Genomic DNA, 144,179 nt, shown 5'->3' on the forward strand with positions numbered 1-144,179 from the left:
GTGATGGTGGTAGTAGTAGTAGTGGTTGATGTGGATGTTAGGGACGTGGGAGGCGGTGGGGGCTCGTGGGCTGTTTTGGGTTGGTATTCGTTGACAGTAGGAAGGGCATAAGGATTATCGATCATTTGTTGGAGAATGTAGTCTGGTGTTGTTACCACTGAGTACCGTCTATTGCCGATCTCTGCTCCACGGGCTTCCAGGGTCAGTTTGTCTTCTCTATTAGGTAGGTATATCAGTAGCTGTCTTGAAGGCTGGGAGGTTGCTTGATCCATGAGGCGGCGGACATCGTGGACTCGGTAGCCGGACTTGCGAAGTTTTGTCCTGATGGAGTGTTCTGCGATGGTGGTGTCCACACCTGATATGAGACAGGAGTACATGATTGGGGAGGCGACAGCCAACTAGGCGGCTGAGTTTGCGAGTAGAGGTGATGGCACCCCAGCCGAAAAAATACAGGTGTGTTTGATCCTCGATCACTGTAACCATGAAAACAACCTAAATACTGTACACAATTGTCAAGATGGTGCGCCCATGACTTGAAAAATTTGCTCAACATTTATACTCATATACATTATATGATGTGCGACATGAGGGACAAGCCCTGAGAATTATAATTCTCGATAATTATAGTAGTTTCTTTTATGCATCGCGTATTTCCTTGATCATTTGTAATAGTTACGAAATGTCGGATCAAACAAATACATTCAATAATATTTGTGGTACTATCTAGCGGAAGTAGGCCTATACTTACACTAAAACCAGCAGGTTTGCGAAGGGAGCAGGTATATATAGCTGGGAATGAAGGAAAAACATGGTAGCAAAAGATCTTAGAGGTCGACGCTAATTGGGAACTAATACTTAGAGGCCCCATGAAGAAAAGAAGAAGAAGATACACTATAATTCCAAACATGAAAAATAATTTCTACGTACTTAATACACCAGTGATATAAATATCTAATGAAGTCAGTCACACCGATAGTAGGCCTATGAGTAACTAAAGCCAGTTTCTGATAACCCGTACGAAGAACGGGTACTTTTGCTAGTAGAGAAATAAAGAGACTAAGAAGGTGGTGCAGACTGGAAAGAAATAGTTAGAGATGGCTGTGGAAGTAAGGAGAAATTGAAGGAACTTACTAGAAAATTGAATCTAGCAAAGAAGGCAGCTAAGGATAATATGATGGAAAGCATAATTGGCATTCATACAAATTTTAGTGAAAAATGGAAGGGTATGTATAGGTATTTTAAGGCAGAAACAGGTTCCAAGAAGGACATTCCAGGAATAATTAATGAACAAGGAGAGTGTGTATGTGAGGATCTTCAAAAGGCAGAAGTATTCAGTCAGCAGTATGTAAAGAGTGTTGGTTACAAGGATAATGTCCAAGTAGAGGAGGAGACTAAGGCCAAAGAAGTATTCAAATTTACATATGATAACAATGACATTTACAATAAGATACAAAAGTTGAAAACTAGAAAAGCGGCTGGAATTGATCAGATTTCTGGGGATATACTAAAGACAATGAGTTAGGATATAGTACCATATCTGAAGTACTTATTTGTTGTTTGGTCAGGGGAGCTATACCAGATGAATGGAGAGTTGCTATAGTAAGCCCTGTGTATAACGGAAAGGGTGATAGACATAAAGCTGAAAATTACAGGCCAGTAAGTTTGACGTGCTTTGGGAAGGCATACTTTCTGATTATATTAGACATGTTTGTGAAATTAATAACTGGTTCGATAGAAGGCAGTTCGGTTTTAGGAAAGGTTATTCCACTGAAGCTCAACTTGTAGGATTCCAGCAAGATATAGCAGATATCTTGGATTCTGGAGGTCAAATGGACTGTATCGCGATTGACTTGTCTAAAGCATTTGATAGGGTTTAGAATTGAGGAGCTATCTGACGGTGAGATAGCGGCCCCGGTCTAGAAAGCCAAGAACAACGGCTGAGAGGATTCGTCGTGTTGACCACACGACACCTCGTAATCTGCAGGCCTTCGGGCTGAGCAGCGGTCGCTTGGTAGGCGAAGGCCCTTCAAGGGCTGTAGTGCCATGGGGTTTGGTTTGGTTTGGTTTGTATTTGATAGGGTGGATCATGGGAGAGTACTGGCAAAAATGAGTGCAATTGGACTAGACAAAAGAGTGACTGAATGGGTTGCTATATTTCTAGAAAATAGAACTCAGAGGATTAGAGTAGGTGAAGATTTATCTGACCCTGTAAGAATTAAGAGGGGAATTCCTCAAGGCAGTATTATCGGACCATTATGTTTTCTTATATATATAAACAATATGAGTAAAGGAGTGGAATCGGAGGTAAGGCTTTTTGCGGATAGTGTTATTCTCTATAGAGTGATAAATAAGTTACAAGATTGTGAGCAACTGCAACGTGACCTCGAAAATGTGGTGAGATGGACAGCAGGCAATGGTATGATGATAAACGGGGTTAAAAGTCAGGTTGTGAGTTTCACAAATAGGAAAAGTCCTCTCAGTTTTAATTACTGCGTTGATGGGGTGAAAGTTCCTTTTGGGGATCATTCTAAGTATCTAGGTGTTAATATAAGGAAAGACCTTCATTGGGGTAATCACATGAAAGGGATTGTAAATAAAGGGTACATATCTGTGCACATGGTTATGAGGGAGTTTAGGCGTTGTAGTAAGGATGTAAAAGAGAGGGCATATACGTCTCTGGTAAGACCCCTACTAGAGTATGGTTCCAGTGTATGGGACCCTAACCAGGATTACCTGATTCAAGAACTGAAAAAATCCAAAGAAAAGCAGCTCGATTTGTTCTGGGTGATTTCCGACAAAAGAGTAGCGTTACAAAAATGTTGCAGAGTTTGGGTTGGGAGGAATTGGGAGAAGGAAGAAGAGCTGCTCGACTAAGTGGTATGTTCCGAGCTGTCAGCGGAGAGATGGTATGGAATGACATTAGTAGACGAATAAGTTTGAGTGGCGTTTATAAACGTAGGAAAGATCACAATATGAAGATAAAGTTGGAATACAAGAGGACAAAGAGGGGAGTTAGGGATTGGAATAACTTACCAAGGGAGACGTTCAATAAATTTCCAATTTCTTTGAAATCATTTAGGAAAAGGCTAGGAAAACAACAGATAGGGAATCTGCCACCTGGGCGACTGCCCTAAATGTAGATCAGTATTTATTGATTGATATTGATTGATATACACTCTCTCTCACTGGTCATATCCATTAGATGCGTAACACATGCACACATCTGAAGAGTGAAGTACGGAATATCTAGCATGAACGAAACACACACGGAGAGGAAGATCCTTGCTTCACCGCCTACCCACACGTCCCCCTCGCTAGAAAATGAAGAGAGATGGTAATGAGCGTAAGAACCACACGGCTCCTTCAAGGCAACAGACGTACTGTGTATGTCAAATCATTGAGGGTCAAATTCTCCAGTTTTTATAATTATTATGTGCGAAGACTGGCTGAAATGTTAGCAATATCGACCATGACTGCATTATCAAATGGCATCACGCTCAACTACTATAGGAAAGAATGACCCTTATTTTCGTCAATTAAATTAAACTACTTTAATACTCTTGCAAGCACTGTCAAAAGAAGAAGACTTTGCACCAAATATGCACGGACATCAAATTTGAACGCAAGAAATTAAGATGAAACAAGGTAACCGTTTCATTTAAATACATGGGGCCTACTCTTTTACTGAAGTATTATAACATTCTGTTTTCTTAATATAATTAAGGAAATGGGAGAGAAATTAAATGGGACAAATGACAAATAAAAATAAAAGACAGAGACAATGCTTCCATTTACAAAACCTTGTAAATGAATATCCTTCACAATCCAAAAAAATGTGAAATAAGATAGGTGAGCTGTAATAAAGAAAAGTAAGATATTCTCATAATATCATAATAAAACTGTATTGAAAAAACAAAGGAGCGCATTTTGGAAGAAAATTAAAAATAAAATGAACGCTTCCTGCGCTCGATAATAATTGCATTGTTATAAAGTGAGATGTAGAGTATGATCATCAACAATGCACTAGCTTTCCATCAAACAATAATTTTATAGCCATTCAAATAACTGAATGATACTATTCAGGGGAAAATTTAAACTGAATGGTGCCTCATTACTTGATTAATAGGACGACCACCAACCGTCAGTCCAACATTTCGTTGAGTCTTCGTGGAATGGAGGAGACCAGAGAACTGCAGATGCAAGGGCGTTCCCTGAGGCTGTCCCAGACTTCACGAACATGATTTTTGAGAGCGCCAGTTGTGCGTTTTTGTCGCGACTCCCACTCTCTAGCAATCAATGCCCATATATGTTCGAAGGATTGAGACCAGGTGACTCAGCAGGCCAGTTCTGTGCCGACACTTCCAGGTGTTCTAACAACCACGTTGTGGTGGTGTGTGATGTATGCACTCTGCTGTGCATGAATAAGTCTTAACTCCGCAACGAATGTAAGTTTGAAATAACACTCCCACCTACTTCAAGTGAATGGAGTATACATGGTAGGCATATCCTCCGTGGGGGTAGAGAACTCGGACAGTGAGAAGCATACACCCTTCAAGAATCTGAGTATATTCTTGGGAGTCCATCCTAGATGATACTTCCACTAATTCTCCTAATCCATTGGCGCTCATCCACCCTAATGAGCCCACGCTGATTCTTCCACTCCGTGCTTTAGTAACAATATGATGGAGGAGAGTAGTGCGTCTTGTTGGGTCGCCACAGTGATAGCCTGCTATCGTGGTGGTGGTGATTATTGTTTTAAGAGGAAGTACAACTAGGCAACCATCCTCTATCTAACACTAATCAGAGGGGTAAAGGGGAAGGAGACCGACACTTCGAAAAATGAAGATATCGGCCAAAAGAAGACAAGGGCCACGAAGGGCGTGAAAATGAAAGACTCCCTAGCCCTCGCAAACCTAATAGCGTCGGGGTCGGAAAAGAACAAGAGTTGACCAAGGGAGGTCGGATAGGATAGATGAAAGTGAGGAGCCTGGCATAAGTAAGTGGAAGCAATGCCAGGACTCAGCTAAGGGCCCCGTGGTTGCCAACCCACGCTCCAAAGTTCAGAGCCCCTGGAGCCCCTTTTAGTCGCCTCTTACGACAGGCAGGGATACCGTGGGTGTTATTCTACCGCCCCCATCCACAGGGGGTGTCTGCTATCGGCATCTGATGAGAAAACCTTCTCATCACACCATATAACAGACTCTCAGTGATCAGATGTAAGGACTCCCTTGCTGGCAGGTCTTCGGTGATGGATGCCAGGAGCATGAAGACGGCGGCGGACTGTTAATGCACTCCCCGGTAGGCCTAGGTTTCCAGTCAGCACTGTAGCTAGAAGGAAATGATTTTTGTTTCTGGCTTCTAATATACCTCTGTCTTGCTCCCTAGTTGCCTTCTTAGGTTGCCCCGATGTTTTGCGTGTTGTAAGGCCCTCCATATCCTTTTCCTTGTATCTTCTTACCCAAAACCAAACTGTGTCCTCTGAGTAACCGACCGTTTCAGCAGTATTTGACATCGGACGACCACATTCCCACATACCTAGAATCAATTTTTTCCGTTGATTAGGAAACGCCAGTATAGCTAGAATGTTTAACCATAGAAACATCTTAATCAGTTCCCGAAAAAATGGAGTTAGGCGTGACCTCTGTGTGCGCAACGTCGCAAGCCACACCTCCTGGAAGACGAACACATGTATCGTTGCCTTGGTTACTTCTCCTTCATCCTCAGGGTTGGCTACAATCTACGCCCAAACGTTACCTGTTTCCTTTTCCACCTGGAATTGTTGTGATCACGAGTGTACCAAACGCTATGTTAGCAAGTAACCAATAGTGGGCATGGGCGAGTTAGCCCGCGAGGGAAGTCGCTGATTCATCGTTTCTCTCTGGGTGAGAGGCGATACTGTCGAAGTTAAAAATATTATTTCTAAGCTCCTGCTCAACGAACTGGGATAAAACCAAGTCTTTACTTTAATACTGCGAAGTTTCATGAAAGATGGGTTAACAATTTGCCAGGTCATTGAATTCAAGCAGAACGACAGATGGAAAAAACATCCACATCGTGTATATTAGCAAAAATTAAATGAATGTACGGAGAGGTACTCCATCTTGTTACTTATATTAGTAAGATTACATCATAGAGGAGAGCCTACACCAACAGAGGTTCCATAACAGGTAATGGTAGAAATATTACACAGGATGAATTATTACTATATCTTTTGCATAGAGTTGAAGATATTCCTTGTTGTAGTATTCTTAACTGAGCTGAAGGTTATGAGCTCTTCCAAGTGTAACCACCATTGTTTTCTTTTCAGGTACTGTGCGACCCTAATGTAGCATGGCAGCAATCAGCCTATGGGAACGTACCTCCTCGAGCAGTTCTGGTCGGCAGGACAGCAACTGGAGAACCCCTCTACTGTGGCCGAGTAATGCATGATGGTGCACTCACGCCAGGAAAGGTAAATAGCAGTTGTACGTTCTGACAGGGGATATTCGTGATAACCTTAGTAACATGTATCGGTAAACATGAAGACTCAGGTGATCAACGCACTGATAGAGTTGGTAGTACAGGCTCGAAAGGTCTCAAGCTCGTAACCATAGAAATGTGGAATTTTACTAGAAAGATTTAATGGAACCTACCGGTCGTTAACGGGTCGGTGGATGGCAATGCATATTAACTTTTATTGTAGAAAAAGAACCAAGTTTTATTTACTCTTATGCATGCCCATCACGGGTTTTTCTGGATGTTTTAGCAATGGCTGAGATGGACTAAATAGTTCAAATAACTATTACAAATATTTACAAAGTTACTGAACAGTCTCTAATATTCTCTTTTTCGCCGGAACTGAACAACAGTGTGATCAATTTCCACAGATTCATTCGGTGAAAACTCGTTTACACTATCACCATAAAAGCCACACTTACCATCATTCCCGACGATATCTAAAATATCATCCCCCATGTTGATTTCATTACACCTGGGTAGAGACATGAAGGAAAACAGAAGACAGCTGTCAACACAAGGCATAGAATTATGGTAAGAATATGGTGAAGTGATGAATCGAATCGACTGTCGTCTTCACAGGGCACTGCCAAACTCCATAGCTAAATGGTTAGCATGCTGGTCTTTGGACAAGGGTTCCCGGACTAGAATCCCGCCTGGGTGGGGGATTTTAACCTTCAATAGTTAATTCCTCTGGATCGAGGACTGGGTGTGTATGGCATCTTCAATATTAGATTTCATCGTAGGTGGGTACCCATCCTCACATGCACAGGTCACCCATGGGCGTGAATTTGAAAAGCCTGCACCAGTTCTCTCTGAAAGTCATGCGCCATGATTATTATTATTATTATTATTATTATTATTATTATTATTATTATTATTATTATTATTATTATTACAAGTTGCTTTAAGTCGCACTGACACACATAGGTCTTATGTCGATGATGGGATAGGAAAGGGCTACGAGTAGGAAGGAAGAGGCCGTGGACATAATTAATTTGCTTGGTGTGAAAATAGGAAACCACGGAGAACCATCTCCCCGAATGCAATCTCAGATTTGCGCGCTCCTAATCGCACGGTCAACTCACTTGGTATTACTATTCTTTCTTTCTTCGTTATGCCCGTGTACAGACCGCGTTGGAACTTGTTAGCTTGATGATGGTTTTCCTTCCTTCTTCTCCCAAAATCTCTTCATGAACTCGCTATGCTGTTTCTTGCGTTCTTCCATCCATTGTTTCCCTGTGGTTCTTTTAGCCTTTTCCGTGAACGTGTGCTTTGCAACCAGAGTTCCGAAAACCTTGCGATCCGTGATGATATCTTCTGTGATGTTCATTCCTTTTAAGTCCTTCTTTATTTCCTCTAATCAGCTGATTTTGCCCTTCTTTGAATTAATTATACCAAGTAATATTGTTGCATAGGCTATCTAGTGTCGTCCATTCTACAGATGTGTCCATAGAGTTTCAATCGTCTCCTGCGTACGGTATCGGTGAACTTGCCGATTGCTTTGTACGAATCTACAGTTTTTGTTTTGATCCATATACCATTTACATTAAGGGGGCCATATATTTTTTTAAAGAATTTTTCGTTTTTGTTTTTGGAGAGTGGCTTCCTAGAGATGTGGTTTCTAGGGCAAACAAAGCTTCCGGAAGAACAACAGTCTTGTAATGCCAAAGTTTTGCATTTCATGACATCACTCTTTTATTGTAGTGATTCCATGTTATTCAGTATGCTTTCAGGAGTTCGGTGTCCGGCTCTATGGCTAAATGGTTAGCGTGCTGGCATTTGGTCACAGGAGTCCCGGAATTTTAACCTTAATTGGTTAATTTCGCTGACACGGGGGCTGGGTGTATGTGTCGTCTTAATCATCATTTCATCCTCATCACGACGCGCAGGTCGTCTACGGGTGTCAAATCAAAAGACCTGCATCTGGCGAGCCGAACATGTCCTCGGACACTCCCGGCACTAAAAGCCATACGCCATTTCATTTCATTTCATTTCAGGAGTTCGGTGGCTCTTTCTAAATTACCTTTCCTTTCCAATCCGGATGGTACAATGATTTCTCCTAGATATTTGAAGGAAGGGCCCTGTGTGATTTTTCCACAATTTGTCTGTAGTGGGGATCTTTAGATATTCTGGTGTCCATTAGCCATGATATGAGTCTTCTCATACAATATTTGAAGATTTTTGATGCTACCTCTTGTAACTTCTCCACGGTATACGTGGTTTCTTCACTAGTCTTGGTAAAGATAGATGCTGTAGATCATCAGCAAAAGCTAGGCACTTCACGTTAATTCTTTGTCCCCGAGTACCGATGTTTATAAGTTCGATTTCTTTTCCCCATTCCTTGATGACTTTGTCTAACACTAAGTTAAAAAGGACCGGGGAGAGGCCATCTCCATGTCGAACTCCTGCATGCACTTCAAAAGGCCCTGATAGTTCACCTAGAAACTTCGCTTGAGATGTTGTGTCTGTGAGAGTCTGGCGGATTAATTCTATGGTCTTCTTGTCCACACTTAGCTCTCCTAGGATGTCCACAACAGTTTGTCTGTCGATAGAGTCATACGCCTTCTTAAAGTCCACAAATGTGACACATATGGTGGTACTGCGGCGTGTCCTTAATATCGTCTTCAGACTCCAAATTTGCTCAGAACACGATCTTCCTTTTCTGAAGCCTGCTTGGTATTCGCCAATCAAATGATCTGTTTGTTGTTCAACTCTGTTTAATAGCGCATTAGATAGAACCTTGTATATAACTGGCAAAAGGGATAGGCCCTATGCCTCTGTAGTTGTTGGGGTCCGCTTGATCGCCTCTCGTATGTAACGGATGGAGAGTGGCATTCTTCCATTCCTTCGGAATCATCATGGTCTCCCATATTTCTGTTAAGAGTGTATGCATTCCCGGTATATAAAGCCAAGAATAACAGCCGAGAGGGTTCGTTGTGCTGACCACACGTCACCTCGTTATCTGCAGGCCTTCGGGGTGAGCAGCGGTCGCTTTGTAGGCCAAGGTACTTCCTGGGCTGTAGTGCCAAGGAGTTTGGTTTGTTGCATGAATTTTTCTGATGAGGTCATCTCCTATTTTCAACATCTCTGCAGTTATGCCATTGTTCCCAGGGGCTTTATTATTCTTGAGCGATTGGATTATCTCTTTTATTTCTTGAATTGTTGGGTGCTGTGAGTTTGGGTTTCAATGAGTGGATCGCAGTTCAGTAGATTTTGGAAGTAGTCAGCCAGTATCATGCAGTTCTCTTTACTGTTTCTCTCTAGTGATCCGTTAGAACGACGAAAACTTAATGTTGGTGGTTTGTACCCTGATAAGTCCTCACGGAATGTCTTGTAGAAATTCTTAGTGTTGTTTTTCTGGAAATCCTGTTCTATCTCTGCGAGTCTGTTTTTCTCAAATGTACGTTTTTTGCGGCGGCGGATTGCTTTTGAGGTCAGTTTTTGAGTCTTCAGGAAATTCTCCTATCTGTCGACTGCTCGGTGTCCATTCTATCAACTCCATGCTTTGATTCTGTCATTGATAGCTTCATCACAGGTTGTGTTCCACCATCTGTGTTTACGTTTCCTGGGTGGCTGTCTGAATTTAATTGCTGATAACTGTAATGTGTTGCGAATATCTAGCCACATCCAGTAGCGGCGATTGGGTATTAGAAGTGTGGGGGTGGGGGAATATACTGACAACAGAAAGTAGCCGGGTTGGGGGATATAGCGGGCGGTTGGGGGGGGGGGTTATACACATCAAAACTGAACAAAAAAGCTACAAAACGGTAAGTTTTTGATGTTCTTTGAGCGAATTTCGACTGGGAGGTAAAGGCTGACAGTTTACTAACTTAAGTGCGGCCACAATAGTTTTTTGAGATTTTGATTCTATACTATGCAATAAAACTTTCACCAAAGAAACAATATTACACACGTATTACAATTAAATAGAAATACGTTGTGATTATAACGTTAGAAAAATCATTTAATATCTGACTACACTGTAAGAAACTAACAGACAATATTAAAGAGACTGCCAGAGTGTAGTACCTTTCGATAGGACAAATATTAACATAGGTATTTAAAAATTAAATTTTAGGCGCCTTCCCCTAGACTACAATTTCATCCAGGCTGAATAAACTTGTTTATAGCTTAAACTGTAGTTTATTATTCCCCGACTCTATATACCGATTTTCATTAAATTCTGTATACCCATTTTCTTGTGGCCTGACGCTGATATGGACTTAGCAACATGAGTACAAATTCATGAATATCTCTGTTATCATAGTGGGTACAGTAGAAATGTATGAGACATAAATGATCGGAAATTAATTCTATATAACTTTAGTTGTGTAGTATTTATCGATAGGACCATTAATAACATACATATTTGAGAATTAAAGTTTAGACCTTCCCCTAAACTACCATTTGAATCAGCGTGAATAAAATGATTTATAGACTAGACTTTAGTGGCTCATTTCCCGACTTTACATATCTCTTCAGCCGTTTTCTCGTGATGCGTGTATATACATACTTAGAGACAGACAGACAGACAGACAGACAGACAGACAGACAGACAGACAGACAGACAGACAGACAGACAGACAGACAGACAGACAGACAGACAGACAGACAGACAGACAGACAGACAGACAGACAGACAGACAGACAGACAGACAGACATTACGGAAAAGTAAAAAGTGTATTTCTTTGTTACTGTGGATACGAAAGATAGAGAAATACTATTTTTTCAAAATTCTGGGCAATGTACAGACTAAACTCTTAATTTATGTATATAGGTTCAAGTCCACTGTTGATGATTTTTAACCTCTGATTTGAGTGTAAGTAGATAAAAAAAAGAATCACAGGAACAGATCTTGTGATATTTTGTTTTACTTCAGCATTGATATAATTCAATGTGCGTTGTGCTATTTACTGTATTATACAAACTCTTGAAAACTAATATTAAAGGAGTGTCAATTGACCAAATGGGAAGATATAATCTCAAAGTAATATGTAAAATTTCAAGATTGGGATAAGATTATGAGAGAACAGTGGTTCATGGACAACAAAGATGGAGGGCAACAGGAGATGGTCAATGATGATGATAATGACGAGTAACATTATATTTCACAAAGCGTATTTCGAATTAATATTTGGTTGAAAGTTTTATGATGCGAACTGGGAAGACAACTAAGGGCGAAAACTAAAAATAACGCTATTTTATTTTGTAACATTTCCTTTGAGTCTAACAACTTTCACACTTCTGTATATCTGCACCAAATTTCAGCTCAGTTGGTCCTGTGGTTTTGGCATGATTCATAACGATGAAACATAGTACATCTCATTTTAAGCTATTAAGCGATATTTTCAAATCATTTCGCATTTATGACGTTTTAATAATAATGGTATTTGCTTTACGTCCCACTAACTACTTTTTTAAGGTCTTCGGAGACGCCGAGGTGCCGAAATTTAGTCCCGCAGGAGTTCTTTTACGTGCCAGTAAATCTACTGACACGGGGCTGTTATGACGTTTTATGACGTTGTGATGAGCGGTTTGCACGTGATGTAATTTCGGATGACAGACAGACAGACAGCCATCATATCATTTTAATTATAGAGATTTCTGTTTAGCTAACCCATCTCCGTACAGGCCATGAAGGCCCTAAGAGGTGTAGAAGGTAAAGGCTTCTATTATTCAAAGTGAGATATAGTGGTTTGCTCTTCGATCAGTCACCTTTTCACCCCAGGAATTAAACTGGTAAGGTGTGGGCTATCAGCTGAGCGAACCTCAGGGTCATATGCCTCTCTTCTCGGTTCTAAACTTTTCGACAGGGAATCGAACCCACGTCCTTCTGGGATAATTGAACACGCCTTTACCGCCTCGGTTAGACGGTAGAGTCTAACTAACGAGACGTTAAGTTTCCTCTTATATTGTTACTATCCGAGAGTTCTTCGTATGTATGTAGATTTGTCATACGTCCCGAAAAGTCAAAATCGTACCGATTCAGTGTGACAAGAATAGTATCCCGATAAAAATCTATAAAAATATTTACCTTCATTGGGAAAATATTGGAAAGTGTTAAATTTGTTAGGAATATAGATCACATATGACTCTCTATTAATAGTTGAACAGTCAGTATGCTTAAAAATATACGTGCTGAAAGAATTAGGTGGAGGGGAAGTTGAACGTAAAAAAAATACTTTTAACCATACAAGTATCCTGAACCGTTCCCAGAATTACTGAAATTACCTTAAATTTGCCATAAAACTAATGTGGAGGGGGGGGGGCGATAATTTCCTACATGTACACACAGTGTTATGACGAGCATAGAGGACTGAAATTATTATCGATTGGAGTAATATCGATATTACAGAATAACATGAGGAACTTTAGTTGTAATAACATTTATTACTATATGTTAAAATATCAATTTACTGGGATGTATAACAAAGCCAGAAAAATATTACTGGTTTGCCATTTATGTAAAAAGAGTGATTTATTTATATTTCTACGCAACCATTTATTTCTCCCTCCCAATTTTATTCGATATCAGCAGAGAGATGTCCTGATTTCAATGGTCGTATGAATGGCAACCATAGTTATGTAACGAAGTGTAATCAGCAGACGTTTAGTCTATAATTCAAGTCTATAATTCGCTACGTATCCCGTAATTGAAATGTGATATTACATATTGCAGGGTCTTTTCAGTTGCTGCTTTCTTTCAGTACTTTCTCTCTTAATTCTTAGACATACGTTAACTACCATCATGTTTCTGTCCCCAGGTGCACCCCAGCCACAGGAAGCTGTACATTCCCTACGGAGGGCGTGAGGTGGCGTTCGATGCCTACGAAATCCTGATCCACGCGTAATGGATTGGAGACATCCTACAAGTTCCTACACAGAAACAGCTTGTTTCATTCATGTTATCAGTGTTACAGTATAGCACACTTCATTGTCATTAAATTATCACTCTTTACTATATACAAATTATTTTCTATTTAAATCAAACACATTGGCATGTTTACAGTGCACTCTACAGTGCAACGGTGAAATGGTAGCCTTACCTCCGACCTTTCTCTGTTCACTGCCATATTATTGCTATGTTTTTCCTTTGTTCCCCTTTTCACTGTTTAGCATCATTCCTGTTAACGACCAGGAGAAATTGTATTTTGAATAACTTCCTATAATGTAGCTGCTGGTTTATTTATACCTGACTAGCTGAAGTGCCCTGCTTTGCTATGGAATTCTACATTGTACAGAATTCTAGGTTAGGTAAGAGTACATGTTGTGAGTAAGATTGTATTAAATTTCATAGCTCATAACGTTACCCTAGAAACGCGACGGGGAAGTCACCAAACGTTTTTTCTAATGCGCAGACTGGGTTAGGGAATTTTAATTGTAATGGTGGGCCCTCTTGCTTACCATGAGTCACAATCAAATTGGGGAGTTTTCATTATAAAGGTCATTACAATGACGCCAGTAGGAATGTTGCGATTAAAAGAAATGCTATAATATGAAGGACTTGATCAAATGAAAAACCACACATGTTCTCACAGTCCAAAGTTCCAGAGCTGGAATGACAAGGCCTCAGACAGCCCCGTGAGCCATGAACACTCTTCTACTTTCAGGGAGGGAGGGGGGCTAATAGTGGAGAGTCCCAGGGTAAAAACTATGCTCTTTTACTCACCTCTTTTCTAGGAGTACCCCATGAGGCGGAAAATCTCAATTCACTACAACGGCAGGGGGGGGGGGGGCGGGGTCTATCTGACTTGGAGGCAAATGTTTCCTCCAAACCAGAGGAGAAACCCCCTCTTCGCTGCTAATTTGGAATAAAATGAATGTGGAATATAATAAAATTGATGAGGAAGAAGCTTTTTTTTTTAGAAACGGCTCTTTTCAGGGTTGAATTTTGTTATTTAGTGAATTGTGGTGTTACATTTTGGAATAGGCCGAAATTTTAAATCTAGACCAGCTCCCATTATATCGTCAAGTATGCACACTGACCACTCCAATCAGCGCGTCAAAGTAGAGATCGAATAGCTGGAATACTATGATGAGCCAATGTGTTACGTACCAGCAGTAGCTATCAGAAACTGTATGAACTACAGGAATGGCATGTTAAAGAAGAAAGTTATCTAACTCCCCGGTTATTTCCCGCCAATATTTAGGCAAACTGTTATACTCGGTACGCAGCAGTAGTCCCATCTATTTTATTTTTATTTTATTTATTATCTTGTTTTATATGGTGGGACTCAGGCTATGAAGCCTGCTATTCAGTCCGACCATACATACACCTACATGAAGAGTTAAATATACACTAAATAAATGATCTACAATTTAATATCTTAAGGTATGTTTTAATTAACCTAATAAATTAGCTATGATCTAATCCTACTATGTTATGAATTATTATTATTATTTATTAACCAGGTTTGACAGAGTTTCTTAAAGCGGAGATGGTTTGACACGCTCCTAAATTCAGCAGGTAGGAAATTCCAAATTCGGCTGGCGGCGACTGCAGATGATCTAGTGCAGCCAGTTGAGTGGTGAATGGGAATGCTTAGTACTCAAGTGGGTGATGATCTGGTAGGAATACTAGAAGGTGATGCTAGGTAATGGAATTGTGTGGCAAGGTATTCAGGAGCGTTAAGGTTCAGTATACGATGTAACAGGGTAACAGTGTGTAACTATTCGTGAAGTATATTTTTGGGCTTGTGCCGTGTAATTAAATACAAATGCACTCTACGCGTTTCGAAAGGAATCTTGCCTTTCTTCATCAGGAGACAACAGAGATATTAAACGACACATAAGAGGCTGCTAGGAGAAAGCAACAAGGAACTTAAAATGTTGCCCTAAGATGTAAAAGGGACGCCATTTTAGCCCCATGCTAGAGAAAACGAATGGCAACAGTAAAGCATCACACAGAACCATTTCTCCTAACAACCTCTTATGCGTCGTTTAATTTCTCTGTTGTCTCATGATGAAGAAAGGCAAGGTTCCTTTTGAAACGCGTAGAGTGGATTTATATTTAATTACACGGCATAAGCCCAATAGCCCAATAGAATAGTTACACGGGCCGTGAAAGTCTAAATGATAACAGTGTGTAAACTTCGTTGCTCTCTTAAGCGTAGCCATGAAAGTCTATGAAATGCGGGAGAAATAAGGTTAAACCTTGGTATATCTGAAATAAATCTAACGCATGCGTTATGTACCTTTTGGAGCTTGATGGAAAGTGAGGCGTTCAGGTTACTGTATACTACGTCACAGTAGTCGAATATTGGCATTACCATACTTCGGATAAGCAGTTTTCTTACATTTTGCGGGAGTGAATCTCTGAGTTTCTTAAGGGAATGTAAGGAATAAAACACTCGATGACATATACCCATCACATGATCGTTCCAGCTAAGGATTTTATCCATCATCATCTATAAGTTTTTGACTGTGTCTGTGAATTGTAACTGAGTGCCTCTTAATGTTACTGAGTGGGTATGCACGTCTGTGAGGCGTGCGTGGGTTTTTTGGGTAGCTAAAAGAATACACTGCGAATTTTGGGCATTGATTTTTAGTGTATGGTCATCGGTCCACTTACATATTCTTTCTAGGTCGTCATTCATATTATTTATTGCAGTCGGTAAGTCACCAGGATGTGCATGTGTATATATTTGTAAGTCGTCTGCGTACACATGATATTGACAATGTTTAATTACTTGTGTTGGTCCTGAAATGAAGATCGACTATAGGAGTGTCGCTAGCGCTGACCCCTGTTGTATTGCAGTCCCTACAAATTGCCATGAAGAGGAATTTTCACCTGTTGATACATACTGCACCGAGGCTGATAGCTACAGTCGCTTAAGTGCGGCAGTATCCAGTATTCGGGAGATAGTAGGTTCGAATCCCACTGTCGGCAGCCCTGAAAATGGTTTTCCGTAGTTTCCCATTTTCACGCCAGGCAAATGCTGGGGCTGTACCTTAATTAATTAAGACCACGGCCGCTTCCTTCCCACTCCTAGCCCTTTCCTGTCCCATCGTCGCCATAAGACCTATCTGCGTCGGTGCGACGTAAAGCAACTAGCAAAAATAAGTACACACTGCCGGCGATCAGAGAGATATGAATGCATCCAGGATAGTGTGCTTTGTGAGAAATTACGAGCAGGCAATTTTTCCATTAGTATATCCGTGTCAACGCGGTCGAAGGCCTTATTAAGGTCTAGAAGAGTTAAAACAGTAACTTCTCCCTTATCCATAGCTAATCCTATGTCGTTTGTAACTTTAAGTAGTGCAGTAGTTGTGCTATGATTGCTTCTAAAACGAGACTGGTATATGTCAAGAAGTAATTATATTGTTATTTAAATATGCGGTTATTTTTCTGTGAACTATTTTCTCCAAACGTTTGGACAGAAATGGTAAAATACAAATGGATCGAAAGTCTTTGGGTTCCACGGGATTTTTGGTCTTTGGGAGTGGGCGAACAATTGCACATTTCCAAAGGGAAGTGAATATACCGATTATCAGTGAGGTATTAATGATGTGGGTTAGAGTTGGTAGGATCACGTCTAGAATTTTTAGCAGTAACTGTGGAACAATCTCGTCACATCCTGTCGCAGTTGTCTTTATTGATCGTGCAATTTGTCTCACTTCTGCAGGAGTTACGAGTGGAAAAAGGAACTGTTCTCCTCCATTGTTAGTATTGCCATTCGGTAGAATTTTGTTAATCATCTGTTCTTTTGTTGTCTCGTCAATGTTAACGGGTCTTGTAGTAAAGTATTGGTTTAAATCATCCAGTGGTAGTTTAATGTCAGCAGTATGTATTTTATTTCCACCTATGCCCATTTTTAACGGTTTTCCAGATTGTTGTCGCGTTTCGGGCTAGCATAATGTTCTGTGAGTGTCTTATTTTAGCATTCCTTACGGCCTGTGTGGTCCTGTTACGAAGGGTCTTGTACAGATCAAAATCGTTTGGTACTTGGCTAGTTTTAGATTTTTTGAAAGCTTTGTCTCTCTCTCTGTCGTTAAGTTTCGTATTTCCTGAGGGCGTGTTGCGCGAGCAGCGTCTTCTAATAGAAATTCGTTATTTATACTTTTTAGGTCTCGGAATGTAATTAATTTAGGTCTGTACTTGGGGCATTTAAGTGAATAAGCTAAATAAATTAAGTCGTCATTGGATAGTCCGTAAGCAGACATTTGCCCGTAGGTCAGTACTCTGTTAGGGTTATTCGTCACAATTAAGTCCAGTAATGTATATGACGTGGCTGTATGATGTGTTGCGCTAAGTGGCAAAATCGTAATGTTACAAGATTTAAATACGTTGATTACTTGCTTAGTCTCAGTCATTTTGTCGTTAAGAATGTCAGTATTGAGGTCACCTAGTAATAAAACATGTTCATAGCTGGGTAAAAGGTCTAGTAGGATGTACTCAAGGTCGGTGATGTATCCAATCTTTGGTGGGCTATACACTACAGTCAGTAAGCACTTTTCACCTAGAGCCTCAATTTCTATGAACATGAACTCAGGCCCTGCGCAGTATTCACTAATTGTTTTGTAGATCATTTTATATTTTATTTCGTTCCTAATATACATAGCTACTCCGCAGCCGACTTTACGTGTGTGATCATTTCGGATCAAGGTATAATTTTCTAGGTGTACAAGAGAATCTGACAACCAAGGTTTCATCCAAGTTTCCCCGTTCATGACGATATGAGGGTTGACATTAGCAATTATGTTACGGAGTTCGTGGAAGTGAGGAATTAGACTTTGAACGTTAGCATGTACTACCTGTAGGGAATTTGGAAAGTTATTAAAAGCATTTGTAAGGGGATTAGTATTAGGGGGCTGGGTAGGTGTGGGAGCGGAGATTCCGCTCAGCTGACCACCAGTAACCTTGCCGAAAATAGGAGCATGTTCAGCACTCTCACTTTGAGTTGCCAACCTGTACGCTATCTTGCCTAGTTATTATATGTAAATGTAATGAAGATATAATCTAAAAGTAATAGTTGGAATAGTAATTATAATAATACTCGAAAGTCTAGAGTCTAAGTTACTAAAAACTGTAAAATGTGTGATGCTATGTTAGTTTCAGTCTGCCGGTTTATTTAATCCTGTCCAATTTCGCTCGGCTCGACACACGATATTTCACGCCATTGTGTTTCACAATAATTGTACCGTCTATTGCCCAACAATTGGACACAGAATATCTAGTGAACGCTTCTTGCAACAGTTTCATCCTGATTGACGTGAGGTCTTCTCTGATTGTTTTGCGCATTCCTTTCAGTTTCTTTTTAGATTTGAATAGTTCGTTCCGTTTGCGGTAAGACACGAACTTCACTATTATCGGACACGGCTTATCTATACTCATCTTGCCTACTCTATGACTTCTGTATATATCCTCGTGCGTTAAATGTACTCCAGTATTGTTAGCTAGCTCGATGACAATTTTGATATATAGCCTAGATTGTAGTGGCTTATTCCCCGACTTTACATACCGATTTTCATTAAATTCTCTTTAGCCGTTTTCTCGTGATGCGCGTACATACATACAGGCAGACAGACAGACAGGCAGACATTACGGAAAAGTGAAAAGTGCATTCCCTTTTTACTGTGGACACGACCGGTACAGAAATACCATTCTTTTTAAATTCAGGTCAATGTACAGATACAACTCTCGTTTTATATATATACACACTATACAGATTGTGTCATCTTGAAGAAATGTTGGTTATATGAAGAGTAAAGTAAAGTAAACTCTTGTCCTCGTCCTAAGGTGGCAGAACCCCTGAAGCTGACATATTGAATTTATTGAACTGAATTATAAGAACAACATAAAACATAAAAGGACCAACCTACGTACACAAAAATAAAAATACCAACACAACAATATAAAATATTCTTTATGAACATACCACGCACCTAATTAATGTAATTTTTGTTTTTTACCGATTTTCCAACACCTTGTAAGGTCGCGAGTGCGAATTGCGTCACGCATGTGAATTTGGCCCAGTTTTACAGCCGGGTGCTTTTCTTGACGTCAATTCTGTGTGGAGGGATGTAATCGGTATTCGTGTTCCTGTGGTGGTTGGTAGTTAGTTTTGTGTTGTGTGAATATGAAGAGAGGAGTGTCGGGACGAACATAAAAATCAGTCCCCTCGCCAGATGAATTAATCACATGCGATTGAAATCCCCGTCTCGGCCGGGAATCGAAGGCGGGACCCTCTGAACCAAAGACCTCAAAGCTGACCGTTTAGCCCAGAAGTCGGACACCTGATTAATACAGTAAATTACACTTGTCGTTTAAACAGCGTCACTGAGAGTTGTTAATGCACCAAAATGTGTCCTCAATTAGGTACCACATAAGGCCATCTGAAACGAGACCGTTAACAAACGAAAAAATAACAGCTACATGAAGAGAAATACAAAATTGAATCAAATGTCATCACCAATTGGCAGCAAGCATAGTTATTGACAGGTTGCTTGAAGTAGCCGATAGTAGTCTTCACAGTAACCACTCGAGCAATACCATCGGTAAATAAAGGGTACCGATCTCTGCACATGGTTATGAGGGTGTTTAGGGGTTGTAGTAAGGATGTAAAGGAGAGGGCATATAAGTCTCTGGTAAGACCCCAACTAGAGTATGGTTCCAGTGTATGGGACCCTCACCAGGATTACCTGATTCAAGAACTGGAAAAAATCCAAAGAAAAGCAGCTCGATTTGTTCTGGGTGATTTCCGACAAAAGAGTAGCGTTACAAAAATGTTGCAATGTTTGGGTTGGGAAGAATTGAGAGAAAGAAGAAGAGCTGCTCGACTAAGTGGTATGTTCCGAGCTGTCAGCGGAGAGATGGCGTGGAATGACATTAGTAGACGAATAGGTTTGAATGGCGTCTATAAAAGTAGGAAAGATCACAATATGAAGATAAAGTTGGAATTCAAGAGGACAAACTGGGGCAAATATTCATTTATAGGAAGGGGAGTTAGGGATTGGAATAACTTACCAAGGGAGATGTTCAATAAATTTCCAATTTCTTTGAAATCATTTCGGAAAAGGCTAGGAAAGCAACAGATAGGGAATCTGCCACCTGGGCGACTGCCCTAAATGCAGATCAGTATTGATTGATTGATTGATTGATTGATTGATTGATTTATTGATCTCGTCCTGAATGAAGCCCTTTTTCCACACAAGTGGTGGAACATTATCTTCTTTGATGATGGCTACAAATCCCACCTTGAGATTTGATTGCATTTGTGACCTTTTATTTTTCTACTTCAGTTGGTAGAGATAGTCCGATGGCCAATACTTCCAGAACTGCTGTACTATCTCTTGAACATTCTGCCAGCGAGGTAGGCGGTTAGGTTTGGAATCAATTAAAAAAGTAGTCTGGAACAAACATCATGGATGATCCAATGAGAAAATGTCCAGGTGTCAGGTTGTCTAAGTTATCAAGATCGGTGGGCAAAGGAATAAGTATTTTGGAATTCACAATAGCTTCGGTTTGACACAATAAGTTACAGTGTAGAATTCTTGAATGGTCAAATTTGCATCGCTAGTTGTGCGTTGCAAGTGAAACTTGACCGATTTACCAGCTCCCTCCCAATTTCCTCCCATGTGAGGATAATTTGGAGGAATAAAATGAAAATTGATGTGTTGCTCCGCAGCATAACTGGTGATTTCAATTTTGAAGTCTGATGAAGCTAATAACTCCGTCAGTTCATGACGTGCTCCAACAAAGTTGGTCCCGTTATCACTGTAAATGTTAGAACATAGACCTCTTCTCGCAACAAATCGTCTCAAGGCTCCGATAAATGTTTCAATTGACAGATCGTTTAATAACTCCACACAAGCACACGAATAGAGCCACGTAACACTTCGTCTCCTGTTTACTTTGTCTTCCTCCTTGTTTAACACAAAAAGGACCACAGCAGTCCTTAAAGGGCCTTAAAGATTTCACACTTGGCTCAGGTAACTGACCCATGAGCTGCTCCATTGTGTGGCCTTCTGTCTGAAACAAACTCCGCAGTAATGTACAATTTTCCTTGATAGGTTTGTGATATCGGGAATCCAACACAACTGTCTGAGAATAGAAAGTAACAATTGTCCTCTTGCATGCTGATGTTTCTTGTGAGTGTACTCAACAATCAACTTTGTAATATGATGCTTTGAGGGTAATATTAGAGAATGTTGTTCAAAGCATAAGTATGAGCGTTCTAGCCTTCCGCTCACCCTGAGCAATAGCTTTTCATCAACGCACGGATTAAGAGATCTTAATAAGCTATTTCTCTCAGGAGAATCATTGCTTCTTCCTTCTGCTGTGTTCTTTTTTCAGATGTTTCTTTTGACTTCTGCGCCTTTAGCCAGTGCGACGCCTGTTTACTTAACCAGTCTGGGCCATTCCACCATAAGCTGAAATACAAGTTTCCGAAGGTTCATTTCCACGTGAAATTAAATCTGCAGGATTCTCCTTGCTGCTGACGTGACTCCAGTCACTCATATTTGTCATTACCTGAATTTGATTCACCCTGCTCGCAACAAATGTCTTCCACCGTGAAGGTGAAGAAGCAAGCCAAGATAAGGTTACGCTTCAGTATGACCAATATCTAACGTCGTAAAATTGCCTCTTTAATGCCCGTTGTGTCTTCTGATACAAGTCTGCAAGTAAGAGAGCACCAAAAAATTCTAGTCTTGATAGCGATAGCTTCCTTAAGGGAGCTACACTTGATCGTAAGCTTAGTAGTCCGACAGTCAAATTTCCTTCAGTGTCCACGGTTCTAAGATATAAGCAAGCGCCATATGCCAATTCACCGGAATCTGAAAGTCCGTCCGTCACTGTCTTCCTTACTGGTCAAACGGTCGACCTTGATGTCGTTTATACTGTAACATACTTGCTGACTGCTCATGGTTGTTTAACCAAGAAGTCTTTGAGTCGTGCGGTTAGAGGTACATCCCAGTCTATTCTAGCTGACCAAATCTGACCAAAAATTTGCAGGTGAAAATTATGGTGCCTAAACGTCCTATAGGATAATATACCTGTATAGAAGCAATCGTCCTCAACACACTCCTTTTGGTTACAGTGTTGCCCGGTTTAAGCTGGATATCAAACAATTATTTTTCATTCATGGTGTTAAAGAAACTCTTAACCTTTTCGTAGTTTCCTTGTTGAAATTCAATGGGACATTTATGTCGACATCTTCTGGAGGGATATTTTGTAATAATACGGGGTTATTGGACGTCTACTTCCTTGGATGAAATACACCGCTCCTCACCATTCCTGTTAAATATCTCTGTAATCTTATTTAAGACATTCGTTCCAGAAATGTTCAATAACATAAAAATCATTGTCGACTATCCTGACCGATTCAGGGTAGTTCAACGATTCATCTTCAGTCAGTCTCCTTAGGCATCCTGTAGTTAAGAATGACGCCGATGCTGTTCCGTTCGTAAAGGTGTTCAATTCATACTCTTGGACGCGTTTCTTTCGATTACTTCTCCACACTATTCGTTGGAAGTACCGGTGTCCAGGATGTATCCAAATTTGCCTATACATTTTCTCAATGTCAGCCATAACTGCAATTTTGTGCAGTCGGAATCTTTAAATTATTGAGTACAAATCATCCTGGAGAGTTGCTTCAATCAGTAATAAATCATTCAATGAAACTTCATTGTCGTTCCGTTCTCGGATATTAAAAACTACCCTTAAATTATTCGTTGAACGGATCTCCTTTAAGATACCATGGTGTTGTGCGTAGAGTGGAAGGGATGTGTCATCAGGAAGTAATTCATCATTCTTGTCGACTATTGACATATGACCCAGCACTTCATATTGTTGCAAGAACTCCTGATACCTTTCCTTCATTTCTGGCTCGTAGTTTATTTTTCGTTCCAATCTCATAAACTTGAATTTCGCGTTGTCAAAGGACGTCCCTAATGATTGATGATTCTGTTTCGATGATAGTCTAACTTCATACTGACCATTCAGTGGAAGTGTATGTGCTGTAGGAAGTGGGTTTCACAAGATTTCTCTTCCTGAGTAAGTGTTATACCTGAAATATCTTCCACAGGCCAGAATCGCTCCATGAGTTGATGTACTATGTCTGTCTGTACGAAGTGAGCATGATTTTACGTTTGCTACCGTGAACATATGACATGGATTTTCCCAGAAAGTATGTAGCCTAATTGTGTGTTCTGGAGGACTGGTAATCCCTTACGTTCAAACTTTCCTTCTAACAGTGAGGCGGACATCAGCAGGCTTGCTGAAATCTTCAGCAGCAAGTCTTACACCAGGAGGTGTTCATTCAGAAATGTCATTGTGTACAGTAGGCTTATGATTAGTAACTTGTGGTAGAACCAAACATGTTATTTTAGTTTGTTAGCTTTAGTTGTGGAGCTTAATTCCCATTGAACAGTGTGAGTGACTGTTGATGTTAGATTGTTAATACACTCCTCGCCCTCATATACACTGACTGACAGAGCAAATGCAACACCAAGAAGGAGTGGTCAGAACTTTATGCCAATTGCAGGGTAGACTGACGTCACTGAGGTATGCTCATGATGTGAAATGCGCCGCTGTGCTGCGCACGTAGCGAACGATAAATGGGACACGGCGTTGGCGAATGGCCCACTTCGTACCGTGATTTCTCAGCCGACAGTCATTGTAGAACGTGTTGTCGTGTGCCACAGGACACGTGTATAGCTAAGAATGCCAGGCCGCCGTCAACGGAGGCATTTCCAGCAGACAGACGACTTTACGAGGGGTATGGTGATCGGGCTGAGAAGGGCAGGTTGGTCGCTTCGTCAAATCGCAGCCGATACCCATAGGGATGTGTCCACGGTGCAGCGCCTGTGGCGAAGATGGTTGGCGCAGGGACATGTGGCACGTGCGACGGGTCCAGGCGCAGCCCGAGTGACGTCAGCACGCGAGGATCGGCGCATCCGCCGCCAAGCGGTGGCAGCCCCGCACGCCACGTCAACCGCCATTCTTCAGCATGTGCAAGACACCCTGGCTGTTCCAATATCGACCAGAACAATTTCCCGTCCATTGGTTGAAGGAGGCCTGCACTCCCGGCGTCCGCTCAGAAGACTACCATTGACTCCACAGCATAGACGTGCACGCCTGGCATGGTGCCGGCTAGAGCGACTTGGATGAGGGAATGGCAGAACGTCGTGTTCTCCGATGAGTCACGCTTCTGTTCTGTCAGTGATAGTCACCGCAGACGAGTGTGGCGTCGGCGTGGAGAAAGGTCAAATCCGGCAGTAACTGTGGAGCGCCCTACTGTTAGACAACGCGGCATCATGGTTTGGGGCGCTATTGCGTATGATTCTACGTCACCTCTAGTGCGTATTCAAGGCACGTTAAATGCCCACCGCTACGTGCAGCGGCCGGTGGCACTCCCGTACCTTCATGGGCTGCCCAATGCTCTGTTTCAGCAGGATAATGCCCGCCCACACACTGCTCGCATCTCCCAACAGGCTCTACGAGGTGTACAGATGCTTCCGTGGCCAGCGTACTCTCCGGATCTCTCACCAATCGAACACGTGTGGGATCTCATTGGACGCCGTTTGCAAACTCTGCCCCAGCCTCGTACGGACGACCAACTGTGGCAAATGGTTGACAGAGAATGGAGAACCATCCCTCAGGACACCATCCGCACTCTTATTGATTCTGTACCTCGACGTGTTTCTGCGTGCATCGCCGCTCGCGGTGGTCCTACATCCTACTGAGTCGATGCCGTGCGCATTGTGTAACCTGCATATCGGTTTGAAATAAACATCAATTACTCGTCCGTGCCGTCTCTGTTTTTTCCCCAACTTTCATCCCTTTCGAACCACTCCTTCTTGGTGTTGCATTTGCTCTGTCAGTCAGTGTATTTTACTATTATTTGATTCCTTGTCTGACGATGAGTTAAACCTAACCTTCTAACAAGGCCTTCTGTGACGAAATTAGATTGCGAACTACTGTCAGGAAGAATCCGTTATGATTACTGATGTCCGTGTTGTCTTTGATCTTACCTGTTACTACAACACGGTATGCTGAGTTTCTCCTTAAATGTATGATATGCACCCCTTATATTATTGTCCACTTGGAGTGATTCCTGACTGCGATGTAATAAAGAGTGGTGCCACTTGCCGCATACTCTACTTCTGCTGGGTCTGCATTGTTTAACCATATGTTCATTTATAAGACAATTTATACATAAGTTATGGCGTTTAACCGTTCCGAACCAGATGCTGTTAGGTTCAGAGGGCTAGGGAGTCTTTCATTTTCACGCCCTTCTTTGGCCGATGCGTTCATTGTTCGAAGTGTCAGTTTCTTTCCATTTTTTTTCTCTCTGGTTAGTGTTATATAGAGGATGGTTGCCTTCTTGTATTTCCTCTTAAAACAATAATCACCACGAGGACCACCGTTTCATATCTGGCAGCAGTCTGTGAGGCTTTAAATTCTGGACACTGGTAGACAGCGTGGTAATTATTGCATAGAGCACATTGACCCTTGACACTAACTGGCTCCTGGCAAGACTTGCCTTGTTATTGTCATACTTCTAGTCTTTAACTCTGATCTTGCCTTGTGCGCTTTCTAAAGTATTGTATTTATGTTCTAAAAATGAGTACAGTTGGTGCAAAGTTGATAACTGCCTACCTAAAATGTGAAGCTCCCACTCCTTTCTTCAGCTACTCAGCCTTTGCAATAAAACATACATGATAATTGCATCCCAGCTATCTGTATCCTGCTTCGTAGATTTTAGCGTCTTGTAACATCTGCGAAATGTCGCACTTGACTTATGCTCTCATTTAACATGGAAGGTAGTATCATATTGTCAACGAGTGTATTTATAATTAGTCTATCATTCTCGTACCGAATCTCCCAACCAACAATTCTCAAGCTATATCAAAGCCTTCTTCACTTAATTGAATGTGCTGAATAACACTCCCAGCATCTCCCTTAATAGCTCCTTGCAAACAATGGAGTACTGAATATTAGGAATATTTGTATTGTTACCAACAAGAGACATATAAGTTTCCTTAAATGTGACCCATTCTTGAAACTGTCCAACTTAACCGTTACTAACGAATCCGAACTACCGCGCTGGTTACATTCGGTTATTTTCGTTGAAGAGTGAAAGTAGCTAACGGCATTGCAATACTCTTCCATTTGAATCCATTCAGTTTCATCAGTAAGACAGATTCCAATTCATCTTGAGCCTCTAGCAAGTTTTATGTAACTTTTCATTGATCAGGTTAGGGGTTATTCGCGTAACTAGAAATGCTCTACTCTGGTAAATGCAGATTTTGTAGCTGTCCGAAGTCGAACAAGTTGCTTAATATTATCTTCAAACATGTTAAATTTCAAATAAATGGTTTTTCTTGGAGGCTGGTCATTTTAGAACATATTTAGGAAATTGGACCTTTCGTTCGTGGTCAACGTTTCGACGTCATATTCGTTAACGATTATTTCATAAAAACGTGTACGTTTATTGCCACTGTCATAATGTACCAGTCTGTACGTTGTCATGCATTACTCTGGCGAACTGTATAAAACCGATTAGTACGGATCCGGCACTTGCAGGACCAACATGAAGCTAACATCTTGAATTTATTGAACTGAATAACAGCAAAGGATACAAGTACTAACCTACATACAAAAATATAACAATACCAACACAGAAATATAAAATGTCCTTCATGAACACCCCAAGTGAAAGTTAGCTGAATGCACAATTTTAACCACATACCAGCCAGCCCTCCTGGAATTCTTAAATTTCTGGCGGTACAGGGAACCTGGGCCCCCGAGGACGACAGCTAATAGTGCTAATCGTTACGTTATGGAGTCGGGCATGTCAAGAGTAGTTGACCGACAGATAAAACGCCTTAAAATTATTTTCAGCTGCAGTCTTCGTAGGATGTCCGCGGCGCTCATTTCGATGACATAATAATATATTGAGAAACTCAATGACTTTCCAGACATTCTGGACTGCCACATTTTTTTTTTTTTTGCTAGTTGCTTTACGTCGCACCGACACAGATAGGTCTTATGGCGACGATGGGACAGGAAAGGGCTGGGAGTGGGAAGGAAGCGGCCGTGGCCTTAATTAAGGTACAGCCCCAGCATTTGCCTGGCGTGAAAATAGAAAACCACGGAAAACCGTCCTCAGAGCTGCCGACAGTGGGGTTCGAACCTACTATCTTCCGAATACTGGATATTGGCCACACTTAATAATAAAGAGGAAAAGCGCACTTAAGCGACTGCAGCTATCGAGCTCGGTAAGGGCTGCCACAAGGATAAAGTTTAACTACATCAAAGAAAGCTACACAATTAAATATGAACATATAATAATAAGCATGATCTGATAAATAACTCTAAAAAAGTCACTAATAACACAATATTCAGCCTACAGCATTAAAATATTGAAGATATAAAAAAAGACAAGAACAGCACATTCAGCATTAAGATACAACAGTAATATAAATGGAGTAGGAGGCTATTGAGAATATAGCTGTGATTTAAAAATAAATAGTCCCGTAAAGTGGAGACTACCAAAATATTGATTCTGGACTTTTGTAAGCTGAATCTGTTCCAAAAATTAATAAAAACCTGGTAACTTTGACAGGTGTCCATTAAATCCATGCTGATTGCTTTAGTCTCCATTGACATTGTGCTGACTACAACATAAAGTCATGCTTCCGAACAACGAATGTCACCGGAGAACTTTTACGTGCCAACATTCTTCGACATGGAGCGTCGAATGGAATTTCTTGCACACATCGAAATCCGACTACTTCTGCCGGGTTTCAACCGGAGATCTTTAGATTCGGAGGCCGAGATGGTGTCCGAGTAGCTCAACATACCGCGTACAATTCAAAGTCTCTTCCAGAATAACTAGGGGGCCCATTTCATACCAGAAAAATGCACCCCAGACCATAACAGAGACACCAGCGCCCTGGACCACACCTTCGAGGCAGGCGGGATCCGTCGCTTCGTGTGGTCTGAGCCATACACGGTGCCTCCCATCGACATGGTACAGTTGAAATCGTGATTCGTCCGACCATATCACGTTACGCCATTGTTCCAGTGTCCATCCCTGGTGACTGGCGACAAATGCGCGTCGTTGTGCCCGATGACGTTGGGTTAACAGTAGCACCCGTGTGCGGCGCCGGCTCCCATACCCCCATAGAACCCATGTTCCTACGGATTGTCCACTGGGAGACGTGTCTAGCACGGCCTGTGTTGAATTGAGCCGTGCGTTGTTCCACGGTTGCCCGTCTGTCACTATTGACAATCCGTCTCAGATGTCGCCGGTCACGGTCATCGAGGGTGGCTGGATGGCCGGTCGTTCGTCTGTTGTGGACGGTGACACCCGCATTCAACCATTCACGATACACCCTAGACACGGTTGATCGTGTGAAGCCGAATTCTCGCACCACTTCCGAAATCGCACTTCCCATCCGTCGGGCACCGACCACCACACCCTGTTCAAACGGTGTCAGCTCACGACGACGTTCCCTGTTACACCTGTCACATGCACAGCGACTGCTCACAAGGTTTCCTATACAACTGCCGCTGGCACAGGGGGCGTGTGGTGCGCAGACAACACACCTGCGCATCAGTGCTCCGCTATCCCATGACATTTGCTCAATCAGTGTACTTCGACACTGTTTCAGGAATTCTTGACTTACTTGCCTGAAGGGCAGTCTTTAATGGAAAACACGCTTGCTATTTCTATGATGGTTGTAAAAGAAAACCTGGAAATCCCTAACATCGGTTTTCATATGAGACCGCTTGTAATACGATGGTGACCCGTGATGGTCCAGCTCTCGTAACACGAGCTCGGAACGCTTAATATAATTAAGGCCTTCCAATCGATGTATGCCACGCAGTCACACTTTGCTTTGCTGATACTTTCGACATTTAGTCGGAGGAGTCGAATCGTTGGTCCAATGTTTCTTGTTAGGGAGCTCTTAAAAGAGCTGTTGAGACGTGTTTGATATATCGTTGTATGTAATTGCCAGGAGATCGCAGTGATAGTCTGGCTGCCAAATATATTGTTGCTCGCTTAGCACCACCCAGGGGTCACGTGTAGGGTATTTGGAGGTTAAACCTACGCAGTGGTTGCACGACATGGACCCTTAATTGAGTCGGCATGACCTGCGGCTATGTCATGTACGATTTCTATCACAATTTTTGTGAATTACTTAAGCCAGTGTGGTTGATGGCCAAAGGAAATAAGCTACGATGGCTGTTAGCTCTAATGTAAAGTCACTGAGGCTGATGGCCCAAATGAAATCTAAGTTACTGTGGCTGATAGCCAAAACAAAGTTAAGTTGGCTGATGGTTAAAGTATCCACTTAATAAGTCTGCAGCACATCTGGTGTTCATCAAATTTAAATACCAAAACAACAACAACAAAAATCAATCAATCAATCAATCAATCAATACTGATCTGCATTTGGGGCAGTTGCCCAGGTGGCAGATTCCCTATCTGTTACATCACATGTGGCAGCAAAGTTCCTTAAAATCGAACATGTTCCCTTAATGTTACGCTAAAGGATGAATTTTCCAAAGAAACAAATCTAAGATTTCCAGAATAAATTTCAAATTAATCACTTGGCGTTATTTCAGAAACACGGTTTAATTTAATAAATTAATTAAACAATGTGAATTCATCATATGGTAATGAGTAAACTAATTACCAAACCCCGAAGAAATGGTGTCTATAACATAAGTTTCCTTTCTAATAACTGACATTATTTATTTCTCATCTGTTAACGTTCATCAACAATGAAGTTGTCCGACTCGTTGGCTGAACGGCCAGCGTACTGGTCTTCGGTTCAGAGGGCCCCGGGTTCAATTCCCGGCCGGGTCGGGGATTTTAACCTTAATTGGTTAATTCCAATGGCACGGGGACTGGGTGTATGTGTTGTCTACATCATCATTTCATCCTCATCACGACGCACAGGTCGCCTACGGGGGTCAACCCGTCCTGGTATATCCCGGCACTAAAAATCGTATGACATTTCATTTAATTTCAACAATGAAGTTATTTGGTTTGTTTATTAATCACCTTTATGTTTCCCTTGTTTCCTACGCGTGGAAAGAAAAACATATTCATAAAGGACTACCATGTTCTTATTCCATTATGTCACCTCGTATTGTTCTAAGGCTGAATTATTAATGCTGAATAGTGAACAAATACTAGCTTGGATAACCCCTAACCTAACATCATACTACATCACCTATGTGTGAACAAAATGAATTTAAATGCACATTAAATAAGCCTTATAAAATATTTACACCATCTCCGATATCCCTTGGAGTAACTTGCAACACCTCCGAATGTTGTGGTTTCATACTGACGAAAGTTTGATTTCGGAATGCATCTCTCCGAAAACTCTCGGATGACTCACCCACTGCTCCATTTCTCTCTACAAGATATAACTTACTACCACAGCAGACCTATCATTCTACCATCATCGAATCTACCATTTTACGCACGCACACGCAACATCGCTTCCCGCAATGGTTACCCAATAAAATAAAGTTTCGTCACACATTACTGATGTTACAACACAAATAAAGGAGACCAAAAAGCGTTACAAAAATAAATAACACAAAGACATAATGGAATAAACACGAAAGATGAAAGAGGTAAGTCACAATATCCCTAACCACACGTCGAATCCGCCAACGTCTCTATGCCTTAGCCAGACATAATCCCCCATCTACACCGCAACCAAATTATCCATCGATTCAACAACGTCAGTATATTCCCCCACATTTGCCTGTAACACCAATTTCCCACAACCCCTATCCCCCCCAACCGCATAACTTGATGATAACCACCTCCCAAAATTATGAGCATTTGATCGTGCTCCTCCTTACTCAAGCTCAATCTACAACGCCCGAGACCTTTAACCCGGCTATAATACATAACATGATCGCAAGTATATTTACTTCAGGTAATGAATAAAATACACCAATGGAACGCACGTTCCGTACTTGCGAATAAAGAGACCATGCGGAGTGTTTTATACAGTGAAGGTACTGATTTCGCCACCTTGAGTGAAACCTGGCTTAAGAACGATTCTAATCTAACCATTCCTGGCTATCATGCCATCAGACAGGACCGAGAAGACGGTTATGGAGGGGTAGCAATATTAATAAAGAATACAATTCCATACGTAGAAGCAGTTATTGATCACTCACAGATTGCAAGTTTTCAGGCCGTTGCCGCAAGATTTCGCATTAACAACCAAGATATTACATTGGTCTCACTATATAGCCCACCATGAACAAAATTTCAACTGCGAGAATGGTATCGGCTTACGCAACAGATAGAGCCACCTTTTCTCTTTTGTGGTGATTATAACGCACATAGCACAACATGGGGTTGCGAGATAAATGATACATATGGAGAGGCTATCTTACAAATAGTAGATGAGTTCAGTTTATTTGTGTTAAACGATGGATCGGCTACCCTGTTACCAGTACCACGCTTGATAAATACAACGCCTTCGTACACACAAATAATTTAGCTGCCGCCATATCTATTCCTGAACGAAAACAAACCAACATCTCAAAACGATTCCCTGCTCCATGGTGGAATTCCGAATGCAGTCGACAGATAGCTAAGAGGAATCAGGCCCTCAGCAAGGTAAAGCGAGCAACTACAATGGAAAATTTCCTCAATTACAAGAATATATATGCGGCAGTCAAATGCTTTCTGAAAAGGGTAAAGAAGAATAGCTGGCGATCTTATTGTGAAAAACAGACCAAGGATACACCCCTATCGCAAATATGGTCGAAGGTTAACAAAATGAAGAAAAAAACGCCAACCCCTAAAGCACTTAAATGTTGGACGGAAGAGTTTTCAGATCTTATTGCTCCACCTACCACCTCGCTTCCTCCAAAACAACGTCCACAGTTCGAACTTTTCCGACCTACGCAAGATATTCTTACATCGCTTTCACGCTACATGAATTAGAACAAGTTTTAAAAACTACTGCTAACTCTGCGCCTGGATGTGACCATATACATTACTGCATGCTTTCTAACTTATCTCGCAATGCCAAGGAAATATTGCTCGTACTTTTCACATATATTTGGAATGAAACCAATTTTTCCGACGACTGGACGACGCAGATTATTGTCCCAATTTTAAAACAAGGTAAAGATGCTAACGACGCTTCTTCTTACAGACCCATCGCTCTATCTTCATGCATCGCTAAAACTTTTGAACGGCTGTTGAAACTTAGACTGGAGTGGTGGTTAGAGTTTCACAGTATATTGCCTCGCTCTCAATATGGGTTCCGGAAAAGTCGTTCTACTTGCGACCATCTCAGCATTCTGACTACGGACATTGAACATACATTTCTAAACCATGGTTACCTTACCGCCATATTTCTCGATATATCTGGAGCATAGGACAGCGTTATTATACAAGTAGAATACTCTGAAAAGCTACATGACCTTGGTCTTCCCGAAATATACGTGCGAGGTATATATAGTTTATTTTTCAGGTAGACAATCTATATTCGAAATCAAGATAACACCTTGTATGGGCCCAGACTAGTAACAAAAGGCCTCCCTCAGAGTGCTATACTTAGTCCTTTACTGTATGCCATCTACACTGCAGATCTCGATCACACCTTTAAACAAACAGTCAAAGTTCTTCAGTATGCAGATGACGTATGTATCTACGCATCATCGCAGTCTCTTGGTTAACATGTTTATGGCTAGATGACGCTGCAAGGAAACTCCACACCTGGACATTTCAAACAGGTCTTAATTTATCCCCAACAAAATCCTCTATTATTGTCTTCACTCGAAAGCAACTCCACTCAATATCACCATCTGTACAACTTGGGCCATATTCCTTCCCCTTACGGACTTCAGCCAAGCTACTAGGCTTATACCTCGATAGTAAACTTACATGGAGAACCCACGTCGAGTGCCTGGCAACTAAAGTGGGCCGAACGTTAAACATAATCAGAGCATTATGTCGAGTATGGTGGGAAGCTGACCCATCTGTCCTATTACTATTATACAGTTCGTAAATCCGATCTGTACTAGATTATGGCTGCATCTTTTTCAGCAACGCACCGCAGTATGTTCTTCGAAAACTAGATGTCCTGCAGTTCCGCGCACTCAGATTATGTCTCGGAGCCATGAACTCAAGTCCTACTAACGCACTACTGGTAGAGACTAAAGAAATGCCCCTTCAGATAAGAAGCGATCTGCTTGCCAATAACTTTCTTCTGCAACGCTCGTCCATAGCTAGCCACCCTCTAACATCTAAACTGCGCCACCTCCTTCCACTGTGTGACAGAGGAACAAACAGAAGACTACGGACACCTTTATTGGTCAAAAGTATCAAGATACATCGCTTCCAGTATTTCGACAGAGGTATGAACTTTCAGTATTTCAACCATCCACATTTCATCTTCCAGATTTTATAATCTGCAATAACAATATCAACGAAAAAGTAACAAATTTCATCAATGCATATTGGGGCAGTTATACTCAAATATACACAGATGGGTATAAGACCGAAGAAGGAGTCGGAATTGCGTACTACTGCCTTGCACTCAACACTTGAAAAATGTTCTCTCTTCCTAACGAAGTTTCCATATTCACCGCTGAAATACTTGCCATTAACTCAGCCATCACGTACGGCGTCCAGCACTTCAGCAGAATATTAATTCTCACGTACTCCAAGAGTGCACTTCAAAAACTAGAACAACCATGCAGGAACACGCGTTCGAATAAATACATCATGAACATCCTAAGTAGTATATACCAAGCTAAGGGAAACGGAAAAGAAGTTCATCTTATGTGGATCAAAGGTCACACTGGAATTATACACAATGAGACCGTAGACCAACTGGCAAAGCAGAGCATTACGGAAGGCCAGTTCCAAGCACTACGCCTACCATACACGGACTTCCAAAGCCACATCAAGAAGCAGGCTTACAAAGAATGGTCAAAGTACTGGGCAACAACTCAACTCATCAAAGGAAAGCATTACGCCGCTATCCAGAGACACATCGCACAGAAACCATGGTTCAATCTACTATCTCTAAGTCGCCGCCATACCACATCAATTATCAGAATGCGACTTGGACATGCATCTTACCCCAGTCATCCGTTCAGACTCAAAGTTATAGACTCCCCAAATTGTCCCTCTGACCCCAATCGAGAAGCAGACCTCAATCATACAATTTTAGGATGCATTAGATACAAACTACAAGTAACCAATTTATATCAAACGCTTATACAACTCAATGTTCCACTTCTCACTTCCGTTTCGTCTTTGTTCAACAGCTATGACATCCGTATATACCAAGCAATAGCCAAATTTTTAAGTGAAGCCAATTTAACATTGTGATACGTTTGTTCTATAGTCTGTAGTTAAACTGTTCTCATCCAACCAAAGTTCCTGTACCGTGGCTTTCTATCAACAATTAGTCACAATCCCATGAACGGACCCATGTTGTAAAGATGTTGCTCTTTGACCTTCCTGTTTTCTAAATGTACAGAGCTGGCAGCATGGTCTTACGGACCAAATGCCAATACGTTAATTTTTAAAAAATGTTCTCCACGTGCCTCCCATGAGTAGAGCTCCTAATCACATTTTCCCCGCTCAATTCAACCCATTTTAAATGTATAGATTTAGAGATTCTGGTTACTTCTGGCTCAAAGGTTATGGGTTTCATACAAAAGAAATCAAAGAAAGGGAAAGATTGCAATACGCAACTCAAACCACTGAACATTAAAAGGGAAGTTGCAGTTGAAGGTGTTGGAATGGCCATTTATCTTCTAGATCAAGTAAAAATGTCTTTCAGAAACGGTGCTCACTATGGTCTGAAGAGAATATACGGCATTGTGTTTGTTGGCGGATTGCTTCTCCGAAAGTTTACGAGTATGGGCGGAGGGCGGAGATCAATGTAATACTGTACATTAAATAGGTATCAGGGACGGTGAAGTGTCGAGCTGGTAATTATAAGCAGAAGCCACTAATTCGTATGATCTGGAGAAAGTTCGCTCCCTTATTTGCGACGAAATGGCAATTAAAGAGCAGCTGCTTTATAATAAAGAAGAGGACAGATTCTATGGACTTGTCGAAGTAGAGAGGGGTTTACAAAGAAGAAACTGGAATAAACCCTCAACTGCCAACAAATTGCTGTGCAGTTTAATTCATGGACTGATGAAGCAATTCACGATTTCGGCTGCATACTTTATGGTAAAGGCATTACCTTTTCCTCCTGGTTCATCAGATTTTTAAAAGCTGTCAAAAGAATGTGAATTCTATGTTATTCATCTTGTGACGGACAATCATAGAACGAATACTTCAATGTTCAAGAAGTTTGGTGATGGAAAATGGTGCAACTCCATACGACAACTGTATTTGTTTTTCGATTATTGCCATATTATTGAAAATACATCTCAGTTTCTTGAGCATGACATGGCAGATAAAGATGGCATAATCACGTAGCCTCTCTTAAAAGAGTTGTATCGCCTTCCGAAGAATCTTGTGGTGAAACCTGTCCGGAATCTAATGAGGAAGCGTGTCGAACCAAGTTCTTTTGGAAAGATGAATGTGCTTTATGCTATGAAAGTTTTCTCACCACCAATCGTAACATCTTCAATCTTTTCAGTTCATGATGGAAAACTCATTCCGCATGACGGGAAGAGTAAATTTTTCGGAGCCTGCGCCTACCATACGATTTACGAAATCCGTGTATTAACCTTTCAGTACAAAGCACAGCACTTGAGGCAAAATAATTCGTATAAAACGATGCTCATTTCTTCAACAGACAAGCGTCTCCAGCGGCTGAAAGACGAATTCTTCCAATTTCTTAAAAATATACAGTAAGCGTCGAAAGCTCTCAATAAATAAGGACTTACCAAAGAAACAGAGCTATCATTTGGACTGGGACAGTAGAAGTGCCATCGTGTACTGAACGGGATATTGTATTCGAGTACGGAGTACTGTGCGAGTATCAAACTTTCTCTGGAGTCGATCCAAGGAACAATCGCTATGTGTTGCGGTGGCCAATAGCCCTGTGTTCGATCCTGTCTGCAAGCAGCTGTTGTGTGTGAGGTGACAGCAGGCAGGAGCGAAAGTGTAAGGCGGGTGGTCAATCAGGATTATAGCCTGTTTCAGGTAATACCAGCGATCTTCACTACCTACAATTTAACGGCGACAAAACACCGACACCGTAACTAGGCAACCAGTGCACGACATATGGATGGGGTACGACGCCATTTTGGAGGATGGAAAGGCATGTTTTAGGAAGATGTTGATGTTTGACGTATTAGACCTATAAGGAGGGGCTGTAAATATAGCAACGGAGAATCATTTTGAAGGGAAAACATAAATTAAAATTCTGAACACTTACGGAAAAGAAAATCTTCCTTTCGATTTATCGGAACACTTTGTCTCCCCTGTGGCTGCAGTGATAGGATGCATTCGTTATCCGTTCCCTCTGCATGTCGTAAAAGGTTGAAATGAAATGGCGTTTGGCTTTTGGTGCCGGGAGTGTCCGAGGACATGCTCGGCTCGCCAGGTGCAGGTCTTTCGATTTGACTCCTGTAGGCGACCTGCGCTTCGTGATGAGTATGAAATGATGATGAAGACAACACATACACCCAGCCCCTGTGCCAGAGAAATTAACCATTAATGGTTAAAATTCCCGACCCTGTCGAGAATCGAACCCGGGACCCCTGTGACCAAAGGCCAGCACGCCAACCATTTAGCCACGGATAAGTGGGGAACAACCAAAGAATCTGTACTCTCTCTTTCACCTTCTAGGCCCCGAAACAAAACCGTGATTCCGTGTGGAGGAGACATTTACATATATCTTTTTATTCAGTAACCCTGGATCTAACGAATTCGTGAAAAGGTTTTCTGTAATTTGCTTTTTATACAGCACAGAAAAAGATAGGTTTTATGGCGGTGATGGGTTAGGAAATGGCTAGAAGTGAGAAGGAAGCAGCCGTGGGCTTAAATAAGGAACAGCCCCAGCATTTGCCTGGTGTTAAAGTGGGAAATCACGGAAAACCATCTTCGGGGCTGTCGACAGTGGGGTTCGAACCCACTATATCCCAAAATCAAGCTTACAGCTGCGCGACTCTAACCGCTCGGCCACTTGCTCGGTGTGAAAAGTGTTTTCATAAACTAAAAATAAATAGAGAGACACTAGAAATATGTTTTGTCCATTTAATTCACGCTAAACTTCAGATGACATAGGAATTATGATGATATGGACCGTGAAGATAATTTCTATAAATTCGCAAATAATGATCTCAGAATATTTCAAACTGCCAGATCATCATCAAACTAAAGTAATACACTTACTGTAGTAAATAACTAAATGACCAGCAAATCTTTCGTAAATAGCATTAATTGTCTTATTAAATACTAATTAGGAATTAAGGAACGTGGATTTTTCTTTATTAAGAAATCTGTCAGTAAATATGCTAGGCCTTCTCCTTTTTTCCTTTTGAACAATCTGGTAAGCGTAAACCACACGGACAAGATTTCAAAAATCTCACGATCTATGACCATCTGAGTGAGAAGTCAGAGATGGTGTTTGCATTTAACGGATTAAACACGATTGGCCTAATGTGTTTGGTATATACTACTAAATGCTTCGCTTCTTGTAACATGATATCAGTACAAAACATCTCATACTGTAACATATTAAAGAAACGGTTCAGACCACCGAGAGACTCAAAGAGAATAATAAATTTGTTCTAGTCCTCGCTGACCAATGCTATGCGTTATCAAAGTGAGTTATGGGCTCCACATGAAGTAAGACATGCTAATTAGTTCCACCAGAGCAGCAGCACATGGTTAGGAATAATGAATTGTTCTCGCAGCAAGAAAAACGGCCATTCTTTAGCTGCAGCTAAAATATAAGGATGTATTTTCCTCAGAAAGATAATTTCAATGAAAATCGGAACTGTTTCTCATTCTGGAAATATATTTTAAGAGGGAAGGTCCAATTTGGCTACAGTTTAGTCTCAGAACATCTTTACACGAGTAGAGAGGTCTGAGACATCGTGTTCAGCAATTATAATTGCCGATATTAACTATACATTATATTCATTGTCCGACTCGTTGGCTGATTGGTCAGCGTACTGGCCTTCGGTTCAGAGGGTCCCGGGTACGATTCCCGGCCGGGTCGGGGATTTTAACCTTCATTGGTTAATTCCAATGGCCCGGGGGCTGGGTGTTTGTGCTGTCTCCAACATCCCTGCAACTCACACACCACACATAACACTATCCTCCACCACAATAACACGCAGTTACCTACACATGGCAGATGCCGCCCACCCTCATCGGAGGGTCTGCCTTACAAGGGCTGCACCCGGCTAGAAATAGCCACACGAACTTATTTATTATTATTATATTCATTTGCGTATGTTACTTAAATGCAATTTCGTCAAATGTATTCACGAATTTTTGTCACTTTTAGAGGTGGTGGTGGTGATTATTGTCTTAAATGGAAGTACAACTAGGCAACCATCCTCTATATAACACTAATCAGAGTAAAAATGGAAGGGATCCGGCTCTTCGAAAAATGAAGGTATCGGCCAAAGAAAAGCAGAGGCCAGGAAGGGCGTGAAAATGAGACTCCATAGGCCTCGACTGCTCTAATAGCGTCGGGGTCGGAAAAGAACAAGAGTTGACAACGGGAGGTCGGATAGGATAGATGAAAGTGAGGAGCCTGGCATAAGTAAGTGGAAGCAATGTCAGGACACGGATAAGGGCCCTCGTGTTTACCAACCCCCACTCCAAAGTTAAGAACCCATTGGGTCCCTTTAGTCGCCTCTTACGACAGGCGAGGGTTATCGTGGGTGTTAATGTACCGCTCCCACCCACAGGGCGATCACCTTTTAATTGAAATATCGAATGCGGACAGTACAAGGCAGAGGAGAATGCTCGCTATCGTATGGTTTCCGAATATAGGATAGTAAGGTTCTTGGTCCAATACCTCCTTCGCTCTCACATAAAGAGTAGGGATTGCTTTGTTTGACTCTGCCTTCAAGCCAAAACGAGTTTATTGCAGTGAGTGACGTGCTTTGCAGGTGTGGCAGTACTCGGTGTATCTGAAGATATCAGCTGAATGTAACTAACAGAGGGTGTTGGCCGTGCGGTTAGGGTCGCTTGCATTCGCGAGATGGTGGGTTGGAATGTACTTGCGATAGCCAGGATTAACATAATCCCGTGTGGATTGGGCACAGAATACATCCACGGTATCCCTTACCATAATGGTGCATTCACATACATTACTGTTGTTGTATATTGGGTATTCAGGCCGAAGGCTGGTTTGATCCTCAACAGCTCTACTGTTAACTATCATAGACGGCCTAGGCGCTACTAATTACCCATATTTACCCAGTTTTGGTGGTCGTTAGAGGTGATTAAAACGTGATCGCGAGAGTTCTCTACTTGGAAGAGTGGATTCGTGACCAAGGGACTCCTAGCTCAGACTGATTTTGCCTCCATTTACTTCTCTTGGGCTCCTCACTTTGATCTTTCCTATCCCATCTTCCTTGGTCGACTTTTGTTCTTTTATAACCCCATGGTATTAGATTTGCAAAGTCTAGGTAGTCTTTCATAGCCCTTCTACTTGTTTTATCGATACCTTATTTCTTCGAAGTGTTGTTACCTACTTCATCCTCTCTCTTCTTATTAGTGCTAAGAGGGGATGGTTACCCAGTTGTACTTCCTCTCAGCACAGTAATCACCACGATTAACAGATTTGTTTGGAATGTCATGACTCATATCTCTCCACCACGAAGTTTGTCTCTTCCTAGCCGTTGCTCCATCTGACTACAGTAGTTAGTATTCCTGAAGCTGCTATTTCCGGCAAAAGTACTTAACCCTCAAACACACGCATATGGGGTGGAATCCACCCCAGGTCATTTTATTTCTTAGTGAAGTGTACAAATACCTTTTCTGTGCTCTCCCCGCTCTTGTACATTTCTGGCTGGATCCCTGCAGAAAGAGTCATTCGTACATAATCTATCTTAAAATCTCCAATTAATACAGTAATTCGTATTTTACAATACAATGATATGTGGGGTGGAAAGCACCCCGACGCGTGTGTCTGCGTCCTAAGATTTGGCGCGTGTGTTTGAGGGTTAATCAATTTCAACTATAATTACACGAGTGAGTGCAGACAAATACACTATAGACAATACTGGACACTTCCGTATTCTCTTGTACTAAACTAAGAGACATTTTGACAGTGGCGCACCCGACGGTCCGACCTTGTAAATCGGGCGGCAAATTTGAAACTACAAAAGTAGCATGCATAAATTGATCAATAATGAAAATAAATAATTAATTTTGCTTTCTTCGACTCCGAAAGTTGAATGTTAATACTGATAGAAATAACGAAACTCAATATTGATTTCTGTTTTGTCCGAATCCTTGGCTGAATGGTCAGCGTTGAGGTCTTCGGCTCACAGGGTCCCGGATTGGATTACGGCCGGATCGGTGATTTTAATCGCGTCTAATTAATTTTCCTCGCTCGAGGTCTGGGTATTTGTGTTTGATCCAATACTTGCCTCTTCATATTCAGAGAATATACTACACTACCAACCACCACATAAACATGCAATAATGATTAGTGCTAAGAGAGGATGGTTGCGCAGTTGTACTTCCTCTTAGCACAGTAATCACCACGATTAACAGATTTGTTTGGAATGTCACGACTCACATCTGTCCACCACGAAGTTTGTCTTAATTTGTTTAAATTGTTAAATTAATATGTTTGTTTAAGTTTGTTTAACCCTCATGCACACGCGCCAGATCTTAGGACGCAGACACACGCGTCGGGGTGCTTTCCACCCCACATATCATTGTATTGTAAAATACGAATTACTGTATTAATTGGAGATTTTAAGATGGATTATGTGAGAATGACTCTTTCTGGGGGGATCCAGCCAGAAAGGTACAAGAGCGGGGAGAGCACAGACAAGTTATTTGTACATTTCACTAGGAAATGAAATGACCTGGGGTGGATTCCACCCCATACGCGTGTGTTTGAGGGTTAAATTTTTAGGTGCCAAATTTTGGCAGGTCCTTCTTACGTGCAAATGTCATCTAAACAATTTCTCCTACATTTCATAACCCACTGATCACACCTACATAGAAAGACAACAATACAGGGTGGCCCACTTAAACATTTCACCGCAGATATATCCGGAACAAGAAGATATTGAAAAATGACTTTCACAGGCATGAAGACAGGGAAGGGGCTAATTAAAGTAAATACTATGAGCCAGTCTAAAACGTAGGAAAATAGTATTTTCAACATCAACTTACGTTTTTTAAAATGGGCACCCTGTATTATTTCGTGCGCAATCGTTAACATGAAAAATCAGATAAGTAATGGCGTTTGTTTCATCGCAATAGGTCAATTACATCCCGAGATATTGCAACGTGAAGTTGACGCTTGAGATTAAAAAAACGCGCAGCAGTTGCACATCCCGAGAGTCAAGTGAGAAACTCACGGTCCTCTTACTCGCGATATGATTGCCGTACTACGACGCGACAGGCGCTGTACTTAATGCTATTTGCACTGAGTTAGGCCTATCTAAATAATGTAGCTTTCATGGGTCTTCAGTGTTAGTTATAATAATGTTATTGATTTTACGTCACACTAATTACTTTTATGGTTTTCGGAGACGCGGAGATGCCGGAATTTGGTCCAGTAGGAGTTATTCAAAGTGCCATTAAATCTACCGACACGAGACTGACGTATTCAAGCCCCTTCAAAAACCATTGGACTGAGCCGGGATCGAAAATGCCAAGTTGGGTCCAGAAGGCCAGCGCTCTACCATCTGAGCTAGCCAAATCAGGCTATGTGGATTCCTCAGATTGGATAGGAAATTTATATACAAGTTATTTTAAGGTCAGAAGAAATGTGTCTGTGATGTAACTGATATTTTCAACTGACTGAGGTGTGACAAAATAAATATATTGCAATAATTTAAAATATTATTGATGAATATCACAAACAAAAGTTTTCAACCCCAATCGGCGGCTTATTTAGCCAACGAAACCATTTGACACGGATCTACCACTGAACGATTTTAACCAGTTAAATGAGGAACTGTCATATTTCCGATTACTGCAACCCAAAATCTCCACTCTACGATTTTACAGTGTCCGATCAATTCTTCTTACAGGTCATTGCCTAAAATACATTTTATGTGAAGTGTTGTGTTCATGAGCTTCCTTGTGCATTTTACGTAATCTTCAAGAGTTCATTTTGTAATATTACAAATGTTCGATGACTTCAAATAGTCCATCTTTTTTTAAAACTACATTTACCGCATCCATCATTGCTTGTGGATCCCACTGATTTTACTTCCTAGCACTTATACACAATAGCACATGTGTGAAAGAAATGATTTCAGTCTAGTTGCGGATAATTAGATACCCACCGACTATCCAATAATAGGAAACCAAACCAAACCAAAAACCAAACTTCATGGCACTTAACGCCTTTGAAAGTGCCTTGGCCTGCCCAACGAGCGCTACTCAGCCCGAAGACCTGCTGACTACGAGGCCCGTGTGGTCAGCACGACGCATCCTCTCTGTCGTTATTCTGGGCTTTCGAGACCGGGGCCGCCATCTCACCGTCAGATAGTTCCTCAATTCTAATCACGTAGGCTGAGTGGACCTCGAACCAGCCCTCAGATCGGGAGAAAAATCCCTCACCTTGCCGGGAATCGAACCCGGGGCCTCCGGGCGAGAGGCAGGCGTGCTACCCCTACACCACGGGGCCGACAGAATAATGGGAAACCACAGTTCATAAAATGTAATAGACCCTATATTTTACATATAAACAAAAATATGCTGAAATATGCTGCATTTATACATATTTGAAACCTAAGCATTAAAAATGCATGTAACAGGAAACCAGAATAGTTACAGTCACTTCTATTATTTTTTTGCTAAGTTAGTGGTTTTACGTCACAGTAGCACATCAAATGGTTTCGGTGACGGAAGGAGGGAAAAGGGCTAGGAGCGGGAACGAAGTGGCCGTAGCCTGAATTAAGGTACAGTCCCAGCACTTTCCTGGTGTGAAAATGGGAAACGACGGAAAATCATCTTCACTGCTGCCGACAGTGGGGTTCGAACCCACTATCTCCCGAATGCACTCCTAACTGCACGGCCAACTCGGTCAGTAACAAATAAATAAATAAATAAATAAATAAATAAATAAATAAATAAATAAATAAATAAATAAATAAATAAATAAATAAATAAAGCATCCTGAATGTACTTTGAGCCAGATAAGAGGATAATTTATAGTTATACATTATTTTTATGTTTTTTTTAAATTTTGCTTTATGTTGCACCGACACAGATAGGTCTTACGGCGACAATGGGATAGGAAAGAGCTAAGAATTGGAAGGAAGCAGCCGTGGCCTTCATTAAGGTACAGCCCCAGCATTTGCCTGGTGTGAAATTTGGGAACCACGGAAAACCATCTTCAGGTTTGCCTACAGTGTGGTTCGAACCCACTATCTCCAGGATGTAAGCTTACAGCTGTGCACCCTAACCACACGGCCAACTCGCCCGGTCAGAAATTATCAGTAGGCCCAGATATAACTTTAGTGACGTAGAGTTCTTAGTGTTTCATATCTTCTGGTATGACCGGCAAGTTGGCTATGCGATACCGGTACGGCATTTGTAGCTGTACTCTGGTATTCGCAAAATGGTGGGTTCGAACTCCATTGTTGGCGACCCTGAAAATACTTCCGTAGTTTCCCACTTCTACACCAGAATAATGCCATGGAATATACCTTAAAGCCTGTGGCTGCTGCATTCCCATTTCTATCCAATAGTCGTCTAAGACAAGCCAGTATTAAAGCGAAGGTTAAATAGTATCAAAAAAGTCTTCAGTTAACTAGAACAAGTTTGTTACTTTTAGACTTTATTAGAATTGTGCTTCACGTAGGTTCCATAGGAAAGTAGCGGAGATATGAATGACGCTATAAACACCACTTGTTACGCAGCCAGTTCTGTAATGAATGATGTGAAGGTGTCACACGTAGGGCCAGTTAGTGTATACATTTCAGCAAACAAAACAAAACAAAACAAAACAAAACAAAACAAAACAAAACAAAACAAAACAAAACAAAACAAAACAAAACAAAACAAAACAAAACAAAACAAAACAAAACAAAACAAAACAAAACAAAACAAAACAAAACAAAACAAAACAAAACAAAACAAAACAAAACAAAACAAAACAAAACAAAACAAAACAAAACAAAACAAAACAAAACAAAACAAAACAAAACAAAACAAAACAAAACAAAACAAAACAAAACAAAACAAAACAAAACAAAACAAAACAAAACAAAACAAAACAAAACAAAACAAAACAAAACAAAACAAAACAAAACAAAACAAAACAAAACAAAACAAAACAAAACAACACAACACAACACAACACAACACAAAACAAAACAAAACAAAACAAAACAAAACAAGTAAATAAAAACAAACAAACAAACAAACAAACTAACTAACTAATTAATTAACAGACAAAAATTTCGGTGTTCCTCCCGTCCAGAAATTCACTCTGGGAGTCAGTCTCGCTGTCTGGCTGTCTCCCTGTCCGTCTGTATACCTGGTTGTATACTTTTTCCGAGTTTATTAGAAGTCTTACTCATGCAGGTTCAATTAGAGCAGGGTTTCCCAAACCTTTTGTCTGTGAGGCCCCCTGAGAATATCACATTCATGCCCAAGGCCCCTCAGCCACAGAACATAACACTGCATTGAGTAAACAAAAAGCAGAGTTTTGTAATGATACCATGTTTGATTTTATTTCTATAATTTAGGAGTAACATTTGCTTTCTTTGAAAGTTTAATTTTTCCTCATTTATTTAAAAATACTTTATACAAGCACAAAAATGATAAAACATTGTGGCACTTGGCTAATAATTACAACAGTCTCTATCTGGAAACCTACTTGAAAAATTCACTTGTTTCGGTTGTTGGATCAATGAGGCGGATGGTGCTATTTTCCAAAGACCAGGCGTTTTACATGCCTAGTCACTCGAACCGAAGATCAGCCTCTGCATTAGCTCTGTTCTGCACTTCTTTCTCATTTGTGTGAGAGCAGAAAAGGTACACTCACAAAGATATGTTGTCATAAAAGGCATAAACGCAGTGTTTCCCTTCTAGAAATTGTAGGATATAGGGAATGTCATGGACACAAAAGTCAGTCGGAAACGCAGAGTTATGATACATTCATGGAACTTTCCCTGGAGCTAAACAAGCCACTCAATCTGATTCTGAATTTGTTTTTCACTTTCTTTCTGCCAATATACTTCGGCTCTTTAATCTTCCTCAAGGAAGGGTGGTTCATGTTCAGTTTCAAAGAAAGGATTTCAAATCCGCTATATTTTCTTAACCAGAGGCGAAAAATGTGGTCTGAGTGTGGATACTAGCAATCTTAAGTGTCTCACAATTGCATCACTTACACTCCCTTGTAGTAGTCTATATCTTCTTTTTCCGCTACTAACTTGTACTATCTATGGGCCAACTTAAGAGTTACATATACTGCATGTAAGTTATATAACAGTAAACGCATAGTTCCTAAATTTAGTATTATGGTCTGTGAATTGTGTGTGTATAATAAAATTTTACTCGTTAAATACTTACAACTTACATTATTATTGCGAACCCCTTGGATTATCGTCGCGGGCCCCCATGTGTCCACGGACCACAGTTTGGGAATAACTGAATTAGAGGTATATATACTATTGATGTCATTGATGGACGTCTAGCTGGTTGGTATGTAGTGGACCCAGTTTTTTCTGAATACAGGCTACTATTTTTGCTAATAATTCTAGGTAGAAATGTCAGTTGACAATGTCCTCGTACTTCTTGACCAGTTACTCCATCATTCTCAGTTAGAGAATGGTGATAAGATATCTTCAGCTGTTCAGTTGCTGCAGGGAGATCGACTAGTGAACAGCTCAACAGACAACTATGTTAAGTGAGTATTTCATAAAAGGGCAACATGATACAGTGTCTTCTAATTTCCTTGCGAGACTTTTTAAGTTCTGCACCAAATACTGGCTATCACGTGAAAATAGAAACGTAATTCCAATTGCTCTGTTTATCATTAAAAATGCGTTCTCGATAAAGGAAGGAAGGAAGGAAGGAAGGAAGGAAGGAAGGAAGGAAGGAAGGAAGGAAGGAAGAAGGAAGGAAAGTAATTTAAATATCTATAATAATAATAATAATAATAATAATAATAATAATAATAATAATAAAAATTCATTAGAGGCTAACATCTATTCGACTACTGTTGTTCTTACGAAATCCTGGTGTGCTGGCATTTTCTTCTAGAAAGGACTTTTTATCGTGCCAGCCCTCGACAATGTCAATGAATAATTTGATCCTACGAATGGAACACATTAGGCCAGTACCTAACCTAATCGACTACTCAGCAGTTGTAGGAAGATAAAGAAGACGCATCTCCCATAAATATACGCGGCATAATAAAGAAATTCCAGTCACTATGTTTTTTGTAAGAAAAACGCTCTTGAACATTTACTGACATGCCATTACGTATTGCAATTTATATTAGCCACTTTATCAAAATAACACAAATTTGGGAACTTTCTAGATACGCATTTCACTTCCATAGCTTCCAAGAATTGACACCAATATACAGTACTTCAGACATCTATCCTGAAGGAAATTTACGCAGAGCAGTGAAGTTCTTTCCTTAGTATTTTGAACAGAAAACAGTAGAGAAGTCTGTACACGAATTTCTGTTTTGTTTATGTTAGATTTTTACTTCACACTACTTCCTGAATACGTTAATAATGTGCAAGTGATTGATACCTGCATTTCCAAGTGATAGTTTATGACACCGGACATTGGCACGGAGATCTGGCAACCGAGCAATTCTGTATAAAGAAATATTTCCACTGTCGATCCAAAATGGTGTTAAATGAAATATTCTAAGTTCAATATTTTCATTTATGTACCACTAGCAACACAGTGTTATTACAGAGCACACAAATGTCTATCACTCAGAATCTATACTACTGTACTACCTTTCTCTACCAGTGTCCAACTGGGAGCGGGTGTGATTATTGTTTTAAGGGGAATTACAACTAGGCAACAATCCCCTAGACAGTAGGGAGTATTAGGAGCAGGTATGGGAATTTAAACTCCTTGAGTGAAATCGTATTCAATTAGCATTTTTCACAAGTGTTGAAATTCACGACATCTCTCTTTGACATACGAGAAAACTGTGCGTTTGAGGAATACAAAGAGCTTATGGACAAAAGTATTTTTCTGGAAATTTCTCTCTACATCTATCTAGAAATTCCTAAATATCTATTATTTTGATAAAGTGAATTATTGCACATAAATGTCTCGTAAGATTTCCCAAGCTGGATAATATCATATCATATGCCTAAGATTTTGTCTACTCCCGTGGTTGGATCATGATATCAACAGTCACGTAAATATACAAGCTTGCTTTGGTTTTGTGTGGTATTAATTCATGGTGAGCGATGGAGGACGCATTTCAATTCCATAGCTTCCTGAGTCGTCCGCTGATACTTGAACGAGTATCTGAAGGTACTAATATATTATCTATTTTGCATACATAGTAATTTAGGAGTCTTCAGATGTAGAAAACATACAGTGAATCAGTGAATCCATTTTTGAAAACATATATGTAAACAATTTGTCCATTATTTTATTTTATTTCATATTAATTCTAACTTCCACACAAATGAGCATTAAGTAATGAATCCTTTCTTCGAGATCCTTTTTCGTATGTCAATATCTGGTAGTAAAAATGTTAATATTAATATATTGGAAGGAGAAAGGAGAATGATATAAACATCTGAATTTAGAAAGTATTTACTTTGCGTGTACATTAATTGAACTTTTGGAAAACTTGTAATAAAGAAATATTTTACTGCTAGTTTTGAAATATATTTTCAGTTCTCAGTTCTTAGATTATGAATTTATCTTAACAATTGCTGGAATAATTTACTTTTGATATCAGGAAATGTCACATCTGGGAGAAATCGCTTTACAATTTTCAATAGAATTCATATGTCTCATTAGTAATCACTTACGATTTAGGATCCTCAATAAACAAACAAATTGAATAATATAAAACTACACCTTTAAAGGAGATGAGGAAATGAATATTTATATAACATACGTATGGTACTTCATTTTCCAAACGTTTACTAAGTTCGCCATGCGCTGTGTATAACGAGAAATTAAGATCTTGACTTAACACCAGGCTGGTGGAAGTCCTCATCACGTTAAACCAGCACAAGGAAAGTTGCTGTTCAAGTATGACGAATAATCAGAATAAATTATTGTTTCTTAAACATTCCAGTGAATTATTATACGACAAGGTTACTAAACACACGATGCAAATCTCGTCCTTGTAGGGGCTAGATAGAGCGTTCCATTCGGAAACATATTGCTAACATAGTTCCCATGAGGGGGTAACAAGAGATTATTGATCACGTTTTGTATAATGTGTAGTATGGACTACCAATTCCTGTTTACCACTTGTTCTAACATTTTACACCAAACCTACCTAAACTTCATGGTATTATGTCGAAACAAATTGTTCTTACCAGGGAACATGATTGAACATTTTTGACACGGCATACGCTACGATTTGGTTAAATTTATATGCAAAGTATATTAGCTTCCATTCTAACTTGTTTTTCTCAGAATTCATTTAACTTGGGTCTTGCAAACCTATTGCCATATCGGACCCTCCTTGAAGTATAGAAACGTACAGTACGAGCAATGACCATAAAAAGTGACTTAAACCTGCTGGATGGTATACATTACGTTGGTACATTATTGGCAATCACTTATCGAGTTACTTAAGTAAGTCATTGCTTAAACAAGTAGTGATAAGAACTGAAAATGACAGGTCGTCACAGCTTATCCTACAGTAATCGGTTAATCTCTTTAGCTGTGAAGTGAGCTGTCAAGATAATTTACAGAAATATCAATAACCACACATTAAATTACACTCGTGAGTACCTGTGCGCACTGGCACCTTTCAACGTTGCCATATAGTGTATAGATGCGACCTCATGTCAGAGGAATATTAGATTGTGTTGCCAACTTATTTTCTATCGATCACACAATTTAGGGTCAAACTAATGCAGATTCCTTAACATATTTGTTCAGAGTTCATAAATGACGACAGGGACTGATGACCTAGATGTCAAGACCCTTTAACAAGAATCATCATCATCATCATCATCATCATCATCATCATCATTATCATCACCATCTTCATCAATGAAGGTTACATAGTCTTACACAACCAGGGCGTCCTCCTGGATCCTAAATCAGGAAAATTTCAAGTTGCATACAGGGATCACTTATATCTACCTTCTTTAATGGGGGATTTTCCACATTAATTATATATTTTTTAACAAAACTTCTAAATTAATTTAGCATCGTTCTGAAAATTTTACTACTCTTGCTAAAGGCCGAAATGGTATTTAATTGCCATCAAACGCGTGATAAGTTGATTAAAAACAACCTAAATTCCTTACGAAAAACCCTAATTGGCAACATTGGTACTTCGTTCCCGCCACCCCGAACCCCTAAAAGTTAAGGTAACAAGATTATTTGAAGGAAGTTAAAATGAATAACCCCTTCTGGTCAAGTAGCTAAGAGGAGGATGCGGTAGTTAGAGCTCTATTCCTTTTTGGTCCCTACGGACAGGGTACATGGTCAATGCTTAATGTAAAAAGAGTTAAGTTGACCAGAAATCGATTAGAGCCAGTAAGCATCGAACCTCGGTCCTTTCAGTTAGGCAAATTACACTGACTAATGTGACTCATCCTGCACTGTCCTTTGCGTTCTTTCCCCGGAAGCCCTGACGATCTGGTTTGTCTCACCTCCGACTCTATTAGGTGGCTGAAGAATGTGGACCGAGGTGTAGTTTTGTATTTTTATCTATTCTGTTGAATTATTATCGTCATCATGGCATTGTCCTTTTGGTGCGGAGTCCACTTTTTGGATCCTTGCATCCCTTTTCGTTAGTACCATTTGGTCTCGGAAGCTAGTTGATCTTCATGTCTGCATTTATTGTGCCCTGCTAGCGCTGCTTCAGTTGTTCACGCCTGCATTGGCGGTTGACTCCAGAGTGAAAAGCTGAGTTAGCGACTGTGCTCGGAGCTGAACGTAAGGCATGGCCATACCATCGAAGGCGTTTATCTCGTATTTTCTCCACAATTGGCCCAATGCCCATTTGTTGCTGAACCAAGATGTTGGTCAACTAGCGAAGTGCCCATCGCCCAGCGAAGCTTACGCATCTTCATTATATTGCAGTTGGCGTTCACTGAGCATTCAGATGGCCGGAATTCTATTCCCTTAAGTGCAACTGGGCATATTACTGTGCGGTATATCTTTGATTTAATAATTTTACCTATGGAAATCGCTTCTATTCACATCTTCTCTTTCGCAATCTAGATATTATAGCATTATGCCAATCTATGACATTCTTAAAGCTAGCACGGGGACTGGATGTATGTGCCGTCTTAACGCTCATTTCATCCTCATCACGACGTGCAGGTCACTTACGAGCGTCAATGAAAAAGACCTGCACCAGGCCTCTCCGGAGGCCACACGTCATTATTATTATCTGGTTTTACCAGCACCACGTCCAGAATATTCTTCCCTCTAGTTGGTTCCATCACTTTCTGAATTACCTGTCCTTCCGATATTAACTTATTTGCCATACTTTGGCCATGCTTCCTGTCGTTCGCATTGCCTTCCCAGGTGACATTTGGTGAATTCATATATCCCGCTACAGTCACATTCCTTTCCATGTCGTTGCCCATATACCTGATTATTTTACCAAATAATTCTGAATCAGCGTCAGCGCTACCCTTTCCCGGTCTGTACACTCCAAAGACATCAAGTTGCCTATTATCTTTATAAATGAGCCTTACACCTAGAATTCATGTTTGTCATCTTTGACTTTTCGTAGCTTACAAATTCTTCTTTCACCAGAATGAATACTTCCCCTCTTACCATTCCTATCCTATCTCTACGATACACACTCCAGTTCGCTAGAAAATGCCTGCATCCATTATATCATTTCTCAGTCACAATTCAACTTCTATTAAAATATCTGGTGAGTATATATCTATTAAATTACCAACTTGGGTTATTTTGTGACAGTTTTGGTGAATTCCTCAATATATTAAAAATACCATTATGTACTAAGGTTTTTCTATATTATCGCATGTTTCCATCTATATTATCGTATGCTTCCATCCGTCATTCATGTTTTGCAATAATTTTTAGACGTGTATTTTTATTTAATCACTCAATATTTCAAGAAGAACTTGGCACAATGTTACACTCGTTACACCGTTCTTTTACCACTGCATTTCCACGTTTGGTGCAGATGTCACAAAGTTTCCCCCATTAAGTGATTACTTAAGACTTCGGCTAAGTATAAAAAGAGAATTTCTTTCACAACCATGCTAATACACACACTGTATGTTTTTTAAACCCTCAGATATAAACTCTTGAAATATTCACATCATTCAAGAGAGAATAGTTTACAAACTGTTTACTTTGCGCTGTGTTTTTTGAGTTCTGAAATGTCATAAATTTCAAGTTTTCCGTTTTGTATGGTTAAATTAATTTTACATCATATTTCGTTATCTGCGTATTAGATTTCGTCCTTGATATCCGGCCACTTCCCAGTGCTGTCCGTTGCACTGACAACTGCACCTTACTTGTATACTTTCATTACGATTCCGGCCTGGATAGTACTTGCCTTCGAATATTACAATTACGTGCGTCCCAACAGCCTTATCATCAGATTCGAAGGTACGATTTTCATGAAATGGATGTCCTTCAGAGTCAGAATTATATTCTTCTTCATGCATTGAATCGTCGTTTGACTCAGTACAGATATCATCATTGTCATTTTTACTCGACTCTGTTCGGGTGTCTGTACTGTCTTTGAGCGACAGTTGCCGATGGTGCCACTACAGCTAGGAATCTCATCTCCAGTGTCGAAATCTGAAGCTCTCATACCTCTTCCAGGTGGCACGTCTATTCATCTCCCCTTTTTTTCAGCCATTAGTTGTTACCTCACCACTTTTGTGATTCAAATGCTCAATGAAATTTACCTACAGCATGTTTCACAGCATCAATTTCTAAATCCATTGCCTTATTGTACAGGTGCTTCAGCACTTCTTCCTGGCTCCCAGGGCAAATGCCACATTTCCTGAATCAAGAACGTAGACTATTTGGACCATTTTCAACTAGTTCTCAATTAGATCTAACAAGAGATGGACATTCCTGCTTTGGTATAGTGTAACATCGTTTTCCGACTCCAGATTGCAACAAAAAAAAAAAAAAAGCAATTTTAAAACACTGGGGTCACTTTGAGACAGGGCCATTGTTGTCACAAAGTAACCCCTTGAACTTCTCTTCTTTATTTTATTTTGACAAAAACAACTGAAAGAAATCTCAAAGCAACATGAGAATCGTGCATGTTTATCAGTAAACGTGAAATTAAGATTTACACTAACTTTGATGCGTGTACCTCATTAACGTTTTCTGTCGCCGACAAAAATTTCCCGCTATTCACAAACCACACGCTCAGTACAATATACCAAATTGCTCTCTTCTGCCAACAATCCAACTCTTAAGAAGTTGTCAATTTACATACAGGTAGCAGCATTATTGAGGTGTGAAAACATATGCTGTTCATTGTCAGACGATCGCGGTATATCACGCGAAATATGAAATAATTATTTGGCACGCACATGTCACAAAGTAATCCCGGTTTGCTTAATTATATTCCTTTCTTGACAATATTTCTACAGTTCAACACTAAGATTTTTATGTCATCCCTACTTGACTTCCAGATCCCTGTACCCTTATCATCGTTTCCTAGACCACTCAGTTTCCCCGAATGTACTTCCCTATAAACCTTCTAAACAAATTTCGTAACTTATACGTACCACTGCGGTTTAAGTGAAGGTCATCTGAGCGCAGTTCCCTATCTCCTACCCACCCATTAGGATCTCTAAATCTCGCTCCCAGTTCCCCACATACCCACTCTATAGTCTCATTTAATTCCCCAATCACCCTCCTACAGAGCATTCCACTGATAACAATCTCCGCTTCCTTAAACTTCACTCGTGCTGCATTTACCAGGTTCCACACATCCCCAACTATGTTGGTACTTATAACAGCTTGCCTGTTGTTGGTATCAACATAAGACACTACCACCTTCCCCTTCCTCTCCTCCTTCTCTTCTACTTTCTTCAACATCTGCCTCAACCTAATTCCTGGATAACACTCCACCCTGGTTCCCTTTCCTCCACACACTTTCCCCACATGTCTAACAATGGAATCCCCCATGACCAGACCCTGAACCCTACCCACCTCATTTGATCCCCTCCCCTCCTGATCAGCCTTATCTTTACTGACAGCTGCAGAAGGTACTCCCGTTTCTCCCTCCCATGACCCTGATCTACCTGACCTTTAGTATCCTCTACTCTACATTTCCATTTCCTACCTTTTCCTCCCCTCCTACTTCCATACTTCTCAGCAACAGCTCCCTGTTCCTCATTTGTTCTAGCTGCAGTGATTCGTACCGATTTCTCAAAGAAACATGTCCTGAATTCTGATCCTGAATAGAGCCCTTAGCCTGCAATCTCCTTCCCTTAGAACCTTAGACCACCTGTCTTCTAAAATTCCCCCCTTTCCTTTCCATCCCTCTTTTACACCTACTGTATCCTGTAGATTGTTTGATGGAGGCCTACCTTCCTTCCTGTCTTCTGAGACAATCCTAATTATCTGCCTCAAACTCTCCAACTCCTCCCTCATACTCTTTAATGAGTGGCCAAACATAGACTTCCTACACTTGCACTCCTTAGTCATTCTTTACGGACAATTGAAAAGAAAAGGAAAAATAAAATAATTAGTATGTGCAAAAAATTAAAGGAAAAAAATACTGCTTACGATAGCACACAAAGATCATACGACAATAAGGTAATTAATATAGGCTACTACTACACTACAATACTACTTAGTTGTACTCTATTTTTATGCTTCAACGCCCTAACAGGATAAAAACTGCCGTTAATTAATGAATACCGGAAGGAATACACAAGAATTATACAATTATAAACTGTAGTTAAGCCTATCTTAATTACAACAATAGAATTCTAGTAAGAAATTTTCAACGGATACCTGTACTATAGGCCTAATACACAAATATTTTACAATAATAGGATAAGCACGCTAATTCCAATAGATATTACTTGTGTGTCTGAGTCATCAGTCCATAGACTGGTTTGATGCAACTCTCCATGCCACCCTATCCTGTGCTAACCTTTCCATTTCTACGTAACTACTGCATCATACATCTGCTCTAATCTGCTTGTCATATTCATACCTTGGTCTATCCCTACCGTTCTTACCACCTACACTTCCTTCAAAAACCAACTGAACAAGTCCTGGGTGCCTTAAGATGTGTCCTATCATTCTATCTCTTCTTCTCGTCAAATTTAGCCAAATCGATCTCCTCTCACCGATTCGATTCAGTATCTCTTAATTTGTGTTTCGATCTATTCATCTCACCTTCAGCATTCTTCTGTAACACCACATTTCAAAAGCTTCAATTCTCTTTCTTTCTGAGCTAGTTATCGTCCATATTTCACTTCCATACAATGCCACGCTCCACACGAAAATCTTCAAAAACATCTTTCTAATTCCTATATCAATGTTTGAAGTTAGCAAATTTCTTTTCTTAAGAAAGCTCTTCCTTGCTTGTGCTAATCTGCATTTTATGTCCTCCTTACTTCTGCCATCGTTAGTTATTTTACTACCCAAGATATTACTTGTATACTACAGTAAACGACAATATTTTTAAACTACGTTCAGTCGTATCCTAATTACAATACCGCATGTCAAAACTACGCCGGTGACTTGAACTGCGAAATTATTGGGGTATAGGAATTTGGTTTTTCTACTCAATGAATAAATGAAGATGCGAAGTACAAAGTATGCCGGGAACTTAGACTATAAATTGTAGGAATAAGCAATCAGCTGCTTTTTTTATTTGTTCATACAACTATCATGTGCATGTACTCTTTGATCTCGTCGGAATGCAGCAACAATCGTCATTAATCCAAAGACTGTTGAGTACCGTAATTATCAAGTGAAGTACCGTGTGTTCTCTTTAAGTATCGGGTAATTTAATTGAATAAATTATTACCTTCGTGATGGTTTGAACGGATAACTGTACGAAATACCGGAAAAGCTGCGGAAGTTACAACTCCTTATGATAATCTGCCTTTGTAAGTATTATACCAACGAACCTACAGATATTTAAAGATATTTTTTTAAACTTAATATTATTACCTAAAGTATTTCCTAAAGCTGAATTCGAAACAAGGTACACCTAGCTAGCCTACTTAACCTAGAAAACGTACCGGTAATCTACTGAACACCAACTGAATTTGTTACAAAATTTAAATAAATATCACTACTCCCAATTTCTAACAACAAGCACTAAACACCATTATATAAATAGCACTATAATTTGAAAAAATTCAATAGGTTTTAACTACCGGTACTTTATCACTGAAATAAAGCATGAGCACTCTCAACAGCTGACCATTTACAAGCGCATTCAACAACGGAATCATCTCTCGCTGCAAGCTGGAAAACATTCCCCATGCGTAAACATGCACATTCTAACGTGGTTAACTACGTCGTCTTCGATACCGGGTTCCCCGTTCGAACCTTCAGAGCTAAGTCTACCTCCAACTCATTCTGAAGACGTTTATATCAACAAAAAAATTGGGTCATATGGCGCATAAGAAATCTACATTCAAAATCACGTAATGCCCACTAAATTATGTCATTAATCTCATACCATCTAAAGCAAAGTTAATAAAATACATGGCTGGCGCAGGCTTACCTAAAATATTTCCTAAAGCTGAATTCGAAACAAGGTACACCTAGCTAGTCTACTTAACCTAGAAAACGTACCGGTAATTATTCATCCTACACTTGAAATAAACATGCCTATGGCACTGCAAGTTACATATATTTAATATTTTTATTAGGGAAAAAGGCCCTTAGTCGAATGTATAGTTACAAGTCATGCTTATACGCAGTTCAACTTATTTAAAACCTTTGCCTCAGCGCGCCGTCCAGGGCTGCGTTTTGGAATTAGCGCATTCTAGCGCTGTGTGCACTGGATCTTGAAGTCTGGCACTTGACCTCTGGGAACGCCATTAGAGATGCCTACTTCTTCGATTCTCGGCAAGTCTTGCATACTGGATAATGCAGTATGACCCTCCTCTTCACTGCCTTGTATGTATTTGCAGATACAGTTTACTATATCTGTTACTTATGACATCAGTCCGACCATGAGTAGCGCCTATTACGGGCATGTACCCGGTCACAACCAGTCTCTATGACAGTTAACTTTCGCGTGCTGAACTAAATTGAAGGAATCGATCTAGTTACTTTATTTATTCACTTACAAGAAATGCTGGGGCGAGCTAATCTGTTCCCTTAATGCGACTTTCTAATCACTTTGTTAAATGCACTTTGTCAAGAGGTTTGATACGAGCGACACGCACTACGCATCGATCTATCAGCAACTAGCCTCCCGCTCATTCGGAAGCCTTCCCGTTTTTAGTACCTCCAATTTCCGTTGGGCTGGGTACATCCTCGCGTTACCAAGAAAAACCTTTAACATGACAGCTCGTCACCGCTAAGGTATTTTACATTCGCCGAACCTTGTAGTGTTGGCTACTGAATGAATGATTCGAAGCAGTGTATCGATTCATTCAAGTGTCCGAGTGAATCGATTCACAGGAACGGCGAGCTCACGGCACACGATTCAGCTTACTCCCAGCGGACTGTGCAGTGGCGCACTTACTGGACGTTGATGGGGAGCCGAGCTTCCGCTGCAGCGAGACATTGAATCATGGCACATCGAAAGAATCGTGAACGAGCGCGGCTCAGTGAGACACAAGATACACACGGCTCCTTATCGGCTCACTGGACACTGACGGGTGGCGGAGAGCCGAGCTTCCGCTGCATCGAGACATACAGTGAATCATGGCACACCGAAAGAATCATGAACGAGCGCGGCTCAGTGAGACACAAGATACACACGGCTCCTTATCGGGTGGCGGAGAGCCGAGCTTCCGCTGCATCGAGACATACAGTGAATCATGGCACACCGAAAGAATCATGAACGAGCGCGGCTCAGTGAGACACAAGATACACACGGCTCCTTATCGGCTCACTGGGCAGTGGACACTGGCGGAGAGCCGGGCTTCCTCTGAAGCAATACATACAGAGCCATGGTACACAGGAAGAATCGTACGCTAAATGGACTCCCAAGCTCAGCTCATTTGAAAATAATACCCACTTGCATTCACTGTCGTCTTCTTACAGGGAGGTTTAAATACTAGATGGATTTATTTTCAGTGTTAAAAAGGTAGTCAAAACATAATTCTAAAGTAGCTAGTAAGTAGGTAGGCTATTAGGTTATACTATTTATTGGTTTAATGAATCTTAGTATTATAAATTAGTTGACATTTGACAATTAATTAAACTCGACTCTAGCCTGCCCTATGACTATGCTAGGGGCTTTACGTCGCACCGACACAGATAGGTCTTATGGCGACGATGGGATAGGAAGGGCCTAGGAGTTGGAAGGAAGCGGCCGTGGCCTTAATTAAGGTACAGCCCCAGCATTTGCCTGGTGTGAAAATGGGAAACCACGGAAAACCATCTTCAGGGCTGCCGATAGTGGGATTCGAACCTACTATCTCCCGGATGCAAGCTCACAGCCACGCGCCTATGACTATGAGTCATGCTCATGACTACTCAAAAGTACCTGTTTTATATTGGGAAGAACGGCTCAGTATTGTCTCAGTTCGTATGTCACATCGTTGCACAAGCCTTCAATAATATGTGGACAGTAAGTGAGCCGACTGACGCAATAACTTAACCAACAGTATGTTGAATCAGAAAACCAGTGGGCTACTGTACATTTCGGGTAGACGATTTAAAAAAAAATCCTCTGCTGATAGAAAAGTACAGTACATATTTTCAAAAACGACTTAGCGAGTTGGACGTGCGGTTAGTATCGCGTAGCTATGCGCTTGCATTCGGGGGATGGTGGGTTCGAATCCCAGCGTCGGCAGCCGTTAAGATGGTTTTCCGTAGTTTCTCCATTTTCATACCAGGAAATATCTTTCCGCCTGTGAGTGTCGTAAGTGTATCATGGCAAATTTAAGAAGTCCGGTGTGGGATTATTTCGTACGATCAGGGAACGATAAAGTAAAGTGCAATGTTTGTTCGTCAATACTTTCGATTAAAGGCTCGTCTACTACTAATATGAACTGTACCTTAATTAAGGCCATGGCTGCTACCTTCCTAATGCAAGACTTTTCCCATCCTGCGTCGCCGGAAACCTTCGATGTATTAGAGCGACTAGCATTTTTTTTTCATTGAAGGTGTCAAAACTTTGTCATTAGTCCCCAACTGTATTCCTGAATAGGTAGGCCGATACACGACTTTTCGCTCAGTCTGGCAACCCTGCTTCAGGCCTGCATCCATCGAGCGTGTTCAAGTCCCACACGTGACCAGTGCCGGAGCTGCTATTGGTTTGAACTACAGATTGCTATTGGTGGAAACTTCTGAAGGGATTCCCCGTGCTTCGAAATTGATACTGTTTACTCGCATTCAGTACTAAGACAGTTCATGAATGTCAGTGAGAGTGAAGTATCTTTCCGCCTGTGAGTGTCGTAAGTGTATCATGGCAAATTTAAGAAGTCCGGTGTGGGATTATTTCGTACGATCAGGGAACGATAAAGTAAAGTGCAATGTTTGTTCGTCAATACTTTCGATTAAAGGCTCGTCTACTACTAATATGAACAGACATTTGCGGCTCAAACATCCTGCTATAAATCCAAATGAAAGTCGTTTAAAGCCACTAAATGGAGCTGGAGATGATCCTGAACGACTTCCTGGAACCGAGTGTATTGTGGCTTCTACGTCTGCTGCCAGTTCAGTTGCTCCAACTCAACAAGAGCGTGTTGTGGCTTCAACCTCTACACTGAACCCAACACAGACCAAAATTACCAGGTATGCAACAAAACCTGTCAATTCACACAAACGTAAAGAAATTGATGTGCAAATATTAAAAGTAATAGTTAAAGAATACCTTCCATTCAGCTTAGTTGAGGGAAGAGAATTCAGAGAATTATTCAATATGATAATTCCAAATTATGAACTTCCTAGCAGAAAAACCCTTTCTCATTCCATGCTAAATGCCATGTATGATGAAACAGGTGATAAAATCCGGTCCACTCTCTCAGAGGAAGCCTCATGTATTTGTATAACCACAGATGGATGGACATCCGTAAAGAATGAAAACTATCTCGCCATCACAGTACATTTTATAGATGAACACTGCATTCTGCAGTCTTTCTTACTGTCGTGCAGTAAATTTTGTGGGAATCATTCTTCAGAGAACATAGCATCTGAACTCAAGAGAATCGTGACAGAATGGGGTATAAGCGAAAAAATTGCTGCATGTGTGACCGATAATTCAAGCAATATGGTCAAGGCCGTGCGTATGTGTCAGTGGGGGCATGTACCATGCTTTGCACATTCCCTTAATTTAATTGTACAATCAAGCCTTGAAACAATTGTGGAAACACGGAACAAAGTGAAAGCAATCGTTGAATTTTTTCATCGAAGCTCACAGGCTACGGATAGACTCAACGTCATGCAAAGGCAAATGGAGCAGCCCATTTTAAAACTGAAACAAGATTGTCCCACAAGGTGGAATTCCACATTTGATATGCTTAGCAGATTTCTAAAAATAAAAGAACCCCTTCAAAGCACACTAGCCATAGTGAAACCTGATTTACTTGAGAAAACCACAGAGGAGGATTGGTATGTAATAGAAAAATCCTGTGAGATATTACAGTGCTTTGAAGAAGTCACCAAGGAGATAAGCAGTGAAAAGAATGTCACCTTATCGAAAATAGGCTTGTTAATATTTGGTTTGTTGGAACACTGCAATGCATTTCAAAAGAAGCAGTTTAAAAGTGAAAAGTTGACAGCCATGGTTACAATGCTTACCTCTGAAGTAAAATCGAAATTGCATGGTAAATACGCTAGTTTGAAACTTTTGTGGGAAGCAGCATTCCTTGATCCACGATTCAAGCAGTATGGATTTCAATCACAGGGCGATATCTACAAAGAAACCAAAGATGCTATAATTTATGAAAGCTCCACAATAGAACTTCTAGGAAATACGGAGCACCAGATTCAAGTTACGAAACCACCAAGCGAGGCTTCCACTTCTAGCTGCTCAACTTCTGTCTGGAAAACATTTGATGCAATTGTCGAAACAGTACTTCAGAAGGACGACAGAAAAGCGGCAAGCACTATCGAGGTTGATAAATATTTGCAGATGCCATTACTTCCAAGACTGGAGGATCCACTTAAATGGTGGCAGGAACACAAACCTCTCTTCCCTAGACTCTTCCAGATTATGAAACGGAGATTATGCATAATGGCCACTTCTGTTCCATGTGAGCGTGTGTTCTCTAAAGAGGGACAGATCATAACGGAGAGACGCAGTCGTCTAACCAGTGAAAAAGTGTCCAAGATTATGTTTTTAAATGTCAATCTGAAATGATGCCTGAAGTTCTGAGAAATGTGAATGAACAACTACAAGTTAGTGTAGCGTATAATATTTGAGTTGTGTATATTATTATTGTGTCATTTTCGTACTGTAACTTCATAAGCATACGGTATATTGATGTACAGAACAGACAACTTTTTAATGCATTTTATTTGTTTAACTTGTTTATATTTAATATGTAGGCTACTTATTATGACCACAGGTAATTTTACATCTAATTCTGTGTATATAATAGAGCTGTAACTTTCAGAGAACTGTAGAAAACCATAAGTTAGTGTTTAAAATTTGAGCTATGACAATTATTATTATTATTATTATTATTATTATTATTATTATTATTATTATTATTATTAACAACAACTGCGTGAGTTTTTTACTGTAATATTACAATATAGTACTGCACAACTACCTATTTTTTCCTGCATTTCTTTTTTTTATCTTACTTGTTTTGTACTTACCGTGAATACAATAAAATTTGCAAGTTCCTTGAAATCATATAAGAAACGACTAGGCAAGCAATTGATAGGGAATCTCCCACCTGGGTGACGGCTCTAAATGCAGATCATTGATTATTGTGTGTACAGATGTTTTTTTTATTTAATTAAGTTGTCACTGTGGGGGAAAGGCCTTGTAACATCAACACTCGATATGAAGAGCAACCTGAACCTCAAAGCTAGACGACGCACAAGAAAGGAGTTCATAGTATGAAGACCAGATGGCAGCAGCGAGCAGTGAGCGCTCAATGCTGTTGCTGCCGTCTTACCAGTACATACCACGCAGATGCAGTAGGAGCGGTGAATCTAATGTACCGTGAATCGGATCACTGTATCGATTCAGTAACGTGAACGGAATCAAATGAATCGATTCAGTAAAATGAATCGAATGTCCCATCACTAGAACCTTGCACTCGTGTGGAAATAACATCTCAGATTACCATGGTACCAGGCCTGGAGTGCTCAGATTTGACTACGCGTTCTTAACACTATTGGCTCCACGTGAGAAATTCAAACCCCTGTCTTCCCTTTGTCGCGATCTTTCTTCTCTTTCTCTGATTCGCTTTGGAAAGCGATATCCGGGCTCTTCACAAGTAATTTCAAAATAAAACATCCTTCAAACTGGGGTTTACGTGAGTAACGGTAGGGACTGCAGCTTGTGCTACGGGGTTCGCGTCCCCCTAATACACGGAGTTTGGGCTCTGCTTGTTGCTATAATGAAAAAATGATGATATTTGGACCGTAATATGGTGATACGCCTTTTGACAGGTGCTCAGTGGTATGAAAAGAACTTTGAATGGTGTGAGGAGTACCAACTCGATACCGTTCACAGCAGGATCACCCACGTGGTCACATGACCAGCTCCATCAGAGCTCCATACCTTTCACTGCCAACCTAGGTAATTGTGAAACCTTAGGCCTTCGGTACCGGAGACCAAAGGGCATTCAGGAGTGCAGGTTATGTCCTGGAGAGTTTAAGTTTCAATCTATAATTACCTAAGGAATGACGTATTTGGATAAAAACCACTAGGAAATTGCACTCAAGACCTATTCAGGCCGATGGGCTAAAATACCTCAGTGGTCCGGGCCCGCCCGGTACCGTTGAGAATCGTGCTTCGGAGAGAGCGAACAGTTCAAAATGCTGAGTGCAGTCAAGGCTAGTAGAGAACAGATCGCCTCATTCCCGAAAACCCTGTGGATACAGCACTACAAATTTGTGTGATGTCACTGCCAGCCCATCACGAGGTAGCAGGGTGGAAATCTGCCAGGCTGTAAAGGAAATGGAAAGATGTAACAACAGCCAATAATTATGCAGTGAAGTCATCGTAATGATTATTGCTATGAATGCATGGACTGAAAATGGTAGACTTACACAACTGTATGCATGTATATTCAGTCCACAGCACTAAGGCTGGTTGCATCCTCAACAGCGTACTAGGAATATGAGGAGTGAGGTAGTTTCCCGTTGGTTTCCTCACCGAGCCGGAAGTTGCTATTACATATCAGTCTGCCAAGCCCACTGAAATGCATGCATCAACTGACCCTATGAGCAACATTTTCAGACCATTCATAGCCGGGACTGGATGCATAAGGAATGACATTACTAGCATCACTCATACCTCAGTCACTTTTATATTGTCAAAGCCAAGGATAAGACAGATACAGATCAACGAAAGTAACAAAATTGCTCTAGCCCATACCAGAAGACATAGTGCACTGTAAACTCTAGGTCCCGCCAGCAAAGGCATGACTTACACAAACAAATATAAAATCATAATATTCTAAAGGTTACAATAATTGATCTCGGAATTATACCTAAATAATAAGTGCCATGGTAGCAGTAGATATCCGACAAGTACATGAAAACCGTGAACAGAGGTCATGTTCGGAATTACTAAAATAATTCACTTGTTAGACCGGAGGAGAAACACTAAACAAAATAGAAAATTATTTAGAACAATAACACAAAGCCTGTTCCCGATATTATTTAACTTAGTTCTGGAAACATTCATTGTGGAGAACAGAATTTCAACAACAGGGCACTACTGGTATAAGACTGGGTTACAGGAAGGACAATCTAAACATGGATTGCTTGAATTTCGCCGATGATATAGTGATTCCAAGTGAAACGGAAAAGCGAGGCAAAGTGATGTTGCGCCTAGCTTGATGAAGGAGCACCGAAAGTAGGTCTGGAGATATTGTTACGAATAAAACTCTGAGAGTTTTATTAACCTAATTCAATCTAGGGTGAAGACACACACACAATTATATTTGACAATGGATGACAATATTTCGTTAATTTGTGACTATTTACAAACGTCGATTATCCTCACAGCAAGTTTTTCACTCGCTGATACTTACCTGGAACGGGTGATTTCTCCGTTGATTGACAGGTTTCATTATTCACTTCTTCGCACGCCCAGTCACTCCACCCAGCAGTTCCCCGTAGCTGGGTTCGAATACACGTCTGCTGACTATCACAATACACGATTGTTCTTCACTTGGCTCGACTCCAGACAGCCGATAACTTGCACAATCGACTCACGTGACTGTTCCAAACACTGAACTACTCGACATACAGCACACAGCAGGACAACTACACAAAACAGCTTAACACTAACCACTAAACAACGTCAGCAACTCCAACACTACTCTAATACTCCACATCCCCTGCCTGTCTTAAGAAGCGACTAAAAGGGGCCTCAGGGGCTCTTACATTTGGAGCGTGAATTAGCGACCACAGAATCCTATGAGTCCTGGCATTGCCTCCAATTTCTTATGCCAGGCTCCTCACTTTCGTCTATACTATCCGACCTTCCTTGGTCAACACTTGTTCATTTCCGACCCTGACGACATTAGGTCACGAGGCCTACGGAGTCTTTCATTTTCACGCCTTTCATGGCCTTTTTCCTTCTTTGGCCGAAACCTCCATTTCTCGAAATGTTGGATCCACCACTACCACCACCACCTGATACTTCACCATGACGACGCTCTTTCAACACTCACTCTTCTCTCGTTCGCGGCGATCCTGCTTTTATGTGCCTGCTCATGAGGTTCTAGTAACTTCGGAGTGCTTTAACGCCCTAGTTTTATCAATGAAGACGCCAAACGAAAGGCACAATACAGAGAGAGACCATCACAAGCCCATAGGCCGGCAGGGAAGTCCCAGGCCTGACTCACTCGTACCTTCCAGTGGGATTGCAGAGTGCTGGCAGTCACATGAGCATGTAACAATATTATATTTAAAGACTCAAGTAATGAATGCTGTGTCAGATTGGAAAATGGAACACGGGATAGTCACGAAGATAGGCAAATTCAAATTTCTTTTTGAAGAGATACAGCCCAACGACCAGGACAAAGAGACAGATAAAAACAGGATTAGGAACATGGAATTAGCCTATAAACTAACGCAGAACATGAACAACAAGAAATCATTGATAAGGCCAGAAGCAACATACGCATCCGAGTGCCTAACCTATACCAGGAAATCAGAAGCTGAGAAGATAAGGAAGGTGAAAATTCAAAGGAAGACAGGAGACATCTGAAAGAAAAGGAAGAAATGGATGCAGTAAGTAACATTTCCTATCTGAATGAGGACTAAACAACGAGTATATGCTGGACAGAAAAACATTCAGAAATATAGTCAACACTCACAAGGAGTTCCGGAAACCCAAGAGACAGCAGCAGAAACTGTCAGACCAACAGAGGGTGGCCGGAGAACAACACATGAAGACGTCTTACGACCGAAAGAGACGGGAAGCAGAAAAACATCAGGTAAATGTGGGTCTATAGGTGGCCCAAACGGATTTTATAATAAAGCAGGATGAAGAAGGATTCGAATGTAACAAACGATATATATCTCAGGAACAAACGCACAGTTTGTGTTCCTTAGATAAATGCTTCCTTAGTTCAGTAAAAAAGTGAGCAATTTTTGTGCTCTAATTACACTTAAGAAAAGGGAAATTTCAACACCACGAAGGCACTTTTCGTTTGTGTTGATTTTCAAGATAAGGAACGATGCCATGCAGGTATGTAAACGATCAAAGTTTTAGACCCATTGGATTGTTGCTACAGGTCTACCCACGTGATTGGTCGCGGAGGAATCAACTCCAGTATACGTACGGACTCTGGTGTAGCGTAGTTGACTTGCAGTCTGTGCAGTGAAGTGTTCCCCGTCAAACATGCCTCGACGACAGAGAAGAGCACGCTATCAACAACTGTCACCGTTTGAGAGAGCTCGGATAATTGGGCTGTGTGAGGTTGGATTATCGTTAAGGACTGTCGCTGCACGTGTTGGCCGACAGGTATCTACGGTACAACGTGTATGGCGGCAGTGGTCAAATGAAGGTACCCACAGTCGTAGACCTGGCACAGGCCCAGCGCGACAGACAACTGTGAGAAAGGATCGCCACATTATTCGGATGGCCCGGATGGAACCCCATGCAACAGCAGCGTAAATTCGAGCAGCTGTGGCACCCCACGTTACACAACAAACAGTTGGTAATCGCCTGCGTGCAGCTGGCTTACGAGCCCGCGTCCTTGCAGAAGGTGTTCCATTGACCCCACAACAGCGACGTGGTGTCGAGAAAGATCGACGTGGGTCGACGAATGGCATAGGGTCGTCTTTAGTTATGAATCGCGCTCTGTCTTACCCGCAGTGATCGCCGGAATCGTGTGCGCCGACGTACCGGGGAGAGGGGCCGCCCAGATCTTATTGTCGAGAGGCACACAGGGCCAACACCAAGCATTATGGCATGGGGAGCTATTGGCTTTAATTTGAAATCACAATTAGTGCTTGTTGAGGGCACTATGACTGCTCGACAGTACGTTGATAGGGTACTCAATCCAGTGGTTGTCCCTATGATGGCGAACATTGCTAATGGGATGTTTCAGCAGGACAATGCCCGGGTTCACACTGCACGCATCTCCAGAGAAGCTCTCCACGACATCACAACCTTAGAATGGCCCACCAGATCCCCGAATCTCAGTCCTATAGAGCATGTGTGGGACATGATGGGTCGACAACTGGCCAACCGTCCTCAGCCACCCACAACTCTGGAACAATTGACCCGTGCAGTGCAGCAAGCATGGGCCACAATTCCTTAGGAAGCGATCCAGGGCCTTATTGACTCCATGCCTCGACGAATTCATCAATGTATTGCAGCTCGTGGTGGGCACATCCTATACTGATTGTTGTCCAAACTTGCGGTCAGAGGGGCCTGAAAGTATAATCATCGAATCACAACCAAACACTCGTCCTGCATGTTCAATTGCAGCAATATAGCACCAGTCTTTCTGGGTGTTGCAATTTCCATTTTCTTTAGTGTAATATTGTTAATTGTTTGTGCGTACGTTTTTGCAAACTAACCTAGAACTTAACGTGAGATTTTTCAATTTTGTTATAGCTGATAATTCATTACTTCATTCGCAGATGTGCTCGTTGAAAACTATATCCCACCGCACTTCTTACCTTCACATCGTTAAAAATAATATATTTTTTTTTATTTCTTTACTGCTTTGAGATGGAGGTTCAAAAGTTTGCAAACATCTTGAAAAATACTATAGCTCGTGTCCACTGAGGGTGCCCACTTTAGCAGTTCCATGGTCCTGGCAAGGAATTAAAATAAAAATGAAATTATATTGAAATATCATAGGGAAAATGCTAGAGATATTTCATCGTCTACTTATTTAACTTTCTTATTCACACACAGAGTAATATTTTTATTTTATTTTCTATGGAAAATGGGCTGTTTCTCTAACTGTTTTTCACACTAAAGTTTCATAAGTTCCTTTATGTTTTAGTTTAAGACATTCCCTTTCATTGGCTTGATTACATTGATTTCTCTCTTATGGATAGTCGATTCTTATCCCCAGCGCCTATTTTTTTTTGTCTTCTCTTTTTCCTTCCTGAGAGCATCGATTACAATTTTCTTTCTAACTGTCTGTAATCACACTCTCCTTGAATTAAGGACTTGTTTGCTAAAGATTGTGACAGACAGTCCTCTTTTTTATTTTCATTGTGTGTACTGCGTGCACGATTCTTCAGTTTCTTCAGGTATCTCTCTTCCTAACTTAACAGACAACATGGCATCTGTTTCAGTTTTCTTCTTAGCAACGAAATTCAACAATACAAGTTTTAGGTCCCTCTCATACTTTTCTCAGCAAAGTAATCTGGGCATATGAGTTAAGTACTAGGATCCATACACATCTCTTCTCGTATAGTACACCTATTTCTGTCTAATTATAACTTACTTAATGAGTGTAGTTTTGGGATTTCTCCTACGGTTTATGGAGCTGTTCGTGCAAAATGCCAGAGTGCATCTCGTTACAGACATTGCATATCACAGCAAAATAAATTAATAAATAGAAGACCTTGTCTGACACTTCACATCGCTGAGAGTACTCCGCAGAAGAGTTAACAAAGGCTGTCATATTATTGTATAATAATTGTATAACACATAATAACGCCGGACTCCAGGCTGCCAGCAGGGCTTACGAATGGCATAAAAGCAGGAACAGTACGTATTACACGTGGTACGAGCCAACTTGTTTTCTACTGGCCTTGGGGGGAAGTATACTGTATTATGAAACTTTGGGATTTATAAAACAATTTAGACCACGACCTACAAGTTATGAAAATGTATTTTATTATTTTATCTTCGTGACGTTGGCAATGAAGCCCTGAGCTGTTATATTATACGTATTGCTTACTGGTATGAAATGTCATGTTTTTAAATTCAAGGTATTCAAACACAAAACATGACTGACGTAAAAAGAATGGGTGCCTATAAAAAAGGGGTAATGGTGACGATTATTGTTTTAAGAGGAAGTACAACTAGGCAAGCATCCTCTATATGGCACTAATCAAAGAAAAAACATTGAAGGGATCCGACACATAAAAAATTGAAGGTATCGGACTGAAAAAGACAAGGGCCACGAAGGGTATGCAAATGAAAGACTCCCTAGGCTTCGACACCTTATACCGTGGAGGTCGGAAAAGGACAAAGGTTGACCAATGTAGGTCGGATAGGAGAAATGAAAGTGAGGAGCCAGATACAAACAAGTGGAAGCAATGCCAGGACTCAGCTAAGGGTCCCGTGCTGATCAACCAACCCTCCCAAGTTAAAATCCCCAGGGCCCACTTTTAGTCGCCTCTTAGGACAGGCAGGAGATACTGTGGGTGTTGTTTTACCGCCCCAACCCACAGGGGGTCAATGTCTACAAACCGTAGTACTATGTTGCTCTAGTTAGTTACTTACAGTATGTTACAAGAGCTTTACGTATGAGTTGAGACTTTTTATTAATGTCGAAAAGAACACGTGAAAACTTTTCGCATTGTAACATACAGCATACATGGCGAATTTCTTCACTTTTATTTTAAACTAACAAGATACCCGTGTTTCGCTACAGTTTTGAACTGAAATTTATTTGTCGAAGTTACACATTTTGGAGAGTCCACTGTTGGCTGAGGCTATAAAACACTCCCTCATTTCGTACGTCAAACGGTTTTGTGGGTGTACCGGGCGGTACACCTCCACGCCGATAATTCAAAAGGTGCGCCAGTTGAAACTCCTCTGCTGGAGGAAACCTGAACTTTATTGACGGTATTAATTTTCTACTTTCTCAGAAGATGTCACTACCTGTAAATTTCGGAGTTTTAGAACTGTGTCATTTTTGATGTGTTTTGTTTTGCTTGAAGTAAGAAGTGTGAACTTTCTCTTCTAGAGGACACTACTGAAGAACTACAATAGTGCACCCTAGTGCGAAGAAAAAGAACTGTTCTTTGGAGAAATTTTTATTTCAAAAGTTTGTTTCTTGTTAAATTTCCTTCTGTTATGGTTTAAGTTGGCTGTATACCCCTCTCTTTCTCCTTGTTTTGTATTCAACCAATCCCGAATTTCTTAACTTAATTTTCCACCAATAATGTGTTTCTTCTTCATCTTGTGTAGGGGTTTCTCTTTATTCTCCAATAAAGTGATTGTGGGCGGGTGTTCTCATTCCCCTAACGCCTAGAACCTTCCGCGAGAGTATATAAACTGCTGATTTTAGGGTCTCTGCGCCACTTCTGTTCCATCTTTCAGTGTGTAAAGTACATAGCAGGGGGCGGGAAGCGCCTCTTTCTTCGGCAGCGGTCAACAACAAGGTAATGGCCAATTAATAACTTCTTTCTTTGCTAGCTCAGCAGTTTAACTCTCGGGGCGGGTCCGAAGTTTTTCCGTTATGTAACCTTCCTTAAAAATGTAAAGAATCTGGTATCTATTTTACCTTTTAAACTACGTATTGGGATAGAGAGTGCTTAACCCTCTCGATCTCCCACTCATATTGTTTTGAGGTGAACTTTTTTCTCAACCTATTCTTCCTTAACATTATGTAAATTTGTTTCTTTTCTAAAGTCACCTCCGTAGTATGGGATTAGCCCTTGCATCAGTGGCCTAAGAGCCAAATTAGGTTTTAAAAACAAAGTGTATTAGGAGTGCCGATCGCCTCCTCTCAAATTGTTATTTTGGAGGTCATGTAATCAACCTTCTTTTCGTTTTAATAGACCTCAGTAGGTTGGGTATTTTACCCCTGTGTCTATGTCCAGTGAGGACAACTCGAAGGTGGAGTTTGGTGTGGCCTTTGAGAGGCTTAAAGTTGAGAGCGAGTGGCTCTTTTTGAAAATTGAGTGTTGTATGCCTCGTGGAGGCTTTTCAGTGTAATTTGGAGCAAGGGCTCCTAGGCATGAATGGGGTTTTCTGCCCCTCTGTTGAAATTTGTGTTTGGGGTAAAACTGAGCTGATTGCCCAAGCATTGTGAAGTCAGGGCGCGAAGCCCAAATCCTGTAAATATTGTAACTACCCTTTTGACTTGCTACTTTGTACCTGCCATGCTTGTTATTTCCTTATTTTGAAAAGAAAATATAACCTTGTTAACTTTTAAATTAATTTTACTTTCGTAGCTTGAGACCCGTTCACACCCGCACCTTCTTTCACCTCTACCTACCACGGAAAGCTCCGTAACAAGTGGTAGCAGAGCGTGGTTGAATGGGTCTCATTTTAGCCCCTTTTGACGGCTAAATATTGTTCTGTTCCGAACTCTAACCATTTTCTCAGTTGCTGGAATTTTTTGAGATTTTCAAAATTGATCTGTCACCATGCCCGGCCCTCGCGATGTTCTCCATCTTAAGTATTTGCGCAAGGAGGAGTTGATCTATGAGTTAACTATCAGAAATGTACAATCTGGAGGCACGGTTGCAGTAGACACAAACAAGCTTAGAGAGTCCCTAGATTTGCCCATTTCCATCCCCAATTTGGGAGAGAAAGAAATTGACGACTCTCTTTCCACGATCACGGAGAATATTACTGGGCTAGCTTCTGTAGTTAGTTTTTTTGATGAAAATGATCCTTCTCCTAATCAAATTAAGCGTGTGCAAGCTAGGCTGTTTCATTTTTCAAATAGAGTTAACGATCTGTTGTCTCTAAAGTTGAATGACGTTCAGAAGAAGGAAGCTAGTACGCTGCTTGAAAATATGTCTGAATTATCTAGCAAGGTCACTCAATTGTTAACTGGGGAAGTTCCACCCAAAACTGACCAACCCGCCACGATGAATGCTGGGAGCGAGGAAGAGCCCCCTAAGGGAGAAGTCAAAAGGATAACCGTTGCTGCTCAAACTATCTCTGCCCCATTAGACAACGAGTCTGAACGTCGTAACTCATTGACTAATGTACGTTCTGAATTAACTTCTTTGCCACTTAAACTTTTACCGACTATGTCGCCCGGGTTTAGCAGCTTGCCTCATCCATTGGCAATGTTGCTCAGAGGTATCTCTAAGTTTTCCGTTAATACCACCAGTGAAGTAATTTCATTGTTAAGATTTCTAGTTGAATTTCAGGATCATGCCCTTGTGTTTTCTCTTTCTCCATGTCAAATTTTGCAAATTATCTATCCTTATGCAATTGGTATTCTCTCTGACAAAATAGTAAGAGCCATAGCCGAACAGTCATCTATTGAAGATTTTCATGCACATCTGCTTGCAAATTTTATTCCCGCCCGCGCGAGGTCTTCTCTGATTCAGAAGTACTATTATCGTGTACAGCGTTTGGATGAAAACCTGGCTGACTTCATCCAAGATATTAAATTCTATACTAGGGTGTTTGCTCTTCACTTTCCGGAGGATCAGATTGTACAGGCTATTGTAGAGGGAATTTCACCTCCCTATAGGTCATATTTGTGTTTCGCGGCGTGCCCGCAAACTTTCTCTGAACTTGAAGCATTGGCCGTCTCAGCAGAAGGAGTTAGATACGCCGATTCTTTGCGTGTAGCGAAAGAACCCCCGCCTTCCTTTAGTAATACTCGGCCTCCACCTCGCCGATCAGTCACCCCTCGTAAATGTTATGCTTGTGGGTCGCCTGACCACCTGCGCAATAAGTGTCCACTGATCAAGTCGAGTGGGACAAGGAATGGGGCTGGTTCATCACAAGGCTGTTTTAAATGTGGGGCTTTCTCACATATCGCCAAGAATTGCCCAAATTCGAATAGCACCCCCTCCTGCTCAACTTCTGGTGCAAATTCCACCTATGCCAATAATAAAAAGTGACTAGTGGCTTCGGCTGAGTCGACTAATCCATCTTCCCGGGACTCAGCCCCTGGTAAACAGGTTGTAAATTCAGGGAACGAGCAGTCTTCAAATTCATCTTTTGAATGCCCTAAAGAATGTCTTAGGATTGCGGCGGATACCCCCGCACCTATTCCTTTTCTTAAGATTGAGTTAAATAACGAGCCTATAACCGCTCTATTAGATTCAGGTAGTGTTTGTTCAATTATTTCGGACCAATGGTATTCAAAATTTAAGCCTGTTTGTAAACTACCCGACTATGTCTCCTCTCCTGTTCAATATGTTTCGGCTAATTCATCCCCATTAGAAATTCGAGGTTCCTTACTGGTCAAAATTCGTATTTTTAAATTTACATGGAAAACCAAACTGTTTGTGGCTAAGCACTTGTCTTGCCCCATCATACTGGGAGCGGACTTCATTTCTCACACTGGTCTTGTGCTCGATCTTCAGAGTAAGTCGTGCACATTCAAATTTGCGTCCAAATGTAAAATTCCCTTGTTAAAGTGTAATTCTGTGTCATGTTCATCTATTTCGCCTACCCAGGATGAGATGTTGTTAGACCTTAGACATCTACCTGAGGAGCAGGCTGATAGTATTCGTAAATTATGTCAGTCATTTCCAGAGGTGTTCTCTGATACTCTTGGTGTTACTGACCTTATTGAATACAAAATTGAGGTCACGGATTAGATTCCTGTCCGTTTTCCACCATATAGGCTATCTCCACCTAAAATGAAGGCATTGAAAGAAATCATCGATCAAATGTTGAAGGATGGTATTATTAGGCCCTCTAAGTCGGCGTATTCTTCGCCTATTTTTCTAGTCCCGAAACCCCAAGGAGGCTTCAGGCCTGTCATTGATTATAGGGTTCTCAATCGGAAGGTGGTGTTACAATCTGTGCCCCTTCCCGACCTTCATTTTTGTTTTTCATGGTTCCGTAAGGCCAAGTTCTTTACTATCTTGGACCTGAATCAGGCCTATAATCAAATTCCCCTTGCCGAAGAGTCTAAACACCTCACAGCGTTTGCCACGGACTGGAACTTATACGAATACAACCGCGTGCCTTTCGGGCTCCCCACGGGAGCAGCTGTACTCACTAGGCTACTAGATAGGGTCTTCTCCGACATCAAATTTGAGTACTTATATCACTACTTGGATGATGTCGTCGTATTTTCAGAGACTTTTGAAGAACATCTAGATCATATGCGAGAAGTTCTCAATCGCCTTCGTAAGGCTGGGTTAACTGTTAAGTTGTCCAAGGTTGCCTTTGCTAAGCCCTCTATGTCATTCCTAGGGCATATTGTATCACCTGAGGGGGTAGCAGTCGATCATTCTAGAACACAGGCCATCCGTGATTTTAAACCTCCCAAGGACATTAAAGGTATCGCCAGGTTCATTGGTATGGTGAATTTCTTCAGGAAGTTTGTTCCTAACTTCGCTAATAGAGCGGCGCCCTTAAACCTTCTTCGTAGGAAAGGCATCAAATTCGAGTGGGGACCTTCTCAACAAGCCGCTTTTGAAGATCTTAAATTAGCTCTCTGTAATGCCCCTGTACTTGCTATGCCTGATTTCTCGAAGAAATTCATCGTCCAAACCGACGCGTCGTCGTCAGCAGTAGCTGCAGTCCTTCTTCAAGAGACTGAACTAGGGAGGCGACCCATCGCCTATGCATCTAGGACTCTATCGGCTCAAGAAGCCAAGTATTCCATCTATGAGCTCGAAGGTTTGGCAGTCTTATTCGCCTTAGAGAAGTTCCGTCTCTATCTGGAACACGTCAAATTTGACCTGGAGACAGATAATCAAGCCTTAAGCTGGGTCTTAGGTAGGCCGCGTCGTACTGGTCGTATAGCCCGTTGGGCCATCCGTATTTCTGCCTTCCAATTCGATGTCAGGCATATCAGAGGTACCGAAAATATTGTTGCTGATGGACTCAGCCGTATGTTTTCCAACGACGTCGAGACCCATGAACCGGTCGATAGTTCATCACCTTCCGAGTCCATACTATCTAATGTTAATGCCATCTTAACAGATGTTCCCATGCTCTTTAGAGATATCGAGAAATACCAACGTGAAGATCCGACGCTGGCTCCGATAATGGAAACCCTTTCTTCTGGGGAACATGTCGTCCCTTATGTTCTGAGGAATGGTGTTCTATGTTGCCCCTCGAGGCATGATAAGATGATGAAAGTTGTCGTTCCAGCTGTTCTTGTACCTATGATCTTCAAGTATTATCATGAGACCCCATTAGGAGGGCATCTTGGAATCTTTAAAACTCGTGAGAAGATTCGTGGAATGTTCATCTGGAAAGGTATGGACGGTGAAATCCGTGAACTAGTGAAGGCTTGCAAACCCTGTTTGCTCAGTAAACCAACCATGTCCACCAAGGTAGGCCTTTTGTCTTCTCATCAAGCGTCGCGCCCCATGGAACGCCTGTATATTGATTATGTAGGACCCTTCCCCCAGTCTAAGGGAAATGCTAACAAGTTTATCTTGGTATGCGTAGACGGCTTTACTAGATTTTCCTGATTATTTCCGACTAAGCTGGCTACCGCTCAGTCTACCATTACTTGCTTAAATTCTATTTTTGCCTCTTTTGGTCCGTGCCAATATATTGTGTCTGATAATGCTAAGGCGTTCACATCTAATCTTTTTCGTAAATTCTGTTTCGACTTGTCCATCTCTCATGTAACTACTTCTGCTTATTACCCTCAACCATCTCTGGCTGAACGGGTTAACCGTAATCTCAGGTCCGCGCTTATTGCCTATCATCATGAAGATCATTCCAGGTGGGATACGTCCCTGCATTGGTTAGCTTTTGCTTTGAATTCGGCGGTTCATGAATCACATAAATTTACTCCAGCCTCTTTGATGTTCAAGTTTGTTCCCAACACGCCGCTCTCTAACCTCTGGTCTCTGAGTGACATTCTACCCGAGACAATAGATCCGGACATCATTAAAGATCTTTGGAAGAAGGCTAAAGCCAATCTTAAAGTCTCTCATGAAAAGGTTAGGGAAAGGTATGATCGTGGACGGAGACCCACCCCTTTGAAAGTAGGTGACCAAGTTATGGTCAAGAATTTTGTTCCCGCGGGCAAGCTTGCCCCCAGATTTCATGGGCCATGTGTCATTCTCGATTTTCTTACGCCGGTTACGTTGTTATTAAGTAATCCAGCCACCGAGAGGATATTTAGGGTTCACCTGTCACAGGTGAAACCAGTGTAAATTTTGTGTCAACTTGCTTCATATAATCGTGAAAGGAATATGAAGGTTATATTTTTTTTGAGTTTCACCTTTAAGGCTTTCTGCCCCTTCTATAAAATTTAGTTTCATATGTAAGTATTTTTGTAAACACTCCCCGCACCGTTAAACTGCCATTCTGTCCTTACCACGGCCATTACCACGCTCCCGTCTCCTGCTATACACATTGTGGCTTGATTATATTAAATGCCATGGATATCTGCACGCGGCTGGCCCCTCAACCTCTCCACCAAGCCTGTGCCCTCAAAAAATGATGATGGTCCAACAATATTCGGCCGCCTAGCTTTAATGTTTCAGTGCCCCCGCAGCCGCGCGGCGCTGTGCCGCGACTGGGCTTGAGGAAGGGCCCCCTCGACCCCAGCGAGGACGACATGTGCACGGCGAGCCGGAGCTCTCCTCCCGGCCAAGGCTGATGTGCGGCGCACGACCTGCTACTTGCCCGCAGCCTGTATATGTTCACCGCGGGCGCGGCGTGCTTCAACACCACTGCTCCCCTCATAGTGCGGGCGAGCGGTATCTCAGGGTACTTGAGGGGTCCGAGCGGCCTCCTCTGGACGCAAGCTGCAACGGCCGGTCTGGCCATCCAACTTAATCAACATCAACTACATGGACAGTTACTATAAGAGATGACTACACTTGGGAATTCAACAACAAAATCTGGTGGACTTAGAAAATTTTTTCCTCGATTTTAAAACTAAAGTTTTCCTTCTCAATTCAACTTCTACAAACATAAAAACTTTACTTCTCCAGTTACAACAAAAATTTTGAAACTGAATCAAACCACATTAAGAAAATCTTATAAATTTTTCGGCAATTAATCTCCACATCTACATCAAAACTTGGACCTAGTTTTCAAACAAATTTCATGTGTCACCCCTGGAGGAACATTTGGGGGGGGGGGGGAGGTCTGTACCGGGCGGTACACCTCCACGCCGATAATTCAAAAGGTGCGCCAGTTGAAACTCCTCTGCTGGAGGAAACCTGAACTTTATTGACGGTATTAATTTTCTACTTTCTCAGAAGATGTCACTACCTGTAAATTTCGGAGTTTTAGAACTGTGTCATTTTTGATGTGTTTTGTTTTGCTTGAAGTAAGAAGTGTGAACTTTCTCTTCTAGAGGACACTACTGAAGAACTACAATAGTGCACCCTAGTGCGAAGAAAAAGAACTGTTCTTTGGAGAAATTTTTATTTCAAAAGTTTGTTTCTTGTTAAATTTCCTTCTGTTATGGTTTAAGTTGGCTGTATACCCCTCTCTTTCTCCTTGTTTTGTATTCAACCAATCCCGAATTTCTTAACTTAATTTTCCACCAATAATGTGTTTCTTCTTCATCTTGTGTAGGGGTTTCTCTTTATTCTCCAATAAAGTGATTGTGGGCGGGTGTTCTCATTCCCCTAACGCCTAGAACCTTCCGCGAGAGTATATAAACTGCTGATTTTAGGGTCTCTGCGCCACTTCTGTTCCATCTTTCAGTGTGTAAAGTACATAGCAGGGGGCGGGAAGCGCCTCTTTCTTCGGCAGCGGTCAACAACAAGGTAATGGCCAATTAATAACTTCTTTCTTTGCTAGCTCAGCAGTTTAACTCTCGGGGCGGGTCCGAAGTTTTTCCGTTATGTAACCTTCCTTAAAAATGTAAAGAATCTGGTATCTATTTTACCTTTTAAACTACGTATTGGGATAGAGAGTGCTTAACCCTCTCGATCTCCCACTCATATTGTTTTGAGGTGAACTTTTTTCTCAACCTATTCTTCCTTAACATTATGTAAATTTGTTTCTTTTCTAAAGTCACCTCCGTAGTATGGGATTAGCCCTTGCATCAGTGGCCTAAGAGCCAAATTAGGTTTTAAAAACAAAGTGTATTAGGAGTGCCGATCGCCTCCTCTCAAATTGTTATTTTGGAGGTCATGTAATCAACCTTCTTTTCGTTTTAATAGACCTCAGTAGGTTGGGTATTTTACCCCTGTGTCTATGTCCAGTGAGGACAACTCGAAGGTGGAGTTTGGTGTGGCCTTTGAGAGGCTTAAAGTTGAGAGCGAGTGGCTCTTTTTGAAAATTGAGTGTTGTATGCCTCGTGGAGGCTTTTCAGTGTAATTTGGAGCAAGGGCTCCTAGGCATGAATGGGGTTTTCTGCCCCTCTGTTGAAATTTGTGTTTGGGTTAAAACTGAGCTGATTGCCCAAGCATTGTGAAGTCAGGGCGCGAAGCCCAAATCCTGTAAATATTGTAACTACCCTTTTGACTTGCTACTTTGTACCTGCCATGCTTGTTATTTCCTTATTTTGAAAAGAAAATATAACCTTGTTAAATTTTAAATTAATTTTACTTTCGTAGCTTGAGACCCGTTCACACCCGCACCTTCTTTCACCTCTACCTACCACGGAAAGCTCCGTAACAGTGGGAATTATTACTTATTTTCTGATCTAACACTCATTTTGAAACACGCAGAGAAGAATTGGAATGTTTCAAACACTAATCTACTACAAAACAGTATTCAGGCATGTACTAATAATATATTACAAAGCTGTTATGACAAGCGTAATTGGCATGGAAGGGTATGTATAGGTGTTTAAGGCAGAAACCGATCCCAAGAAGGGCATTCCAGGAATCATTAATGAACAAGGGGGCGTGCATACGAGGTTGTTTTTTTTTGTTTGCAAGCTGTTTTACGTCGCACCGACTCAGATAAGTCTTATGACGAAGATGGGATAGGAAAGGGCTAGGAGTGGAATGGAAGCGTCCGTGGCCTTTATTAAGGTACATTTGCTTGGTGTGAAAATGGGAAACCACGGAGAACCATTTTCAGGGCTGCTGACAGAGGGGTTCGAACCCACTATCTCCGAATATTGGATACTGGCCGAACATAAGCCACTGCAGCTATAGAGCTCGGTAGCGAGGATCTTCAAAAGGCAGAAGTATTTAGTCAGCAGCATGTAAAGATTGTTGGTTACAAGGATAATGTCGAGATAGAGGAGGTGACTAACACTGAAGAAGTATTAAAACTTACAAATGATAACAATGACATCTAAAGTAAGATACTAAAGTTGAAAACTAGCAGCTGGAATTAATAAGGTTTCGGGAGATATACTAAAGAAATTGGGTTGTGATATAGTACCATATCTGTTGTATTTATCTGATTATTATTTGCATGAAAGAACTACACCAGATGAATGGAGAGTTGCTATAGTAACCCCTGTGTATAAAGGAAAGGGTGATAAACATAAAACTGAAAATTACAGACCAGTCAGTTTGACATGTATTGCATGTAAGCTTTGGGAAAGCATTCTTTCTGATTATATTAGCCATGTTTGAGAAATTAATAACTGTTTCGGTAGAAGGCAGTTCGAGTTTCAGCAAGGTTTTTTCACTGAAGCTCAGCTTGTAATATTCCAGCAATGTTATGGCAGATATCTTGGAATCAGGAGGTCAAATGGACTGTATTGCTATTGATCTGTCTAAGGCATTTGGAAGGGTGGATCATGGGAGACTACTGAAAAAATTCATGTACATCTATTCCGAGTACCGGCTCCATGGCTAAATGGTTAGCGTACTGGACTTTAATCCAAAGGGTCCCGGGTTCGATTCCAGGCAGAGTCGGAGATTTAAACCTTAAATGGTTAAATCCCTTGGGTTGGGGACCGGGTGTTTGCGCTGTCCCCAACATCTCTGCAACTCACACACCACACATACATAACACTCCCCTCCGCACAATAACATGCAGTTACCTATACATGGCAGATGCCGCCCATCCTTATCAGAGAGTCTGCCTTACAAGGGCTGCATCCGGCTAGAAATAGCCACTACAATAGCAACTACAAAATGACCTCAATAATGTTGTGAGATGGACAGTAGGCAATGGTATGATGATAAACGGGGTTAAAAGTCAGATTGTGAGTTTCACAAATAGGAAATGTCCTCTCAGTTTTACTTACTGCGTTGATGGGGTGAAAGTTCCTTTTGGGTATCATTGTAAGTACCTAGGTGTTAATATAAGGAAAGACCTTCATTGGGGTAATCACATAAATATGATTGTAAATAAAGGGTACAGATCTCTGCACATGGTTATGACGGTATTTAGGGGTTGTAGTAATTATGTAAAGGAGAGGGCATATAAGTCTCTGGTAAAAACCGAACTAGAGTATGGTCCACTGTATAGGACCCTCACTAAGATTACTTGATTCAAGAACTGGGAAAAATCCAAAGCAAAGCAGCTCGAATTGTTCTGGGCGATTTCCGACAAAATGGTAGCATTAGGAAAATGTTGCAAAGTTTGGGCTGGCAAGACTTGGGATAAAGGAAACGAGCTGCTCGACTAAGTGGTATGTTCCGAGCTATTAGTGGAGAGGTGGCAGGGAATGAGATCAGTAGACGAATAAGTTTGAGTGGTGTCTTTAAAGTAGGAAAGATCACAATATGAAGATAAAGGTGGAATTCAAGAAGACAAATTGGGGCAAATATTCGTTTATAGGGAGGGAAGTTAGGGATTGAATTAACTTACCAAGGGAGATGTTCAATAAATTTCCAATTTCTTTGCAATCATTTAAGAAAAGGCTAGGAAATCATGAGATAGGGTAACTGCCACCTGGGCGACTGCCCTGAATCTGCAATGTAGTGATTGATTGATTGATTGATTGATTGATTGATTGATTGATTGATTGATTGATTGATTGATTGATTGATTGATTGATTGATTGATTGATTGATTAATATTTATGAGTTATTGTTTAAAATCCAATACAGAATTTTATGTTTTTAGAGGGCAGCATCTATCTCTCATAAAAATCGAGATGAAACCTCCATTTCCTTCATTATTACTTAGGTCTAGTATATGTATTAAATTTGCGGAATTTGATTAGTAATTTGAGACGTTTACACTTTAAAAAAATACACATTCAACGTGCACACGAAAACGTAGGTACAATTAATGGTATACAGTCTTGAAACATGTTCCTCCAGTCGTATAATAATTTTAAGAATTTTTCAGTTAAACTCCTAATTTTTTACAAATAAATATTTTTGGGAATAATGAAGAGAAATCGGAAATTTGGTCAAGTACCTTGGCTGTAGTGAAGACTTAGTTTTATTACTTCATCTTCTGCATTATCTCAAATTTGCGACTCAGCATAAGATAGCAGTCGGATATATTTATTCAGTACGGTAACCTATAGGTTTCGCGGGTTTAAAGGTTTCCTAAAAGTCCTAATTTTTAACCCCCTTCCTCAAATCAACATATCTGCACAATCTGCCAGACGAGCTAGAAAATTGAAATTTGGCAAAATTATAGATTTTAGCCTGTAACTGAAGGAAAAATTACGAAATAATGGAGGCAATTTTAACGACGGTTCAGACTTTCCTTTCGAGGTATTTGGTGGCTAAACGGTAAGTCGCATCACAAAACGGATGGCACAATCTCCGTTCAATTTGGAGTGATCTACAAGTTTGATCCTATGGCTTCTTGTTGTACCTCTATCCCTTATCCGTTCAATGCGGCTCTATTTCTGGTTTGTACGTACATTTTGCATTTTGTTACACGTATAATGGTTTAAATCACTTATAGGAAAGATGGGATCATCAAATTCTACACGAGCATTGGCCCATCCAGTAGACATATATGTGAGCCAAATTCTATATTTGTAGCTGTCACATAAGTATCCGAAAAGTAAAGCACTGTGAAAAAGCCTTACCCATATTTCACCCTATTCAACTTTTCTAACTCAATCTTACCCGTAAATAGACGAGATACGAGAAAATATCATAGGACCAGCCATTAGGCCGCTAAATGTGGTGTCTTATCGTACAATCCGTATGTCAATATATGTACCGGTTAGCAGCAGTTACATTTTAAATGGAGGTAAACATGCATATCACCATCTTGGTGTGACTGGCAGTAAGCTGACTGGCATTAGGAAAAGGAGCCTGTGATTATATTAACAGCACAACTCAATTTTGACTGGCAGTAGGGAAGGTGCCTGCCATTATAATAAAAATTCCTCAACTGTTATCTGTCTGGAAGTAGGAAATGGGGCCGGTCATTGCAACAGAAACTTCCCAGATCGATTGTGATGGCACAGTAGGCAATGGGGGCTGCCATTATAATGAAATTTCCCAGTTCAATTGTGAATGGCAGTAGGCAAGTTGACCTGCCGATGTCATCACAACTCCACAACCCGCACTTTACATTGGAAACAACGTATGTGGATCTCCCTGTGCTATTTTTCTGGATGACGCTAAGAGACATGGAATTTAAAAAAATCTTATTCACTGCATGTAGAGTAATTTAATTTCTCATCCTTATACAACGTAAACTACCGTATCGAAGTACTGGTACATTTGCTAGTATATAGATAAATTTATGGTGAACACATTAAGCTCAGTTTATTCAGGACCCACCATTCAAACAGGGTCATCTCATCAACATGACGCAGTGTAGCCGTCTAGTACGCATCTAAGTAACTTTCTGTTTTACATGGATTGAATACGGTCTCTGATGGTATGTTTCTATGATGCTAGAAGGTGGTTGGCGGTTGCAGAGTAGGCTTCGACCTATCAATGGCCACAGCTGGTCCATGGTCCGATCTACCGAGCAGAGGACGGGTAACCACGCCTGTTCCGTGGCTCTATACTTCCGCATTCGGGAGACGGAAAGGGGCTGACTAATCTCCACTATCGACTGTCCTGTGAATGATTTTGTTTTCTCCTGCACAAAGGCGAATGCCAGGACATTTCCTAGTATAGACCACGGCTGCCATCTCCCTCACCTTCTCCACACATCACCACAAATCTCCTGGCCCGAGAGACGCTGTCATCGTCTAAGTGGCCCGCCTCCCCCTTCAGGGGAGGAATTAAAACAACTTAGTATTAGCAGCTGGGTGCAGTAAGTAACTGCAGAACCGTGAAGTTCCACTTTCCACATTATTGTTTAAAATGTCATCATGTGAATTTTGACATAGTGATATATAAAAGTCTTTTGCAGCTGTTGAGAGGATACTCAATGTTCACTCACGTATTTCTCACAGCTGACATCACTAAAATTACAAGTAAGTGACAAATGATGCAATATTAATTACTAATACGGTGCTTTCATCTCACAAACTTCGCTTCAGTTTGGGACAGCAGTTCGTAACATTGTTCGTTATACACGAAATGGTTCGCAATATGAGAATTTAAAGCACGCGTACCATATGCTCTCATGCAGCTATTGACCCATTTCAATTGATAGGAATCGACTTAACAATTCATAATTCATTATCTGGAGCTGGTTGGCTGGTTGATTTCTTCTTAAAAAAATAATAACTCACTTCAAAATCTATTAATAAAGCACAGAGGAGCAATATTTCAAGTCTATGGTTCGTTCATCAATTAAATGATTTAATTTAATTATTTAGATTATGTAATGCATGTTCGTAATTCATCTCTGTGGTGTAGTGGTTAGTGTGATTAGCTGCCACCCCCAGAGGCTCGGGTTCGATTCCCGGCTCTGCCACGAAATTTGAAAAGTGGTACGACGGCTGGAACAGGGTCCACTCAGGCTCGGGAGGTCAACTGAGTAGAGGGGGGTTCAATTATCTCCTCAGCCATCCTGGAAGTGGTTTTCTGTGCTTTCCCACTTCTCCTCCAGGCAAATGCCGGGATGGTACCTAACTTAAGGCCACGGCCGCTTCCTTCCCTCTCCCTTGTCCATCCCTTCCAAACATCCCATCCCCCCCCCGCAAGGTCCCTGTTCATCATAGCAGGTGAGGCCGCCTGGGCGAGGTACTGGTCATCCTCCCCAGTTGTATCCCCAGACACAGATTCTGAAGCTCCAGGACACTGCCCTTGAGGCGGTAGAGGTGAGATACCTCGCTGAGTCCGAGGGAAAAACCGACCCTGGATGGTAAACCGATTACGAAAGAACGTAATTTATCTCTACTGTATATCATACTCAGTAGAAACAATTCATTAGTGCTCAGTTTTCTAACACTGAACATTCTATGTGAGGGATACACGGAAGCAGATTTCAACACGCAACCATTTCTCAGAAAGCTACGTTTTTTTTTTTTTTTTTTTTTTTTTTTGTATTTGCTTTATATCGCACCGACACAGATATGCCTGATGGCAACGATGCAATAGGAAGGACCTAGGAATGGAAAGGAAGCGGCCATGGCCTTAATTAAGGTACAGGCCCAGCATTTGCCTGGTGTGAAAATGGGATACCACAGAAAACCATCTTCAGGGCTGCCGACAGTGGGATTCGAACCAACTATCTCCCGATTACTGGATACTGGCCGCGCTTAAGCGACTGCAACTATCGAGCTCGGTTTTCTCAGAATGCTATCGACATTTCAAAAGTTAAAGGAATATACTTCGATTCCATTACACTAATCGTTAACAGATCTGACAATACTTCTTCTTCTTCTTCTTAATCTGTTTACACTCCAGGGTCGGTTTTTCCCTCGGACTCAGCGAGGGATCCCACCTCTACCGCCTCAATGGCAGTGTCCTGGTGCTTCAGAATTTGGGTCGGGGATACAACTGGGAGAATGACCAGTACCTCACCCAGGCGGCCTCACCTGCTATGCTGAACAGGGACCTTGTGGAGGGATGGGAAGATTGGATGGGACAGGCAAGGAAGAGGGATGGAAGCGGCTGTGGCCTTAAGTTAGGTACCATCACGGTATTAGCCTGGAGGAGAAGTGGGAAACCACGGAAAAGCACTTCTAGAATGGCTGAGGTGGGAATCGAACCCACCTCTACTCAGTTGACTTCCCGAGGCTGAGTGGACCCCGTTCCAGCCCCCGTACCACTTTTCAAATTTCATGGCAGAGCCGGGAATCGAACCCGGACCTCTGGAGGTGGCAGCTAATCACACTAACCACTACACCACAGAGGTGGACTCTGACAATACTAACAGTAAAAAATTTTGTATTTGTTTTATTTATACAAAATTAAGGGCAACTGTAAGAAATATATTCAATTACTTTTATTTTTTATTAATATAAAGCGTTGTACCCTTAAATATGAAGTCAGAATTAAGGCATAGCTAACATGAAGTTAGAGATTCATTGCTGGGTAGATTTAAAAGTTATTATGTGGAAGTTATTAAAATCATTATTATAACATGAAATAAATTTCGAGACTGATGATTCCTTAGGTTAGAAATAGAAAAGTAAATATATTTTAGTACTTGAATACCGATAAATAAGGAATAAGGACGATTACATCAATGACAGAAGGAAATAGAGAAATCGCGTATGAAGCTGTTACATTACAAACAATTGTCGTCTCCCTGTGGAACTGTATTGAAATAAAACTAACAAAATTTGAAATATACATAAGCAGAAAATGTGTAAATTCAGTAAATAAAGTTTTTAGCCTATTACAGTTTTGTAACCGCTGTGGAGGGGAGATGAAATAGTCTGCTTAGCCAATGTGGTAAATGCGTGTTCATTTCTCCTAGAAGGACATGGGCTCGATTCTCCTTTAGGAAATATTTAGAGAATAATCTTCCACTTCTGGAACGGCATGTGGCCGCAGGTTTCACTCATCCTGCAGCATAAAGGAGTACGCCTTCCTGAATTCCAGGAGCCGGGCATAGGGACAACCAATCTATCTCACTTACCATCAATACCGATGTTACAGATAATTGAAGATGTTATCTTCCTTTTCTCCAATGACCTTCATGATCTATCCTGTATGGAGACACCCTTATGTTCAAGAGTAAAATCAAGTAAGCCTACGATAATAATGAAAAAGGACTTAATAATTCCAACCAAGTTGATCAGAGATTATTCAAAACCTCCTTCATTCTTTTTTTTTTGCTATGGGCTTTACGTCGCACCGACACAGATAGGTCTTACGGCGACGACCTCCTTCATTCTAGACTTGAGAAAGTTTTGTATTATATCAGCTTGGAAATAGATGTTATCGTTTTATAATTTGTCAATACATGTTACACGTTCAGTATATCATATTATATATAAATTGTGTCTGCCTCTGTGGTGTAGTGGTTAGCGTGATTAGCTGCCACCCCCGGCGGCCCGGGTTCGATTCCCGGCTCTGCCACGAAATTTGAAAAGTGGTACGAGGGCTGGAACGGGGTCCACTCAGCCTCGGGAGGTCATCTGAGTAGAGGTGGGTTCGATTCCCACTTCAGCCATCCTGGAAGTGGTTTTCCGTGGTTTCCCACTTCTCCTCCAGGCGAATGCCGGGATGGTACCTAACTTAAGGCCACGGCCGCTTTCTTCCCTCTTCCTTGCCTATCCCTTCCAATCTTCCCATCCCTCCACAAGGCCCCTGTTCAGCATAGCAGGTGAGGCCGCCTGGGCGAGGTACTGGTCATTCTCCCCAGTTGTATCCCCCGACCAAGAGTCTGAAGCTCCAGGACACTGCCCTTGAGGCGGTAGAGGTGGGATCCCTCGCTGAGTCCGAGGGAAAAACCGAACCTGGAGGGTAAACAGATGATGATGATGATGATATATAAATTGTGAAAAATTTCCCCCACATGAATCAAAATATTTCATATAATGTACCACGGACTTGTGTGCCAAAGATGAACATCTTGAATTCCAAGAACCGTTACATAAATCTCCCCATCAGCAATGATTTACAGTTTGGGCTATTCTGCATTTCAGACTGGGTCAAGTACACGGAAGGTCCCATTCCTCGGGGGGCCGTGATAGCAGGCAACACGAAAGACGGTCAGAAGCTGTTTGTAGGACGCGCGGATCACCAAGGAGAGATACTACCAGCCAAAGTGATCAGCAGAGGGTGCGCCTTTGTGCCCCATGGTGGCGTTGAACACATTAAATTTGACTTCGAGGTGAGTAAGTTCATCGGCAGCAACTAAAGGCAAGTAAAATTTGTGAAAGATAAGGTTAGTTCTTCCACATTTAGCCTCATTCTTAGAAATGTAGCAAGGAAAGTGTACAATATCCAAGTCGAATAATCTAATATATAGCTTTTGTGAATAATTTGCTCCACCTGGTTTAAAATCATTCCCAACGCTTTCACAGCAAGCACCCTCTCAGTTGGCATCAAGTATGCATCCATTTCACTGACGCTCGTGAGTTCAGAGGTGAGGAATCTTCATGTATATTCATAAATAATGGAAGTTGAAGGGCAATGATGTACAAAGGTAGACACAGAATTGAGGAAAAACTTGGACTTAATGAAACATTTCAGCCCGGCTGAGTGGCTCAGACGGTTAAGGCGCTAGCCTTCTAATCCCAACTTGTCAGGTTCGATCCTGGCTCAGTCCGGTGGTATTTAAAGGTGCTCAAATACGACAGCCTCGTGTCTGTAGATTTACTGGCACGTAAAAGAACTCCTGCGGGACTAAATTCCGGCACCTCGGCGTCTCCGAAGACCGTAAAAGTAGTTAGTGGGACGTAAAGCAAATAACATTATTATTATTATTATTATTAAACATTTTAGGTATTCTGCATGTTGAGTATTCAGTCCGAAGGCTGATTGTATTCTCAACACCTCCACAATCAGCTGTGAGAAATGGCTGAAGAGTCATTGAAGAGGTTTACTAAGGAAATGAGGACTGAGCTAGTTTCCTGTTGCTCTCCTCACCGAGCCAGAAGTTGCTATTACAAATCACTCTGCCAGTCCCACTGAACCACATTCAGCTACAAACCCCATGAGTGACATTTTCACACCATTAATCACAGGTACTGCCTGCATTAGGTGTGGCGTTACTAACATAGCTAATACCTCAGTCACTTTCATATTGCCAAAGTAAGGGATGAGGCTGAGATAGGTCAATGAACGTAACAATTTTTTCTGGCCGATATCAGTAGACATAGTGCACTGGAAACACTAGGTCTCGCCAGCAAGGCATCCAGGCATTCTGATACATAAGAACCGGATTTCTGTAAGGCTCCAATGAGAAATTTCCAAAATTATCTGAGAAAGCCGAGCAGTGGAGTTCAAAATAGGAATCAGGGGAAAGCGCATGCACTTTTTCACCCAGGGAAAATGTTTAGGCTGTTCCCAAGAGTGTAGTGTATATGCATTATTATGTTAAACACAATAATGAGAAACCATTTACCTACAATAAATATCGAATGTATTTTTATCAGCCAACGGCCGTAGCCGTGTTGAAACACCGGATCCCGTGAGATCTCCGAAGTTCAGCAACATTGGGCGTGGTCAGGAGGTGGATGGGTTGCCACGCGCTGTTCGTGGGGGGTAAGGGAATGGAGGAGCGGAAAGGAACTGGCCACCCTACCGCACGTAAACTCCGGCTCAGGAACACTTCTGCGGAGGTTCGGACCTGCCTTCGGGCAGAATAACCCTTACCTACCTATTTTGATCTTCCAATTTGGAGAACGTGATGGATTTGGTTCAACTGTTTATTAATACTGATATGTAAAACGGTATATTCTTTTTACAATATGAACTTGTGGTTGGTATAAGGGTTCTACTTGTCCCCTGTACAACAGTAACGAAATCTTTTATGTGAGAGTTGAAAATTAATTTTGAATAGAAGGCTACCCTTTGGTAGGGTTAGTTGCAAGAAGAAGTGCATTTGCTTTTTGGTATTGAAAGTTAAATTTTGTTGTCTGCATCTGCTGTATGTATTGACACAGGTTAAAGAAAAATCTAGCTTCCTGTGAAGTCTGAGTATGATTTGTAAGTGCGACACAGTGGTTGCCTGCGAGGTTTGGGTGGTGCTGAATAATGATATATCCTTCCTTCACCTAGCGGAATAAAATAATAGAAATGCGGACTAAGATTTAATGAAAACTAGAAAGAAGTAACAGAACTAAAATTAGTGGTGGCCGGTATTTGCACCCTGCTATCCTCCATCACTGCGAGATTCAGTGGAAATGTGTGGGAGAGAGATGGATGTATGCTACCAGTCGCAGCTTGTAGGGGTATGCGGAAAGTGAGTTTGTGGCAATATGAAAATCTCTCCTTCTCTCTCTCTCTCTCTCTCTATCTATCTATCTCTATCTCTTTTCCCCTTCCTATTTTCCAGAGTTTCTAACGTTTTTCCCGCTGCTCGGCTACATTTTCCTCACTTGGTCCTTTCTAGGACGTCTTGAGGCATGAGGTCCACATGTCTTCCAAATTGTTGTCCATCCACCGCTTCGGCGCCCATGTACAGTAGGTCAAGCTGGGGAGGGGGATTTTGAAGATGAAATTGTTGTTGCTTCGCATAACATGGCCATACAAACGGAGTGGAGCCCCCCTCTCCTTCTATACGTTTGGAGCTTCAGTAAGTCTGTGTCGCACATCTTCATTTCTTACATGGTCCAAGAGAGTCAGTCCCAGTGACCATCGCAACATTCTCACATCCACAGCATGCAGCATCTGTCCACATTTCCTCATAAAATGGCGACTTTCTACTACACAGAAAACAACTCGTCATATCACTATCCTGTAAATTTTAGCCTCCAGGTATACGATCATCTGTTACCTGTCTCGTCTTGGAACATGCTGCGCTGCTGGAACATGATCTGATGTGATAAGAGATTCAAGATATTTCAAATGGGCAACTTTTTGAAAGGTCTGACCATCTATGGTAATGGTGACATTGGTTAAGGACCAATTTCTAGCTATTCTATCTATAGGATAGCCCATTCTCATCCAGCTATTTTTTTTTTCATTTTTCCACCTGGTGCTGAAGTGCAGGGCTGAATTCTTGTGAAAGTGCCCATCATCCTCATATACAGTATGAGTGTCAAGAGAGGGGGAGAACGAATGTCAGTTGTTGCCGTATCCACAGAAAAGTTGAAGAGTAGGGGCGAAAGGGATGAACCTTAAAGAGCACTGACCGTAATGTTAAAAGTTGGTGAGAGCCCAACCGGACATCGAATCACACTTTTGATGTTATGCTACAGACGTTGGATCCATCCTACATATACCTCCAAAAGTCTGTGTTTGCCAAGTTGAAATTGTATGGGAGTCCATCGCAATGCTAATTGCGCCGTCATCTTCTGTTCTCTATACCTCTCCCGCATCTTCGGTACTGCACCCTCCAACGAATTCAGATTTGGAGTCAGGGCAACAGAATTTTGAGTCGATTAATCAGTACTCTTTCAATTGCCTTCAGAGTATTGTCTGCTAATTGATACGTACTGTGATATCTTACTTCAGTTTCCAAATTGGCACAATAGTGTTGGTGGTGGAATCAGACTGATGAACCATAATTCCCGTAACCTGCGTTATCAGACATAACAGGATGACAAGAATAATATTGTTTTATAATAGCTGCATACAAGTTTGTTCACTATTTTCAGCGAGACAAAGAACACAGTGACCCGAAGGAAGTTGAGCAAATTGAAGTCCCTTAAACTCGCACTTTGCAGTTACTTGATAAGTTTCATAACAAAAGGGAAAAATCAAACATTGAAAAAACTTCAGTACCTCACCTGTGCAGTCAACGATATTGATGTTGAGGTAGTATTTTATGAACACATTTCAGGATTGCAGAAATATGTGCTTGTGTAGCATTGCAGATCTATCAACTCACATGAAACCCATTAACAACGCATTGTAGGTCTTACGTTCATAGGGAAATTCTTTATTTGATCCCAGGAATATACAGCCAGCGTTTCTTACAAATGTTTAGATGCAACCCTGTATATTATAGCATTGAACCAGACTAGAAAAAGATAAATGCCATCAACGTCCGGACCCTAGCGATAATTCAGTAGTTGCTATACAAATTTATTTATCTACTCTAGCTATTTACAGTTCTTTATCTTCTGCTGATCTAATCACTTATAACGCTTATAACTTAGGTCATTTAAAAAGATAATAATTCGTGATAACTACTCTGTCCGCCTCTGTGGTGTAGTGGTTAGTGTGATTAGCTGCCACCCACGGAAGCTCGGGTTCGATTCCCGGCTCTGCCACGAAATTTTAAAAGTGGTGCGAGGGCTGGAACGGAGTCCACTCAACCCCGGGAGGTCAACTGAGTAGAGGTGGGTTCGATTCCCACCTCAGCCATCCTCGAAGTGGTTTTCCGTGGTTTCCCACTTCTCCTCCAGGCAAATGCCGGGATGGTACCTAACTTAAGGCCACGGCCACTTCTTTCCCTCTTCCTTGTCTATCCCTTCCAATCTTCCCATCCCCCCGCAAGACTTCTGTTCAGCATAGCAGGTGAGGCCGCCTGGGCGAGGTACTGGTCGTCCTCCCCAGTTGTATCCCCGACCCAGAGTCTGAAGCTCCAGGACACTGCCCTTGGGGCGGTAGAGGTGGGATCCCTCGCTGAGTCCAAGGGAAAAACCGACCCTGGAGGGTAAACAGATAAAGCAGAAGAAGAAGTCAATGTATTCCTCTGTGGAAAACATGCCGAATCACAGCAGAGATTACAGCACATTCAGGAAAAAACCAGCGGAGTATGTGCATAGAACAAGATGAATAACTGCGTCATTCTACTGTTTGAATGGACCTGTGTTTAGGTATTCAAACATCATTCAGATGCAAAAATATTTCCACCATGCAGTATTCGAATCGCCGCTGGTCAATTCCGTCGATTGCTAGGCGAACGCCTAACCACATCCGCCACGCTACACTGCTGGTTATATGCTGGTAGTACGACGAGAGCAGAGTACATACGCCATCCGATTCGGTATTTAAGACATTCACTACTGCACTGTTGCCTACTTTCATGCATTGATTCGCCCCCTTCGTTACACCTCGTCACGAGGTACGACACATTAATATAGTTACATGGTAAAAGGACGTTGCTACCTGATTTCAAGGCGTCATGTTTTGCGAACGGATGATATAACATTTCGCTAGGGTTCAGAATCGAGTGCAAAATATGCTCACTGAACGTTAGTACCATACAGTACACCTGCAGGGGAATAGCACCCCTATAACCATGTGCACGTTAGTTGGGCTGCAGAAAACGATATTGGAAGGGGCTGCTGAATCATACTGTATTTCATGCAGTAAAAACCATACTGACATATCACGATGCTGATAGTATTGTTGTGTTGTTTGGGACATCACTGAATGTTTTTAATTATTGAACTATATATTTAATTGATAAGATGTATATATTTAATCACTGATAGGTCATTTTTAAATTAATATGTATATATATATAGGGTTTTTATCATCCATTTCAATCATCATTTCATTTCTTTGTATAGCGGCTATAACGTATTCTGAACGAACAAATTATTGGGTAAAGTATTTCAACATCATGCATATTAATAACTTGCAGTAAATTTTCCAATAGCCCTTGTGAGGTGACCAGAGTCAGCAGGCTAATTTCAGCCCAATTCCAGGAAAAGTACGTCATCTAGGTTACGAGAGACCTTACCCTCTCTACCTCATGAAGAGACAGTTGATACATTATTAACACCCACTTTTCAAACTCCGCTTCGGGACGCTTTATTTCAGCGGGAAAGTTCAGCCTATGTGAATGAACGTAATGAAGCAACGTGATGGATTCACAGCTATACATCGGAGAAGGGATGAGACCTCGAATCTTACTGGACCATGTGATATGGATGATGGAAGGAGACTTTTGAACCAATATATACCACCAACAAGAGCTGGAGAAGACATTCAGATTCTTATTAGCATTAGCAGTCGTTTTCACATTCATACTCGTATTCTTACTCGTGAGCAGATTGTCACTTTTATTCGGACATTCTGATTCTGATTCTCACGCTTGGAAGATACTCTTACTACGATTCTACGTCTACACATCGGAGAAGATTTTAACTTAGTTCACTTCGCATCTGAGTATATTCTACTCAAAAGTTACTCTCATTGGGACTTGTTATCTCAATGACGAGAGGTAGTCAACGGGAGACCGGTTCTGACTGGTATAGGGGAGGAGAGCTTTTATTATGAATTTAGCTACGCTACTGTTCCGTAATACGGAAGAATACGAAGGTATTCTCTCCATGAACATAACCCATGGTGGTTTTGCACTTAAAATTAGGACTCATTACGACTTTATGTAAGGAGTACAGTAGGAAGTGTTAAAGACAGGAAATGTAGAAGTAGGACTGGAATCCAACAACAGATGAGGCAGTCGGTACGAGAGATCCAACCATCATCAGCTTCAAGACAACAGAGTCTACATATGGTGAGCTTATGGCATAAGTTACTGCAAGTCTTCGCGCAACAGTTCATTTTCTTAGAGTTAATTTCATTCAATTTTTCTTTTGCTTCCGTAAGTTCAGATGTCGTTAAAACGCCGTTACGTAACGTTTTTCATCTTAATAAATAGCTGTTTTAATTTGTATTTTATGAAATGATTATTAATGATCCTTAAATTCCAAGTTAGTGTACTTAATGATTTGTGTTCCGTTCACCTCACCCCTGGGAGTTTTTTGAGTCTCATTACGCATTATTATTATTATTATTATTATTATTATTATTATTATTATTATTATTATTATTATTATTATTATTATTATTATTTATCTACTTTTGTTTTCAAGCCATAAGCTTGAAGACTGGCGCCCTTGGGATACTGTTTCTGGAGAAACAATGACATATCATTTATTTATTTTAATATTAAAGTGACCCGCCACGTTATAAATTTGTCATACATCTGTGGGTCAAGTGGGTACGTCACATTGTTACGAATAAAACAGTCTGTTTTATTGATCTAATGCAATATAGAATGACCCAATTAGTACACACGCAATTATACATGTTATACTTGAAAATGAGTGGCAGCAGTTCGCTGCTTAGTGGCTATTTACAAAAGTCATTATCCCTCGCAGCGGGTCTCCAGCTGGGCAGTCTTTAGTTGGAACGGGCACACCTTCCGTCACTACGCTGCGCAGCTCCTTGCAGATACATGAACTTGGGCTGTCACAGCACACGACGACTGTACCACTCAAGTCAACTCCAGACAAGGCCGATAATTCGCACCGTCGACGCCTCACAATTACTTCACAGTCAACGTGTCTGCTCCACACAGTGAACTACTCAATATTTATCACCCCAACAGTAACATACCACCATGAACACTAACAACAGTAACATTTCTCTCAATACACTACTCCAGCATACTAAACAACGACAACAGTGCTAACTATCATTCCCCTCCAACAGCCCCTACTACGACAGAAATCTCTCAACACTCATATTTCTATTCCAACAACATGCATTGACTCAAACCTGTTCCCTGCGAACCTCCTTTATATTCCTGGTGACGAATTTCTGGAATATTTGGTGTGGTGCCAATGAAGAAATATTCTCGTTTTACCTACCAGATAGTCTACGCAGACACCAGGCGAAAGGACAATACAGGCAGAGGCCGGCTCATGCCCTCGAGCTGGTTGAGAGGTCTCCGGCCTGATGCACTCACCCCTTTCAGGAAATACCGAAATGTGCTAGAGCAGGGTTGGCAGTCACACGTGCATGTATCATTATCTAGATGCCAACGAAGCATTTCAAGAAGTCTTATGAAGAATTTTATGTCATGGAAAAGTTTATCATGATTCCACACAAACCCAGGGATAATCATGTTCTCTTTCAGGTGCTGTGTAACGCTCCAGTGTCATGGCAGCCAGGAGCGTTTGGTAATGTTCCTCCGAAAGCTCTTCCAGTTGGTGTGACCTCCTCACCAGAACCTCTCTACTACGGGAGGGTCATCCATGACGGAGCACTCATTCCTGGAAAGGTAGATTCTTCTGGAATATCTTGTATTTCATAATTTCATAACAGGCAGCAGAATGAAGTGTGCCCAGATTCAGTTAATGACGTATGCTACTGTGGTGTAGATTGTAATGAAGGCCTGTAAGTTATACTTGTTATGTACTATACGTGCTCCAAATTTTTCAACTATTCTACCTGATTCTACGTCTGCTACGCTTGACATGCCGCTACTAACCTGTGTGTGTGTGCTCTCTTCGCCCGTCCAGTTTGTACTGTCCGTGCTGCTTACCCTCCCTCCTTTTTTCCCCTACCGCCTCGCTGTGCAATGTGTACCGTCTGCTCTCGTCCTTTCTGGACGTTTCCATCGGAGTATAAATAAGGCCTGCTCTGGGCTTGATCGGCGAGTTGGATGAAGACGACGACTTGTGTGGAGGGAGGACTTTATTTTACTTACGCTAGCGGCTGGTCCGTGTGCAATGTTTCTTTTTAAATGGTGTTTAATGTTCATGATTGAAGCTCAAGGACTGCTGGACGGGTGAGCGAACTTTAAATTTATTTTCCCTTGCCATATTTCACTTTCTTTCTAATGCTGCACTTCCTGATTTCATCATGCCGTACTGGCTACAAATGACTGTTCACGCTAATAATATTGCTAGTCTGAGCTGTTGATAGTGGTGTTTTTCTTGCAACTACATTACGATCTCTTTTCAAAATTTGACTTTCAATTACGTCAAGTGATTACTGTGATATGAACCACTGGATTCCAATAGACTTGGTGAACAAACGCAAGAATAGGACTGATTGTAATTTTATTAACGCCTAGCTTCTGTTTGAAAATTTGAATTCCATCAATGTTTGTAGGTTCTATTTTTCTTAATCCCTGTTGCCAGCCTTAGGTACTGTTCTCTTCCACGTCCTTCCCTTTTTCCCCACGTTCCTGTCCCGGGTTTATCTTTTCTTCTACCTTTGGTATTGTACAGTGGCCTAATGCCTTTCAAAACTTTCTTAAATTTTCGTATTAATGGGTAATATCTGTTTACCGTTTTGTAGGATACTCCCAATGTAAACTATTGTAAAATTCATCTTGCCTCGAGTCTAACTGTTTTCTTTAAATTCAAATTAGTGTTGTTAAATGGTCGTCCCATGTCTTTTTTGGAAATCAGAAGTATTTAATCTTTAAAATATTGTTGGATTCTTTATTTATCTGTTTTACTTTCTTTGGCTTGTAAAAATCCTTCTTGGTGTTTGTGCTAATATATTATTGTTATGAAAGAACTGTTCCTTCTTTTCCCTGATTTTTATCACGCGCATTTCCACGTCCTTTAATTATCTGTACTTACCTCGGGTTCCTCTGAAAAAATGGACACAGTAAAATGCTTCCCTATGCGCTCTGCTGAAATCCTTCACTTTGAAAATTGAAATCTGAGTACTTGTGCATGTATGGATTTTTCTGGAGAGTTGTAAAATCCTTTTCGTGGCATGCCATCACTTTCATAGATTGGTGTTTATGTTACTGCGTTAGTCGGACTAGTGTCCAAGTTCATGACTTAGTTATATTCTTCTATGATCGTGTTTGTTTTGTTGGTATTTTTACTCACCATTTTCACTCTGGTGCATTGCGAGATTATTCTGAGTGTACATATCTACCCAAAATGCGACACCCTTACCCAAGTCTATAAAACCTAACGTCACAGTACTGATGTTAGAATTAATCGGATTAGTTCCATGGCTTACATACTGGCTTCTACCAAGGCGGAATTCCAGCCCTTAAAATCACACGACTTCAGGAAAGGCATTCGACCTTAAACTCCTGATAAAAATCCAAAAATGAGCCATGATATCTACAGCGGCTCCAGAAATAAGTGAAAGGAGGAATGAAAGTTTTATTGAGATTAGAATAAGTAATGGCTGGTAAAGGTGAACTAGAGGTCTAGGTTAATACAAGCACATCACCTAGACCGTGCATCTTAAGCAACATCTAGGTGATTTATTAAGAGATTAGAAGAGTGGTCCAAGAGTTTTTTTGGAATAGTATCTGGGGGTGAGCATCTGAGTCATATTCCAGATAGAAGTCGGCCATGCACTCAGTTGACGAGGACCAACCAATTCACAGTGGACCGTTTACCATTTGGGAGCAAATGTAAGTAAGTGACAGGACATTTTATTCGAGAAAATTCGTGACATGGACAATATGTGACACATTTTGTATGGTGGAGGAACATAGACATTATGTCCAAAAAGAAAATACGCCACATATAATAGAAGTTAACAGCAAAAAGAATTCTTCTGTGCTAGAACTACTTAACCTCCACATCATGTTCTCGTGAATTTTGAGTTCAAAAAATGTTATAATTAATTCTTTCAAAGTAATTAGTTTTACTATTCCATAGCAGTTACAAGTTATTTTGCCGTTCTGTTGACATGCGGAACTGTGAAGTGGAAATTATTCGATATTTTACTTCTCATTTATTTTTGGCATTATTCAAACATCCTACTAAAAGACTGCAAAGAAACCAGACATGTCAGTGAAAAATATAAATGGGAAAGAGCTAGGTAAATTTTTTAAAGTAAACCTGAAATATTTATTGCATACAGAATGGAATCAATCTGCGATAACAGTAAAACTATTAAATCAACCGAGGAAAGTGAGAAAGTAAATCCAAGGAAGTTGAAAATAGAGAAGATATATTAGCTAGTAGTAAGGATACTATAAACATAGAAGTAAGTTTTTTCAATTGTTCACGAACCAATGAGGCCTGATTAATAATATATGGGTAAAGATGGGAAGATGTCGTGAAACTGGATCCCAAAAGAGAAATACGAATACAATCGCAAATTACCACTAACCTGTCATTTTGTAGCGAATTTTATGTTGAAATATTTAAGGGTGTTTGCAGCTGGATAAAGCTTTGTTGTTCGACTGCATGTGTTAAGTTGGATCCAGGAACATTCAAGGATGCATGCATATATCTATTGCTTGTGAAAAGAATGGACTGCACTTTTACAGTACAGTCTATTGAAAATAAGTTCGCTTCTGTGGTTTAGTTGTTAGTGTGATTAGTCAATTCCCGGCTCTGCCACGAAATTTGAAAAGTGGTACGAGGGCTGGAACGGAGTCCACTCAACCTCGGGAGGTCAACTGAATAGAAGTGTGTTCGATTCCCACCTCAGCCATCCTGGAAGTGTTTTTCCGTGGTTTCCCACTTCTCCTCCAGGCAAATGCCGGGATGGTACCTAACTTAAGGCCACGACCGCTTCCTTCCCTCTTCCTTGCCTATTCCTTCCGATAATTTCATCCCACCGCAAGGCCCCTGTTCAGCATAGCAGATGAGGCTACCTGGGCGAGGTACTGGTCATCCTCTCCAGTTGTATCCCCGACCCAGAGTCTGAAGCTCCAGGACACTGCCCTTGAGGCGGTAGAGGTGGGATCCCTCGCTGAGTCCGAGGGAGAAACCGACCCTGGAGGGTAAACAGATAAAGAAGTAGTACAAGAAGTAGAAGAAGAAGAAGTTATTGAAAATAAAATAGGCGAATTTTCCGTACTCAGATGTTTTATTGAGCCCGAGAATTTTTATGGCCACATGACGCCAAACAATGATTGACGGGCGGGGGGGGGGGGGGTTGTGATTGTGGTCGTGGTGAATTTCATTATTACCGAAGTTGATGACTTTTCCCTCATTATTATCAAAATTGATGGCTCTTTTACCTTCATTCACTTCTTCTTTGATAACGTGAGAAGTTGTGTTGAAGATGGGACGTACAACCATTCCATTTTCCGCTGAAACAAGTATAGAATATTTCAAGGAAGGTTTTTATGCGAGTGAGAAATCTTTTTCTGTTAGTTTTGTAATAATCTGATCGACTAAAAACGAAGTGACACGTGTAAGAAACATTTAAAATACAAAGTCCACAAAAGAAGGAAAGAAAGGAACTTCCAAGGGAGGAAGAGGCAACCTTTAATTTTAGTTATGTATGTATGGTAAGGGAAAGTAATATCCATGGGATTTTAATACTCAAATTACAAAATATATGCATCTTCATGATTTCCATAAATCTTCGCCAAAAGTATAAAATAATATTCAGGAGTCTCTGCTAATATCAATATTTAAAAAACACAAATGGTAAAATCAGTCTCCATAATTACCTGCCCCTGTGCATGAGGTATCGCAGATGCTATGACTTACGGTCTGAGAATTATGTGAGAAGTCGAACTTTTTACAGTATTATTGATGAAATGTACAAGAGCTGTACATGAGTAAATATGTTTTAATTATTTATGGAACATTATTTTATTTGGAATATCTTTACTATTTTACCATAAATTACAAAAGACTAACTGGAAGTAATAGTTTCGAATATTCAGCCCGTCTGATAGCCATAATCGTTAAGGCGTGAAGTTTATATGGCCTGACGCTGTGGTTAGCCGGTTCGAGTCCCGTTGGTCGAAAAACAAAATTCACTATCAAACTGTTGGCCATCAGGGTAGGAGAAGTGATGATATAACATTTATAATTACTAGATTACTAGCCAAAAGTCTCTCCGCGGTGTTCAAATGGAGTGAGGGCATATGACGCTGTTCGTTCGTCGGATGAGACGTTAAGACTTGTGCAGACCCCTTGGTACTATTCGACAAAAGTAGACTATATTCCGGCACCTGTTTTCACCCTCTTCCTTCTTACTGTCATATATCACGTCCGTCATTCATTTCGTCTCATTAACTCCTCTGATGAAGTTGATATTAGGAGGGGAAAGAAAAGAAGCATTTAATAAAAACTCGCTACGGAAACTCGTCTCACTTCATAGCCAACCCCGTAGAGAAACAGGATAATGGTTGGGCATACACACAATAAATACTCCCTCGCCAGTTTCACAGGGCCTGTACGGCGCGCCCCGCTGACGAGACGCGCCTAGTAAAGTCACATTGTTTGCAGCCTTTCGACTCACGGGACTCTCGAGAGATATTCTTACAAACATTGGCTAGAAGGGATTCGGCCTTAGAGGCGTTCAGTGTGGATATCCGTGAAGGGACGATTATTTAATTCATTTATATTTTCTTTATTCCGTTTGGTTTCTCTAAAGAAAGAATAGGGGAACTTCCTTTAATAGTTCAGTCTAACAATGCACAGTGTGTGAGGAAGCAATGAAAGGAAAAATAATAGAAACAAGTTTCTGTGCAAGCCATATTCTCAGTGTTGCCAAGTTTAATAATTACTCGGTCAAAATGCCTGTCTGCCCGTTTGTCCTTCCTTTCCGTACACCAATCTGAATCACATTTTGTGTACTTAACTTATAGGACCCTGCGAGTAACCTTGTCTACAACAAATTTTTACAGCCCTCTCCATTTCCTACATTCAGGCCATTCGTTACATAGATAGGCTAATATAGGCGAAATATCAAATTTGTCGTACAAGGACGAGAATGTTGCTTTGAAGAAGGTGATGAGAGATGCAAACCTCCTGAATAGGGGAATCATTTTATATAGATCAGTGCAGATACCTGTTTATGCTGATGATATAGATATAGTGGCAAGAACTCGAAATACAATGGAAGAGACATTCATCGCCCTTGAACAGGACAGTGGGAAAATGAAACTGAACGTCAACCAGCAGAAAACTAAATATATAGCTGCTCGGAAAGCAAGTGAGAAGAACATGCCAGCCTCAATAACTATGGGGAATTACACCTTTGTTTTGGATCGACAGTCACCTACTCGAAAGATACCTCCTATGAAATTAAACAGAGATTAATAGCAGCCAACATGCCTTTGCTGGCAGGACTTGTGTTTACAGTGCACTATGTCTTCTGGTATAGGCTAGAGCAATTTTGTTATTTTCATAAATCTGTCTCTGTCTTATCCTTGGCTTTGACAATATAAAAGTGACTGAGGTATGAGCGATGCTAGTAATGCCATTCTTTCTGCAGCCAGTCCCTGTTATGAATGGTGTGAAAATGTTGCTCATGTGGTCGGTTGGTGTATACATTTCAGTGGACTTGACAGACTGATATGTAATAGCAACTCTGGCTCGGTGAGAAAAGCAACGGGAAACTGCCTCACTCCTCATTTCCCTAGTACGCCTCTTCAGTGATGCCTAAGCCATCTATGACAGCTGATGGCAGAGCTGTTCAGGAGCCAACCAGCCTTAGGGCTGAAGACTGAACAATAGTAGCCAACATAGCCCATTTTGCTCAAACAAGACTTCTCTCCTCTAATCTCTTGACTCGTACCACCAAATTACCACAAAACACTTATAAGACCTGGGCTTATATATTATCGAAAACTTAGCCATTTACAGTAAAATATAACAAAATGCTGGGTGCCTTCAGAAGAAAGATACTTTGAAGAATCATAGGGCCAATCTGAGAAAGAGGAATATGGAGAAGAAGACACAATCATGATTAGTACACTATTTTTAAAGATCCGCCTATTAGAAAAGTGAAATCAGCCAGAATTAGGTGGGCCGGGCATGTGGCATGGATGAGTGATATAGAAGTACCATAAATGGAAATCCAGGGGGACAGAGAGGACGAGGTCAACCTAGAACCATATGGATGGATGGAGTCATTCAAGATCTTTGGGAAATGCGCTATATAAATTGGAAAACTTAAGCGTTGAATCGAGGTAAATGGTTGAAGATTGTTGAAGAGGCGAAGTTTTACAATGAACCCCTAGAGCCATAGAAGGAGAAGAAGGAATAAGAAAAAAAGCTGAATTCATTTTACTATACTTTATGGAAATGACCCGAATGTTACGTAATAATCGTAGATATTATTAATTTCATTCATAATGTACTAATAGCTACTCTACTTCCTTCATCATTTTTGAGTATACGTGAATGGGGTTAAAGTGAACTGTCTGGAACGTACGATAACTTAATTGATTTGAAGAGTTATTGAACATCGCAAGTCCGCACTTTATCTGTAAAACTGTATGATGTACAATACTTGAACATGTCTTACTGTACATTGCACCTAAAAGCTATTGTCAGTGCACGATTGAATGCCGAACACTATCACCACGGTACAGAGAGAAGTTTGCCTGGAAGGGTGTGTTATTTGAAGCATGTTTTGGGAATATTAACTCAGTGGGAGGAATGTGGCAACACTTAACAGAAATTGGCACGACTATGTTGGATCTATTATGGGAAGATATGTCTAACAGACATTGTATGAATATCTCTGAGTAGTACCCTGTTGAGGTACATCATAATATTCGCAGCGATTTTCAACTAGATACAACTGTATACAAGCAAATGCTACTTGGAGACCACCAACTTAGAAATGAAAATGATGGATGTTATTGGATTCAGAATGACCGGTTCAGGTATTAGAAATATGTCACAGAATTGTCCTAAATGTCTGCTATTGAACTTACTTAGGTATATTGTGATCATGTGAACTCCTAACACCTCATTTGCTAATAATAAAAATATTGGGTTATACGTCCCACTAACTACTTTTACGATTTACGAAGACGCTGAGGTACCGGAATTTTGTCCCATAGGATTTATTTAACGTGTCCGTAAATCTTATCGGCTGGAACCGAAGACATAAAATATTTCAGTCAGGTTTCTCGTGGTGTGAGATAGGGTCCCGAAACAAGAAATATTGATGTCCAGAAACTCATTTTTCTTTTCAACAGCAGTCAACATGAGGGATAATATGGTATCTTGGTGTGTGTTTTTTACGACTGGACTTTGGAGGTTGAAGCCAGCGTATTTGGAACACCTGGTATGAACATTTACTAGGCAATCACTAGGATGTTACGTCCTTATGTGTTCTAGGTTACCCAAAATTATTCTATTGTAAACTCTTCCATCAGCATCACAGATAGATTATAGGATAGAAAATGGCTACAATACATCATACCCCACGCGGATCAACAACAAATTGTGAGAAGTTCAAGTCACAATAACAGTTAACAAAGCAGGCTATTTTTTTCATTATGTATTGCACTCGCCCGCTACCCATGAAGTCTCCGGCGATAAATCTACAGGGTCGTTAACTGGGTATAAATCAAGTGAGCGTCATAAATATATATATACATCATAACTTAGCGGCATAAAGGGTAGGAGATTACGGGTGTCATATTACTAAAATCAAATGAAAACACTATTTTAAAATTTAAAAACAAAGGGTTTATTATCCCCCTGATGATTGTGAAAAATGACGCAAATATACCAGATTGAATTTACGATTATAATAATAACTTTCGCAGCTAACGTTGAAGATTGTTTCAATTTGTTTTGAAGATGAGACTAGTACCATAAAGCCATCTCTGATCATCACCTCGCACATACGGAATATAAAACAAACATATCACTCAAAATATCCCCATCAACACTGGGGTATATTTACATTACGTACACACAAGTCTGAGTGAAGCCTATCCTGGATCCAACTTGATAAACCGAATTATAAACCCATTTAAAATATGCACTAAACACATAGGAATATTTCAACACGAAATGCTCTGCTTCGGAATCGAAGCATACACACACGGAACCCCAGGATTGGGACCTGTGTTGACAAATCAAAATAAAATGCACTAACCACAGAAAACCAACATACTATAATAGATACAAATGAACACGTATCTCCACGGTGGGAGGTTCGAACAAGAGATCACTGGACTCCGCAGATGGGCACTGGAAATCCTAACTATCATCTTCATGCAAAATATGGCTGAATTACACTAGCTAATTGAGTCTATCACTGCCCAAAGTATTTTAAAGAAAAGGATAATCTTCCAAATGAGTCAAATAACTCATAAATCAGATATCTTGGAAATGGGACCCATCTGTCTAAAACCCTGAATATGTTTCACCTCACAAAAAAAATAAAAAAAATCACTCCCTCTCTTCCTTCTACAGGAGTGCCCTTTATTGGCATTTCCCTGTCACATGAATATTTATCTGCTCCACTCAGTCAACCGACACACATCTTCATTCGGGCCCAGAACTTCACTCTCACATTCAACTTTACCTGTCTTCACGGCTTTCAATTTGTCGTTGCTTATAAATTCATACTTAGCCCTTTAATATACTAGTTTACAGAGGCATTTCATCTCATATTCCAGTTCACAGCGGGTGTTCACTCTTGAGTTGGAGTCCCGGCTTCCAATCTCTGCTGTCTCCCCATGTCATATTTCTCCCTGTACATTAACACAAAAACTCCCTACCAAATTAAAATACTTCTATCAAAGATTCTACTAAGTTATTAGGATGACCTTACTACCTTCTCTACTCACAGCCATTTATTTAATTTATGAACGAATTTAAAATCTCCGTATCTCGCCTAGCTACATGGGAAGACTTGCTTCGAACGTCACGACGGCTCACTCCGGCGCTCCTTCCAACCGACGACTAAACTACATCAAAACACTACTCGCATGCATGATGATACCACAGGTTGAGTGCCAATCAGCATAAGAAAAATAGACGCTACTGGCACTAACCATTCTACTCTACTCTACTCTAAGTCAAACTATGTAAAAAAGAAACCCGAGAAAATTTCAAAAAATGAAAAATGAAGGATAAAATAAATAAAACCAAATCTACAGCATTTACAAAATCTGATTCACTGACTTGTTTCTAATTGAACACTGTGTCCTTAATTAGCATATATACATATTAAAAATGAAACCCTATCAGTTTATTATTTAAAAATTAATGAACGTTAAATGGATATTTCGTTGTACTACGAGTCATGCTGGTAAAATAAGGGTACTTAGCCTCATCCTCCCCACACCTCGTATGGCTACGGGACGTCCATAGCAGTGATTTAGTGCTCCATAGCTTCCACGTTGACTGCTTCGATGACCAGATCCGAACTGGAACTCCTAGGATGAAACACCATAATCCCTGGCACTGGAATCTCCTTGGTCTACGGCACAGAACGCACACATTTAGGCCCGTCACGTACATTTGCTTCAAACGCGCACTTTACGGCCCGATTTTCGATCTAAAGTCCCGGGTTCAAAATACACATACAGGGTTATGAATTAAACGCCCACATTTATTTTAGTAGTGACGTCTTAGAGTCAAGACCTGTGTTTCTGCTCACTATAACTGTTATTATAATGGTTATAATCGTCCCTTCCTTGTTTCTAGGGACGACGATGACGATAATAATAATAATATCATATAAGTTCACGTGAGGAAAGCAACGGGAAACTACCTCGCTTCTCATTCCCCTAGTACACCTCTTCAGTAATGCCTAGGCCATCTATGACAGGTGATGGCGGAGCTGTTGAGGATCCAGCCAGCCTTAGGGCTGAAGACTGAACATACATAAATTCACAAATCACGAACAGCTCTTTTGAATCGTTGTACAATGCAGTATTATTAAAATCGTTAATTCCTTTAATGTAGACAACGAAGTTGGTCAGGCTGTTTTAAAGATGGTTACCAGATTACGATGCTAAAATATGTACCTCTCCCACTCACCAACAACATGTGGTGGGGATAACATTTCCCTCCCTTCATTCAGGGATTCCCTAGCTCTACTTGGGGGAAATACATTCCAGCCACGCCCGTGGCGTTCCAAGGTTCGAGATCCCGCGTGCTCGCTCCCAGGCAAAGAAATGTGGGTCCACTAGATCACTAGTCCTTGGTTCATGTCCCTGTCGGGTACAATATGGTTTGCGAGAATAAATAATACTAAACTAACAGCTGTGAATCGGTCCCGTCTGTTTGTAGTCTGCCTGATTATATAGGAGTGTAGTAGCCAGGACATAATGAACAACTTTTGTTAAGTTTTTCTCATTTTCCTCTCAAACCCTCCATGTTACCCTACGTTTTTCGAGTTTTGCAGTTAACGGTCATTCCTTCTAATCTAAGTATTACATATTGTATTCATATCGCTCACACCTTGCTTAAATATAAAATAAAAATGTTATTATTATTATTAATATTATTATTATTATTATTATTATTATTATTATTATTATTATTATTATTATTATTATTATTATTTCTAAATTGTTTGTTCACAGATTCAACCAAGTCTAAGGAAATGCTTCGTACCGTATGGAGGCAAAGAACTACTTTTTGATATGTACGAAGTTTTAGTGCTTAAGTGATGATACATGGTTTTGTTTTGTACTAAAAATTTGTTTGTTTTGTTAAAAAAACGCCAATAAATGTTGTAATATCCCATTTGCAGTTTGTTCAATATATTACTTCCTTAATGTTTCTCCCAAAATGTCGATAAAAGGATATCGTTTTGAGATTATGTTTTACATAAAACCAGGCGGCTAGGGTCTGTGTTTAACGAAACTTAACGTACATACAGCATAATCCTTACAATACAATGATATTAAAAAAGGAATTCACACTAGAAATAATAAATGTCAATAGATCAGGTGGGAATATTATATTTATTAAAAACCGTGACAAATATCGAAGGAATCATGATGACCTGTAGAGTTCAAAAGAATTTCTAGAAATAACTTAGTCGACTACCATTTGGAAAATACTGACGCTCGTAAAACACAATCATTTAACTGCCCCGTATACAGGGTGATTCAAAACAATACTGACAACGCTTGGTATGCTGTACGGGACGACAAAGTGATAATTTTTGAAGAGGAATACATGTATGGAAATATACGAATGGGCGCTGTTGGTGGTCAAAATTTGGCAACGCCTGGGATATGGGAAATGATGTACATTCCACATTATGGCAATAAACTTCCAACAACCGAACAAAAGCATCATATCGCGCATTAAATTACAAAATAGGTTCGAATTATCAACCTCCTACTTGATCGCAGAATCCGCACGACAGTATTTAACAATGAGCGCGGATCTCTGCACCACCGACTATTGTTATTATTATTACTTTATTATTATTATTAATACGTAAGTTATTTAATGTCTCAGGGACAACATAAAGCGTTGAGTAAATATATAAATTCATTGTAGTTGTCTCTCCTTGTTTCAAACAGAATGGTACAGTGATTAGTAGAATGCTGTAGTGTCAGAGACTGTTCTGTAATGGAAAACCATACATTACTTTGTGTCGCATGTGCGTCGTATATTGCAGACGATTTCTCTTTTACACTATAGCTAATATTTCAAGTGAATTCGACGACTTCTTAAAATTTAGTATTCCTAAGATATATAAACAGCCTTCCTTCTTAAACTGACAAAATGAAGCAATAGGATAGCAGGGAGATCCTTGTTATTCTCCTTACTCTATTTGTCTGTGGCAATTATGTTCCTTGTTTAATGTAGTAGGAGAGTATATCATACTGTCAAACAGTTTTGTATTGTAACGGTGAGAAACCTAAACTTAAGGACAATGTCCATATTTGATCGGCTGTAGCACGATTTTCGTATTGTGATGGACTGATGGTATAATCGCTGGTTTCGCATTAAGGCAATCGCTGTTAGATACCTGTTCAATGCACGTGGGATTTTTCAAATGAAATGTAAAGTTCCTTTGGTTCGTATTCGACGTGAAAATACCACGGTTATGGCCGTAACGCTACAAACTTGCTTGCCTCATTTAAGTTTCTTCTAAAGTAAAATCCATAGGAAAATATTTAGGAAATTACCACAAAACTACTTACAAAAATGCGAATTATATAGCACTGGTAGATACTTCAGGGTAATTTTCAAATGTTGGAAATCCAAGCTCAGTTACTTAAAATTTGTCGATACTACTCCTTCTACGAATATGTCCTCCAACATGAGTTTATTTCTAACTGGGGTATAATTTTTATATTGTTTGTAGCAATGGTTCAGGCTTCTATAATAACTTACAAGCTAAATGATATCCAATATTACTAAACTGATATTAAGATAAGATGATGAGTAATCTGAGTATGATCGTCACTACGTTGCGTGAAGAGATAGAACACTCACCATCATCATCATCATCATCATCATCATCATCATCATAGGCCTTCACTCATTGGCAAGCATAATGAAGTCTTCCGAGTGATACAAAGTCGCGGATTGTGGGTTCTAAGATTGCTAAAAAATTCTAGAAAAACAAGCTCAGGCACAATCATGATATTAGCACTAAATACTGTGGTAGTACTCTCCAAAGAGTAATAATCACTCATATTTATCGTTAAAACTAAGCTTTGTGAAGCGAAGCAATTTAACATCCCTCTCTCTCTCTCTCTCTCACACGCATACGCTCACTCACTTGCTCTCGTTCTCTCTCTCTCTCTCTCTCACCAGACTGATGAAATTTGTTCGTGAAGCGTGTCTAAACGTACAATATTATCGTTTCATATCCATTTACCCTCACGCAAAGCTGCAAAGCATTCCTCCTGACAGTTATGCTACCAGTCAAGCCGCCATGACAAGCCGGCATTTGCCATTACGGGGCTCCCCACACGCAGACAGCTTTCAATCAGCCACCATGGTTAAGTTGGAAGAGCGCCCATTGTATAATAAGCCTTAATTTCTTAATTCTAAATTAATTTAGTGTTATTATTCATTTAAAATTTGATGGTACTAGTTTCCTGTTCTGCTATCCTCATTAAAACCTGACCAAAACCAAATGACATACAAAAGTTCCAAGACATTCGCCAGGTCAGATGTTGTATTTCCATATTCACGTTTAAAATGAAAGTTCTTTTCACTAAGAAAGTAAGTACAGAACCTTAACTCACTAGAGTTCAGTGCATAATAAATATTTAATTTCAGCAATTAATCTGTAAAACTAAATCACGTGGCATATTAAACTCCTCATTAAAGGCTTTGGCATTTCATGATGTCTGCTACCCAACCAGGTGGCTTATATCGGAGATCCACGTGGACAGCGAGACAATATATGCAATCCTATTGCTTATATTTCATCACTGGGTCCGCCTGCTCTTTCATCAACATGTCTTCAGTTGGGCCGATGAGGCAGAGTGAAACCCCTTCAGCCCTATAGGACAGAATTTAAATTCCCGTATACGAGGCGTCCGGAGAAGAAACAGTGCATGTTATCTCTACACCACGGGGTTGTCATATAATAATAATAATAATAATAATAATAATAATAATAATAATAATAATAATAATAATAATAATAATAATAATAATAATAATGTATGTACAGTCTTCAGACCTAAAGCTGGTTGGATCCTCAACAGCTCTGCCATCAGCTGTCATAGACGGCCTAGGCATCACTGAAGAGGCGTACTAGGGAAATGAGGAGTGAGGTAGTTTCCCGTTGCTTTCCTCACCGAGACAGAAGTTGATATTACATATCAGTCTGCCAAGCCCACTGAAGTGCATGCACCAACCGACCCTATGAGCAACGTTTTCACAGCATTCATAGCAGGGACTGGCTGCACAAGGAATGGCATTACTAGCATCGCTCATACCTCAGTCACTTTCATATTGTCAAAGCCAAGGATAAGACAGAGACAGATCAATGAAAGTAACAAAATTGCTCTAGCCCATACCAGAAGAAAGACATAGTGCACTGTAAACACTAGGTCCTGCCAGCAAAGGCATAATAATAATAATAATAATAATAATAATAATAATAATAATAATAATAATAATAATAATAATAATAATAATAATAATAATAATAGTAATGCCTACCGGGTGAGTTGGCCGTGCGCGTAGAGGCGCGCGGCTGTGTGCTTGCATCCGGGAGATCGTGGGTTCGAATCCCACTGTCGGCAGCCCTGAAGATGGTTTTCCGAGGTTTCCCATTTTCACACCAGGCAAATGCTGGGTCTGTACCTTAATTAAGGCCACGGCCGCTTCCTACCAACTTCTAGGCCTATCCTATCCCATCGTCGCCATAAGACCTATCTGTGTCGGTGCTACGTAAAGCCCGTAGAAAATAAATAATGCCGGGATGGTACCTAACTTAAGGCCACGGCCACTTCCTTCCTTCTTCCTTGCCTATCCCTTCCAATCTTCCCATCAGCCACAAGGCCACTGTTCAGCATAGCAGGGTGAGGTACTGGTCATTCTCCCCAGGTGTATCCCCGACCCAATGTCTCACGCTCCCGGACTCTGCACTTGAGACGGTATAGGTGGGATCCCTCGCTGATTCCGATAGAAAAACCAGTCCTGGAGGGTAAACAGATTAGATGATGATGATGATGATGATGATGATGCTTTTTGTTTTAAGGGACCTAACATCGAAGATCATTGGCCACTGGTAAACAGATTAAGAAATAAAATAATAATAATAATAATAATAATAATAATAATAATAATAATAATAATATGTTTATGTTCCGGTAAATACTTTTAAGGTTTTCGGAGACTCTGAGGTGCCGGAATTTTCTTTCGCAAGAGTTCGTTAACGTGTCAGTAAATCTACCTACATGAGTAGCGGTGGTGGTGGTGATTATTGTTTCAAGAGGAAATACAACTAGTCAACGATCTTGATATAACACTCATCAGAGAGAAGATATGGAAGGAACCGACACTTCGAAAAATCGAGATATTGGCCAAAGGAAGACAAGAGCTGTGAAGGGCGTGAAAATAAAAGATTCCCTTGGATTCGCAACCTAAGGCCTCACGGGCTCTGAGCCTGGGAGCGTGGGTTGGCGACCATGGTGCCCTTAGCTGACTCCTGGCATTGCTTCCACTTACTTGTGCTAGGCTCCTTTATCTATCCCATTTGACCTCCCTTGTTCAACTCTTGTTCATTTCCGACCCCGACGGTATTAGAGCACTTGAGGCTTAGGAAGTCTTTCATTTTCACGCCCTTCGTGGCCCTTGTCCTTCTTTGGCCGATACCTTCATTTCTGGAAGTGTCGAAACTTTTTCATTTTTTTCTCTCTGATTAGTGTTATATAGAGGATGGTTGCCTAGTTGTACTTCCTCTTAAAACAATAATCACCGCTCGAGTTGGCCGTGCGCGTAGAGGGGCGCGGCTGTGAGCTTGCATCCGGGAGATAGTAGGTTCGAATCCCACTATCGGCAGCCCTGAAGATGGTTTTCCGTGGTTTCCCATTTTCACACCAGGCAAATGCTGGGGCTGTACCTTAATTAAGGCCACGGCCACTTCCTTCCAACTCCTAGGCCTTTCCTATCCCATCGTCGCCATAAGACCTATCTGTGTCGGTGCGACGTAAAGCCCCTAGCAAAAAAAACAACAGTATTCACCACTACCACCACTACCTTCGCAACCTAATATCATCGGGGTCGAAAAGAACAAGAGTTGACCAAGGGAGATCGGATAGGGTAAATGAAAGAGAGGAGCCTGGCACAAGTAAGTGGAAGCAATGCCAGGAATCAGCTGAGGGCCCCGTGGTCACCAACCCCGCTCCCAAGTTAAGATCCCCTGGGGCCCTTTTTAGTCGCTTCTTACGATAGGCAGGGGATACCGTAGGTTTTACTCTGCCTCCCCCACCTACAAGAGGCTGACGTATTTGAGCAGAGGCTGACATATCTGAGCACCTTCAAATAACACCGAACACAGCCAGTATCGAACCTGTCATGTTGGTCACAGAAGGCCGGCGCTCTACTGTCTGAGCTACTCAGCTCGGCGTTGTCATATATGATTCTGCACCCGTTAGAATTACTACAATTACTGATTGAGGATATGTTTAAATAAGTGACACTATGTCTGTAAAAGAATACATTTGACTTTTGTTAAAAGACTTCACTTCCTACATTGTCTGTAAGAGAAACAAGGGTAAAAAAAAGGAATACAGTGAACATTTAAAACCCAAAGGGTATAAAAGGACAAGTGTGATTTATGTATTCAAAAAAGTTTATATATAGAAAGATCATTTTGCAAATTTCTTGATACCATAGGACGATTGTTCTTTTTGTCATACTATTCATTTGACTGTAGCCTGAAAGATACAAAAATAAATTAGTAGGTAAATCTATCAGTAGTCCAGATGTCCAGTCGCAACACAACGTGCATTAGTATAGACTTACGGGCTGTTGAGAAAAATCAAAAACTAGAAATTAAAGTATCGAAAAATCTAAGGAACAATAATTATGGAAAACACAAGTCACTTGAGAATTATTGAATACTAATGTTCTAAAATGTATTGAAATTTTGAAAGGCGAATGATTAGACTTAGCATTCATTGAAGCACATGATTTCTTACTATGGGTAGATACAGTAGGAAAAATTGATAGGGAAATTTACAATGACATTTTGAAAAATTCAACCCCAATGATAAAATTCCAATCCAAGTCTGTCACTTCTTGTGAGCGTTGAACAGTAAGCACGGGGCTCAGTTTGGCCTGGTTTTGTTTCAAGTTAGTTATACCAGCTTTATCTCTTCCATTTACCCATCCAACTGTATTTGGTCAGCTCCCAATGGTGATAGGCCTACTGTACGAGACGCAGGGAGTCTTATTCTCCTTCATTTCACGACCTTACCCTCTCCTTAACTAATACCTTTATTCTTAGAAGGATCAAACCTCATTCTTCTATTATTATTGACAAATTCTTCTGTTCTGGTTTTTAAACATCAATGAAAACAGCAGTGTATGCTGAAAGGATACAGAGGACACCAGTGGCACTAGAAAATCCATAACGTATTTTATCCTTACGTACCCAATTAGTGTCTGCCGTGACTTAGCGAAAGTAATAATTTTCTTTCAGTATTCTGGGCTTCACTAGAGACAAATATTATTGTGTAGAACTTGTTAATACTGAAGGGTGTGATAGCCGTTAACATCGCTACTGGATTCTCACAAAGTCGGCGTGTGTTCAAATCGGGGCCAGTACATATGGGTTTATGAAACATCACGTCCGTGTGGTTCAGATTCCACGTAAAACTAGAGGTCTCACGGCTAAAATCACAATGTTGAGAGACGTAAAGTGAAAAGCCAGCTTGCTATTGAGAATTTGGAAAAGACGCTCATACAGTACAATTCTGGCTTCCTTAGCTCGAGTTGACATACCGTATTCGATTCTGGCTCCGTCCGGGTGGTATTTGATGGTGCTCTAGTACGCGAAACTCATATAAATAGACGTATCGACACGTAAATAACTCTTGTAATACTAAATTCCACCACCTAGGCGACTCTGGAAACTCGGGAAAGTAATAACATTACTAAACCTCTAGGAAAATAATATTTTGCTATCATCAATATCATTGCAGTTTTTACTTTAACACAGCTGTAATTTTTAGTTAATAACCTGATGCTTTTGGAAAAATATCCTTCTCACATTTCGATCGCAGTCCTTTTAACGTAGTAAGTTCATCACTGTGAACATCAATCACGAACGTCAGTGTGAGAAGAGAATACGAACACTATTGATGATTACAGCACAATTTTTTTTTGCTAGTTGTTTTACGTCGCACCGACACAGATAGGTCTTATGGCGACGATGGGACAGGAAACGGATAGGAGTGGGAGGGAAGCGGCCATGGCCTTAATTAAGGTACAGCCTCAGCATTTTCTTGGTGTGAAAATGGGAAACCACGGAAAACCATTTTCAGGACTGCCGACAGTGGGGTTCGAACCTACTGTCTCCCGAATACTGGATACTGGCCGCACTTAAGCGACTGCAGCTATCGAGCTCGGTTACAGCAAATACAGTAGAGACAATACGCGAAACTCAGCGAGATATCGAGGGACAGCTATTAGAGCTCTCTCTAGCGGATAGACCTGAGAACTACTGATTCTGTCATAAGAGCACGTGTATTTGTTTGTGAAGTTTTTGGTGTTATTTATGCGTTTTCAGTGAGTTGACATAATTAAATAGTAGCGTGTGTCATTCCTTGATATCTCCTCTCAACATGAGGGGAAAGGTATGTGCTGTGTTTGGCTGCAGTAACTATGAAGTAGAGAAGAATACGCGGTCTTTCTTTCGCTTCCATCGTGACAAGAAAATGTAGGTAATATTGTGTTTATATATATATTCTTCCAGTGACAAAGAGATTTTTATAGTACTTTATAATCTTCTGACCTGCTCGACCCATATTTTAACTGGCTTAAAATATAATACGCATATTTTATTGTATAGTGCAGCAGTTAACCTTCAATACCGATGTGTTGTAGGTGTGATCTGTGGGTTTTGATATGTCACGGAAGTGGTTTGGGTGAGGTGTACAATAAAGAAAAGATGTTACGCTTATATAAGAATTATAAGATCTGTTCGGATCATTTCCAGGCCAGCGACTTCAGAAATCCTCGAATATACAGCCAAGGGTATGTTACATTTTTACTCTAATTGTACGTAAATATTCCTCAAAGCATCACTATCGACAACATTTTCATACTTTTATTTCTTTTATCCCTCTTCTCAGATTAAAGCCGGGGTTTTATAGATTTTCTTTCTGTTAGTAGGCCTCATGTTAAGAGGAAAATTGTCCAGCTTTTAAATGTTAATTCATTGCGTCATGTGTGTAAGGAATGTGGCGATATTTTTATTGACAAATGTCGTATTGTGATGATACAATTTTTTAAATGAGAAAAAAGACAAATCTAACCGTAAATGTTCAGGCAGGAATGCTAAAGCAAAAAGGTAATGCATAAATGAAAGATCAAGCTATTTCACAGCAGTCCATTTCACATCTTGTTTATATGTCTAATTTCAGTCTTTAAATAATAACCTTTCTAAATAATTCTTCATTCTTTTATCCAGAATTGCTTTAGCAACTTCGAAGTTAATATCTCAATAATACTTTCTTTCTAGACGTAATTTATTTATCCATTTTCGTATATGCATTTCCACTGATATTTGAATTTAGCGCGACTTTTCAGGTCAAGTCACTAGGAGCGCCACCGTCGAAATGTCTTCCATTTTAACAAGGCTAAATCCGTAAGTGTCGCGTATTGCCTCTACTGTATTTGGTTACAGCACACTTAACAGACTAAAGCACTGTTGACCCAAACTTAATATACATGGAGATGTTCATTGAAAACTATGCACTACACGTAACAGGGAGTTGGTAACAGTTGCTCACCTAGACAATGACCTGCCGTGATCCGATGGGACCATCTGTTATAACGAAGTATTTGGTTGGTCGCAATATAGTCCTAACAAGTGTACCTCGCTAATGGTAGTACGGCAGTATGGTCGGGTAAAGGCCTGCATCTTCCAGGAAGTTATTAATGAATTTGTGCTGATGCGTCACTATGGTTCTTGAAAATTACTCCATTGTTTTCGTTAATGGACCTCAGATTACTATTTGGAGGGGGGGCAAAGCCACAAAATATCAAATGGTGTTCATTTCTTTATGATAAAACAGGAAAGAATAAAAATGAAATTAAGTCGTTGGACAAAATTTATAAAATGTATTAATGATCAACAACCGTAAAATAGAACAAGTCCACCAGTTCAAGTACCTCGGCAGCATAATAACAGGCAGTATGGATCCAGATAAGGAAAGCAGATGCAGAATTGAGAACGCTAGAGCTGCATTTCTCAGGATGAGCTCTTTGTTCTGTAATAATCATCTGAATCTGAAGCTCAGACAGAGATTAATGAAGTGCTACATGTGGTCAGTACTGTTATATGGAGCAGAAACATGGACCTTAAAAGCCACAAGTATCTAACGACTTGCCGCCTTTGAACTGTGGTTGGACAGAAGAATGCTTAGAATACCCTGGACAGATATGATAACAAACGATGAAGTCCTAGGGAGAGCTAGGGCGAAGCAATAACTAATAACAACTATAAAAGTTCGCAAAATAGCTTATCTAGGCCACATATTAAGAGGAAACAAATATGGCCTCATAAAACTCATTCTCCAAGGTAAAATAGAGGGCAAACGGCGATTTGGCAGACCAGAGATAACATGGTTACACAACATCAAGCAGTGGACCGGTATTGAGACAACTGAGAGACTCTTTCGACTGGCAGAAGACAGAAAAACTTTCTCCAGAGTAATGGCACTTGAAGAAGGTTGAATAGTTACAAGGACGAAGTATACATTTGGTCAAAATTAATTAATTTGCTTTTTCTGGTGGTTTAACGTCGCACGAACGCATCGAAGGATTTCAGCGAAGAAATGATGGCGAAGACTGGGGAAATAGCGTCCGTGACCGTAACTAAAATACAGCGCAAGCATTTTTCTGCTATGAAAATGGGAAACCATGGGAAACCGTACTTAGGGCTGCGGACGTTGGGTCAAAATGCTTTCAACATCACTTATGGAAAAGGTAACTCTGGGCTTGAATTCACAAAGATGAGACCAGCTGAGGAGAACATGGAAACTCGCCGCTGAAGAGAAAGCCATGAAAATGAGGAAGTCTGGAGTTGAAGGAACTCGATCACAAGCTCCTGGTGAGGCTGAGATATGTCTCATTCCCTTACAAGGAAAATGCCCACCTCAATGGCTATATGGTTACCATGCTGGCCTTTGGTCCAAGGGAACCCGTGTTTGATTCCCGGTCGGGTCGGGGATGTTAACCTCATTGTTATTATTATTATTATTATTACTATTATTATTATTATTAATTATTATTATTATTATTATTATGACAAAGTGAATGCATCGCTATATAGCATTTTCTGTGTTCAATAAAAGTATTACGACTTTAGCGTATTTCGAACAGCTTTATATGCCCAAGGCAACTGGACATTCTGAACTAACCATTTAGGTTATTAGTTGTGCATTATCCTCGTAACGATTGGGACATCGACCGATCCAGATACATATCACCTACAGAGTTTTGAAAAATACGTTAAACCCACATTTCCTTATATGCTCGTGTGATCACACGGTTGCTAACCAGAAATCGGTATTAATCCAGCCCAGGGGCCACTACATTCGTAATGTTATAAGTGAGTGTAAATTAATGCAATCTTACTTGGAGAGCGTCTGAGAGGAGATATGTGTTCATTGCGATGTACAGGAACCCACCATCCCGCCCCAAGAAGTAAATTTACTTTTATAACCTAATTAAGATTATTACGCGCCATATTAATTTCTCAAGTAGCTTCTTGTATTCCTATTGGCCAATGTAAAGTGGCACGTGATCTCCTTCCCGAGAAGGAACTTCATCACCAACCGCAGCACAATAAAAGCGCAAGTAAATGTAACATGTGAAGAGGACAATGTATGATACGGAACAACAATAAACATACGTGAAACTTACCTTAATGTAGAGGAGGGTAGAGGGTTGCTGCAGCCTTGAGGAATTCGTGCACCCGGGCGTTTAAGGGGAACGAGCTCTTAAAGAGAGATTCGACAAGATAGCCGTGGAAAAATCGTTTCCTCCTGCCGAATACCGTAACCGAGTAGCTCCCGTGCTTGAGATAATGCCACCGGTTTTCAATATTCTGCGCGTGCACGGTAGGGCGATTGATGGGCATCACCCTCCTTTCCCCACTATTGACTTGACCACTCTTCTTCGTGTCCACAAACTGAACAGAGTGATTCACGCGGAGGTGCACGAATCTCTCGTCCTCCAAACAGTCGTAGGCCTTCCAGCAATCCGATCTTATTATCGTCCCTGGGAGGATCCACTCTTTAATGACGTCAAGTAACGTGGCTTTATCCCTTTTCTCGACAGGGACTACGAAAAAGTTTTCGAAGTTCCTCTCTCGACGCCTCCGAAGAGCCACTGCCCTTCTATCCGCCTGCCGCGATTGTACTTTCTTTTCCCGAACTTGCTTTCGTCAATTTCCACAACGATGTTGGGTCCTCCGATTTTTTTAAATTATCGTCTACCCACGCGATGCAGACCTCCCTACAGAAGTTGTACCAATCGACAACAGTTGTAGCAGAGAAACCCAATTCAAGTTTAACTGTTTAACTGTAGGACCCAGGGGTTTCGGTGAAAGGCACCAGAGGATAGCGAACTGACCAATTTGAAATAAACTCAAATTAGAGCCTTCAAATAAAGTATTTGTTCTCCCACTAGCTTTCCAAGTACATTTCACACCCCGTTCGGCTCGTCGACACCGACATACAATTTTTTTTCCTTTTTTTTTTCTCCACACTTGATCACAGACAACAAACCGCGACGTTGATAGAATTGCACTAGATCGTTTAAATTGCTGTGATATTTGTAGTAGGTAGTAACACATCCACCGCAGGCAGTCATTACATCAATAATGAAGCAACAATTATGGAGGGAACGTGTGTTATCGAAAACAATCGACAATCAGCAATGGAAGTGAAACAAAGATCTTGTAATTCATATTCGAAACACTAGACCTCATAGATAGCGCTGATGCCGTCGTTCCAGTCCACGAAAGTAGAAGGCTAGGGCCGCGCTCAGGAAAGTAGGGGCCTAACGTCGCTTTGCGGCTTCTAACCGTCCAGACCAATGGTTTTCTTCACGGCAAGAATTCTAACCGTCCAGACCGCGGTTTCTCGTTCCCAATCCTAGATCTTCCCTTTACCACCGTCGTCAAAACCTATTTGCGTTGAGCGACGTTAAACCACAAAATATATCCTCAGAAATATCTTCGGTATACACTTTCGTTCTAAACTAAACGAATAACCTCTCCGGAAGTTACTTCTAAACTTTGAAACTTGTCCAACTTTTGAGAGAAAACAGAATCTGTATCTTAAGTTAAATCAAATGTTCTTTTTAAATTTATATTATTTTTTGCATCGGTTAGATAGGGCCATACCACGTATACTTCGTAACATATAACTACGTTACTTTTTCTCCCCTTATTCCATGAATCAGTTATGATATTTGTGTATTTTCACTGCAGAACTTTCCCAAGACATGAGGGCATTTTGAATTAACCATGTTGACTGACTCCACCGCACTTGAGGTATTCCATGTTTTCACCACATTCGCAGTGACAAACTATTGAACTCGAACAGAATTTCAGTGAGGAGTTCCTCATTGGGTCTCCAGCTGTTACCAAGAAACGCATTTCAAATTCCATCCGCCATAATTACATACAGTTCTCGGTATGCCTTCGCACTCAGCTATAGGATGATTGCTGGGAGCCGCTGGCGCTGATTAAGATTCCGCAACTCCGGGAGGCCTTGCAAACAAGCATAATTAGTTCGACGGGGTAATTAATGCAGTTCAAAGCCAGGCCACAGGGCTTTGTCACCGACAGCGAATCATTTCACAATCTTGACTCCATTCTATTCCAGCTCTCCGTGAGCTCAGAATTCATCATCTTAAACACGTCATGGGATCAATGACATCCCATGTCGTTTAATAGCTTTCGGGGCAGAACCAACAGTAGACTGACCTCATCAAATAGGAAGGTTTGGAATGTATTTTTACAGTAATTTTGAGCAATGTTGGCCAGTATTGATTCTTACCGTGAGGCTCCGGGTTGAATTCTCAACCGGTTTAAGGAATTTAATACTGGACTGAGGGCTGCAACGGCGTTCACTCAGCGTTATGAGACCATTTTATGTTATGAGGAATAGTGGACCCTGTCGTGAAAGCCAGTAATATGGCTGAAGACATCGTTACGCTGACCATGTTGAACTCCAATATCTGAAGGACGTTGATGGGCTGTATATTCTACAGATTTGATGTGTTAATTTATGAGCAACGAAAATGCATGTTATAAAATGTATGAGGAAGTTTTGTATGTTTGTTTGTCCAGTTTTTTGTTCGTTTGATTCTTTATTGATTCATTTCTTTCTTTCTTTCCTCTCTATTTTGTTCATTATTTTTCTTTCTTGCTTTGATTTTGACGATTTAATTGATTGCGACGTCAGCCCAGTTTGGTTGACTTTCCAACTGATTCATCATCAGCCTCATAGACAGCCTAGGTGACACTAGAGGAATGAGGAGGGAGGTAGTTTCCAGTTGCTTTCATCACTGAGTCAGCCGATACTATTACATATCAGTCCCATCTAAATGTTCTCACCAGACGACGTAATGAATTACACATTTACATATTCACTGCCTGCAGAAAGAATAATATTACTAGAATTGGTCGTATCTCTGTTATTTTCTTATTGTCAACGCTAAATGGTGGTGGTGGTGAGTTTTGTTTAAAGAGGAAGAACAACTAAGTAACCATCCTCTTGACAACGCTAAGGAAATATTGAGACAGATAAGCGAAGTAACAGATTTGATCAAGCTAATACCAGAAGAGATAGTGAGCGTATTTTAATCACTATATTTCACCAGTGATAGCTCTAGATGCAATGTGCAAAAATTACTCTAAACTTACTTCAATATCGGAAACGAAAGACATCTAGCCCACATTTTTGTACGTAATAAATTACAATACAATAATAAGTTTCCAATCATAGTAGTTATCTCTTGTCACCTTGCCCCAATTACATAGAATTCTCATTTACTCTCCTGAAAGCGCCTATATTGATGGTAAATACTATTTCTCCATTATTAAAAATATGTTCACATGGAGATATTCTGCCAATTAAGGCTTTCAAGGCCCCACAACAGAGTTTTGGAAAAGCATGTCAGTCCAACTAATGATCCCAATGGCGAGGTGAAGGATTTCTTTCTTTTTTTTTTTCTTTTTTTTTTTTTGCTTTACGTCGCACCGACACAGATAGGTTTTATGGCGACGATGGGATAGGAAAGGCCTGGGAAGTGGAAGGAATTTTCAGTGGCCTTAATTAAGACACAGCCCCGGCATTTGCCTGGTGTGAAAATTGGAAACCACGGAAAACCATCTCCAGGGCTGCCGACAGTGGGACTCGAACCCACTATATCCCAATTACTGGATACTGGTCTCCCTTAAGCGACTGCAGCTATCGAGCTCGGTCGAGGTGAAGGTGAAACTCTGCACACACACGGCCTAAAAACCCAAATGAAGTCGATTCTATTACTTCTGGATTGCAATTTTGAGTACCCTCGAAAGATATTTGCGAAAATAATACATAATGCCTACAGCCCACAGATGAGGAGTATTGCTGCAACCCGTGTTATGTCCACAAAACAGAATTTTACAGGAACAGCAAAAAGAACTGATGGCGAGAAAACAATGCAAGTTATCTCTAAACACTCGAATGGAGTGGCTAAAATGTGATCATGCAAGTTCTTTATCACAATTGCTGTAAATTAAAAAGAAATACCGATACTACAGTGAACATTGCGTCTCCATTTAAATAACTGATATGAACTGGGTGTCTAATGATGCACTTCAGTATTATAACCGTGTATCGTAAAACAAATTGTTATGATTTCTGCACTTCATGCGCACCTTGCCTCGGATTATAGCTGCCATGTGTTCTTTTCTCTCGGCTCCCTAACATCGTCCTCGATCTTTGGTAAGGCTGGTAAGGCTGCCTGGCGTTATTGTCAGAGATTGGTGCCTAACATGCATAGTAGCCAACAGAAAGGAACAACAACGTGACAGAATGTATTCGTGGACTTAGCACGATTTGCGCCCAACACTTGGGTAGACAAAATACGGTTTGCAACGACAACTAGATTTTCAGCTTATTTTTCACTGGGACTAAATGCGGTTTGACCCAGTTTGGTTTGATTTAACTGTACGAAAGAACGCATGAGAAATTATATGAAACCCTATAAAACTCAATTTTTTCCAGAGGTGCACATAATACGGTTTGCAACGAAATTCCTCAGATAATCTTGCTATCAGAGGCATACGTTTTCCGTTCCATCTACAGTTATACTAACTCATCGTTGTACTGTGGACAAGGTTTTCTAGTAGTGGGCAATATTGCGCATGTAGATCCATGTTTTCCTTGGCACAGCGTTTAATAAATGTCGAAGAGTAAACTACGACAATGTAGGCGAGATGGAGTCATTTAATAAAGGCAAGGTAACTAAAAACATCGAGTAGAATGAGATTCTAACATTGTCTGCATTTACATTTCTTTTATATTCTATTAAAACGTAGCAATGGATTCTATTGGATCCTTCTGACCGCGTACGCAGACACAGTTAAGCCCTGTGGAATCATTAAAAGGTCGGTTTAATGCTCCAGCTTTAGAGCTCGGCACTTAAACGTCCTGTTTAATGTCTTTACAATACCTGGTGAGAGTTCTCTTCCCGGGAGAAGACTATTTTCCTCGAGGTTGAACTACTACAATCAAGTTTAAAAGTTGGCTGAGATGTATGTAATTTAATACTAAAGATGAAGCTTAATAGTAAAACACCGCCAAGATTATCGTCCGAACGTGGCATGCTTTTGCAAAAAGAAACAGACTTAAGAATTCGTTAGCACAGCAATGTTCCTTCAGAGATCCCACAGCGGTGAAATGACAGATATTTACCTAGGGAAACCACAATCAATTATTTATATTAATAATTTACATTAAAATGTTATTTGTATGTTTATGTTTATATATTTGCTATATTATAAATAAATGTCTTTACCGTCGGCAATGATAGAGTTACAAAGCGAATTAAAATTAGTTCACAAATCACGCCCAGTGGTGACATCGTAACGTGGTTTACCGGTTCGAGTCCCGTTGATCGAAAAGATTTACATCATCAGAATGTTGGTCAATAGGGTAGGAGAAATGGTGGTATACAATTTCTAATCACTAGATTGCGTGCAAAGAGCCTAGATTGTTCCAAACCTCTTCGAAGTGTTTATATGGGGTGAGGGCGTATGATACCTTAGATGGTGATCCGTCGGTTGGGGACGTCAAGCCTTGAGCAAACCCGTTGGTGCTATTCGATAGGAGTAGGCTATGTGCCGGTTCCGAGTTTCACCCTCTCCCTATCAAATATCACATCATTCACTTAACCTCATTAACACCTCTGATGAGGTAGACGTCAGCAAGGGCATTCGGCCGTAAAAACTCGTCTCACTTCATACCCGACCCCGTAGAGAAACGGAATTAGGGTTGAACGTACATAAATCAATATTTAATGTTTTTAACGTCAGGAGTAAGATCATAAATACAGTGGAACCTCCCTTCTGCGGACATCGTCGGTTCCGAGGAAAAATGTCCGTTACGAGGTGTCCGCTAAAACAAGTTTGTAAAAATAATCGAACATATTAACGGTAAACAACATCCACTTTAAATACAAGCATGCATATCTTTATTTTTATTATTCTAAGTCATTTCTGTGTTAGTATTTCATAGAGAGTTGTTATAAGTGATTTTACATCATTTACAAACAGTACAGTTTCGTGAAGTAATCCATTGTTACTCATTAGCAGACAACTGAAATGCTACGGTATTTCTGTCTCACTAATTAGCGCCTGTACTGTCTTTTCCTTCTCAAGTTGACTACCAGAGCTCGACCTTATCAGCGACAATCCGAGTTATGAATAGAATGATGCAAGAAGGGAAGAAGATCCCCAGGTAACTTGTGAGTCAACAGTCTCTGGCAGCATTTCTGGGCAATTAGAATTCTCGGAATAGGTCTTTACACCACTAGGTAGACCTGCATTCCGATGTACCTCCTCTCCCCTTGCTCGCAAAATAGTACAAACATTCAAAAGGTATTTCCTTATGTCTGAAGATTGGTTTTAAAAGAAAGGATGACATGTGGTCCGGCGTAATAAATTGCCCGGTAACGTGTGAAGCGTCCGCTTAAGTCAAGTGGACGGGACAAATTACGATGTCTGCTGTCCGGAGTTCGAGGTGTCCGCTTAAATGAGGCCAATTTAAAACTTGTCTTATGGAAAATAAAATCGGTTCCGAGGAAAATTGTCCGTATAGGGAGGTGTCTGCTGAATAAGGGTTTCGTTAGGGCAGATTCGACTGTATCAGTAGAACTTCCAGGATAAGAATGGAGGAACCTTGATAGCCACTTTCGGTACTTCCACGAAGGAGCTAGTGACTCACACGACCTGGGATCTCCCAGCCGGCTTGTAGGGCGGGGCCGGCCTTTCGGTGTATTGTTCTCGTTGGCCGGCTTACCTGTGAGTTTCTTGGAGAATCAGCGGGAATGTTCTGCCTCTAGTGACCTCGCCAAAATTCTGGCTCAAATCACCCGACCTATAAAAACGGAGGCTAGAACGGACAGTGAGTGGGAGGGCGAGCCTGACTGCGCCAGCGACAACACGTACGTGACTCTCGCTCCGCTGTTCCTCTCCTCGCCAGGCGAACTGTACTTTCTTAGTACTAGTCAGGCAGCTGTACTTGTTAGTACAATTCCGAAAGAGCATTGTCTACTGTGTACTTTTAAGTACGCAGTACGAGCTTGTCAGGATGCATTTCTTAGTGCTATTTCTCTTTCAGGTTTTTATTTCAGGAAGCAACAGGGATGATGGAACTGTGAGACGACCTACCAGAGAACTTCAAGGAAGCAGTGGCGGAGATTTATCACTGGGTGGACCACAGGACCGTCCCACTGAACATGGCCCTCCCTGCTCTACTGGTGCAGTACCGGCAGGGAAGCGACCCTTACAGGGAGGCATACCTCATCATCGAGCTCCTCACCAGGTTGGAGGGGGCTGCAGGGAAGGAGCTCTCTACAAACGACATCATGGACATCCTGAACTAGGCGATAATCATTCGCCCCATGGACCCAGGCCAGATCAGCCGCTACGAGAGGAGATTTTCTGCTTACTTTCAGGTCACCCGACTACCAGGATTGAGAAGCTGCCCTGCCGGCACTGGCAGCCAGAAGACAGCCATCCAGACGTCACAGGGGACATCTACAGTCGAGACGCAGACAGCCAGGAGGCAGAGGCACAAGCAGGTGGGAACGGACCCACGCTTCTTGGCTCCTCTGGAGCCGAGGACCGACGACGACGGCGGCGCTCCTGAGCGCTGCGACGGTGCGACGCAGGTTGATTTGCTGTACTTCACGAAGTACACGCAGACCAACAAGGCCGCTAACCAGGAACGTCCTCCATCTGCCCGGGCCACCCGCTATCCAACGTCACCACCCCGGGAGGAGGGCCACCAGGACGAGGCCTCTTCCCCTGCGGAGAAGAGAACCCCGGGAAGGAGACACCGCCCCAGGACCAGGAGGAAGAGAAAGAAGAAGACGGCCCACCAGGAGAGGGCGCCCCAGCCGAAACCCAGGACTGCCCCCAGAACAGCAGTCGACCGAGGAGCCAGTCAGGAGATGACCTCAGCGGGTAGCGGCAATCAGGCGAGACTGAAACGTCCCCCTCAACAGCTCTTGCAGTGTTTCCGCTGTCTGAGGTGGGGCCATCGTCAGGTCAGCTGTGGGCTCCAAGTAAGGTGCAACCGCTGTGGTGGTGATCATCATTACACGGCCTGCGCTACACTTATGGAGGCGCCAACTTCGCGGGGGACCACCCGGCCTCCCATAGCAGTTGCCCAGTATACCGGGCCATGGCGCGGTCAGAGAGGAAGGAGGCCCGGCGCCATGACCCACCCCCTTCGGCGGGCTTGGTCTCATTCTCCGAGATCGGAGACTGGGTACGAGGGACCCGAACGAGGTGGCGCTGTGCGGCGGGCCCTAGTGGTACTCGACGCATGGCTCCGCAGCCGGCAAGGCCCGCGTTAGCCACAGGAGTGCCCGAAGGACTGATCCCCTGAATAACTGGACTGGCGTGGAATAGCCTTATGACTTGAGCATGATACCTGATCCCAACTAACGTAATTACCTGGACCTCTCCAGAACCATGTGCTATCTACAAAATGTCAGCTTTTACATGAAGGCATCTTTCTATTTCCGCCTATGTGGTTTTGTCCTGACTCTTACTACCTGATTACACCACTATTGATACCCACCACCACATCTGGCCTGGTACCATGCTGAGCATGGGGACAGGCAGATACTCCTGTAATATCACACTTCCACTCCTCCCTGCTATCTTTCTCTTCTTAGAACCAATAGCATGTCGGAGGCCGTGTAGATTGAGTCGATGGTCACGCGGGGGGAGCGAGCTTCGCCGCCCCCCCCCCTCCCGAAAGAAAAAATGACAGTGAGTGAGGAGGACGAGCTTGTGGAAGTGAAAGGACATACGTGCCTAACGCTCGCTCTCCCTCTCCTCGCCAGGAGATCTGTACTTTCTAAGTACTAGCCAGGCAGCTGTACTTGTTAGTACACCTTCAAAAGAGCATTGTCTGAGTTGTAGCACTTTTCAGTGCTCGCTTTCTCTTCTCTTTCAGGATTTCTATTTCAGGCGGACTGCGGCGGACAACGACGAGGGCAACCAGATGGAGCAGAAGAAGACGCCCGACGAACTTGCGACGAAAATCGGGCTCATACTCCGAGGCCTCTTCCACCGAGAGCCACCAGCGCCGGAAAGCAACACGGAGCCGGAGCTGCAGTAGAAGGAGCCGGAGATCGAGGTGGAGACGGAGCCGTACAGGGACGGGTGCGGCCCCCTTACGGCTTCTTCTTCTCCGAAGGTCACACCGACCCGGAGTACGATGGGCTGCTCGTATACTACAGGCCGGGGCGCCCTGTAACATCCGAAAGGGGCCTTGTCCTGGACAATGCGGCGCCCTCGCCACGGAGGCAGGATCATCTCGATTACCATGGCAGTCGAGAGCTTCCTACCAGGAGGCCTCATCATCAGGCATCACGACCAGGGGCGGATGCGCTAAGCAGAGAAGGAGCTCTCTACTCTGCTTCAGGTCATCCGTCTACCAGGGAGGGACCGTGTGCCAGGGATAAACGCCGGCGCCCTCAGGAGGAGGGCCGAGACGGAGACCAGGGAGGCCATCACCCAGACGCCGAGTAGGCTAAGGCATAGGGCGGTTAACACCGACCTAATCCAAGCCACCCTGCCGGAGACCAGCGACGCCGCCACGGAGGTGGAGCATGCCGCCCTCTGACGCCGCGACTGTGTGACCCACGCAGAGCGGCTTGGCACTGCATAGTGGACGCAGACCGCTCCCCCGTGGGCCACTTTCTCGAAGTGGACGCAGACCAAGGCCTACCAGCAAGGGCCTGTTACCCGGGCGCAATCCAGGAAAGCGCCCGTGACGGCAGACGGCAGCACAACAGTGGAGGAGGACGCCCCTGGCGTTCAGAGGCTGCTGTCTAGGCCCAACCTGCCAGCGTGTCCGTCGAGCTGCAGACATCGACGTGCGTGCGCCCCACAGGCCAGGGAACGCAGTCGGTTGTCAGCGCAGAGCGACGTCATCGCCGCCAGCGAGAAGGAGGAAGAAGAAGACGGTGACGCAGCAGAGCCACCCGCTACCACGGGATCACCAGGCCGGGAGGAGAGCCACCAGGGAGAGGCCTCTTCCCCTGCCAAGAGATCCCCGGGAAAAAGACGCCGCCCCCGGACCAGGAGGAAGAAGAGGACGCCGGCCCACCAGGAGAGGGCCGCCCAGCCGCAACCCAGGACAGCAGCCGACCGAGGAGCCAATCAGGAGAGGATCTCAGCGGGTAGCGGCAATCAGGTGAGATCGAAACGTCCCCCTCAACAGCTCTTGCGGTGTTTCCGCTGTTTGAGGTGGGGTCATCGTCAGGTCAGCTGTGGGCTCCAAGTGAGGTGCAACCGTTGTGGGGGTGATCACCACTACACGGCCTGCGCAACACTTAAAGAGGCGCCGGTGTGCACCAACTGCGCGGGGGCCACCCGGCCTCCCATCGCAGTTGCCCTGTTTACCGGGCAATGGCGCTGGCAGAGAGGAAGGAGGCCCGGCGTCAGGACTTACCCCCTTCCAGGAGGCCCCCGCTGCGGCGGGCTTGGCCTCATTCTCCGGGATCGGAGACTGGGTACGAGGGACCCAAAAGAGGTGGCTCTGTGCGGCGGGCCCTAGTGGTACTAGATGCATGGCTCCGCAACCGGCAAGGCCCGCGCTAGTTATGGCAGTGCCCAGACGAACTGATCCCCTGGCAGATGGAATGGCGAGACTATGTTTCATGGCTCTTCTCAAACTAACACAACATCTGGACTTTTCCAGCTCACATCCTTGCATGTGCTATCACAAGATGTCAGGTTTTACATGTAGGCTCTTTTCTGTCTTACCACCTTACCACTACCTTACCAACACAAACTCTTGGCGTAGTAGCGAGTCTAACTCGGAAACCGGCAGATACTCCTTGTATCACTTCCCACTCTTCCTTGCTATCTCTTTCTTCTTAGAAATTATTAGCATGTCGGAGGCCATGTCGATTGAGTCGATGGTCACGCGGGGGGAGCGGGCTTCGCCTCCCCCTCCCCCCTGAAAAAAAGGACAGTGAGTGACAGTTGGGTTCCGAGGAGGAACAAGAGTCAGTCTTGGACTCGGAGTCAGTTTTGGACTATGTAATGTAATACAATGGGTGAGACTCAGTGTATTGGGGTCCAGTGGCTGGGCTGAGGGCGACAGAGGTGTCGGCTGTCGCTAGTGTCCCAACGAGGTCTGAACCAGGAGTAGTTGGACTGGAGACGTCGGAACGGAAGATGTGCACTACCTGAGAGTACAGTGTGCTCTTGTATTCCTGCGCACTGAGGATCACCGTGATTCAGTGAGGAAATCCACTATCGTGAGTGCGAGGATAAATGGACCTGTGTTCATGTTCGGTGTTGTGAGTATCGTCAAGCTGTTTAGTTGTTCGCTGCATGTGACTGTGTGATTTATTGGACTGTCTGTGGAGTCGAACCAACGAACTGTCGTCGTGTGTCGAGTGACCCGTAGCCCTGTGTTCAGATCCAGCGATGTACACACAGCTAATGTACTGGACTTGGGGAAGTGAAAGTAAGGAATAAGTGTCCCCAGGTAGAGCAACCGTCTGCTGCCCCATAAGGAATTTGTAAATAGAGTGTAATTAGTAAGTGTGGCCATTCATAACTGATTACAATTGTATGTTTGTGTGTGTGTGTACATTTATTGGCTCATCCCGGAATAAATTAGGGTAGTGAAGCAGATGTAGTTTTATTCGTAACAATAATATGTGCAATTATTGAATCTTCCACACCTCAGTCGTACGCTCAATGTTTCCATAATAATAAGGGATACTTTAAGAGATTTTGTGTTGGCTGTAGTACCACAGTTCAATCCAGAAGTAGGCTCTCTATGTACTATATGAAATACTTTAATACAAGCATTATAATTCAAGAAGAGGGCAATAAAGAAGAAATTAATTGGATTCTACGGTCCGACTCGTTGGCCGAATTGTCAGCGTACTGGCCTTCGGTTCAGAGGGTCCCGGGTTCGATTCCCGGCCGGGTCGGGGATTTTAACCCTCATTGGTTAATTCCAGTGGTCCGGGGGCTGGGTGTTTGTGCTGTCCCCCAACATCCCTGCAAATCACACACCACACATAACACTATCCTCCACCACAATAAAACGCAGTTACCTACACATGGCAGATGCTGCTCACCCTCATCGGAGTGTCTGCCTTACAAGGGCTGCACTCGGCTAGAAATAGCCACACGAAATTATTATTGGATTCTACTGTGTTAATAAACAACTTTAAATTGGTAAGTGAACATAATTAATATTTGACATAAATATTACGAACTAGCAAACATAGGCCTATTATTACAAATTGAATGATATCAAATACTCACTGAGAAATGTTATATAGTTATTGAATGACAACATTATCAACATTACATGAAACATATTTTTAAGAGATGGTCACTTAATCACAAGTTATGATCCATCATAAAAATGTTTCGTCTTTTTTACAATCTGTTTAACGTTGCACCGACACAGATAGGTCTTATGGTGACGATGCTATGGGAAAACATCTAAGAGCGGGAATGAAGCGGAGGTGGTCTTAATTAAGGTTCAGCCCCAGCATTTCCTGGTGTGAAATGAGAAACTACGGACAACCATATTCAGGGATGCCAACAGTGAGGCTCGAAATCATTCACTATCTCCCGAATGCACGCTGATAGTGCATGACCCAAACCACACAGTCACTTGCTCGGTCATAAAAGTGTCGAGCCAACATCCAGCATTTAGTTTACGAATATCCTTTCCAGTTGTAAACTTCAATAAATTAGCTATGAGTAGAACAGATACCACAGTTATATACCTCAAAATGTACACATTAAACTGTATGAGACTGATGACTACGAAATCTATAAACCATTAAAATTAGTGAGAACGGAGCAATATCGCAATATCAGAATGTACCCAGGTAGCTTGTGACGACCAACGAGCGAAGAGATTATTGGCTTTACATGGAATTGGTTGAACTGACATGGGACTGTGAGCTCACCCATATGCCACCTGGGCTCCCGCTGTATCATAACCTGTATTAATACACAGCACTCAGCACTTGTCAAGGAATCTTAGTTTGCTTAATCGTATGTAATTCTGTATTACTCATAGTTCTTCCATGAAACCAAGAAACATGAGTTTCATTCTACGTATTGTCTTGGGTACAGGAAAACTTTTCTGGAAAGGGCAGAGACTGTATATCAAGTCTCTTTTTGCTCAATCAAGTTTTGGAAACTGAGAAATATCTGAATGTTTTTTATAGCGGTCAGATAGTTGTTTATCTTTTAACAAAAAGTGTTAAAGACTGTTAAAATGGCACTCATTAAATTAGGTTTCCTTAACAGAAATTGTAGAAGTTTTCATCCTATTGTCTCACTGAAAACTCTACAATTTTTACTGGAATTTTATAAAGAAGTAACGACTACTTCACAGTAATGTAATACAGGTTATGATACAGCGGGAGCCCAGGTGGCATATGGATGACCTCACAGTAATGTGATGTTTGGTAGGTCGGTCCCTCTTTGCCATTAAATGTTCACTAGGAAAGGATATTTGATAATTCAATATCTAACCATGAAAATCGCTCAAATAAAAGGTGAAAACGACTGAGAAAGCTCTATTTTTTGCAAACCAAAATACATACATGAAATTCCGTATGTATGTGCTCTTGGGTGTTAAGTTACCGGGTAAGGATACTTTACAACTGAATGGGTGACCGGTACGATCGCGAGAAAATGCTATATATAAAAGATACACTCATCACAAAATATCTTGAACCACAATTAACTTGAATAAACACTAAAATTAAGAAAAGACATGTAAAGTAAATATTAATATTTCTTCAAAAGCAAATCACCTATGTGGGCTCTATTCGGTGTGTATATACCTCTTGGTTGTTAGGTTCTTAGAAATGTACGCATTTCTGTCAATTCCCTGCCTATCAAGAAAATAGCAAAACAACCGCAAAATGTTAAAACACATTATCCCTAACAATGCGATGTTTAGGACATCACTGCATGTTTTCAATTATTGAACTATATAATTAATTGATAAGATGTATATATTTAATCACTAATAGGTCATTTTTAAATTTATATATATATATATGGTTTTATCATCCATTTCAATCATCATTTCATTTTTTTGTATCGCGGCTATAACGTATTCTGAACGAACAAATAATTGGGTAAAGTATTTCAACATCATTCATATTAATAACTTGCAGTAAATTTTCCAATAGCCGTTGTGAGGTGACCAGAGTTAGCAGGCTAATTTCAGCCCATTTCCAGTAAAAGTACGTCATCTAGGTTACGAGAGTCCTTACCCTCTCTACCTCATGAAGAGGCAGTTGATACATTATAAACGCCCACTTTTCGAACTTCGCTACCTGACGCTTTATTTCAGCGGAAAAGTTCAGCCTATGTGAATGAATGTAATGAAGCAACGTGATGGATTCACAGCAATACATAGGAGAAGGGATGTGACCTCGAATCTTACTGGACCATGTGATATGGCTGATGGAAGGAGACTTTTGAACCGATATACTTCGAAGACAAGAGCTGGGGAGAGCATTCTTATTCTCACTCTTAGACACTGAGATACTCTTGGAAGACACTCTTACTACGATTCTACGTCTGCACATTGGAGAAGATTTTAACTTAGTTCACTTCACATCTGAGTAGTATAGGGGAGGAGAGCTTTTATTATGAATTTAGCTACGCTACTGTTCCGTAATACGGAAGAATACAAGTGTATTCTCTCCATGAACATAACCCATGGTGGATTTGCACTTAAAATTAGGACTCATTACGAATTTATGTAAGGAGTAAAGTAGGAAGTGTTAAAGGCAGGAAAAGCATAAGTAGGACTGGAATCCAACAACAGATGAGGCAGCCGGTACGAGAGATCCACCCATCATCAGCTTCAAGACAACAGAGTCTACATTTGGTGAGCTTATGGCATAAGTTACTGCAAGTCTTCGCGCAACAGTTCATTTTCTTAGAGTTAATTTCATTCAATTTTTCTTTTGTTTCCGTAAGTTCAGATTTCGTTAATACGCCGTTACGTCACGTTTTTCATCCTAATAAATAGCTGTTTTAATTTGTATGTTCTGAAATTATTATTAATGATCCTTAAATTCCAAGTTAGTGTACTTAATGATTTGTGTCCCGTCACCCTACTCCTGGGAGTTTCTTGAGTCTCATTACGTATTATTATTATTATTATTATTATTATTATTATTATTATTATTATTATTATTATTATTATTAATTATCAACTTTCGTTTTCAAGCCATAAGCTTGAAGGCTGGCGCCCATGGGATATTGTTTATGGAGAAACAAAGAGATATCATTTATTTATTTTAATATTAAAGTGACCCGCCACGTTATAATTTTGTCAAACATCTGTGGGCCGAGTGGGTACGCCACAACAAGACGCGAAATTTGGAATTTATGTGCCTGTATTTAGAGTTAGTTGCTCGCTAAGAAACGGTTTTTAAAAGTTCGATTTTAACCCCCAAATCGAGATCAAAGCACGGATTTAAAAATGACTATTTTCCAGAAAGATAACAGGCCTGTTTCGTAAGTTCAGTTGAATTGTAAATAATGAGTCACTGAAACGATTTAATGTAGAGCAGCGAAGAAATGATATCAGACCATGAAACGTGTTCCTTAACCCTTCTGTAGAAATTAATTCAGGAATGTTTTTCCTTAATTGTCGAATCGGTAGCTATTGGGAGATCGACATGTATGCACCTGACGACAGGTCTCTTTTACCAGTAATACAGTTGTGAATTTTTCTGTTAGTGGAAAGTATCCTCCCGATACGCTGTATCTTTGGGATATGGAATATTTTGTTGCTAAACATATCCCTTTACATGTCCTATCTCCGGTAGAAATTGAGGTCGTAATTGCTAGTTGCTCTGAAATGCACGTTTGTCCTTGGTGCGACATACTGTCCATGTTTATCGTATGAATGTTGAAATACGATGGAGCTGAATGATGAAGATACGAAAAGTGAGGCTTAGAAACATAAAATGTTGTTGGTTGATCCTTTTTAGGCTCTGATTCTAAGCAAAATGTGATGTTAAATGGTTACATACATTCATTTACCAGGGGTGGTGCTGATGGTGGTGGTGCTGCTGGGAACGAAGGGCTTCGGTCTAACCTTCCGACAGTTGTTGGACCTACATCACATTACAATCTAGGGCTAAATCTCTTACGGAACAATAACAATTTTTTACTTCCCAGCTGTACTCAATCATACCGAAATTTTCTGCACTTCAGATTCCATAAAGAGAAGCACTTATGTATTAAAATATCTACACTTCAAAAATAACCTCCTGTACTATTTTATTTCCTAAAACACTGTTGTGAAGCATGAGTATGCAGCTAGTACTTAAAAAAATGGCTTGGACGAGTGCAGATCAACTTCCGTAAATGGATCCAAGCGAAATATCTTTGTAACAAGCTGTAGTCGGTTATTTTTAATTTACTATTATTATTAGTAGTAGTAATAGTAGTATTAGTAGCAGCGAATTCTCCCCGTATTGGAAGACGTTAAGCAAATTGTACCGGGCGGTACACCTCTACACCGTTTATTTAAAAGTTGCGCCAGTTGAAACTCCTCTTCTGGAGGAAGGTTGAACTTTATCTACTCTATTAATTCTCTACTTTCTCAGAAGATGTCACCACGTGGAAAATTTTGAGTTTTTGAACTGTGTCACTTTTGATGTGTTTTTGTTTCGCTTGAAGTAAGAAGTGTGAACTTTCTCTTCTAGAGGACACTACTGAAGATCAACAATAGCGCACCCTAGTGCGGAGTCAAAGAACTATTTTGTTGGAGAAATTTTTATTTCAAAAGTTTGTTTCTTGTTAAATTTCTTTCTGTTATTGTTTAAGTTGGCTGTATACCCCTCTTTTTCCCCTTGTTTTAGATTTATCCAATCCCGAATTTCTTTTAGTAATTTCTGACCAATCTGGTGTATCTTCCCCCAACTTGTATCTGTTGCGGGGTCCTATCCAATAAAAACATTGTGGGCGGGTGTTTTCATTCCCCTAACGCCTAGAAACTTCCGCGAGAGTATATAAACTGCTGATTTTAGGGTCTCCGGGCCACTTCTGTTCCATCTTTCAGTGTATTAAGTACATAGCAGGAGGCGGGAAGCGCCTCTTTCCTCGGCGGCGGTCAACAATAAGGTAATGGCCGATTAATAAATTCTTTCTTTTCTTGCTCAGCAGTTTAACTTTCGGGGCGGGTTCTAAGCGTTCAACCATGTAACCTTTTCCTAAAATGTAAAAACAACTGGTATCTATTCCATTTTAAAACGACATATCGGGATAGAGAGTGCTTAACCCTCTCGAGCTCCCACTCACATCGTCTTGAGGTGAACTTATTCTCTCAACCAATTCTTCCGTAATGTAATGTAAATTGCTATTACGTCACCTCTGTAGTATGGGATTAGCCCTTGCATCAGTGGCCTAAGAGCCAAAGTAGGTCTTAAAAACCAAGTGTATTAGGAGTGCAAGTTCGCCTCCTCTCAAATTGTTTTAGAGGTCATTTAATTAACCTGCTTTTCATTTAATAGACCTCAGTAGATTGGGTATTTTACCCCTGTGTTTATGTCCGTTGAGGACAACTTGAAGGTGGAGTTTGGTGTGGCCTAGGAGAGGCTTAAATTAAAGAGCGTGTGGCTCTTTTGGAAACGGAGTGTTGTATGCCTCGAGGAGGCTTTACTGTGTAATTTGGAGCAAGTGCTCCAGGGTTTGATTGGGGTCTTCTGCCCCTTTGTTAAAATTTGTATATCGGAAAGTTGGGCTAGTTGCTCAAAAATTGTGAACTCAGGGCTCGAAGCCCAAACTCTGTAACCCCTGTAATTGTACATTTCAAATTGTGTTTCGGCTACTAAGTACCTGTTCTTTGTTATTACTTAATATTGAAAAGAAAATATAACCTTGTTAACTTTTACATTAACTATGATTCCGTAGTTTGAGACCCATTCACGCCCGCACCTTCTTACACCTCTACCTACCACCAAAACACGGTAACAAGTGGTAGCAGAGCGTGGTTGAATGGGTCTCAATTTAGCCCCTTTTGACGGCGAGACATTGTTTTGATCCGAACTCTAACCATTTTCTCAGTTGCTGGCATTTTTGAGTTTTCCAAAATTGTTCTGTCATCATGCCCGGCCCTCGCGATGTTCTCCTCCTTAACTATTTGCGCAAAGAGGAGTTGATATATGAGTTAACTCTCAGAAACGTTCAATCTGGAGGCACGGTTGCAATAGACACTAACAAGCTTAGAGAGTCCCTTGATTTGCCCATTTCCATCCCCAATTTGGGAGAGAAAGAAATTGACGACTCTCTTTCCACGATCACGGAGAATATTACTGGGCTAGCTTCCGTAGTTAGTTTTTTTGATGAAAATGATCCGTCTCCTAATCAAATTAAGCGTGTGCAAGGCAGGCTATATCATTTTTCGAATAGGGTTAACGATCTGTTGTCTCTAAAACTGAATGATGTTCAGAGGAAGGAAGCTAGTACGCTCCTGGAAAATATTTCCGAATTATCTAATAAGGTCACTCAATTGTTAACTGGGGAAGTTCCTCCCAAATCTGATCAACCCACCATAGTGAATCCAGGTAGTGAGGAAGCGCCTCCCAAGGGAGAAGTTAATAGGATAACCGTTGCTGCTCAAACTATCCCTGCCCCATTGGACAACGAATCTGAACGTCGTGCATCATTGAGTAACATCCGTTCTGAATTGACTTCCTTGCCATTGAAACCTTTACCTACTATGTCACCCGGGTTTAGCAGCTTGCCTCATCCATTGGCAATGTTGCTAAGAGGTATCTCTAAGTTTTCGGTCAACACCACCAGTGAAGTTATTTCTTTCTTAAGGTTTTTAGTTGAATTTCAGGATCATGCCCTCGTATTTTCGCTTTCCCCTTGTCAAATTTTACAAATAATCTATCCTTATGCTATTGGTGTTCTCTCAGATAAAATAGTAAGAGCCATAGCTGAACAGTCATCTATCGAAGATTTCCATGCACATCTGCTTGCAAATTTTATTCCTGCCCGCGCGAGGTCATCTCTTATTCAGAAATACTATTATCGGGTACAGCGCTTGGATGAAAACCTGGCAGACTTCATCCAAGATATTAAGTTTTATACTAGGGTGTTTGCTCTTCACTTCCCTGAGGATCAAATTGTACAAGCTATTGTGGAAGGCATTTCACCATCTTATAGGTCATACTTGTGTTTTGCAGCGTGCCCGCAAACTTTCTCTGAACTTGAAGCGTTGGCCGTCTCAGCGGAAGGAGTTAGATACGCCGATTCTTTGCGTGTAGCAAAAGAACCCCCGCCTTCTTTTAGTAATACTCGGCCTCCACCTCGCCGATCAGTTACCCCTCGTAAATGTTATGCTTGCGGGTCGCCTGACCATCTGCGCAATAAGTGTCCTCTGATCAAGTCTAGTAGGGCAAATAATGGAGCTGGTTCATCACAAGGCTGTTTTAAGTGTGGGGCCTTCTCACATATCGCCAAAAATTGCCCAAACTCAAATAGCACCCCCTCCTGCTCAACTTCTGGTGCAAATTCCACCTATGCCAATAATAAAAAGTGACTAGTGGCTTCGGCTGAGTCGACTAATCCATCTTCCCGAGACTCAGCCCCTAGTAAACAGATTGTAAATGCAGAGAACGATCAGCCTTCAAGTTCATCTTTTGAATGCCCTAAAGAATGTCTTAGGATTGCGGCGGATACCCCCGCATCTGTTCCTTTTCTTAAGATTGAGGTAAATAACGAGCCTATAACAGCTCTCTTAGATTCAGGTAGTGTTTGTTCGATTATTGCGGCTGAATGGTATTCTAAAGTGAAAACGGTTTGTAAACTTCCTGACTATGTCTCTTCTCCTGTTCAATACGTTTCGGCTAATTCATCTCCATTAGAAATTCTAGGTTCCTTACTGGTCAAAATTCGTGTTTTTAAGTTTACATGGAAAGTTAAATTGTTTGTGGCCAAGCAATTGTCTTGCCCCATTATATTGGGAGCTGACTTTATTTCTCACACTGGTCTTGTGCTCGATCTGCAGTCTAGGTCGTGCACATTCAAATTTGCTTCTAGTTGTAAAATCCCACTATTAAAGTGTAATTCTGTGTCATGTTCTTCTATGTCGCCTATCCAGGATGAGATGTTGTTAGACCTTAGACATCTACCTGAGAAGCAGGCTGATAGTATTCGCAAACTGTGTCAGTCGTTTCCCGAGGTGTTCTCTGATACTCTTGGTGTTACTGACCTTATTGAATACAAAATTGAGGTTACGGATTCGATTCCTGTCCGTTTTCCACCGTATAGGCTATCTCCACCTAAAATGAAGGCTCTGAAGGAAATCATCGATCAGATGTTGAAGGACGGTATTATTAGGCCCTCTAAGTCAGCGTATTCTTCGCCTATTTTTTTAGTACCGAAACCCCAAGGAGGTTTCAGGCCTGTCATTGATTACAGGGCTCTCAATCGGAAGGTGGTGTTACAATCTGTGACCCTTCCCGACCTTCATTCTTGTTTTTCATGGTTTCGTAAGGCCAAGTTCTTCACCATCTTGGACTTAAATCAGGCCTATAATCAAATTCCCCTTGCCGAAGAGTCTAAACACCTTACAGCGTTTGCCACGGACTGGAATTTATACGAATACAACCGCGTGCCTTTCGGGCTCCCCACGGGGGCAGCTGTGCTCACTAGGCTACTAGATAGGGTCTTCTCCGACATCAAATTCGAGTACTTATATCACTACTTAGATGATGTCGTAGTATTTTCAGAGACTTTTGAAGAACACCTAGATCATCTGCGAGAAGTTCTCGATCGCCTTCGTAAGGCTGGGTTAACTGTTAAGTTGTCCAAGGTTGCCTTAGCTAAGCCCTCTATGTCTTTCCTAGGGCATATTGTGTCACCCGATGGTGTAGCAGTTGATCATTCTAGAACACAGGCCATCCGTGATTTTAAACCTCCCAAGGACATTAAAGGTATCGCCAGGTTCATTGGTATGGTGAATTTCTTCAGAAAGTTCATTCCTAACTTTGCTAATAGAGCGGCGCCCTTAAACCTTCTTCGTAGGAAAGGCATCAAATTCGAGTGGGGACCTTCTCAACAAGCCGCTTTTGAAGACCTTAAATTAGCTCTTTGTAATGCCCCTGTACTTGCTATGCCTGATTTCTCGAAGAAATTCATCGTCCAAACCGACGCGTCGTCGTCAGCAGTAGCTGCAGTCCTTCTTCAAGAGACTGAACTAGGGAGGCGACCCATCGCCTATGCGTCTAGGACATTGTCGGCTCAAGAAGCCAAGTATTCCATCTATGAGCTCGAAGGTTTGGCAGTCTTATTTGCCTTAGAAAAGTTCCGTCTCTATCTGGAACACGTTAAATTCGACCTGGAGACAGATAATCAAGCCTTAAGCTGGGTCTTAGGTAGGCCGCGTCGTACTGGTCGTATAGCCCGCTGGGCTATTCGTATTTCCGCCTTCCAGTTTGATGTTAGACATATCAGAGGTACCGAAAATGTTGTTGCTGATGGACTCAGCCGTATGTTTCATAACGACGTAGAGACCCACGAACCGGTCGACAGTTCATCACCTTCCGAGTCCATACTATCTGGTGTTAATGCCATCTTAACAGATGCTCCCATGCTCTTTAGGGATATTGAGAAATACCAACGTGAAGATCCGACGCTGGCTCCGATAATGGAAACCCTTTCTTCTGGGGAACATGCTGTCCCTTATGTTCTGAGGAATGGTGTTCTATGTTGCCCTTCGAGGCATGATAAGTTGATGAAAGTTGTTGTTCCAGCGGTTCTTGTACCTATGATCTTCAAATACTATCATGAGACCCCATTGGGGGGGCATCTTGGAATCTTTAAAACTCGTGAAAAGATTCGTGAAATGTTCATATGGAAAGGTATGGACGGTGAAATTCGGGAACTTGTAAAAGCTTGTAAATCTTGTTTGATCAGTAAACCCACCATATCCACTAAAGTAGGCCTTTTGTCTTCTCATCAAGCGTCGCGCCCCATGGAACGCCTGTATATTGATTATGTGGGACCCTTCCCCCAGTCAAAGGGTAATGCCAACAAGTTCATCTTTGTGTGTGTAGATGGTTTTGCAAGATTTTCCTGGTTATTTCCGACTAAGCTGGCTACCGCTCAGTCAACTATTACTTGCCTAAATTCTATTTTTGCTTCTTTTGGTCCGTGCCAATACATTGTATCTGATAATGCTAAGGCTTTTACATCTAATTTATTTCGTAAATTCTGTTTTGACTTGTCCATCTCTCATGTAACTACTTCCGCTTATTACCCTCAACCATCTCTGGCTGAACGGGTTAACCGTAATCTCAGGTCCGCACTTATTGCCTATCATCATGAAGATCATTCTAGGTGGGACACGTCCCTGCATTGGTTAGCTTTTGCTTTGAATTCGGCGGTTCATGAATCACACAAAATTACTCCAGCTTCTTTGATGTTTAAGTTCGTTCCCAACACGCCGCTCTCTAACCTCTGGTCTCTGAATGACATTCTGCCCGAGACAATAGATCCGGACAACATTAAAGATCTTTGGAAGAAGGCTAAAGCTAATCTTAAAGTATCTCATGAAAAGGTTAGGGAAAGGTATGATCGTGGACGGAGACCCACCACTTTGAAGGTAGGTGACCAGGTTATGGTCAAAAATTTTGTTCCCGCGGGCAAGCTTGCCCCCAGATTTCATGGGCCTTGTATCATTCTCGATTTTCTTACGCCGGTTACCTTATTGCTAAGTAATCCAGCCACCGAGAGGATATTTAGAGTTCACCTGTCCCAGGTGAAACCGGTGTAATTTCTGTGTTAACTTGCTTCATATTATTCGGAAAGGATATGAAGGTTATATTTTTTTTGAGTTTCACTTTTAAGGCATTCTGCCCCTTCTATAATATTTTGGTTTTAGATGTAAGCCTTTTGTAAAACCCACCCCGACCCGTTAAACTGCCATCCTGTTCTTGCCACGGCCATTACCACGCTCCCGTCTCCTGCTCCACCTTACACTGTGGCTTCATAATAGTAAATGCCATGGATATCTACACGCTGCTGGCCCCTCAACCTCTCCACAAGCCTGTACCCTCAAAGAAGATGATGGTCCAACACAATTCTGCCGCCTAGCTTTAATGTTTCAGCGCCCCCGCAGCCGCGCAGCGCCGTGCAGCGACTGGGGAGGGGGATGGGCCCCCTCCTCTCCAGCGAGGACGACATGTGCACGGCGAGCCGGAGCTCTCCTCCCGGCCAAGGCTGACGTGCGGCGCACGACCTGCTACTTGCCCGCAGCCTGTATACGTTCACCGCGGGTGCGGCGTGCTTCAACACCTCTGCTCCCCTCATAGTGCGGGCGAGCGGTATCTCAGGGTACTTGAGGGGTCCGAGCGGCCTCCTTTTGGACGCAAGCTGCAACGGCCGGTCCGGCCATCCAACTTCATCAACATCAACTACATGGACAGTTACTATAAGAGATAACTACATTTGGGAATTCAACAGCAATATTTGGTGGACCGTGCAAAAAAATTTTTCTTCACTTCTAAGTATTAAAAGTTTATCTTCAGAAATTCAAATTCTACAAACTTAAAGACTTTCATTCACCTGCAACAACAACATTTTGAAACTGAATTAAGAAATCTTGTAAATGCTTCTGCTATCTATCTTCGTATCAACATCATTACTTGGACTTGGTTTCAAACTGATTTCATGTGTCACCCCTGGAGGAACTTTTGGGGGGGGAGGTCTGTACCGGGCGGTACACCTCTACACCGTTTATTTAAAAGTTGCGCCAGTTGAAACTCCTCTTCTGGAGGAAGGTTGAACTTTATCTACTCTATTAATTCTCTACTTTCTCAGAAGATGTCACCACGTGGAAAATTTTGAGTTTTTGAACTGTGTCACTTTTGATGTGTTTTTGTTTCGGTTGAAGTAAGAAGTGTGAACTTTCTCTTCTAGAGGACACTACTGAAGATCAACAATAGCGCACCCTAGTGCGGAGTCAAAGAACTATTTTGTTGGAGAAATTTTTATTTCAAAAGTTTGTTTCTTGTTAAATTTCTTTCTGTTATTGTTTAAGTTGGCTGTATACCCCTCTTTTTCCCCTTGTTTCAGATTTATCCAATCCCGAATTTCTTTTAGTAATTTCTGACCAATCTGGTGTATCTTCCCCCAACTTGTATCTGTTGCGGGGTCCTATCCAATAAAAACATTGTGGGCGGGTGTTTTCATTCCCCTAACGCCTAGAAACTTCCGCGAGAGTATATAAACTGCTGATTTTAGGGTCTCCGGGCCACTTCTGTTCCATCTTTCAGTGTATTAAGTACATAGCAGGAGGCGGGAAGCGCCTCTTTCCTCGGTGGCGGTCAACAATAAGGTAATGGCCGATTAATAAATTCTTTCTTTTCTTGCTCAGCAGTTTAACTTTCGGGGCGGGTTCTAAGCGTTCAACCATGTAACCTTTTCCTAAAATGTAAAAACAACTGGTATCTATTCCATTTTAAAACGACATATCGGGATAGAGAGTGCTTAACCCTCTCGAGCTCCCACTCACATCGTCTTGAGGTGAACTTATTCTCTCAACCAATTCTTCCGTAATGTAATGTAAATTGCTATTACGTCACCTCTGTAGTATGGGATTAGCCCTTGCATCAGTGGCCTAAGAGCCAAAGTAGGTCTTAAAAACCAAGTGTATTAGGAGTGCAAGTTCGCCTCCTCTCAAATTGTTTTAGAGGTCATTTAATTAACCTGCTTTTCATTTAATAGACCTCAGTAGATTGGGTATTTTACCCCTGTGTTTATGTCCGTTGAGGACAACTTGAAGGTGGAGTTTGGTGTGGCCTAGGAGAGGCTTAAATTAAAGAGCGTGTGGCTCTTTTGGAAACGGAGTGTTGTATGCCTCGAGGAGGCTTTACTGTGTAATTTGGAGCAAGTGCTCCAGGGTTTGATTGGGGTCTTCTGCCCCTTTGTTAAAATTTGTATATCGGAAAGTTGGGCTAGTTGCTCAAAAATTGTGAACTCAGGGCTCGAAGCCCAAACTCTGTAACCCCTGTAATTGTACATTTCAAATTGTGTTTCGGCTACTAAGTACCTGTTCTTTGTTATTACTTAATATTGAAAAGAAAATATAACCTTGTTAACTTTTACATTAACTTTGATTCCGTAGTTTGAGACCCATTCACGCCCGCACCTTCTTACACCTCTACCTACCACCAAAACACGGTAACACAAATAACTCAATCAATTCTTCTGTGGGTTCTTCTTGTTGTTGCAATAGGCTTTCATTCTTTCCGGGAAGGCTTGTTTACGTTCTTCCGACCACTTTGGTCTATACTGTTCTTGTTATGGTTGCTCTGATGTAGCTTCTCAATTGTTTATTTTTTGTCTAAAGATGTCTCTTTCTAGAACGTCTGTTGAACTTATATTTGCGTGTTTGAGGTCCTTTCTAAGTTCGGTAAGCCAGGGTGTTGAGTTCTTATGTGAAGTTACATAACCTATTATCCATTTTGTCAATCGATTTTCTGATAATCTAGTGAGATGACCGAAAAATTTAATTCGACTTTTCCTAATCTCAGTATCAATGTTTGAGAACTTTTCTGTTGTTTTGATTGATTGTAACCTGTAACTGTCTTGGGTGTATCTTGCTCCTAAGATTTTCCTAATGATCTTTCTCTCTTCATTTTTAGTTTCTTCAACTTCTTGTTTTCCGTTGAGTGCCAGTGTTCAATTTGCGTAAAGGATTGTTGGTTTTATGGCTGTGTTGTAATGTCGAATTCTTGTATGTCTTGACATGGAGTATTTGTTGGACTATACCAAACACTTTTTTTAATTTTTTGGAGACGAGTTTGTTGTGAGAACTTTGCAAGGCCTGTCGGTTCGATAAATTCTCCGAGGTATTTATTATTATTATTATTATTATTATTATTATTATCTGTAATTGGAGTAGGAATTAGTATAAACTTTTGTTATCTAATCTAACCTAATCAAATAAAATCGAATACAATTGTTCTGTATAAAGATGCACATTGATTAACTAAGAACTCAACGCATGTATCTCAATGCATGTTTCATTCACAAGAGTGTAGGTAACTTGCGAATTTATTCGAATAACTGGCGTTTTATTGAACCCGGCTGGTTCATTGTCACTGGATTATTAAATGTGAATTTTTAAGTAAATAAAGGTAGTATAAATTTTGGCATGTTGCAGCCGGGTGTTATTGCACCGAGCAGCAGAATCTTGGCGCTGGAAAGCCACGTGTGGCTAATCAAGGGTATGATGAAATTGGGTCGCAGAGTCAAGAGTGAGTAAGCAAATATTAGAGTAAGAGGGGAATATTAGTATGAAATAGCGGAGAATTTGAAGCAGCCGATGGGATTGGTGCTAATTATTGCACAAGTGGTACCAATATGAAATAATTGTTTGGGTGACTTAAAAGCCAAACGGAAACATTTGAACATGTAAATAGTGTATAAAAGTGATTATGAAGTGTTGTATAGTTAGAGAACGTAATTACGAAAGTGTTCCTGTGTGCAATATGATACAATCCGCTGAAAGGGCGCTCAGTCCACTACATGAAGCAGTGAGGCAACGCTCAAGGTAGACCCACACTATGATTCGGTCGTGATCGGGAAAGATGTGTACCGTGTTCAGTTCAAACTTGTGGTGGATAGGCTGAACAATAGAATTTCTTGACCAACGATAGTGGCAACATGAATAAACTTCATCCGATAGCATTACCCAAATACGGGAGACAGGCAAAGTTATCAAATTTCACTAGTGAGATAGCATTCTTTAACGAAATAGTGTACAGTGCAGGAATTGAACTATGTGGCATGAGACTGTTATGCAGAACAGAACTATACTTCAATTAGTATTCAATAGTAACTTAGCTTGATTACTGATGTATAAACTGTGTTGGTGCTGATTAATAACTGATATTTTTCCTTATTGCTACCTGAACGTAATCGTCGTACGGGTCGCGGTTAATAAACTAGGCCAGAAAATCGTGTGCCAGAAGGACAGTGACCAGTGATGGAGGAATTTGCCAGCAGTGATTAAAGCACTATCGTGATAGGGTAGTTTTCACCGCCACTGGGCCTTTTCCCGATGACTCTGTGGCGGAACAACATTCCTTAGGATAACGTATCCACAAAGACGCACACGAGATGTTGTCAGTTGGTACAACCAAACACTCACATCACAAACCGCCATTTAAAACAACTGCCAACACTTCAATATGGTGACTGCATCCAATGTATGTTATCCACAAAGACGCACACGAGATGTTGTCAGTTGGTACAACCAAACATTCACATCACAAACCGCCATTTAAAACAACTGCCAACACTTCAATATGGCGACTGCATCCAATGCATGTCACAAGTATAATCTTGCTATACCATAACTCTACTGAACCAATTATTTCCAACCAATAACTCTCTTCCAACAACTCTTCAATAACTCTCAATAACTAACCTCACCGTCAAGATCGTCTCTTTATATATATATCCTGGCCAGGCTTCGAGAAAGATACGCTACAAGCAATGCCTTCGTGAAAATTCTAGAGTGCCTAATACAAAGATTTTAATGTACAGAATATTCTCAACCGTTCTCGTCTACCTATACCATTCTGGAAGTCACAGTGTGTTTCACAATTATTGATTACAAATTATACGGGCAAGAATAAATTATAATATTCATTTACAGGTATTTACATTAATTGAACTCATATGAATATTTATGTATAGCACATGTCTCATGACTTAACCTCACAAACAGCGCTATCATATCGTATGTACATATGATGGAATAATAATAATAATAATAATAATAATAATAATAATAATAATAATAATAATAATAATAATAATAATAATAATAATAATTCGAGCTCGATACTTGTATTAGTTACCCATGGGTAAGAGAGTATTGCTTTCAAGTTATACCTGTTCTCGCACTTGCTTCAAGCAGAACAATAGACGTTTCCGGAATCGGCTGAGTATTTTTGACATTATTATGGACTGCAAACTTCTATAACCAGTTTTTCTTTTAAGTAATGTAAATATGTAATATATGTAATTTTTATTTATTTTCTACGTAGCGAAGGATTTTGGGAATTAGTTGTGTTATA

General features: G+C 41.3%; 1 protein-coding gene across 1 annotated transcript; it reads left to right on the forward strand.

The window, feature by feature from the left end:
• The first annotated feature begins 46,428 nt into the window (after nucleotides 1-46,428).
• Nucleotides 46,429-105,311, forward strand: LOC136876398 (uncharacterized). Its single transcript, XM_067150346.2, has 4 exons — nucleotides 46,429-46,501; nucleotides 86,208-86,395; nucleotides 94,052-94,195; nucleotides 105,164-105,311. The coding sequence occupies exons 1-4, from the start codon at nucleotides 46,495-46,497 to the stop codon at nucleotides 105,248-105,250; spliced, it is 426 nt and encodes a 141-aa protein (XP_067006447.1). The 5' UTR covers nucleotides 46,429-46,494; the 3' UTR covers nucleotides 105,251-105,311.
• The last annotated feature ends 38,868 nt before the right edge of the window (nucleotides 105,312-144,179 follow it).

This window comes from Anabrus simplex, chromosome 1, assembly GCF_040414725.1.
Source record: "Anabrus simplex isolate iqAnaSimp1 chromosome 1, ASM4041472v1, whole genome shotgun sequence".
NCBI classification, from domain to species: Eukaryota; Metazoa; Arthropoda; class Insecta; order Orthoptera; family Tettigoniidae; genus Anabrus; species Anabrus simplex.

Excerpts from the sequence above, each read along its gene's own strand:
- LOC136876398 (XM_067150346.2), top strand. Across the intron at positions 86,396-94,051 it reads ACATTAAATTTGACTTCGAG|GTGCTGTGTAACGCTCCAGT; the intron begins GTGAGTAAGTTC and ends GTTCTCTTTCAG. Across the intron at positions 94,196-105,163 it reads GAGCACTCATTCCTGGAAAG|ATTCAACCAAGTCTAAGGAA; the intron begins GTAGATTCTTCT and ends GTTTGTTCACAG.